This window comes from Oryza sativa, chromosome 5 (genome assembly GCF_034140825.1).
Source record: "Oryza sativa Japonica Group chromosome 5, ASM3414082v1".
Lineage (NCBI taxonomy): Eukaryota > Viridiplantae > Streptophyta > Magnoliopsida > Poales > Poaceae > Oryza > Oryza sativa.
This window is the reverse complement of record NC_089039.1, coordinates 6,662,573-6,803,545: the sequence shown is the minus strand read 5'-3', so window position 1 is coordinate 6,803,545 and position 140,973 is coordinate 6,662,573. Positions and strand designations below refer to the sequence as shown.

General features: G+C 40.4%; 16 protein-coding genes across 23 annotated transcripts; 7 read left to right on the top strand and 9 right to left on the bottom strand.

Annotated features, from left to right (window-relative positions):
* Positions 1-5,554: 5,554 nt before the first annotated feature.
* Positions 5,555-6,419, bottom strand: LOC4338091 (signaling peptide TAXIMIN 1). Its single transcript, XM_015782557.3, has 2 exons — positions 5,963-6,419; positions 5,555-5,840 (listed from the first exon to the last, which is right to left on the bottom strand). The coding sequence occupies exons 1-2, from the start codon at positions 6,100-6,102 to the stop codon at positions 5,717-5,719; spliced, it is 264 nt and encodes an 87-aa protein (XP_015638043.1). The 5' UTR covers positions 6,103-6,419; the 3' UTR covers positions 5,555-5,716.
* A 4,673-nt stretch (positions 6,420-11,092) lies between these two features.
* LOC4338090 (nudix hydrolase 11) lies at positions 11,093-13,709 on the bottom strand. The gene is made up of 4 exons (XM_015782370.3): positions 13,334-13,709; positions 13,095-13,237; positions 11,734-11,853; positions 11,093-11,622 (listed from the first exon to the last, which is right to left on the bottom strand). The coding sequence occupies exons 1-4, from the start codon at positions 13,620-13,622 to the stop codon at positions 11,398-11,400; spliced, it is 777 nt and encodes a 258-aa protein (XP_015637856.1). The 5' UTR covers positions 13,623-13,709; the 3' UTR covers positions 11,093-11,397.
* A 4,970-nt stretch (positions 13,710-18,679) lies between these two features.
* LOC9271039 (E3 ubiquitin-protein ligase EL5-like) lies at positions 18,680-19,762 on the top strand. The gene has a single exon (XM_015783048.3). The coding sequence runs from the start codon at positions 18,701-18,703 to the stop codon at positions 19,481-19,483; it is 783 nt and encodes a 260-aa protein (XP_015638534.1). The 5' UTR covers positions 18,680-18,700; the 3' UTR covers positions 19,484-19,762.
* Positions 19,763-23,836: 4,074 nt separating this feature from the next.
* Positions 23,837-27,749, top strand: LOC4338088 (mannosyl-oligosaccharide 1,2-alpha-mannosidase MNS3). The gene is made up of 6 exons (XM_015784448.3): positions 23,837-24,104; positions 24,950-25,899; positions 26,027-26,288; positions 26,426-26,623; positions 26,753-26,901; positions 27,063-27,749. Exons 1-6 carry the CDS (start codon positions 23,997-23,999, stop codon positions 27,331-27,333), a joined length of 1,938 nt encoding a protein of 645 aa, XP_015639934.1. The 5' UTR covers positions 23,837-23,996; the 3' UTR covers positions 27,334-27,749.
* A 493-nt stretch (positions 27,750-28,242) lies between these two features.
* Positions 28,243-29,210, bottom strand: LOC4338087 (uncharacterized). The gene has a single exon (XM_015784449.3). It carries the CDS (start codon positions 29,147-29,149, stop codon positions 28,562-28,564), a length of 588 nt encoding a protein of 195 aa, XP_015639935.1. The 5' UTR covers positions 29,150-29,210; the 3' UTR covers positions 28,243-28,561.
* A 17,686-nt stretch (positions 29,211-46,896) lies between these two features.
* LOC107276961 (uncharacterized) lies at positions 46,897-48,769 on the bottom strand. The gene is made up of 3 exons (XM_015784782.3): positions 48,301-48,769; positions 47,860-48,208; positions 46,897-47,764 (listed from the first exon to the last, which is right to left on the bottom strand). The coding sequence occupies exons 2-3, from the start codon at positions 48,205-48,207 to the stop codon at positions 47,147-47,149; spliced, it is 966 nt and encodes a 321-aa protein (XP_015640268.1). The 5' UTR covers position 48,208; positions 48,301-48,769; the 3' UTR covers positions 46,897-47,146.
* Positions 48,310-49,479, bottom strand: LOC136356543 (protein ALP1-like). The gene is made up of 3 exons (XM_066310570.1): positions 49,309-49,479; positions 48,867-49,092; positions 48,310-48,779 (listed from the first exon to the last, which is right to left on the bottom strand). Exons 1-3 carry the CDS (start codon positions 49,477-49,479, stop codon positions 48,310-48,312), a joined length of 867 nt encoding a protein of 288 aa, XP_066166667.1.
* A 3,392-nt stretch (positions 49,480-52,871) lies between these two features.
* On the top strand, positions 52,872-59,148 carry LOC107276083 (gibberellin 2-beta-dioxygenase 3-like). The gene is made up of 3 exons (XM_066310710.1): positions 52,872-53,433; positions 55,648-55,996; positions 58,730-59,148. The coding sequence occupies exons 1-3, from the start codon at positions 52,988-52,990 to the stop codon at positions 58,979-58,981; spliced, it is 1,047 nt and encodes a 348-aa protein (XP_066166807.1). The 5' UTR covers positions 52,872-52,987; the 3' UTR covers positions 58,982-59,148.
* Positions 59,149-77,197: 18,049 nt separating this feature from the next.
* On the top strand, positions 77,198-79,152 carry LOC4338083 (CBL-interacting protein kinase 20-like). Its single transcript, NM_001420264.1, has one exon. It carries the CDS (start codon positions 77,396-77,398, stop codon positions 78,794-78,796), a length of 1,401 nt encoding a protein of 466 aa, NP_001407193.1. The 5' UTR covers positions 77,198-77,395; the 3' UTR covers positions 78,797-79,152.
* A 542-nt stretch (positions 79,153-79,694) lies between these two features.
* LOC4338082 (mitochondrial dicarboxylate/tricarboxylate transporter DTC) lies at positions 79,695-83,793 on the bottom strand. Its single transcript, NM_001420263.1, has 6 exons — positions 83,446-83,793; positions 82,546-82,629; positions 82,184-82,245; positions 80,644-81,005; positions 80,188-80,402; positions 79,695-80,096 (listed from the first exon to the last, which is right to left on the bottom strand). The coding sequence occupies exons 1-6, from the start codon at positions 83,584-83,586 to the stop codon at positions 80,040-80,042; spliced, it is 921 nt and encodes a 306-aa protein (NP_001407192.1). The 5' UTR covers positions 83,587-83,793; the 3' UTR covers positions 79,695-80,039.
* Positions 83,794-87,545: 3,752 nt separating this feature from the next.
* On the bottom strand, positions 87,546-101,988 carry LOC4338081 (probable ubiquitin-like-specific protease 2B). 5 transcript variants are annotated; one of them, XM_066310708.1, is made up of 17 exons: positions 101,772-101,988; positions 99,815-99,836; positions 99,551-99,730; positions 99,393-99,471; positions 99,267-99,316; positions 97,802-97,999; positions 97,668-97,725; positions 96,784-96,892; positions 95,959-96,027; positions 95,468-95,596; positions 95,110-95,310; positions 94,976-95,031; positions 94,801-94,894; positions 92,363-92,453; positions 90,424-90,543; positions 89,084-89,431; positions 87,546-88,966 (listed from the first exon to the last, which is right to left on the bottom strand). In XM_066310708.1, the coding sequence occupies exons 2-17, from the start codon at positions 99,827-99,829 to the stop codon at positions 87,872-87,874; spliced, it is 2,892 nt and encodes a 963-aa protein (XP_066166805.1). In that variant the 5' UTR covers positions 99,830-99,836; positions 101,772-101,988; the 3' UTR covers positions 87,546-87,871. The 5 variants fall into 5 exon arrangements, with proteins under 5 accessions (XP_066166805.1, XP_066166806.1, XP_015639281.1 ...); XM_066310709.1 differs by having other exon boundaries at positions 99,815-99,829; XM_015783795.3 differs by having other exon boundaries at positions 99,551-99,836.
* A 6,267-nt stretch (positions 101,989-108,255) lies between these two features.
* On the top strand, positions 108,256-113,710 carry LOC4338080 (probable serine/threonine-protein kinase PBL7). Of its 4 annotated transcripts, none has more exons than XM_015782724.3 (6): positions 108,256-108,866; positions 109,289-109,424; positions 111,584-111,842; positions 111,999-112,131; positions 112,554-112,819; positions 113,460-113,710. In XM_015782724.3, exons 1-5 carry the CDS (start codon positions 108,348-108,350, stop codon positions 112,779-112,781), a joined length of 1,275 nt encoding a protein of 424 aa, XP_015638210.1. In that variant the 5' UTR covers positions 108,256-108,347; the 3' UTR covers positions 112,782-112,819; positions 113,460-113,710. The 4 variants fall into 4 exon arrangements, with proteins under 4 accessions (XP_015638210.1, XP_015638208.1, XP_015638209.1 ...); XM_015782722.3 differs by having other exon boundaries at positions 111,572-111,842; XM_015782723.3 differs by lacking the exon at positions 113,460-113,710 and adding an exon at positions 112,922-113,327.
* Positions 113,711-118,711: 5,001 nt separating this feature from the next.
* LOC4338079 (shaggy-related protein kinase GSK2-like) lies at positions 118,712-122,724 on the top strand. Its single transcript, NM_001420262.1, has 12 exons — positions 118,712-118,902; positions 118,994-119,095; positions 119,531-119,590; positions 119,684-119,956; positions 120,042-120,116; positions 120,198-120,254; positions 120,602-120,742; positions 120,856-120,906; positions 120,994-121,089; positions 121,274-121,357; positions 121,881-121,982; positions 122,094-122,724. The coding sequence occupies exons 1-12, from the start codon at positions 118,828-118,830 to the stop codon at positions 122,184-122,186; spliced, it is 1,209 nt and encodes a 402-aa protein (NP_001407191.1). The 5' UTR covers positions 118,712-118,827; the 3' UTR covers positions 122,187-122,724.
* Positions 122,725-123,821: 1,097 nt separating this feature from the next.
* LOC4338078 (uncharacterized) lies at positions 123,822-127,445 on the top strand. The gene is made up of 2 exons (NM_001420261.1): positions 123,822-124,281; positions 127,027-127,445. Exons 1-2 carry the CDS (start codon positions 123,998-124,000, stop codon positions 127,247-127,249), a joined length of 507 nt encoding a protein of 168 aa, NP_001407190.1. The 5' UTR covers positions 123,822-123,997; the 3' UTR covers positions 127,250-127,445.
* Positions 127,446-128,281: 836 nt separating this feature from the next.
* Positions 128,282-130,647, bottom strand: LOC4338077 (60S ribosomal protein L11-like). Its single transcript, NM_001420260.1, has 5 exons — positions 130,570-130,647; positions 130,320-130,427; positions 130,080-130,122; positions 129,777-129,972; positions 128,282-128,879 (listed from the first exon to the last, which is right to left on the bottom strand). Exons 1-5 carry the CDS (start codon positions 130,570-130,572, stop codon positions 128,681-128,683), a joined length of 549 nt encoding a protein of 182 aa, NP_001407189.1. The 5' UTR covers positions 130,573-130,647; the 3' UTR covers positions 128,282-128,680.
* A 574-nt stretch (positions 130,648-131,221) lies between these two features.
* Positions 131,222-133,306, bottom strand: LOC4338076 (putative pentatricopeptide repeat-containing protein At1g53330). The gene has a single exon (XM_015785066.3). The coding sequence runs from the start codon at positions 133,277-133,279 to the stop codon at positions 131,876-131,878; it is 1,404 nt and encodes a 467-aa protein (XP_015640552.1). The 5' UTR covers positions 133,280-133,306; the 3' UTR covers positions 131,222-131,875.
* Positions 133,307-140,973: the final 7,667 nt, after the last annotated feature.

Below are 140,973 nucleotides of genomic sequence, written 5' to 3'. Positions count from 1 at the left end.
ACACCAGATGCATGCATGCATGGAAGTTTAATAATGTTTTTCCATGGAGATAAACCAATCATCTTAATAATAAGCTAGGTAGTGAAAGACTTAAAATTATTGTTCTCCCATATGGTACTCCTGTATTATCTTTTTATTACTCCATCCATCCCAAAATATAATAAATTCTAAAGTTAAAACTTTATTCCAGATATGACAACTATTACTTGTAAAGCGTGATTTTTACAACTAAACTATCTATACTAAACGTATTGTCCCAACTAGTCCGGTCTAAATCTCACCCAACCAAGAAGACAACAAGTCTTTTTATCCATCTCCTTAATATCCCTGTTGAATGTTAAAACTTAATTATTATATTTTGGAATAGAGAAAAAAATACATATTATGATGCGACATGACCCTATTTGGGTTTTGTGTACTGTGGGTGGGAGCAGAGATGAGCTAGCTGGGACCCTACTTTACGACCTAACGACATATATATGTTTAAAGCATACTGGCTACCATATGAACATTTATAATCGTAAGCATTATAGGACAATGAATTGCATGGGGACGTAGGGGAAGGTGGCTCTTTCTACCAACTTTGGGACTAGCATTGCTTCCATGGATGCATTCATGGGCTTTACATAGAGCTTTACTATGCCTTTCCCAGTTCTTTGTGACTTGTGAGTTGTGAGCATTGGTAGAAAGAGGTCTGTGACAACCTTGTAGTAAATATTTTATCCAGACTACAAAATTTCTGTGTCCTCGGTCATTTGTGACTCGTATGGTCAGAGCTCTTGTGATCTCACCGTATTACTCTCCTTGTCCATAAATACAAATATTATTGAAGTTAAGAAGAAAAGACTTTAATGGTTATGTACTCAAAGCAAATACTTAGAGCAAGTTCAATAGTATAGCCCACTACAAGCTCCAATTCATCTATAGCCAATCTAATAGCCAATTTATACAATAGTTGCTTACTATACTATTAATATATGGTCTCACATGTCATACACACACTGCGTCTTGGAGTCCGTGCTGCAGCTGGCTATATATCTGTAGCCCGCTACTATTCTCTCTCATCTTTTATCTTATTAAAATATGTTTATAGCTGGCTAATAGCCTGCTATTGTACCTGCTCTTACCTAAGGTCTTATACATACTGATTATTTAATTATTGATGGATATAGTATACTAATTAATATGATATAAATTAGTTAGAATTAGATAATTTACTCGAGATCATGTAACCTTAGAACGGACTACGTAGGAATAGTGGAAATGTGGAATATACCACTAGACTTTGGTGCCCCTTATTAAATAAGGGATGATTGAGGTGGAAGAATTGTTAAGGATAAAATGGAGAAATTTGAACGACATATGATTAACATGATAAGTAGTACTCTACAAATCTTATATTTGGTAAATAAATTTTAGATCGATAGAGTATTTGTATTCTTGGACAGAATGAGGAGTTATGTTTAATTTTAGTTCAACCTTTTATTTTCACGAGTACAAGTTGGACAAAATTCTACCGTATTTGACATTGTGCACGTCATAAGTCTAACGCCCAGAGACCAAAAAAAAAAACGGAACACTGCATGCCAAGAACACGTGGTCAACATCCAATGGAAAATCATCGTCGTCACGGCCCTAATCCGATCGATTCAATCACATCACGACTCGTCAGCAAGTTCATGCACGTACTGCGAGATACACGGAGCCAAAAGAGCGACAAAAACCAAGTTGGAAACTGACACTGGTCGAAGCAGAGGCACAACGAGATAGTGGATGATTTAATTTATTCAGAGAACTGAACTGAACTGAAATTTGCTCTGCATCTGCGTCTCCAATCTAGCTTAGTTGCTAAAATTTTGATAACTTAACATAATTTTAGTAGGATTTCTTATATAGTTACCAAAATTTGACATCAAACTAAATGTAGCTATTTTTTTTAAGTAAATTTACTAAAATTCAGTAAGGTTGAAAATAAATTCAAAGTGAACAGGCCCTCGGTAGAGAGAATGCAGAGTCCAACACGGCAGCTACTACTCGCTCGATCGCCGCCTCGCACGAGGAGAACGCGAGCGATTCGGTGAGTTTGATACAATAATCTGGAGCTGGTGGTACAGCTAGCTCTGATTGATCGGCCCAGAAGATCAAACAGTGTAGGAAAAAGGAAAAATACTATGCACCTACTGTACTTGCTTGCAAGGACAAGTTGACAACGAGTGCATGCGTGCATCTGCTACTAACTCCAGCCAGCCTAGGGAAATGCAGTTTTGGTGTCCGAGTTGTTCCTTCTATAGGGCAAAAACTTCTGATTTTTTACTCTGAGTTTGTGACAATTTGGTCCGAATTTGAACATAGGAACTTTCACAGTGTTATTGCAGGGGTTTGTTTTCTGACGAAAGCACCGTTGCGCATTTCTATCCATCATACAGGATCATCATTGCGGTATTTCACCGGGCGGTACAGTTCAAATTCTTATGTGAATTATTGGTGATAACTCATATGCATATGCTATCATCCATGTCAATCTTGACTAGACTTGAGAGGGCATCTGCACTTTGCAGATAAGAAAATGCAGGAACATGAGTCAAAAGCATCTGATGGACAAATCATTTTGCACCTGCACACTTGCACAGTGCTCCAAAAGTACAGCTCATGCAAACTTTTAACTGTATGATGATCAGTACCCTGCACATTCAGAATTATTGCAAGGTGGCGGCTAACTCCCTGGGCAGAGCTGATGAAGGTTGGACTTTAACTTTAGCTGCCTTGAAATCTGAAGCTGATCGAAAAGTTCAGAAAGGTGGCCATGCCATACAATGGAAAGGGCAATGTGAGATACCCCCAACTGGAGGACGGAAAATGGGGAAAAGTATAAATTGGTAACATGTCATGTACTACATGTGGTTAGGTGGCTATAAGTGTTAAATTATGCTGATGCAAGGTTGTTAGCGAAAGCAGAGTTGAGTTTTTTTTTTTTTTGATTCGTTTGAAAGGTGCCGTGAGGATCAGGATTGGAACATTGGAGACAAAGTTAAGGGTTGTCATGCATGAAAAAGAATGAAATCGTTAGTAGCAGTCGCTGACATGTGGATTCGAGTGAGTTTTATGTATGACATTGGATTGTTCCTCCTTTTCAAGCAAAGGAGGAAATTCTGCCAAATTCAATTAAAAGCAAGGTGAGGGAAAAATACAAAGTTTTACAGAGAAAGAGGAAGGAAAGGCAACAGGAAGGTATAAGGTGGATTGGGGATGTAAGGGCTGTTTGGTTCACATATTAACATTGCCTAGACTTACCATACTTTCTTAGCTAAACATGCCAAAGGTGAGGCCATCAAAATCCAAGCCACACTTTAGCTAACAAAATGAAACCATGCCACACTTTTTAGAGTCACTTATATGTGGGACCTAGATTACAAAAGAGAAATCCTGTCACACTTGTGGGAGCCAACCAAACACTCACCTAACATGGTCAAACTTGCCTAACCTCAAGTGTGGCAAAATGTGGCAACTTATGATCATCAACCAAACAGCCCCGTGTACATGTCCTCTACTAGCACCTCAATAGAAATTCATGTGGCCATGTGAGGGTCGTTCTGTTCGCCTATTCAATAGGTAGTCCTATATTTTTACGATGATTTCAACCCTTTGTTCAACATTCCTTATAATTATTTTGTATTACTTTCTCCATTTCAGAATATATTGCATAACTATCACTAATGCAAAAGCCAAGATAAAATTATTATCATCTTCTCGTTTGGATGACTCCAATAATTACAATGCATATATCCAATGGGATTGGAGATTTAAGGATGGAGAATTCTTAAAAAAAATGAATTTATGGAAGAGATGTGCTAATTAATTGTTTGATGCGCGCCTTGTATTATAAAATATCTGAAAAAAATAGGTGTGTACAATATTTTGAAATGGTGAGAGTATTCTATATAGATTTGCTAGATTTTAGACACCCGAAAATCTGTAAATTTTCAAATATTCTGTTATCATTTTCTCAAAATACAGTAACCACAGTTCCGCACGTCCACGCATGCTTGAAACAGAGAAAAAACGTTTTACACTTTTGAATTGATGAATGGCAGGTCTGCAAATCACGAGAGAGAAAACTACTGGCAGAATACTAGGCCCAAGTGAGTAGAAGGTCCAAGTCCAAGCCAGCCGATTGACTGGCCTTGTTAAACTTTTTGTTTTTCGGCCCTTCCACACTGGGCTCTTCGGCCTATCTTCCCAACTTTTGGGCTGAAAGCAAAGGAACCGGAGAAAATAAAGGCCTGCACTAGTCCATAAATTGGTAGCAACGGCAATCAATGTTCCCCTGCCTTGATTTCTAAGGTTTCCAATTGAAGGATCAATCCCCCAATTTAATTGTTTTTATATAATTGGAAGATTCTGAAAGGAAATTTCAACCCCTTACAACTAAAAGCTGGAAGCATTTTTATTTAGGTCACAAATGATGTTTGGTCTTTATTTAGGTTTTATCTTTTTTTTTCTGTTCAGTCTTCAGAACGACATATCTAAACTTTTGCCCTATCTTGAGACTTTGGTTTTCAGTTTTGTTCGCATTGGTTTGAGCTGTCCATGAAAGATGAAGCCTTTATTGCTATAGATATTCATGGCAACAAATCAATCTGCTGATTGTTTGTTATCCAACTTAGAGATAAGCTATATAAGTCATATACTGTTGCTGTTCTTTGACACCGAAGTTATAATCCACATCCAGCCTATGGGTTCATTCCCGGGCGAATACACGGCCGAGGATACAATCATTGTATCTAAGAGCAGAGCCATTGACCATCTCATACACCCCAGTGAGGGATTAAAATCTTCTACCTTGCTCACTGTCAGTGGGTCGTTTTTTGCTATGGAGTCACATGTCAGTAATTTTAAAGTCGCCTGACTTAAGGTAGATGATCTTAATCACTCGGTGAGGGCATGAATCTCCTTGAAGACAGCGCCGGCAGCGTGCCTTCAAGTAGAGATCTTAATCAAGTTGAAGCTGTTGTCTATTGTCTTCAACACTCTTCGCAACCTGCAAGTAGCTGCCTACGACATAGCCGCGCGAGCTCCAACGTACTTTCTCCGTTTCACAATGTAAGTCATTCTAGCATTTCCCACATTCATATTGATTTTAGTGAATCTAGATAGATATATATGTCTAGATTCATTAACATCAATATGAATGTGGGAAATGCTAGAATGACTTACATTGTGAAACGGAGGGAGTATATTGTACATGTCTTGAACGTTGAGAGACACGTAGGGAAAGGTGGACTCGCAAGGATGAATGGTCAAGGTTGAGTTGTGTGCCACAGAAAGCGCACAAATTCGAAGTTGGATCAGACTTGTTTGGTTGAAATTTCGTCAAAGAAAGTTACTAGTACATGAGCCTTTGACCCGTCAGGCTTTAATCAGTGGCTCTACCTGTACCAACTCCATCAACCTGACTTTTTTTTTTTAGTTTCTGAAATTCCATCAGCAGCAGGAGTTGTTGACAGGAACACACGAAAAAGGGGATCAAAGATGAACCAGCACCACAGAGTATATCTTTTCACCGAATGAATCTCGATTGGAATGACAAATTAATCATATCTCCAAGCCAGAGTACATATGCATAAATAAATAATAAATAATCGGTATACTTACTGATCAGTTACTGATCATTCTGTTTATATCTGATCAAATGGTAGAGCAAATCAAGAAGCTATAGCTAGCATGGTATCTTGGAGGTGAACCAGGTCATGACATGGAGCGGCGCCTTGATGAGCTCCACCGCCGCCTCCAGCACCAGCGTCACGCACAGGCAGCACGGGCAGATGCACGAGATCGGCAGCCTACACACACGAAATCCATCAATCAATCGCTGTGAATTGTGATTTCTCACAAGAAGATGAATCGAGTTCTTGGCTTCTTGCAACTTGATTTCTCACAAGAGTGAGGAGTACAAAGTACATACCCGATGATCCAGATGATGGCGCCGACGATGGAGACGAGGACGGCGAGCAGCGCGAAAGGCAGACCCAGCAGCCACCCCAGCGGCCGGCACTTGCAGCCGTCGCCGTCGCCGTCGCCGCCGCCGCCGCAGCAGCAGCACATGGCCGGTGAATCGTCGTCGACGGCGACGACGACCTCTCCTTCCCTTCTCTCCCCCTTTCTTGCTTGTTTGATGGGCTATAGCGAAGCTACCTGGAGGCTGGCGCCTGTAGCTTTTGCGGTGGATTATTTATTTTGGGATGCAACTCTTGATCGATCGATCGATCGATCTTGTTTTAATAATTTTTGTATGAATTATGAATGCCAGGTTTTGCATTGTATTTTGTGGCGGTTGTTGTGGTTGTGGCCTAATTATTGACCTACATATGTAGTCAATCACATGGTGCCGTGCCAGCGCGTGCGAGTGGGAGGCGTTTCCCATCGCTTTCTTCGTTGATGGACATGGAGAAATCAGCGGCAGATGAGGCAGGTTACTGAACAGGGTCCTACACAGTGTAGGAATGCTAATTCGCGAGCGTTCGTTACCCGCGCATGGGTTCGAACAAATCGGTTTGTCGGGGCACGCAGTAGCGCTCCGATACCGTCATTATTGTCTAAGCCCTCGTGGATTAAGGTTTCAAGGTAGGGGTAGGGATGGTGGGAGGGAGAGGGATGTGGGGAAAGAGGTCTAGGCTTAGAGGGATTGCCAGAGAATAGGCCGACCAATAGTAGGTGGCACTTAGTAGTGGTGATGGTGAGAGTGAGACGGGCGATAGTAGTGGTGCTTCCAATCGCAGTCAAGAGTGGATGGTGTTACCGGCGAGGAAAACAAGTGTCAACGAGTTAGGTTAGAAAGGGCAAAGGGCTGCGCAAGGGTGTGGATGGTTGGAGTAGGAGAGGATAAGGTAGAGAGGGAGATGGACCATTAGCTGCATGCGTGCTTGCTTAGCTCGCACTCACCCACACACTAGCCTCCCTCCAGTCGTATCGGTTTTTATAGGAGTATCGGTGACGAGGTAGCGTTGCCAAACAGGGGCATGGGATTTCAAGCTTATCTTCTAGAGTGGATGATAATTCTAATTTTAGAAAACCCACATGTTACGATCAAAGATGTCACACCCTAAAAATTCAAAATATATAAATTGTTGTTTAATTGGAATTTTTAGAAATGATTTTTAAAAGCCTTGAAGAGAAGATCTAATGTTAATTAATAAATTCCAATATAAAATGGGGCCAGATAAAATTTCATTAAATACTTTGCTTAATTTTATAATTCCTAGATTTTTCTGGGATTTATTTGAGCTAAGGAAGTATTTTTAATAAATGGAATTGCATTTAAGAAATAATTTAAATTGAAAAAGGTTTTAAAAAGTCTCTTTTGGCTTTGGGCCGAAAGTCGGCCCAAAACCCTTCTCTCTCTCTTCGGCCTAGCCGGCCCAGTCTGCCGCCGCGCGCGCGCGCGTCCGCCCGCTGACAGGTGGGGCCCACCTGTCAGGGTCGTCGTCAACCTCCGGCCGCCGCCGCCCGAAACCCTAGTTTCGCGCCGCCGCCGTTCCCTTCCAAATCCGGCCGTTCCTTTCCGTTTCCGGTGAAATTGATTGAGGGGAAACAATCTTTGGGATCTCCTCTACCTTTTCTCCTTTGGAAACATCGGCTAATTCGTTTTGGAAGTTCGTGGAATCGAGTTCGATTCGGATCGGCCTCTTTCCTTCTAACCCCGAAGTTTCCTTCTCGTCGCCGGCCGCCGTGGGCCTTCGCCGCCGCCTCTTAGCCCCTTTAAAAGGACCCCCGAGCTCTTCTCTACCCGTCGCCACCTTCGCCTTCGCCTCTCGTCGTCCGTAGTGCCCTAGCGCCGTGTGCCCTCGAGCCGCCGTCGCCGCCGTCGCTCCAGCCGTGCGCCGCCGCTGTTCCAGCTGTCGCCATCGCTCGGGAAGACCGCCGTCGTGGTCGCCGTCGCGTTGCCGTCCTCGTCCGCCCCTTCGCCGTCGCCGAAGACCGCCGGAGCACCGTCGCCGCCATCGACCCGATCTTCTCCGCCGTTTCCTCCTCGCCGCCGTCGTCGTCCGTTGGTCTTCCGCCGCTCCTTTGGTCACCGGTGAGTTCGCCGCGTCGCGCTCTACGTCCTGGTGCCCTCTGTTCTCGTCGTCGCGCCGTCGTTCGCCGGCGAGCTTGCGCCGCCCGAGCCGCCGCCGGTGGTGACGTCACCGCTGACGTCATCGTGGCCGTTTGCCGTGAGCCGGTCGTGGACCGTTCGATCTCGGCCGTCCATTTTGGATGGATCGATCTCGGCCGTCCGTTCCAGTGAACCGCCGCAGTGCACCCGGTCCACCGCAAACCCTAGCCGCTGACGCAATAAATCCCTTTTTCCTTTTCAAAAACAATTCATTATTGCGTCATAATTCAATTAAAATCAATATAAGTGTTTTAATCCGATTAAATCTTCAAAAATTCATAACTAATTCATCTTAACTCGGATTTAGTTGGTTCAAGTCTCTAATTTTTTCTAAAATTGAGATCTACATGTTAAAAATATCCACATGTACTGTTCATGCTTGTTTATGTGCTGTTTTGGTGTTTTTGCTCTTTTCTGTTTAGATTCCGACGTTTCCGGAGAGTCCGTTTTTGCAGGAGAAGAATTTGAAGAGTTCCAAGGCCAGCAAGGCAAGTCACACAGATCCCAAACAACCCTTTGAGCATGTTGATCCTATTTAAAGCTATTGTTTCTATTCAACTATTGCATCTATTTTCGAATGTCATTGGGTGGAATTAACCTATTGTTTGTTATAGCCCTTTTGTTCTTGATTACTTTATTCCTTGATACCTTGGGTTATTATAACTTGACTAGTTGGGCTATATATATTGGTTTAGCTAGATATTAGATATGACTGCTTAGCCATGCTTAGAAACATTAGCACACTATTGGGATAACTTTTGACTCACTATTATTTAATGATGGCTTAATGATAGTTCACGATGGTCAATCGTGATTGGTTAATTAATTACATGCCAACTAAAACCTGATAATGGTGGGTTGTGAGCACATGGTTTTGAGAGTCGTGCTCATGACAATTAAGGACCGGTTCACGAGTTTCAGTTGTGAAACATTAACCGTGCCAACCACAAGCCAGCGTGGGCAACGGCTTTATCTTTTGTATAGCATGGTTCATTGCGGAGCACCAGACTGAGAAGTGGCGGAGATAAGCCCACAGGGGTCGCTGGGGAGTCCATGCCTTGTTTATAAGGGGGTGATTATGATCCAGGAAAGGTGCGCTGTAGTGGATTGTGTTGTGCGAGAGGTAATGTCACAGCTCCTTTCCGAGGTACCATGGTGGTATTGAGGCACATGGTGACATGATGTGGGGCTGTGTCTTGTGGGTACAGTGGTACACCTCTGATCAGAGTAAAACTATTCGAATAGCCGTGCCCGCGGTTATGGGCGGGTCTAACAATGTCTTTCGTGATTAGTCTCACACTTCTCATCATAATAAAAGGTGCTTTAATTGGTAATAATTTGATTAGCTCCTGGTTTGGAATGATATATTCCTGGTTTGGAGATAGAACTGTGCAGCCGGGATGGTTGTTCAGAATGGTTGGGCCTATGCAACAGGGTATGTTGTATAGCGTTGGATTAATATTGATTAATTATTACTTAACTGTTTTATTAAATTCTGAAATGTTTATTAAAGGCTGTTTGTGCAAATGGAACCCTATTATGCCATCCTTTGTTATCCTGTGCACTTGCATATTTGCTGTGTGGCTTGCTGAGTATGTCATATACTCACCTTGCAATCATTCATCAGAGGAAGAGTTCTACAATGATGCTGATGGTGTGGAGGATTAGGTGTAGCCCTGGTCGAGCTGCCTGTGGAGTGGAGTCGTCTGCGCCGTTTATCTTATTTTCCGCTGCTTAGATCTTTATTGATTGAGATGAACTATCTACCTCTGTAATGACATTATATTCGCTTATTAATTAGAGTAATAATTGTACTCTATTATCAATTTGTTATTGTGTGCCTCGGCTGATTCCTGGACGAGGGTTCACACACATGTAAGCGTTTGGAATTTTGGATAGAAATTCTGGGCGTGACAAAAGATGCAAAAAAACATATGTATTATGATCTGTGTTATGTAACAAATGTTTACGGGTCTAATGCTCTGTTCTTCCCCTTGTTTTCTCTCGTTTTTCGTATACACGCTTCCTAAACTATTAAACGATGTTTTTTAAAAAAGTTTTCTATAAAAAGTTGCTTTAAAAAATCATATTAATCTATTTTTTTAAAAAAATAATACTTAGTTAATTATATACTAATAAGTGCATAGTTATACGTGCCAGAGAGGTGGGTTTCCCAACCCCTCCTCCCTAGCACATCCTAAGCGTTCCATAAAATCCTACCAGGATTCAATTCTCAATTAGTTTGCATATCTAAAATTATTTTTTAAAAAGTAGTGAAGAGTTAAGACAATCTTAATCAAGAAACCAACAATTTAAATTTTATACATTCTACATTTAAAAATTTTAAGTGAATTTGTGTTTAACATGCATAGAGGTGAGGTTTTGTAAAATTTTAGAATCATAATACGGAGAGTTATGTGCCAGCAGTTCTGATAACTGCGGTTTTGTACAACTTTGATCATAAAATATGAGTTTTCCTAACTTTGCTAAAAAGTTTTACACGAGCTACAGTAGTTAGCATTTAGAATGTTCTCTGGTTGAGAAGTCCTCGTCCAAGCCTGGCGCAAAATGCCTTTGGGGGCAAAATCAGACTGGGCTTAGATTTAGACAAGACAAGATCTTCTAAGGTCTACTATAATTGCCATTTTACATTTTTAGAACGTGAAAGCAAGTTAACTTTAGCACGGAAATAGATTAATTCTTTGCTACATGCAAGTTAATAAAAAATATGAGGGAGATTGCTCATCTTTGTTATTAATCATAGCACATAGCTATGTTGCTTTGAAGAAAGCAGAACAATAATAAATTGTATTCAAGACAATCTCAAATCGCACGGCCGGTGAGCCGCTTTTCATGAAAAACTCAAATTCACATGAAGACACAGTACGAGCATCGTGCAATTCAAACAAAACAGACATATCCCACAGGCTGAACAATTCGTTAACAAAAAACATTGATCTGCTACTTTTGTTTCCTGTTCAGAGAGTGCATCCAAATATCGAGCAAGTTTCAAGTATTACAAGTTTACAACATTCTGTGGAAAGTGCAACAAAAGAGTGTTCACTATCTGAGTCCGATGATCAAATTGACAAATTTTCCAACATGCTGATGATGCAACATTCTATGGACTATCGTGTACATACAAAAAGTACAGTAAGCTGATTTTCTATAGACAGGCACAAGCAGCTGCCTCTGAATGGAGGGGATAAATGCTAGAATTACATATTGATGATTATGGTATTGCATCAGCGTTTTGTTTCATTCGTATCTCCAGAGGGTGAGTTCACATATCTTGGTCGAAATTCAACAAATGATGGTTCTCTCGGTAAAACGACTGCTGCAGCACGAGTCAGAATGTGTGCCGTTAAGCCCCAAATCACAAACGTTTTGTCCTCTGACTGGTACTCAAAAGACTGGACTGGAATATTCATGCCCATCCAATTCGATTCTTGTGTTTTCCGGTTATCATCCTAAAGGTATGGTAGAAATGAGAGCTAGATGCAACAATGCCCTTGTCGACAACAAGAAGTTGATGATGAATATAAAAGGAGAAGAGTAACATCGATAAATAACAGTAATACCTTCAGGAACATCTCTAGAGGTGCATCAAAGATGTCTGCCACTTCAGATTCATTCAAGACAGGCTTGAATAAAGCTTTATCCGAAAGAATGCCGATTACAGGAGTTACATGGAGTCCGTTCTACAAAATGACTGTACTATGAGTTCTGGATAGTTTGCATTTCTATTGAATGTGTCAAAGAATGTGTTATCTTGGAAATCAATAATTACTCAATTAAAGCCATATAGAGCAAATAGTTTTATCAGTATTTTAATATAAGAGTGAGATGTTAATTGGAAATCTCTCCTCTAAGGACAGAAAACGGTGGGGTCTGAGCATGGGACTACAGTTATAGATTACTTGATATTACAAAGGGAAATTTGATGCACAAAGGCAGGGTTCCAAAAACTCACACAGCTTATATCAGATAGCAACCATAATAATTTAGTGTAAGAAACAGGTAAGTGGCCTGACTTTACTAGAGTGAAAGAGCACCTGTTCTTGGGGAAGAGATGACAAGTTGTACCAAGCTCAGGTGACTAAAAAAGGTAATTTAGATGAACTTGGATGGACACATGTGTTTGAGTAGTTATTTAGAGTATTATTTGTCAAGAAAACAGCAATAACCAGATGAAGCACCAAAGTATGCAAGAACTTTTGGTTGTTATTAGTTGAAAACCAAGACATTCGCAGTTGGCCATGCACGTAAACTTATATTCTCACAAGTCAGTTATATAACGCCTTGGGACTAGAAATGTGATATGGCATTGGCATATCAGCAATACACAAACAAGCGATAAAATGGCAAACAGAGATCAAATGAACTAGCAAGCATATTTTCATTATCTCTTTATTGAATTATTGTCTCTGAATGAATCAAAATCCATCGATCATCATATTGGTTTCTACTTTTATTAGCACTATCTAACACATGCTAAGAACAAGGTAAAAAAAATCACATGACTTCTGTGATTGACTCATTCGCTAATGCTTCACACTTTCTGTTTCTCTGAACAATCTGAGGCATGCAGATGCAGTACACATAAACCATTCAGCATATTAAGACTGGGGCTCAAAAGCTAAAATATTACAAATATCTCATATCAACTCAATACTATAACAGAATTTGACCTGCAACATGCACTATATAGCTGCTGCTCTGGCAGCACAGCTACTGCCACTTCCTGCAATTCAGTAGGATTTACACTAGATCGACTAACTACCGATCCTCTTTGTATCGACGATGGTTTCACTTCCATCCCACACAGGCAATGTAACAAAAGCACATTCAAACCACTAAAATTCATAGGTAAAAGCTATAACCTAACATTACCTAGATTTCGCAACCATGCCAAGAGTACTTGAAAAAAAAATGGGTTTACCTTGGACAAGAAGGGCTCAAGAACTGTGACAATAGAAACAAGCGCAGGGTCCAACCCAATCTCCTCCTTCGCCTCCCGCAGAGCCGTCGCCGTCGCATCCGCATCCCCCTCCTCCACCTTCCCTCCCGGCAGCGACACCTCCCCTATCAATTTTCCACAATAAATTGAACAAATCCAATGAGATATTTAGCAAGAAAATTCTTCAAAAAAGGATCCCAGCTTTGGGTGCTCATATAGACCGGAGTGGGAGGAGAGGGAGGCGGCGCGCTTGGTGAGGATGACGCGGGGGTCGCCGCCGTGGGGGTCCTCGAAGAGGCAGACCAGCACGGCGGCGTAGCCCTTGGGGGCGGCGAGGTAGGCCGGCCGGGCGGCGGCGGCGGGGGCGCCCACCGAGGAGGAGAGCTCGCCGGAGCTGAGGAGGAGGTGGCGTGTGAGGTGGGCAAGCCGCCGGGACGGCGGCGACGCGGAGGAGGAGAAACCCATGGCAATGTAAGTCGGGGCGAAGAGGCGGGCGAGGAGAGGCCTCATGGATAACGTGGCGGCTGGCGGCGGCGGCGGCGGCGTCGCTTCTGGGCTTTGGAGGGATCGCCGGCGAGGTTCCCCCACAGGATTTTTAGGCGCAACAACCAAAACAACCACGGATATACCCTCCGTTAAACTAAAGAAATGTCGGTTTCCTTTGACATTTTACCCTGTAAATTTGAATATTGAAGTTTGATTTTTTTAAAAAAAGTAAAATAATGGGTGAATAGCTAATTTAATCTCTCAAATTTTATCAAAGGCTTAATTTGTTCCTTCAGATTTTATTTTGTCCATATAGATTATCTAATTATTTGTTTTTACATAAAATCATCCTTGGACAGATTTAATATACCATAAGACTATTTCTAGTCAGCATTTATGTTAGAAAATGTCATTTTTGCCCTTAATTTATATACAACTATACACTAGAAAAGAGAAAACCAGGATGAATAAACAACATTACATATATACTTCACATAATTTCAACGTGTGCACATAAAACTTAAGCCTAATAGCTATGATATACACTTGCAAGTACATAACTTATTTTCGTTTTATATAAATTACTATGCATTATTTATTAAAAAAATTCATTACACGTAAATTTTTCTCTTATATATGTGAATGAGGGGATATAACTGTTATTTATCAAGAGAGTTGTTGGTTATATTTAGCCATATGGTTTCTAAGTGGGTTCAAGAGTAAGTTTGAACTAAAACCAAAACTTGAAAAACTAGTATGAACAGATTAAAACATTAAGGATTAAACTATAAAATTTGAAGGACCACTTTAGCTATTCACCCTAAAATAATTATGAAATGCAATTTAGGCCACTGTTGTTGGTCAGAGTTTCACTTTTGATCACCGTTTGTTCCATCTTTCCGTTTAGGATTAAGTAACTTATCCTGCACAAAACGACCTAGAGCACATTAGTTCCAACGGGCTGATGGACCATCTCACCCATGCACAAGCAGGGGCAGAGCCAGGATTTAAAATTAGGGGGTGTGAAGTGAGGATAAGCCATGAGACCGAATAACTAATACTGATAGCAAAGAGGGTCAAATAGTTACCGTTAATAACAATCAATACATAAACTAGTCATTTAAAAAAAACTTAAATTTTACCTCTTTAATAATATCATTGAAAGTTTAAAACTAGTCTTTATTGCTAAATTCTTTCAATGTAAACTATTGAATAATCTCACAAATAAGTTTTATCTATTTTACTTTGAAAAAGATGAGAAATCAAAAATTAATTTTGTAGATCATGTTTGTTGCTAATGTTTTTAGACTTGCTAATTAACTAATCTGATAATACTTTCAAACTACACAAATAAACTAAATAAATACTTATCTTAGTTAACCTTAATATAAAGTAAAAACAGAATATGTAGTGGTGGTGGTGTTTGGATAGGGGGGTGTTGGCACCTTCACCCCCTAGCTGCGCCAGTGTGCACAAGGTATATCTTCTTGCATAAGTGGTTAGAAATGGCTAGAAAGATGAAATAATCCATTATATGCCACTGACTTTGTCGCACGTCTACGATTTGCCACTGACTTTGTCACGTTCTACAATATGCCATCGACTTTTGCTTAACTTCTACGATTTACCATCACCGTCCGGTTAGCCACCGTTAGTACTGTACAAATTTGTCGAAATGACCAAAATACCCCTATGACAAAAACTTCCAAAATTTGGATAAAATTATCAAAATATTATATTATAAACATAAGATTGTAAACATCCAAAATTTGACCAAAAACTTGAAATATGATATTTCATAATTTTTATCCAAATTTTGAAACCTTTTCTCCCAGGGGTATTTTGGTCATTTTGACAAATTTGTACAGTACTAACGGAGACTAACCGGACGGCGATGGTAAATTGTAGAAGTTAAGCAAAAGTCGATGGCATATTGTAGAACATGATAAAGTCAGTAGCAAATCGTAGACGTGTGATAAAGTCAGTGGTAAATAATGGATTCTCTCTAGAAAGATAGTAGAGATGAAAAGTGTAAAATATGTAAGTTAACTAATTTAAAGTGAAATGTTTAAAAAAAACTAATTTAAAGTGAAAGATTAGTCAAAGGGTGGTACAAAGTGAAACTTCAGCACTAAAAGACACGTTAACGTATCAATTATGAAAAGAAAGCTGAATGAAAAAACAAAATATAAGTTTAAAAGTTAATATAAGAGAATGTCAGCCTTTACGTGACGTGTTGAATCGTCCAGATTGTAGAGAAAGGAGGTAACTCACATGCTGTCGACGATTTAGATCACAACTATGGTATTTGTATGATATGAGAATCGTTGATATCAGGACATATACGAGATTGAAATAAAAGAGACAGAGACAAGGATTTTTATACAGGTTCGGACCCCTTATTCATCAGAATCAGGTAATAGCCCTACTCTTGTTGGACGAAACTGGTGTTGCTCTTATTCATTAAAATCACACAAATACAATAATTGAGATAACCTATCTAGTCGTCGTCGACTTGGCGGCATGGAAAACCAATACGTAGTCGATGACGGGGTAGTTTTCCTCCTCAAATACATACTCGGCGAGATCAGAGATAGCGCTAGATCCCACTTGACGGCCTCCGATGGCACCAGATTGGGTATGTCGACGCTAATCTCCGATGTCGATGTTTAGCGGTGTGTATTGATGTCTATTCTGACTGTTCTGTGTCCTCTCTTCCTCTTTCTCTTAGGAGGTCTTATATTTATACCCATAGATGTCCACTTGTCTAAGTAGAATTAGGGACACAAATATGAATACAATCTGAGTAGTCTTTATAGTTTCAATATAGAACTCTACTTGTCCTTCCTTATTCGGAACTCCTTTTCCATATGAGGTATGATTCCATATAAGACTTGGTATATGGTGGACCCCGCCGTGCTTAGTCGACTACTGTTGGGTATGTATTATCCATAACCCTGACACATGCTATGATCTCTTAGCGTTGGTAGACACAACGATGAGCTCTTATTCTCGAGTGACAGCGAAATGGCGGTGGTGAGTTAGAGTTTCGTTTTTAGGTGGGGTCAAGGTGGGATAGGAGTAGGAAAGAGGGGAAGAGGGGGATTTCCTCGAGCTTAGAGGGATGATTGTTGGTGATGACGGATAGGTGACAACACAGAGGGGAGGGGTTGCCTTAGTTTGGAGGACACACGGAGAGGGAGAAGCCTAGTTGGCTGGGCTCACCGCATTGACAAGCTCGAGGGACTTAGGAGATGACGGGAGAGGGAAGCCGCATGTCATGGAGTGGGGAAGGAGAAGAGATTAGGGGAGAGAGTAAGGGTCTACACGAATCTTGATGCAGTTCTAGCATTCAAAAAGTTGAATAAAACTTTAAAATAACTGAAAAGTAGACCATCCTAATTTCTTAAATTCAAAAAATGTTTTGGATTTTAATACAACGAAGAGCCAAAGGACTTTAATTAAGGGAGCTATTAGCCATCCTATAAATAATAAATATGTTATGTCAATCTATGTCTACGTAAAATAGAGAAAAAAAAGAGCGAAATATAGATTACACCCTTCCTTTTACCAATGTTCAGTAAAAGGGGTCCAAAATAAAGGAAAAGGTACGATAAAACTTCTGTAAAATCTTCTCTAAGATAGTTAAGACAACTGATACGACAAGGATCAATTTGATCACATCCAAGCAAGACACTTATTTTTGTTTCTCTATTTCTTAATTGTGCTCTATATCTGTCGGAGATATGGACCCGGGGGTATGTGAAGTAGAGGGGAATTACTTTCCCTCCGGCCACGTGACTTTGCAAGTTAGCCCCATTCACGCGTCACGCGAGTCGTGGAAGCGGGGGGGGGGGGAGGGGGGGCCTCGGGGCATGGCGTCACCCCCTCGGGCTATCCCGCGGCTACGCCTTGAGGCCCTCACTCGGCTGCCACGCGGCGGAGGGAGAGAGCTGTCTTCGCAGATATTCCCAAGCCCCACGAGGTCCTTGGAATCATCATCTCCCCGACGAGAGAGCGAGAGGGGAGCATAGGCTGAACAGCCATAAATGTGCGACGCCCCAACTGTCCCTCACCGCATTTAATGCGGTAAGGGCAGACGTGCGGCGCACCTAGCTAACCTTTGTCCAACGGATGTGACCGGCCTGTCACCGTCACATCCGATGGATAGAGCAACCATTTCCTCACGTCGCCCTTGTACCCGGCGGAGTGGGGGTGGGTATGACCCGTCACGTCCGAGCGTCACTTGAGGAAGGGCTGTCGCAAGTCATCGTTCATTTATGAGGGAATGACAGGGCTGTCCCCCGTGTCAGGCGGGGAGCGGCGCCGAGTTCCACTCGAGAACCGGTTGTTGCTTAGCTTCCGGGAGAAGGCACGGTTTAAAGCCCAGAAAAAGTAGAGCGGGATCCCCCTCCGATAGAGGGTAGGTAGAGGCTGCGCTTGTGGTATCCCCTTGAGCTATAAAAGGAGGACCCTGCCCACTGAGACAGGGGGATAACGCCCAGAAAACCTGAACTCCAGAAGAGAGGAAGTGAGCGCGCTTTCTAGAGTGAAGAAACCTTTGTAAAACTCATCCATAATCCCAAACACAGGAGTAGGGTGTTACGCTCCATAGCGGCCCGAACCTGTATAATCCAACTGCGTGCAAGCTTGCCGGTAATCTTAGGGACGAGCAAGTGATTTCCGAGAGACGAGCCTCCGCCCCCGGCCGAACTCACAAATGGGGGGTCTCACGATTCCCCGCTATTGAGGATCTTCCCTCGACAATATCACCATATAAAATTCATGTAACACCACAATAATTATATATGGAAGTAATTTTGTTGATTCCATGATTATTAATCTATAAGCAAAAAGGGAAAATAAAATGAAAGAAAAAGTGTGGAACTTTGCTTGAACCAAACATGGCATTGCCACCACCAACCTATTATTGTCAAATGCGTTCGCCGCGGCGGTCAACTCCACACCCCCGCACTTCCCTCACTCCACACTCCCCGCACCATGCAAACCAACCATGCAATCCCCCACTCCCCCTCCCCCTCTTCAAAGCAAGCTCCCACCACCCCATGCACCCCACAGCCCATTGACCCCCACCTCTCGCCATGCCATCGTCATCGTCATCCTCGGTCGCCGCTGCCCCTTCTGGCAGCAATGGCACCCGCCGCGACGGTGGGAGCGGGAGCGTCACGGGCTGCCTCCCGGCTGACCAGGCATGCTTCGCGCTTTCGTCGTCGGCCAGCTCGCCAGGCTACCTGCACGCCTCGGCCACAACGACGCGTCGCGATGCTTCTGCCACCGTGGCGCGCGCGTGCTGCACCACCGCGTCGTACGTCGTCGTCCTCGGGATCAGCTTCGGCTCCCTCCTCGCCATCCTGCTCATCCTCTGCATCATCCGGTGGTACCTCGTGTGGAGGTCGGCGCGACCACGGCGGGACGACGGCGCCGCGGATGAGGCGGTTGGGTCAGCCAAGAAGCGGTCGGCTGGGCTGGATGACGACGCCATCGCGGCGCTGCCGGTGTTCGCGTACAAGCAAAGGGAGGAGGGCGGCGGCGGCGCGGTGGGGGCAGCAGAGGAGGAGGAAGAGGAACGGGAGTGCGCGGTGTGCCTCGCCGTGATGGCCGACGGGGAGGCGGCGCGGCGGCTGCCCAGATGCATGCATGTCTTCCACCGGGGCTGCGTCGATGTGTGGCTCAGGGAGCACTCGACGTGCCCCGTCTGCCGCGCCGAGGTGGTTGTTAGGCCGGCCGGTGCGGCGCGCGTTGAGAAGTTGCCGGAGAGCAGCGCGTCGCGGGCATTGACATCGCCGGTGCCGGCACCGGCGCCGAGGCCGACGGGGACAGTGGTGGACGACGGCAGGGAGAGGGACCTCGAGGCGCAGCAGTAGATTATTCTGTAGTAGTATATGACATGAGTGTAGATTTATTAGAAATTAATTATTGTTGTGTTTTTTTCATGAATTGCTTACTCTCTCTTTTTTATTATTGTTTTTCTTCAATTATTTATGGGGGTAAGTTGTAGCTTTAGGGATGTGAGAAATATGAGTCTAGATCAAGACGCTTACGCAACTATTTATAGGGTTGTACTATGTGACAATAAATAGAACGCAAATAATGTCTGACAATATCGCGGTATTTTAATGGTGAAATTTTTGAACTTTCAATCGCTTAAAGATTTGTGTTGTGGTGGGACATCCTATTTCATAGGCAACTGCATGTCTTCAATGGTGGCAACATGCTTGGTCTTTCCTCTAGATAATTTTTTCGTCTTCTCTCCGTGATTGTGAATCTTATATATAGTGCTTTCCTGACTATCTTTCCTCGGTGGTTTCTCTCATAAGGATGTGATTGTGTTATGCGCTTTGTGTCCATGGCGTTGTTGCATGAGTGGAGAAATGACATTCTTTGGAATAACGACCCTCCAGCTCTCTCTTTCTTTCTGCTTCACGGGTGGTCCATCCGACAGTGGTGAAGGGCTTGTGAGGGTTGTGTGCATGTCGATGGATGGCGGTGCAGAAGTAGATCTAGTTTAGGATTGGGGCATGGCCTTGCTGATGTTTTTTCAGCGGTTTTATGGATTCCATCATTGGAGCGGACGGCTATTGCGGTCTTTAAAACAACTGTGCAATTAGGACTATCTAGATTTTGCTTGGTTTTCTTGTTTGTCCTCACTTCCACTAATGATTGGATGAATGGGGATATGAAACAACATAAAGTGATCATAGTTACGACTGAATGCGGTGGAGGGGAAAGCTTTATCAAATTTAATTATAATTTTTATGGTTTTTTCTATACTGATTCTTGTTTTTCATAATATAAATCAGATATAAGGTGTCCCTAGGACGTCGTTGTTAAAAATGAAAACATGTTAGGTCTTTGCCAGGCTATAACCAAAAGCAGTGAGAGTGGGCATTCTACCTTAACTATTATCTCTTCATTTAAGAAACACCCTGCCTTATTTATAAGAAAATAATAAGCTATTGAAAAAAAATCTTGATATAGTAAAACTAAGCTTTATGCAACATTTTGATCCCATAAGCATGGTATTATATTGCTTCAAATTCTATCTCGTACCTATAAAACCGGGTACCATTGGTCTCTATATACATCAAGTATGCATTTGTACTGCTACACGTACTAATTATTTTTTACAAAATTCTTACAAACAATGATCTCAACTGTTTGATTTAAGTAGATGGAAGTTATAAGAAACCTAAATGTACTTATAATGTGACACATAGTAAGAATTTAGTAATATAAATACTTGTCGTTTTGTACAAGCCTATTATCAAACTTTTAAAGATTTGATTATAAATAACATCTACAATATTTATCTTAGAAATATGATGACCATATATATATATATAGATTGGTCTTAAAAAGTATTTGATAAATTAATATCCACCGTTGATTTCTAAAGGATAATTTAGAAATCTATACCTAATTAAAAATACATAAGGATTCCGGTGGATTTTCGTCCATCTTCACCTAATATTTTCGTCCGCAACGTCCGATATGCGAGTCCAAGACAAAAAAAAATCATCCAGAGTCCGCATCAACAACCAAATGCCCGAGCGATCCAGCGAAAATTCATCACAAGCATAAATACAAAATCCAATAGGACAATCCAGCGAAAGAGAAAAAAATTAATAAAAACATCACCGGAAGCCTCTGACGCCGTCATTGCCACCGGATCTACATGCGGGTAGCCACTGGATCCACCGCAGGAAGCCGCCGCTGTCGTCGCCGTCGGATCCGCTGCCATATCGGCCCACGAGCCGGATCTGCACGCAGGTAGCCGCTGGCGCCGTCGGTGCTGCTGGATCCACCCCGGGAAGCAGCCGCCGCTGTTGTTGCCGTCAGATCCACCGCAGGAAGCCGCCGTCGGTGGCGGATCAGCCCGCGAGCTGGGTCTGCACGCGGGTAGCCGTTGGCACCGTCGGTGCCGCCGAATCTGCCGTGGGAAGCCGTCGCTGTCGGATCCACCGTGGGAAGAGATCGGGCCGCGGGAAGCCGTCGCGCTCCACCCCTATCTCTCCTTATCCACTCGCGAATGGAGTCGTGCCCTCGTCGTCTTCGTGCTTTGCCAGTGAGACAGGACGGAGAGGAGGAGAGGGACTGGTGATGCCGGTGGGGGAGGGGGAGAGGGAGCCGCAGAGAGGTGGCGGCGCCCCCAGTCAGGAGAAGGGAGGAGAGGGGTAGAGGCACCGCCGGGAGGGAAGGGGGAGGAGGAACTCGCGGTGGGGGATGAGAGGGGAAAATGTGAATTATGGTTAAGATTTTGGTACCGACGGGTTTGATGGATTTAGAACCGTTCAGAGCCATCCATCAAAACGAATGGCTCAGATCGATCCCGCGTCGGGCCAGCCTCCATCTCGGGCCACAGCACTACTGGGCCACACACATTTCATGGGCCGAGTGCGTGATAGCATGCCAAAAGGGTGCAGTGTGCCTTTTTTATCTTTTTAAAGAACTTTTTATTTCTAAGGAATATATATTTTTAAGGGCTCATATCATGAAAAACTAAACCCTAATCATCTAATATTTTTATATTTGTTATAATTTTATTTCACTCGTTGGGCATCTTTTCTAGTAAGAAATAATATTAATAAGGGTAGAAGCGTAATATACTGAAGTGATTGGTAACCCACTCCATCTGTGCCTCTAACCCTAAGAGAAAGGAGTGAGAAGCAGGGCCAGCCGTGCGTGGGCGTGCACATTGGTGGCGACCGGCGAACACATATGATGGCTGATCTGATTGTCATTGAATGCTGCTGATGGAGGTTGGCTGCTGATGATGGTTACATAAGAGTAAGGATAATAATAGAGCTCACTTTCTACTATTAGCCAATCTTAAAGTCAACACATATAATAGATTAGCTATAAGGTTGGCTACAATTTTCTTCTCATCTCTCTATCTCTCACTTATACATTAATTGTATTTGTCTTGGAACTTGTGTTAAGCTAGCTCTTGCATGAGAGCCAACACCCTTAACTTTTTGTTACATCTCTCCTCCACATAAGTTTATAGTAGGCTTATAGCTCACTATTATACTTGCTCTAATACATCTGCCTCCATCCACAAGAGTTAGACATATTTCACATTTAATTATTTTTCTAAATATCATTTGTAGTCTTTATGCATCCAAGATTTATATGGAGATCATCCAATACTTACATGGAGAGGCAAATTAAATGTTTAATTAGAACCCAAGGAGCCATCTAAATACTCAAAATACTCATTAGTATTTACTTCATGATATTTGTTACATGTCTTGTGTAACTTTTTTGGAAGAAGGGCGTAGCATTGATTCATTTTTTGAAGCGTTGATTAGCTCGGAAGCTGTTAAATGGAATTGAAAAGTTTGGAGCAATTGATTTCTTGCAAAATTGATGCGCTTAATTGCTAGCATGACCAAAGAAGATATTACGCTTGTTAATCGCTGAGTATTTAATTAAGCAAATCGGGCACAATGAGAAACTAGTCAAGTACCATACCGATGCATGTTACTTCTAATTTGCATCAAACGTGCAGCGTTGACAACTTTAGACCAAAATATTTGATACTGGTGATTTCCTAAAATCCTGTAAGTATTTTCTATATATACTAAAAGATGATAAAAGATGATTGTAAGTATTTTTCCTTAACTGTATAAATAAATCATAAAAATCAATTACTATTTTAACCTTTCATCTTTCGTACCTAACCCACCCTTTAAGAATATTTTTCATGGTATCTTTTATCTTAATGCATTAGATCATAGTCGATCAACGGTTGTAATCAATTCCAAGCATCAAAGAAGCTCTCATTTATTAATATTTCTATATATACTATAATAAAAATAGTAATCAAGTTATTTTTTAAAAAAGACGTACTTAAAAAAATCAGCTGGAGGTAGTAGGGCGTATAGACTTTTTCCTTTTCTTTTTGCCGATACCCTTAATTTATTCAGACAAGAGTAAATTTTAGAAAACTATAACTTTAGTGATAAAACTATCAGTTTGCTGCGACATTAGCGACAAGTTTCAGTTTGCTGCAACAATAGCTGAGTTTTAGCTGAGTTTTGTGATAATTTTCCACACTATTATTATAGCAAACTGAAATTTATCACTAATGTCACAACAAACTGATAGTTTTATCGCTAAAATTATAGTTTTCTGAAATTTAGTCTTCAGACAGTTAAACGGCACCACCAGTGTGGTGGTATCCTCTTATGGCAGTTATCGGACCCGCTTCTCCCAACCCAAGTCCACGACGTGTCACGTTCGCCCCGCGGTCGTGTCCTCTCTTCTTCTCCCGGATCTCGCGCGCCACGACCCTCCTCCCCCTTCCAGAAGCTTCTCGAAGCTCCGTTCCTCACCACCCCAACCCAATCCCCACTCCCCACTCCCTCCGCGCGGATGAGCGGCGGCGGCGGCGGCTCGGGCCCCCTCCCCTACTCGATGCGCGATGTGGACGGCCGCGGCGCCTACAACAACGCCAAGTTCCGCCACCGATCTCGCCTCAAGGTTTTGCTCCCTCCCGATCCCCTTCCACCCCTCCCATTTCTTTCCCCGCGAGGTGCGCGTGCGGTTTGCTGTTGTGATCCCCGAATCCCTTGCGGCGCGGTGCGGCTGCTCGATTCGTTTTCAGTAGCATTTGTGTTGTTTTTGTTTTAGGAGATGTAGAAGGTGTGGAATCTGGTTGGCTTGAGGGATTCATGGCTCCCCGATCTGTGGGTTTAGCTGCTGCCGAATTAGTTCTTGGTCATGTCCGTGGGCGTCTGCGCCTTAGGGTGTGTCTGATCTGATTGGACCTGATAATTATGTGCTGTTCTTGTGCTGCTGCCAAATTTAATTTAATAAGTTAGGTGATGAGGGTGTAGTAATACGTAGTTTTTTGTGCATTTAGGGATTCAGATAGTTGTCTCCTAGTTATGCCAGAGCTGGAAAGAATTGGATGACTTCAAAAGGTTTTCTGCCTTTGTCCATTATGAGTGGACTCCGATAGATCCGGTTTGTTGAATGCTATGTCCATAGAGATTGAGGTTTGAGCTCCAAGTGTTTGACTGCGGTCTTCGGTGCTCCATAAGATTTATGATTGCCAGTTATAACTAAATTCACAATGATAATATTTCGTGAGATCTGTTGTGTAGTAGTAGATAGTGTTAGAATGCTAATTACATAGCATTAGGAATTAAATAAAATTCACTCTCATGAATCCTACAACTTTGCTTTTGACGATCAATTGATATCCTTAGCTTGTAAAGTAAGTTCATAACAGTTGTTTTCGACTTCTTGCAATGTGAAATTTTTATTAATTTTTTAATGTGTTTATTTCTTCTTTCGTAATGTTTATTTATTTCCCTATGCAGATGGCCTCTCAGGCTCTGTTTACCAATAGCAGCAAGTACCAATGTGGAAAGTTCACTGTTGGAAAATTTTTGAGTCTTTTAATGGTTTCTGGCGTAATATACTTACTTGTGCACAAAAGTTCGGATGGTTTTGTATCCGGTGAGCTCCATGAAAAAGTAGGGAATACACATACCAAGAAAGATTTTCCCAAAATTCGTACATTTTGGAGAAAGCCACCAAGGCTGCCGCCACGTCTTCCTCCAAATGAAATCTATAGAAACAATTCATTGCTTCTACAGTCTCCTCAATCTGAATGGACACTCAGACAGAAGAAAGTTAAAGAAGCATTTGAACATGCATGGTCTGGCTATCGAAATTATGCAATGGGTTATGATGAGCTTATGCCTTTAACCCGCCGAGGTATAGATGGACTAGGAGGTCTAGGCGCTACTGTTGTAGATTCTTTAGACACTGCAATAATAATGGGTGCTGATGATGTTGTTTCCGAAGCATCAAAATGGATTGAAGATAATCTCATGAAAAAGTTAAGTGAGAAAGGGCAGGTCAATCTATTTGAAACTACTATCCGTGTCTTGGGAGGGCTTCTTAGTGCCTATCACTTGAGTGGTGGTGACAAAGCAAGAGGTGACTCTGGGATACCAATGACATCTAAAAGGGCTAATCCGGAGCGTCTTTTGGAAGTTTCAAAGGACTTGGCAGACAGATTATTGTTAGCCTTTACATCAAGCCCAACTGCTATACCTTTAAGTGATGTTGTTCTTCGAGATCGAACTGCACATGCAGCCCCTGATGGTTTAAGCAGTACCTCTGAGGCTACAACATTGCAGCTGGAGTACAGTTACCTTAGCACAATATCAGGAGATCCAAAGTATGACTTAGAGGCAATGAAAGTGTTAGAGCATATGCGAACACTCCCAACAGTGGAGGGTTTGGTTCCTATTTACATCAAGTATGCATTGCTTGAACCCTTCTGTGTTTTGGCACTAAATTAAGTTCAGAATATATTGCATTGTCTAACCATCAGAAAAATTGATATTTGAGGTGATTATGCTCTCATTATTGTTTTCTATATGCAGTCCCTCCTCTGGTCAATTTAGTGGAGAAAATATTCGATTAGGATCTCGTGGTGACAGTTACTATGAATACCTATTGAAAGTATGGGTTCAGCAAGAAAGATATCGTGACACTAGTTTGAAGTATCTATTTGAAATGTATACAGAAGCAATGAAAGGGGTCAAGCATCTTCTTGTTCGAAAAACTATTCCAAATGGGCTGGTCTTCGTTGGGGAGCTCCCCTATGGACGAAATAGTGGTTTTAGCCCTAAAATGGATCACCTGGTATGCAACTACTTGGAACTCTCTCTATTTCTTTTATAACTAAAAATAATAATTCGATAATCCTTCAAATCTTTTCTTTTTCCCGGGCATTTTTTGACCCCTTTTGTGATGTGCACCACTTTGTCTTCATTCTGTAGGTGTGTTTTCTTCCTGGTACCCTTGCTCTGGGTGCAACGAAGGGTATAACCAAGAAAAAAGCTCTTGAAAATCATTTATTGACTGCGGAAGACATAGACAATCTGCAGCTTGCTGAAGATTTGGCCAAAACTTGTGTTGAAATGTACTTTGTGACATCTACTGGACTTGCTCCTGAAATTGCTTATTTTCACATTGAGGTAAGTGGTTCAGCATTTTATGGAGTATTACAATGTACTCCTGAATTAAATCTCCATTACTTGTTATTTTTCATATATATTGATGTCCATTTTGATTTTGAAGAAAATATTGGCATGTGCATTTTACAGGGTAATTCTGAGGGAGGACCTGATGGTGGGAACAAAAGTTCTCAATATGTTAATGATATCATAATCAAACCTCTGGATCGTCACAATCTTTTACGCCCAGAGACTGTAGAATCACTATTTGTTTTATATAGAATCACAGAGGATCCGAAGTAAGATATAACACTACTTTATTATCTTTAGGTCACCTGCCACTCAATTTTGAATAATGTTATGGGTTAGGGTTCATAGGGGGTAAACACCGCCGGGAGGATAGCCAGGCAATAATGCCACCACTGACTATCCTTTTATTATCTCCTTTTCTTTTACACAGGTATAGGGAATGGGGTTGGCAGATTTTTCAGGCTTTTGAGAAGTATACAAGAGTTGATTCTGGTGGCTATACTTCATTGGATGATGTCACAAGCTTGCCCCCACCTAGGAGAGACAAAATGGAAACTTTCTTCCTTGGAGAAACACTGAAATACTTGTATTTGCTGTTTGGTGAAAGCAATATTCTTCCATTAGATAAGTATGTATTCAACACAGAGGCCCATCCACTTCCAATCATTCAGTCTGCACAACAGATCTCTCATTCGGTATAGTTTCCAAGTGTTTTAGTGGGTGTAGTTCCTCTACTATCATGTGAAAAGTGTACTACCATGAGAAAATTTTACCAAACAGATAAAGTGAGAAAATAGTTACGCAGACAAAATTATTGGGACAATGAGAGAAACATACTAGCCTTATAGATGCACATGCTCCCGTTGCATGAGCTTGAAGCAGCATCAGAGCCGTTCTTGGTAGCAACCTCATGGAGTTGTCAGCTTGAAGCTGCAGTGGCATCATTATTAGAAGCAAGCTCGTGGATGGAGTTATCGTCATAGATTTGGAGATTGTACTTGTATTTATGGGAAGGTCATGAAACTACTCTGATCTGCTGAAAACATACAATTTTGAATTAGCTTGTGATTACACTGACATTTGTCTTCCAAGAAATCTTCAATCCTTGTGTCAGACATCCCATCATGTTCACAACTTGCTCCCTGCTTACCTGGTGAGTTCAACTAGATTTGTAAGCTTCTTATCATCTCCAGTTGCTGTTCATTGACAGCATTTTGCATGGTTCATGTTTTTGGCGTGTTTGTGTTATGGTAGTGCTCTACTGTAAGCCTGTAGCAAAATCTCCTAAAAGAACATTGATTTTGAAAATGTCATAATATAGTCAAAGTTCAAGGTGACTATGATTGGCAAATTTCCTCATGACATTAGAGACTAATATTGCACGATGATAATAGTAATAAATATCATGCTATGATGATATCAAATGAAGAAAATATTAGTTGATCGGTTGATGCGCTGTCTTTGTTGTTTTGTGGAATAAATTTCCTGCAGATTGTCATGCAATCAGACATGCTCATTCTTGAATATTGAAGCTACTTAGTTTCTATTTCCGTTTGTCGTGCTCCAGATTTATGAATAAAATATGCCGAATGCCGTATTGTTACTCGTGATTTGGAAGAAATTATCTGATTCTGTTTATGAAGCCATCTTTGTCCAAACATCTTTTTTTCTGTCGCGGGAACAGTGAAACTAGCCTTAGAGCATAAGCAATGGGTGTCTTGGAGCCGTTCCCCTAGCTCACGGCGTCGCCGTACCGTTTGCTTTTCGGCCTGAGCCGTCCCCCCGCGTAGGCGCGCGTTTGCTCGCGGGGGGATGCGTTCCTCAGTCGCTTTTGGCTGAGCCACGGCGCCAGGCTACGCGTTGGACGCGCGGTGGCTAGACGTGTGTCTCGTGGACACAGCTCCGCACCACAAATTTCCTCTTCCACCCTCAACAGCGACGACGACAACCCTGCGACGGAGACGACCCCGCGACGACGGCGACCATGGCCGACAGCGGCGGATCTCGCTCCGCCGCGTCCTCCTCGCTCCGCGCGCCGTCGATGCCGCCACCGCTGTTGTGTTTGCCGTCGTCGCCCTTGCCGTGCGTTGTGGAGGTCGCGATGACCTCGAGCACTCCAGATCTGGCCTCGAGCTCGACTGGGCGGCGTCCTCGATGCGGCCACCGCCGGCGCTGCCACCTTCTCCTCCTCGATGCGGCATGGGAGGAGGGACGCCACCGTGCGCCACTCGGGGGCGCAGCCGTCCTCAGCGTCGGTGTGGGAGACGGCGACGGCCCGGAGCTCCTACTCCCCCGCGGTGGCCGCGTTGACGACGAGGAACTCGAGGTTGACGCCAGCGGAGGAGACGGGAAGAGGAGAGGAAGAGACGGCGGCTTGAGGCGGTGGCCGGGGATGACGAGGAGGAGGAGGAGCAGCTCTGCTCGACGGCATGGAGGCTGGGCGTGCCGTGCGCGTCCTCCCCGGATGTAGCGGCATGGCGAGGAGGAGGAGCAGCTCTGCTCGGGCATGAACGGCATTGTTTATCTCAAGGTGAAAAGAGAGAGAGCGAGCAAGCTAGCTCTATTTCTCTGTGTGTGTGAGAGAGAGAGCTACTAGACTAGTACGATGAATAAATTCCCCCTGTACTAGTTTGTGTGAGCTACTAGTGGTTCTTTTGAGAAGAGTTATTGGTTTTGGTTTCTAGGGCCAAACCAAAGAATAAATGCCCCCAAACTAAAAGCTACACAAACACAATGAAAATATGGAGCCTCTTGAATAAAACTTCATGTCAACGAGGGCGTCGGTGGTGGGCTAGGGAGGGAATTTGTCACCTGGGACTACTTGAGACCGGGATACCCATTGTGAACTGGAGTATCCTCACCGAGTAGCTTTGGATTTTGAAGAACCCACCTACCTGTGGCCTCTATTGCGAGATGAGTTTTCCTAGAAGTGCCCTCGCTTAGTGAGGGCACTCTAGGAGTGGCTTACATTGCTGATGCCCTTACATTTCTTACATGCTTTCAAATCATGACCGACCATCATGTATTCTGTCGGTGCTTCTAAATTATTTAATTTGTCTCCATGGAAAATTGTAAACTTCTCTTTGACTTCGAAATGAACTGCCTTTGGAGGTATTTCTATTTCCAGTTTTTAGTGCCACCCAGGGCTTCCCAGGCTACCATGCTTTTGCATTACCACCTAAGGTGGTCCAAGACTCCCAACACGCAGCAAGCTGGATCCAGGTGATGCAGGATGGGCGACCAACAATGTGGCTGGGCTGATTATGCCTACATTTCGTGCTGCAAGATTTTTGTTGTGCTTTTTTTCCCTCATACTAGTAATTTACTACTTCCTCCATTTCACAATAAGTCATTCTATCATTTTTCATATTCATATTGATGCTAATGAATCTAGATAAATATATGTCTAGATAAATATATATGTCTAGATTCATTAGCATCAATATGAATGTGAAAAATGCTAGAATTACTTACATTATTCAACTTTGGCTACGCGTTCTTCGTCTCAGCGGGCCCACAGGTGGGACCCACACCGCCGCTAGATGAGAGAGGGGAGAGGGGAGAGGGACGAGGCAGCCGAGCGGCAGGGGAGGATGGCGCTGACCGACGCCGACGCCTGCCGACGCGCAGCCACTCCTCGCCGGATCCTGCCGCCTACCAAGGTCGCGCCGATTTCCTTGAGCGCGCGAAGGCTGAAGGAGGAAGGGGGCGGCGCGGAGGCCGGACGCCGCTTGCCGCTTGGGAGGATGCCGTGCCGACCGAGCTCCCGCGCCGCCGCCGGCTCTCCGTGCCCTCGATGCTCATCGTCGGCTGGGAGATGAGGGGCCCCGGAGAGGGACGGGAAGGGGAGCGCCGGCGTGGATTTGGTCGACAGCGGTGAAGCGGTGAAGCGGCGGCGCCCTTGCCGGCCGACGCCTCCTGAGCCGCGCCGCCGACTCGTCCGTCGCTGCGTGGGCCGCTCTACCCGGTCAGTGGAGGAGAGGCGGCGCCGCGCAGCCGCCGAGCTTCGCCGCGTCGTTCGCCGGTGTCGCTCGGGCCGCCGGTCGAAGGAGCAGCAGAGGCAGCGCCGCGCCGCCGCTGGTCCGCTCGGCTCCGTCGAGGAGTCCGCCGCGCCCCTGCTAGCGCCGTTTCCCGCTCGCCCCCGCCGGTTAGAGGAGCAGCAGAGGCAGCGCCGCGCCGCCGCCGGTCCGCTCGGCTCCGTCGAAGAGTCCGCCGCGCCGCCATTCCAGCTGGCGCCGTCTCCCGCTCGCCCCCGCCGGTCGGCTCCGTCGGGGAGTCCGCCGCGCCCCGGCTGGCGCCGTCTCCCGCTCGCCCCCGCCGGTTGGAGGAGCAGCAGAGGCAGCGCTGCGCTGCCGCCGGTCCGCTCGGCTCCGTTGAGGAGTCCGCCGCGCCGCCGCTCCGGCTGGCGCCGTGTCTCGCTCGGCCCCGCCAGTCGCCGGGAGACGCTCGACGCCACCCTCCTCGCTTCCTCCGATGGAAAAGTTAAAAGGCAGTAGCACAAAGTAAAAGGGAGAGAGAGAGTGCTGGGACCCACTACTACGTGTAGCTTGTATTGTGGAGCTGTAACTTGCATTGTGGAGCATATGGCTTATACTGTTCCTAGTCTATGTGGCATGGGAAGAACGGCAAAATGTGGTGACCCATTGTAAATGCCCTAATGCGTCCTACATCTGGACGAAAGCAGAGGCGTTGAAAGCGGCTTTGGGCTCTGGGTACAGCTGTGGAGGGGATATGTGGTACCAAAAATAATCGATGTGTCACTCTGCATTTTCAATAGATGATGGATGAAAATATAGTAATTATTTCCTCTGTTTCACAATGTAAAACTTTTTAGCATTGTCCACATTCATATAGATGCTAATGAATCTATATATATAATAATGTCTAGATTCATTAGCATCTATATGAATATAGGTAATGCTAGAAAGTCTTATATTGTGAAACGGAGGGAGTATTTAAGACAAAACCACAAATTAAATATTAGAGAGTTATTAAGTGGATTAAAAAGTTCTTATAGCATGTTAAGAGAATTTTTTTTAAAAAAAATATAATATTTAGGAGCTTGGCAAATGTGACCGTATTAATGGAAATCCATATGGTTTGTTTGGTAACTTGAGGAAAAAATGATTGGGAGTTTATATAAGGGAATTGATGCTAATATTAGTAAAGGTAATGGTAATTAGTAGGAGTTTAGAACTTTAGATCGAGACTATATCTTATTCATGTTTGGCAAAAAAATCTGCATAACCATTGATTTTGAGCAGCTGCCTACATGTTGCATGTAGTCTTTGTCCTCAAACCAAAAACAGACTCCCCGAAACTAATGGACGATCTTTTTGCTAATCAAAACTTACGCACATAACCGTTGGCAACTGACTTTGAGCCAAAACGGAAGAAAGCGTCAGAGAACGCTTTTTCGCGAATGCAAAACGCGAACACTAGGGGAGACCTGATAACAAATAAATTAAAGGGGTGAAACCTTAAACTCAAGCCGGCTAGCTCACCATGTTATGAAGCTAGCCGAAAAACCCCTAGACGTTTCTCAAAGCGCAAGAGAAAAACTGAATTGTAAATCAGTCACTCGTCCAAATGTAGCCGCTTCTCAAAGCGCAAGAGAAAAACTGAATTGTAAATCAGTCACTCGCCCAAATATAGCCGCAGAACGCAAGGAACAACCAACGGCAACCTAGCGGGAAACACCTAGCATGCATCGGATGAACACGCTAGCCGTCGGACGAACACGTCCACTGTTGCTGTGAGACAAGATGAGAGACACTACCAGATCGGTTCCCCACTATCCGCGAATGAAAGAGTAAGACGTGAATGAGCAAGCCTCATATGGCGAGAAAAGCACATAGAGGTGTTGGAAGACCGAAACTGACGCCCTCATATGTACATAAAAAATGGGCATATATAAGATTTTTCTCACCTTTCCAACATCTGATATGGGTCTACAAATAAAAACCAACATATATAACCCCTTATATGTGTTGGTTTATTAAAAATATTGACACCACAATAATATGTGCTATTCTTTTTAATAAACTAGCACTTATGAGAGGGTAATAGATGTCAGTTCTACAAAAAAACCGACACTCTCTTCAGTTAGTCAGTTGACAATCGATCGAGCCGGCCCGGTTAATTTTTATATATGGATGACCTCGCGTCTAAAGTCCAGCCTATCTCTCTTGCTCACCTCTATCAGCTTCTCCGCGCTCCCTCTCTTGCTCACCATCGCGGCCCCTCATCTCTGCTGCTGCCACCACCCCTCAACTCCGCTGTACTCGTCCTCCTTCCTCCTCTCCATCACTCCTCACCTCCTCCGCAGCAGCCATCCCTCGTCTCCACTGTCCCTATCGCTTCTTATCTCCGATGTAGCTGGCGCGATGGCGAGCTACCGCCATCTAGCTTGCCAACTAACCTTGGCACGACGGATCGAGGGTGACCTGCTAGATGACGGAGGTGGGTCCCTCGACAAGCGATGATGCCCTCTCCTCACGCGACGCTCAACAACGGACTTAGCCCATGGTGAGCAGCGGCGGCAGTGGCCTTCTCTCCTTCGATAGCCTCCTCTCTATGTTCTTGGATTTTTATTGTTGATATGTGGACATTGATTTTGTTCTTGAATGTTGATTCTGTGTTCTTGGTTGTTGATGGATCTCAGGGGTGATGAGGAGCTAATTGAGCCGACGTATCGAGTTGGTTTTTTATTAGTGGAACCATAAAGGTGTCGTTTTTAAACCACACATTTGGTTCCTCATCATCAGTGCTGCTTGCGAGATGCTGGTTGAAGAATTCGACACTTATGTGGGTTTCCAACTGACACCCATTAGGATTTTGTAGCAGTGGCCCCATGTTGAAGCGCGTCAAAGATGTGGATAAGTATGATAAATAATCAAAATCTATTTCGTGGAGCGACAAAGTATGCAAATCCCTCGTTGTACACTACTATGTGTAGCTGTGGCCTCTCTTTGGTCCATTGGTCGGCATTGCAGCTCTTCAAAGTTGTTCACCGACAGTTGTCCAGACCAAAGCCATGTATGGTCTGCTATGTCTCACAAAAGATGATGCCCCACACTTTGTTGTGGGATATTTGTTATATATTGGAGAAACGATGAAATGATTTGGATCGAAATATTATGAAAATGATTTGAGAATGATTATTTAGCATGTGTATGTTTGGTTTTAGAATGAAATAAATTATAGATATAAATACTATATGCTTGCATGTTGAGCTTTATGTGCTTAATGAGCTTTTTTTATTAGGCCATGCCATACGAATTAGGAAAAAATTACTACAACACTCTCAAAGTTCATGTAATTTATTGATAGACATAATAAAAAGTGTCACGACTAAAAGACACTAAAAATACTGGTAATTTGCTGGAGAATACTTTCGGTTCAATTGGAAAGATAAATTCTTATAAAAAAGTATCCCTAGGGTCAAAAGTTTTTGATCTGAGGCTAGAGTGAAGAAGGAATATGATGTATGCTAATAATGTACTTGGGGTGATTGCAAATTTAGAGTTGTATAATTTCTAAATTTTTACTCTAATGTCATGTTTGAAACTCGTGGTCACAGGGGCATCTTGTATTTCTTAAAAATCTAACTATCCAATTGAGTCGAAAGTGTCGTCTAGCAAATTACCAGGTTTTCTAGGATGTCTTTTAGACATGACACGCTTTTTCGATGTGTATAAACAAATTACACAGGTCTTGGTGTTTTGTAGTAAAATTTGCCGACGAATTAGAGTTAAATGATTGTAGCTCTTGCTAATTGTAGTTCTCCTGAAAATTAAAGTAGATAAACAATTAAAGTGTCTATTTATTGTTTTAGAAAAATAATGAGCTACATCTCTTCGATGATTTGAGTGTAGTTAGATTTGTTTTCATATTCTGATGAATATTCATTACCATATTCACGCCGATTTGCATTCGCTTCGTATCTGTATTTAATAATATTTGATTTCCTTTTCATATCTAAGTTTTTCGATTTCAATTCCAATTCTAAAAAAAAAGTTATAAAAACAAAAAGGATAGAATTGGTCTCCGTCTACTTCTGAGCCGTTTTCGTCCATAGCTACAAATGAGAAAGGAATTACGGACTTTCTCCATGAATTTTCAAATCAAATTTGACGAAATCAAAATTTAGCACTAGATAATTTGTGGTATAGACAACTCGGCACATGTATAGAGCATCAGTCTCACAAAAGAAGAAGATGACATAAGGGAAAATCATAAAAACCATCCCAAATATCATCTTGAGTTTGATATTTCCCCAAATAATTCATTGTAAATACCCCTCTTAAATTACATTGATTTGATATTTCTCGCCCATTGCCGTTGTTCGTATGTTTTTCTCCTTTTCTGCATTATATGTTATGTGACTTAGCACACTTTTTTTATGGAGATATTGCCTCAACCACATGTGTTCAAAACGACAGGGTCGTATCGAGATCATATTATTCATCTTTGAATCTGTCCATGAAAGCATCCATTGCCTGCCGAGCCACATGAAACAAGCACAACACTTATCTTAACCTCAAAGAGAAAAAAGATCAGCACGAGGTGCGGTGGCTGCCGGAGACAAATAAGAGCGAGTACAGTAGGAAGCTATAAATAAGCTATAAGCATATGTGGAGAAGAGAAGAGAAGAGTGAGAAAACAAACACGCTACAAATTTATAACCAGCTGCAGCACAGACTTCAATACATTGTGTGTGTATGAAATATAGAACTATATATTAATAGTGTAGTATATATTTATAACTAACTATTATATGAATAAGCTATTAAATTAGTTATAGATGAATTAAAGCTAGTAGTTGGCTACACTATTAAACTTGCTCTAATTCAGCCGTGCATCTCTCAACAGATCTATAAGCCAACTAACAGATCCTAATACGATGATCTCAGCCGTGCATCTCTATACAGATCTGACGGCGGTGTGTCAAACCGCAGCACTAGTAGTACGACCCAGCCCTGCCCGACCACCCGTACTGGAGTTACGTCAGTGCGCACACAGAATCAGAAACACCCATCCCATCGCGTCGCTGGGTGGTGCGCTAGCTGGACGCGCGGCTGCCGCTGGAGCCCCCGCCCGGGCACCCGCGCAGCATACGCATATGCATGCAGCTCCGCACGTGTCGGCCCCTTCCCCCCCACGCGTCCCCCCGGGAACGGAAAGCCTCGCAATCCAATCACCCCACCCACGCACCACGCGACGCGGCCACCGCGGGGGCCCCCGGCCAACCGAGCGCGCACCTGGGACTGACCGCGAGACGGTACGTTGGTCATGGTGCCCCGCGCGCGATCGCGAGTCGACGTGCAGCCGCAGCAAACTTTGCCCACCGCGTCGCGTACGTACGTCGGCCTCGGCGGCAACGGTGTGGTGGTGGTGGTGGTGGTCCGGCGCGCGCGCGGCGCGGGTGTACGTACGGGATGGGCGCGCGGGCGGGGCCACGGCGGGAGGAGCGGGCGACACGCGGCGAGGGGGGGACGACGCGCGCGGTGGCGGTGGCTGGCTGGGCGTGCCAGTGCTGCAGTGCACCAGCAGCAGCCACCAGGGGGCGCGCGCGGCAGCGAGGATATCGTAAAGAAATGGGGTGTGCGGTGTTGCAGAAAGGGACCGAATCAGTGGAATCATTCATGGCCGGCCGCTAATCATCAGCCACCCGACCACAGAGGGGCCCGCCGGTTTTTTATTCAAGAAGCACAGTACAAGCGCGTACTGGAGTAAGCGCGTACCACATACACACTGACCACTATGAGTCATCTCCGAAAAAGTAGGTTGATACTACCTCCGTCCCAAAATAAGTGCAGCTGTGGATATCCGTGTTCAACATTTGACCGTTCGTCTTATTTGAAAAATTTATAAAAAAATAAAAAAATTTAGTCACACATAAAGTACTATTCATGTTTTATTATCTAATAGCAATAAAAATACTAATCATAAAAATTTTTTAAATAAGACGAACGATCAAACGTTGAACGTGAATAGTGCAAAACTGCACTTATTTTAGGACGGATGGAGTATATATTTAAATTAATAAAGTCAGAACTAACCGTGCGTACGTCACGTACGTACTAGTAAAAAAAAATTAGCCGTAAATGTGAGTACATGTGTCATCGAGTGAACTGGTTCCGTCAAAAGAAACCTACCCAGTTAACATCGTTCACTTCGTCCGCTGGCTTTTATTTCATACACGGGTACTTTTACAACATTTCTTATCAGTCTCTATCAATAATACTATAAAATAAAAATCTTCTATATTCCTCCCTCCATTTCAAATTGATCATATAATCTTTTTGAGAATATTTCAAATGATCATCGTATTTGTGTTCATTCATTAAATTTATTTATTATTTATACATTGAAGTAAATGAACATTGATGCATGCATCCATGCACAAAGTGTTTTGATTTGCTATTGGCTAAAAAATAGTGGGGAATATGCATACATCGAGTTTGTTGCCATAATAAATATAGTATAAGTGAGTTATTATATTTTTTGTCTTAATGCACCCATGTATCTGATGATCAATTTGGAATGGAGGGAGTAACTTGACTTCGTATATATTCAAATATAAGGCATTTCCGAAAACTTTTAAAGGATTTTGATCCTATTGAAAAAAATAGAAAAGCATTTGTAATAGATTATTAAATTATGTTATTATCTTTGAAATTAATATGAAATGGATGATCTTGCTATTGAAGAAAAGTCAACAAGAGCTCCAATATCTTCATCCGACCATTTGTGTGTTCCCGTGGTTCTCCTCTAATTTATTTAACCAACTATTCTTATATGTTCATGTGTTTTCTAATTCTTTATTTTGTACTTGTCTGCCTGTCAAAATTATGTGTTATCTATTCCTCCTTTTGCCCATGCCAACCTCAGTAGCGTCGCACAGTGGAATAACTGTCACTTATGAATATGATATCACGTGTAACATGTGGCAAATTGCTTGCGCCGTCTGAATAATAATATCGCCCGTGAAGCATCTCTCTCTCTCTCTCTCAAGAAATCACACTGAGGATCGATGCATACATGTGAAAACATATTTTTGCTGCTGGTTCGAGTGGAATGCATTGTTGGTCCTTAGACTTTTTGTTTGTGTCATATAGGTTCTCGAACTCTCAAAATACATTTTCAGATTCTCAAATTTGTTAAAGTATATTATTTAGATCCTAAATTACCACGACCCCTACAGGATCCTATGTAGCGCTTACGTGACATGTCACATGAAAACTAAAGTGGTATGCCACATGAACATTCCGATCCCGTATTTTCTTTTTCTTCCCTTCTGCACTTCTTTCTTTTTTTTCGCTCACTCTCTTCCACACCAACAGGATCAAGAATAGAAAAATTAGAGGAGAAAAAACATTAAAAAAATCAATCAACGCCACATGTCACGTGAGTGTCATGTAGGTTCCTAGAGGGATCGTGGTAATTTAGGACCGGAGTGACAGTATTTTAACAAGTTCAAGGAAAAAAAATACATTTAGTGATCAGTTTAGAGACTTAAATGATACAAATGAATAAGTTTAGTGACCGACGGTACTTTACTTAGCATGTTTTTATTGGTTAACTTATAGCCGATATATATGTGATATAAGGGCGATGTTACTCATACGAGTATCATGAATACAACAGTGACATTTCCTGCATGTGGGATGATCTCGACGGCCATCTGTCCTTTATGCCTAGTTGCCTACCATGCACTTTCGTACAAATTAATTAATTAATGTCGAACTCTTGGAACACCGTATGTGTATTATACGACAGCCATACGTTTCTTACTTTCTTAGGCGACAATCATACGAATATGACATTTGCTTCATGCAAGCGATGAGGTGGGTCCCATGACAATTGCTGCTACCTTATGCACTTTATACCAACTAGGAAGGTGGCCCGCGCATTCATGCGGGCATGTATTTTAGATTGTGTTTGAAAAACTTATATAGATGGAATATGAATGTGTGGTCATGTATTTTAGATTACGTTCAAAAAAACTTATATAAATGAAATATGAATATGACAAAGCTGAAGAAGTTATCGAAACTTCTCTTCCTGCCCCGAGTGCTACAGAGTATGTATAATGATCTGAGTTGATATACTACTTATTTTAATTTTTTTTAATAATGCTCTGTTGTTTTTGCTATTTGGTACCATGCAAAGGATATGTGTCTATATTCAATATTCAAATGACGTATTTTCATTTTTATATAGTAAAATATGGGCATATGGATCTTGTATTATTTATTTAATTGTAAATAAAACAACAGTTCAAATAAACTAAAAATTGGATATGGCTTAAGAATTATAATCATTTAGCTTTGTAATTATTGATCATTTTTATATTTGGCTAGAAGACGAAGGAATTGAATGAGAGGAGAGGAAGAGAAAGTGGAAGGGAAGTTATAATAGCACTTTTTTTTTACAAATTATACTATTATTACTTTATTATCTTTTTTACTCGTCTTTTCCTACTTAATGGATATTAAAAATAACACTACAAATCTAATAATGTTATTTTGGCTTATTACAGTGTTAGAATGGGAGGAGTAAATTTTTGAAACGTTACCCAGAAATAGGTTCATTTTACTTTTATCATTATAGATCTAATTTAGTTATTGTCAAGCTATATATGATGATAAAATCTATATCATTATTTTTCGTAATTATATAATTTTTGAATGGCACACAAAAGCAAGAAAATATAACCCCCAAGTGACATGTTTCTTTTGAAAGTTAAATTATAATGAATATAGATTTTTAAGTGTAAAATAATCAAAAGCCATAAGTGGATCAAATATTAGTTGCATGATTTGGATGTCATAGTTGCTTATTTTTTAGCATACCTTTTGCTTTCTAACTAATATATTCGGGTATCATTACTCATAGTTATGGTCATTTTACTCTTATGATTGTACATCTAATTTAATTATTTTGAAATTATGTACGATGATAAAACTTATAATATTATTATTTCATTTTTAATAATTATTTGAATGGCACATAAAAAGTCAGAAAATATAGCCTAAAATGATGTTTCTTTTCAAAGCTGAACTATAGTGAAAATTTGATCTTTACATGTAAATTTAGTCATAAATAATAAAAGATATAAGCTGATCAAAATTAGTTGTATAATTTAGATGTTATATTTGCTGAATTGTTTGACACAACTTTTTTCCTTTTTTAACTAATAAAGGAATACATGGAAAAGAGGAGGATGAATTGAGGCCAAAAAGAGAACTTCGTACGCTTTATTTATTAGCAAACTATAGATCCGATGATTTAAATATGGGGTCCACCGGTTCTAGTGTAAGTGAAATTAGTTAGTATAGATTTTAAATTGTCAATTTAATGGGTACAAAATATAATGGTGTAGACTTTATTTTGAAACACTGCATTATTTGAGAATAATAGTGCAATGTAATAAAAAATAGATCCGATGATTTAAATAATGGGTCCATCGATTTAAGTGCATGTATAAATTAGTTAATATAGATCTTAAATTGTTTATTTGATAGGTACACAATAGAATTGTGTAAACTTTATTTTAAAATAGTTTATTATTTGAAAATAATAGTAAAAAGTAATGAGTACATCGGTTTAAGTGAAAATTATCTTACATTATTAATTTAATGGGTAACATATAATGGTGTAAATTTTATTTTCAAAAATTGTAGAGTTACCTTTGAGTTGTATGATAGTAGATTCTTTGTTTGTAAAATTATGATTTATTTACAAAAAATATATATCCATTACATAAATGGAAAAAAGAAGAAAAAAGGGAAAAAAGAAGAAGAGAAGGAAGCGTACGTACATGGTATACGTAGGTATCCCTACACATGCGCGGGAGGAGGAGGAGAGGTGGGACCCCATAGTATTTGGTTTGTTTTAAGATCAATTTCAGCTAATGGTGTATAATATTGGACCCACCAATTTAAGTGAAAATCAAGGATAAATGTTTTGCCTTTTACTTAGAATTTCTAGGTTTTTCTCTAATTTATTAGAGCATTTGTAGTAAGTTTAATGGACTTTTATATACTAAAAATCATATATGCACGGGATATTAAGAGGAAGCAAATAGATCTAATCTAATGGCATAAAATAACGGGTCCACCAATTTAAATGAAAATCGACGGTGAGATTATAAAACACATGATGGCATAGGAGCGTTTATTAGTTCGTATATCGTGCCAAAACTATTGATTTTGTTTTTTCTACTTTGGTTCCAAATGTGTGTTTTAATAAAATAGATCTAACATTCTAAAACAATGGGTCCACATATCTAAATAAAAATCGATGGTCGGATTTCTATTATTTATTATAGTGCCACTTGGTGACTCGAGAGTGTTGATAGGGTGTCACTTGATGGCTTGAAAGCATATATAAGAAATTTATTAATGGCGCATTCTCATATATGTACGTATTTGTTTTCATATGAATAGTATATTTTTAAATATTTTTTATGGTACGTACGAACGATTTTTCAAATGAACAGTTAAAGGTTTAGTCCCTGCCATCGTACATATGTACATATGTTTTTTCGGTTTCACACATATGCACGGAATATTAGGAGGAAGCAAATATATAATCTATTGGCCTAAAATAACGGGTCCACTAATTTAAATAAAAATCGATGGTGAGATTATAAAATGCCACGTGGTAACCTAGGAGTATTTGTAGGAGCGCCACATGGTGGCGTAGGAGCGTTTATAGGAAGATTAATGGATTTTTATTATATAGTATATAGATTTTTATTTTAATTATAGGGCATGAAAACAAAAAATAACATATAGAGGGAGGGAAGTACGTACGTATATACATTAGGTACGTTAGTTTGTTTTTAAAGGGGTGGTCCGGATGTGGTTTTCATTATAAAATAGATCTAACGATCTAAAATAAAATAATAGGTCTACCAATTTAAATAAAAATCAATGGTCGGATTTCTCTTATTTATTAGAGTTCCAGTTGGCGACTCGAGAGCGTTTATAATATGACACTTGGCGACTCGAGAGCGTTTATAGGAAGTTTAATGGATTTTTAGTATATAATAACTAGGAAGGTAGCCAATGCGAATGCGCGGGCATGTGTCGTACGCTAAGTTTGAGACACTTATAAGAGCGAAATATTAACCGGTTAACATCTACCACGATTTCTCCGTAAATTGTTTTCGTCGACATTAATTTCCTTTATAATTTTCTAGCCTATTAGCTTTATATTATATCATATTTAAGTAATATCTATAAGAAATTATTTATAATATTCTTCATCATTTTAAAAGAAGGTAGACTTACTTCCTTAAGAAAACATGTCAACGAAAAGTAAGTGTAAAGTCAAACTAAGGTATTTTTCTTTTTTTAATTGCATATATATTATCATGGTTTATTCGAGGATTAATTGGGTGGGACATGAAGCTCCACTAAATATATGAGTTTATATAGCCTAATATGATTGATGTAATTTGGGAGCCGATCCATCTATGAACATTTCATGTAGAGTGGGTCAGAAGTTCCATGCAAGCTAACGTGAAAGAGAAATATAATTGCACAATAATATTTTTGAAATGTGATGTACCATGTATACACATATATTTTTTCTTATATAAGATATATCTAACTATTAGAAATAATGATTCCACCGGTTTAAAAGGCATAGGAGTATTCCAGAAATGTAGCTTAAAAATTATGGTTATTTTAATATCCAACATTATTGCGAAGTGAACGTAGCTCAACTGGTTAGGTTCATTGTGATGGAATTTGCCCACTCGGGTTCATGTCCTAGACTTGGATAAATTCTTTCAGTAGTAGGTGACGTACCCATCGACAGCGAGAAGTACATAGTGACTTCGTCAATCTCAAAATATATGTCAGCCTAGTCTCTTTCATAAGGGTATGTGCATGTGTGAGTCCATAGAGGTGAGTGTGCGCGTTGTGAATGCCCGCGTTTGTACTTTGTTTCTAAAAGAATATCAAACATAATTTAAAATAGATAAAACAATAGGGAGGGGACGACAATGTTGTGTAGATGTGAGAGTGAGGAGGAGGTGAAGATTTTATTTTTTTAATTTTTCTAAATGATTTAAGTGAAAGCCAATGACGAGGTGCTTCATTTTTTCTAAGAATTTCCAAGGTTTATCCCCTTTTCTATAGGACGTGCCCCATGGTAACTTAAGATTTTTTTTTAAAAAAAAGATAGATCTAATAGTTAAAAATAATGGATATGTCAATTTAATTGAATTAAATTTAATCTAGCACCTCGTACGTCCAGCCACGTGTCACTCGGTGATTAGTATGTTCTTTTTTGTTTCTTTTTGTGGGAAAAAGGATGTTGGTTACTCCCTGTGTCAAAAAATTAGAGATAAATATGGACAAATTCACATTTATCCATATCTTAACTACTTTAAAATTAGTAACTTTCCAATTGTCATAATAATTTTTTTGTCCGTCAATCCGACCAAGCGGCACCCTCCATCCAACGCACAATTACATCCCATACGATGCCCAAAGAAAAAAAAACGGACTTCGGATCAAAATAAGCTAGGAGGATCCACATGAATCAAACTCAATAAAATTAGCTAGGAGGATCCACAATGATTGAAATCTGGAAACCAACGGAATCGAGCAAATCACAAAGCAATATGTCATATCTGACCAGCTACAAGCTCTCGTCCAATGAGAGGATGGGCGGTGGTGGCGGACGAAGATGGAGAGGAGAGGCGAGCTCCAGCGGCTCAAGACACGTTGTCACTGAGGGCGCTCCACCGTCCTGCAGGACACCGCTGCAGCTGGATCCACCCATCGGAAGTAGTGGATGGCGCCGCCGCGGTGGATTGCGGTGGGGAAGGCCGCGACCGCCACTGTTCACGGTGGGGGAGACGGCGGCGGCACTCCGTATTAGGGGCAATCTCGCCATTTCAAAAAATTTCTCACATTTTTTGACCCAGAAATTATAAAATATTACCTCCGGTGTCCTATAGCCAATTACACAAATTTTGTAGTGTCCATCAGCCATGTCACGTTTTTACGGTGTCTCCTATCCAATTACACATTTTTTGGGTATCCTGTATCAAATTTTGCCTTTTTCTTATAATTTTAGGACTTATTATACGGTGATTTGTGAGCGCTCTAGAGGGCTTTAATTGATTTAGTGATTTAGTATATCATAATACATATGTTCGATTAACTTTTCGTTGTTATTTAGTTGCCATTCAAATGATAGGGTCTACCATCAAATGATGTATTCTAACTTTTTATAGTAAAATATAGCTAATGTTATCTTAATTAATTTATTTAATTATAAATAAAACAATAGTTTTATTATGTTAGTTAAAAAAAGAAGAGGAGATAATTGAATTGGAGAGGAGATGATGGGTGAGTCAGAGGTATACGTAAGGCAAGAGGATTAACATAGATTGAATGGGCCCTAGTTTTGAGTTATCTATTTTTATAAAAACATACTCCCTCCATCCAAAAAAGACCAATCCTAGCATCCCAATGTAAAATTAGTAGGGAGTAAAAATACCAAAAATAGCCCTCTAGGTAGGTGAAAGATATTTAAGGAATAAAACTTCTCGTTTTATGTGCTGAGGGTAGGTAGGATGGTAGAAGTTGGTTTTTTGTGGGACAAAATCCAAAGTCCAGAAGTTGAGATTTTTTTGGACGGAGGGAGTATAATCTTAGATCTATTAGAAAATACTTTGTGTGTTGTAATTTTTTAATTAAACTACTTAAATTGTTTAAAATTGTTCTAATTTAAGTGTATGTTATTAATCAGAAGGTTTAAAAATCTATATATTTTTTCTTAAAAACATATGTATCAGTGAAAATCAATAGTTATTAGAATATATATGACCCAGAGTAATGATTTTTTTAATAATATAGTTAACTTGGATCTTCAATTATATGTGCACCAATAAAAAGTTAGCTATATGATTTAGATAATATAATTGTCTAAAATTTTTTATCCTTAAATATTTTTTCCATCTAACAGAATTGGAAAATAGGAGAGAAAGGAAATAGGTGGAGAGCTACGTACGCACAATGGGTCCATCGTATATTAGTGAAAATCGACAACCGGATGTTTTGTTCATTCTTGTAATTTTTGTAATTTTTCTAATTTATTAAAATACCACGTGGTGGTGTATTAGCATTTGTAGAAGTACTACGTGGTGGCCTAATAGCATTTATAAGATATTTAATGGATAAAGCTCTAAATATGCTTCAATGTGATATTTTTAAATTTAAATATATTTAATATCAAATGTAGTCGTAATATTTTTCTATATACGTCTATTTATTATTTAGATAAGTTTATTAGGGGACGGGTGAATGTTGATTTTATGTATAAAAATTCGAGGAGTGAAGGACGGTGCGTAGCTTGTACATACCCGGGAGAATTTTTTTTCTCAATCCGGTGAATAGTACGTAGTACGTATTGTACATTTGAGATTTTTTTTTTCACTTTTTTGGGTGAACAGTACGTATGTATGTGTCACTAGTAACAATTAGGTGTGACCGTGGTACGGCTAATCCTTCTTTTTTTCCATCGTAATTACTTTTTTTCCTTTTTTTTCAGTGAGTAGCAAAGTACGGAAGCACGTATATGTACGTGCAACTATTCACGTGATTTTTTATTCGAGCAGGTTACGTGGGATATATTTTAAATAAATCTAATCTAATAGTTTAAAAATAGTGGGTCCACCAATAAAAATGACTGGATGTTTTTTTCTCACAATTTGCAAGGTTTTCTCTAATTTATTAGAGCACCATGTGGTGTCGTAGAAGCATTCGTAGGAGCGCCACATAGCTATTTAGAAGCGTTTGTAGCAAGTTTAATAAATCTCTAACATTACTTATTGTACCCTATTGTATTTTGACCCGATGTGTCGGATGTATTTAGGACCACATCATTACTTTTATACACCGATACTTTGTTTAATTAAACGAATACAATCGATCATAAATTGGGCATATAATTAAAAGTAATTTAAAAGATAATGTTTAGTGACCGTTGATTTGATATTTGATATTTATATTATAGATCATATACTTCCATATATTATGTAATATTATATTTTATATTATACAAAAAATCCTAACTACACATGTTTTTGGCTTTATCATTTTTTTTATCGTATGTAGATGTTTATTATTTTTTCTTCCGCCTAACAGTAGGAAGTTTTATTTGTTGTTTTTTTCAATTATACTTTGCGTACGGACATTTAGTTTTCTTTCCTTTTTTGACATTAGTTTTCTTGCCCTTTCCCAGCCACCACCAGTTGCATTTTTTTTAGGAAAAACTATCACCTTTTAATAATAGATCTAATCTAATAGTCTAAATTAATGGGTCCATCAATTTAAGTGAAAATCAACGGTAAGATTAGAGAGTGCCACGTGGCGGCCTATGAGTGTTTGTAGGAGCGCCACATGGCGGCTTAGGAGCGTTTGTAGAAAGTTTAATGGACTTTTAGTATATAATAGATAGATAGAAGATAGATAGATAATAGATAGAAGATGTCAAATAAGCATATACACGTGCAAATGCAACATATTCTTGTATGTCACCCTTCAGTTTTTTTTTGCTTTGATTTTTGTGTGCATCCATGTAGAGGCTGGAAGTAATTCCATCTTTTAATGAAATCTTCACATAATGTAAAATAAGGGTAGGTTTGGTTTGAGACCTAAAAGAGCCTTACCAAATTTTGGTCATAGGCATATTTTGTTATGGACATTGTTTGGAAAGGTAAAATTGAGTTTGGTTAGTAGCCAAAATTGACCTAGCCAATTTTTGGCTATACCAAGTTTGGTTTGGTGCCTTCATATGGCTATGCCTTTTCTTGTTTTGCCTTCATATTCCTCACCTTCTCACCTCTGCTTTCATATCTTCCTGCGCTCCAGATCCTAATGTTTCTTTATTTTGTAGTCAAATTTTAATAAGTGAAAAACTGAAGTGTTTATTAGCCCTTGATGATGGGTTGTGGACTTGTGGTCCTGGTGTATATGTGCAGTACTGCTAGCTCTTGTTGATCGTAGTTATATTGCCTCCCGTTAATGGTACTGCTAGCTAATTCCTGAAAAATGAATATGTGTAAAGGCAGCTAAATGTTCTTGTTTGCTGTGTTGATTTCTTTGACATCATTCTTTGTTTCTCTCTTAAATAAACCTCCTTGTATCAAATATAGCAGCAACAAAGCTGGGCGTGTTTATATAAAAGAAATACTGTATGACTGAAATTAGACTTCAAAGCTCCATAACTAGTGCAGCAATAACACATCATGCATTACAGCATTTTGGTTTGCACATATCCCTACATAGTAGTACTTCGTAATCACCCACATAGTAGTGCCATATATTACATCATGGGTTTGCACTAACCCCTACTTTATACTTCACACTGCCATCCCCTATATGGTAGTGGCAGCATATATCATAAGTATATAACAGTAACATGGGTTTATCAAAATGCATTGCTCCCTAACCAAAATGTCACCACCTGGCAAATGATTCACAGAGTGACATAGCCACCATCGGTAGCACATTTGCGCCCAAAGTAATCTATAACCCAAGCTTGGAAACTTTCATCACTTGCAACTCGCAGATAAGAACGAAAGCATTCTTGTTCTGGCTTGGTGAGAAAGATTGCAAGTTCAATTTTGTCACTTGCTGGGATGGTGAGGTCTTCTATGCGCTTCCAAATACTTGCATTTGGATCTCCTACAGAGGGCACTTCAACAGATGCAACAGACTGTGCAGATGCAAGAGAGTTAGCAAGCCTAAGGATACTAGCTATCAGCTCATCCTCCTCTGCTTTGTGGCGGCTCGTTTTATGCTTCACAATCTTCTTGGTAGGTGATTTCACAAACTTACGCTTCTGCCCTGAAGAAGTGGCATCAGTTGTCGGACTATAGCGAGGTATTGTGTCGGAATCATTGCCACCATCTTGCAGTGGAAATGTATATTCTTCCAACTCCTTGATGCTACCACTGCCATCACTATCACTACTAGTATTAGCAGTAAACTGGTCCATCGCAAGAGAGCCATCAGCTTTTGAACAGCCCACAAATAATTCTTCAAAGAGATGGAAGAATTTGATAGGCTTAGTCAAGTAGTTGTATTTAGTTGTCTGTCATTAGAAGAAGCATGGTTAGAAATAAACAAACTTAACAATTCTTGTATGAATTATAACTCAAACTAGTGTGCAATCATAGAATAACTTACACCAAGTTTGTTTGCTTCCTTCTCCGATGGGTCAATGTTAAATTTGCATGATGTTGCATCAAAACCATAGCCACTTTTTCCTAAGGCTGCACAGATCCAACTCCATTTTTCCTTGCATAGCCTGAAATGCCGATGGACTTGGCTTCTGTTGACTCTAAGTCCAAGCTTGTCATTCAAAGCAGTAGCACACTGCTGGTGGTGTTGTTTCCTCCACTTGAAGGTGGTAGGTTTGTCCTTGCGGAGCGATATATACCACTCAAGCATGAACTGAGTGGCATCATCACTCCAAGTGATATACTTTTCACGAGAGCCACCTTCCTTGCTATTATCTTCAGTACGATTTCCCATACTGCATACATCATAGGAGAATTGTAAGTAAAACACTTCATATGAACAATGGTAGTCAGTTAATACAAAAAACAAAGATTGTAAGCAATATACGTTGGTAACTCATTCGCTGGTCATAACATCGTGGACATCTATGTTGTTTCTATCATTCCACATCTGATTGGCAATATCGTCACGCTTGGCTGCCCACTCACGTACATCAGCCCCTTTGTCAGTGACACGGTTACTACTCCTTGGTAGGCGAGCATACCACGTATCCTCATCGGAGACAAATTCATCATGTCCATCGTCCAATATCCAATTATGAAGGGCACAACAAGCGATAACCACCATTGCTTGGGCTTTCAAGGGTATGAATGGCTTATTCATAAGAATCTTGAAGCGGTTCTTAAGAGCACCAAAAGCTCGTTCAATTGTAGTTCGAAGTGAAGAATGACGATAGTTGAATAGCTCTTTTGGGCATTTTGGACCTTGAGGGCCACGAAACTCTTTTAGGTGATATCGAACACGACGATATGGCGGCAATATACCCGGCCTAGCAGCATATCCAGCATCAGCCAAAAAATATTTCCCTACAACCATCAATCATGTCATATATGAGCCTAATGTTATCTTCTTACAACAAGGCTAATTACGATTCTTTCAAAATGTTTAATTACCTTCTGGTATTTTAAGACCATTTGGGCGCGACAATGCATCTTGCAAGACAAGAGAATCATGAGCTGACCCCTCCCAACCTGATAGGATATATGTGAACCTAAGGTCAAAGTCGACAGCAGCCAATACGTTCTGTGTGGGGTATGACTTGCGGCCTCTAAACCTATCCACCTTCTTGGCTGGCACACTTGCCCTGATGTGTGTGCCGTCTAGTGCCCCAATACAGCCCTAAGTGCAGACAAAATAAAAACATCCGAGTGAAATAAACAAAAGTTAATGGAATATGAATTATTGTCTCTTGGTATTTAGAGTTACCTCAAAATATGGATAGAATTTGTTTGGGTTGCTGGTGATCTTAGTATGTGTATCGGCAGACCTGACATAAATGAGTTCTCGAGCTAACTCACACATGGCCCGCAACACAATATGAAAATACCTACTCACTGTCTCACCAGATCGCCAAAATGAGAATCCTACAGATGGAACTGAATGATGTTGTCCAACCTTCTTCAGAAACATTGCCACTTGCTCCTCTACTGAAACATGAAAGGTGTCAACTAGTAGTCCCTTGTTCTTAAGACGAGAACAGAGCCTGTAGAATAACTGACGGGGCATTCTCAATTGTTGTGTGCATATCCTATCTGAAGTGTCGATCAACCTAATTAATTCACTTGTTCTCCATACATCCCTATGGATCAGGGGCCCATACCGTACCCCTTTGCATTTACTTCTTTTACCATTTTTATTCCTCAACCAGACGAGGATCAAAACCAGAAGTATCACTACAGCCTTTTGCCTCAACAAGAAGCAATGCACATATTGCTGTCGATTGCTCTCCATCTGGAAGCAGATTACCAGTTTGAAATTACTTTAGAAAATCAAATACTATTGTGCCAACATACAGATTTATCCAAAAAAAAAAAGGAGATATTCACTTAGATGTAAAAGGACACACTAATAAAGTACAGGTGAAATAAGCATCAACACTAAACTAGTAAGATGTTCGGCCAACTAACTTTTATTACTACTAGTACATAAGATGCTAATGGCAGATTATACATCAGAAATTTTATTATCAACACAAGTGGGAAAGCATTCTATGGAAGGAATGGTTACCTTTGTGTGATGGCACTTGAGCGCGGCGGAGTCAGTAGAGCTGCAGCTGAAATCGCGGCGCCCGTATGCCGTCCTCTGTCGCCTGAGCAGAACCCTTCCGCCTCACTCTCGTCCCCTCCCCAGCAGATTTACTCCAAAATTTCTACCCCATTTGATCAGCTCTTATGGGTTTGATTGTTTGAGAAGATGACTATGGATGGCAAGATGGGCTCCTGTGTCTTCTAGCTCGGGATTGGAGGAGCTATAGGTTGTGGCCTGTGGCTAGAGAAGATGATGAGCGGTAGGTGGATGCCAATAAATGAGAATATCTGCTTGTGTACTACTGTGCAGCTTGGATATGGAGCGTCATCCGAGCCCGCGCAAGAGTTTAAATTTCACGCCTACGTTTTGGCTCTTGTCAATGGCGTGACCTATTGTTTTGCATAGGCCAGCCAATATTTGGATCCAAACCAAAATTATACTTTGTACTGTTAATGTGGCCCAAACATTGGTAAGGCCATTTTAGGCTATGAACCAAACCGGCCCTAAATAATAGGATCCAATGTGTTTTTTGAACTGTCATATAAGGGCAAGTACAAAGGTAGAGACCGGTGTAGTCTCTACGTTAATTAGAGACTATCACGTTACAATAGTTAAGACAATATGGTCTCTAACCATTAATGCACCAAAATACTTTCTTACTAGTCATCTTTCCTTTATTACTCAATGCAACAAAAAAAATTTCCTAATAAATGCTAAGAGTCGACTCTATGCCGTTGTCATACGTAGCAACCATCTTTCTCTTTCCTTCTTCCTCTCTCTTCTACATCACTAAATATGCTCGCATGACAATAAAGAGAGACCGCTAATAAAGACCATTGTACATTCCCTAATAGCAATGTTTGTCAATCAAGGAAGAAGTACCTGATAGGTGGGATTTCATTCTTTGTAAGAACTGTCACATACCACCTACCGTGAACCTTGTTATCGCTCTTGGTCGCCTTCGTGCATGTAACTCTCTAAGGCGATGTTTGAAGATGACAATTTCTCCCATGGTTACCTCATCAGCAATCATAAAGGTTACCACTTACAAGATGAGCAATGAGAGTGTGTGCATTTCAATTTTTGCTTATTTTGTAGCAGATCAAGATCAAATCAATTTCACTAAAAATGTTTTCAAGAATCTCATTAGGACTTTTATGTTTATTATTGTCGTAATTACTACTTGTGCTACAACACCACACGCCCACTATTGAGTTCTTTTTGCAGAACCCTAGCATGAGTATAGGTCGTTCGTTACTTTTTATGCAATGATTTAATTGACTAATTCTATTATATTACACCTGATAGAATGGACTATATGATTATGAAATGTGAAATTAGAAACAAAATACATACAGTACAAATTTGCATGACATGTATCACGTTACTTTAAAATATACACATAATCAATGAACACTGCTGCATCCCTAAGTAAACACTAACTAAAAACTCAGTCTCCCATCACCTACCCTTTTGCTTATCATCGTGACAAAAAATTTTAAATTGTAGTTGATTTTATGATTTGTTTTCGTTATAGACTATTTTTAACATTAAATTTTGAACCACAAACAATACATATATAAAAATTTGTACTTATAAATTATATATTTTTGTTACTTACGCCGTGTTTAGTTCCAAAATAATTCTTCAAACTTCCAACTTTTTCATCACATCAAAACTTTCCTACACACACAAACTTCCAACTTTTCTGTCACATTGTTTCAATTTCAACCAAATTTCTAATTTTGGTGTGAACTAAACACAGCCTTGCTTTATTTTTCTAGGGCTTAGGGCAAGTACTATAATACTTCATATGTTGCCCCTAAGAGTACATGAGGTGGAGGAGAGAAGTGAGGAGAGAGATGATGAGCCATCCCTAAATCAAGAGGCAACATCCATACAAATTTTAAGAAGGATATGAGAGTACTAGATACATTGGTATTTGTATACTAGAGTTGATATATTGTATGGGTTGCCTCTTAATTCATTAGTGAATAAAATAGATAAATTTAGAGGTGATAGTCACATCTACCATAACACTTGCCTCTTATCCAGCCATACCTTAACCTACAACCATGAGACTGCCAATAGTTAAAAAATAGCCACCGGTGTTGGTCCTGTTTTGAAAAAGAGAGCTCACTCGCTAGGAATTGTTGAAACATCATATTTAACCACTTTGACCGTGCCAGATTGCCAGTGATGCATAGGCCCTCTTTAGATTCTAACTTTTTTTCTTTAAACTTTTAACTTTTTCGTCATATCAAACTTTCCTACACACATAAACTTTTCTACACACGTAAATTTTTAATTTTTCCATCACATCGTTCCAATTTTTTAAAACTTTTAATTTTAACGTGAAACTAAACACAGCCATAGTGCAATGAATCATGCTCATTAATTCGGTGGGCAAGATATCACTACAGTGCAGTGTATCCTACGCAGACAGGTAACTGTCACGAGTAGAACCCAGAGCCCAGAGCCCGTCGCCCCGTCCCACTCACTAAATCATGCACATACCTATTTAAAAATTGAACTCTTTAAATATCTAACTAATAAATAATTTATTATAAACTAAATTTTAATTGATAAAAATAATATCATCGGTTGTTATTTACATTCAGTTTTACTCCTATATGATTATTTTGTTTGTCAAAAATATTATACTATGTGAGAAATTTAAACTCGAATATTAATTTTAAAATAATACTAAGTTTATAACAAGTTACAGTACGTTTTACTGAATACCTCTTATGTTCCAAAATAGACAAATCTCGTCCGAAGAAGGAGCGAGGATACACATCATCAACGTATCATCATCGTCATCCTCATACACCCCCATGCCTATATATGCCGACGCCACCCCGTTCGTCTCCCTCCCCACCTCACCTCCTCCATTCTTCACTTCCTTCGATTCCTCTGCTTTTAATCGGCGTTCTCCTCTGCTTTCTACCTAGCTAGCTACTAGCATTCTAGTTGTCGCTCAGTCATGGTGGTTTTGGCGAAGGGGGAGTTGGAGCAGATCGCCCTGCCGGCGGCGGTGCAGAAGGCGGCGCCGCCGCTGGCCGACGTGCCGGAGGTGGACCTGGGCGGCGGCGCCTGCAGGGCGGACGCGGCGCGCGCGGTGGTGGCGGCGTGCGAGGGACACGGGTTCTTCAAGGTGACGGGCCACGGCGTGCCGGCGGGGCTCCTGGCGCGCGTGGAGGCCGCGGCGGCGGCGTTCTTCGCGATGGCGCAGCCGGAGAAGGAGGCGGCGGCGGCGGCGGCCGCCGCCGCCGTGCCGGGGAGCCCGTTCGGGTACGGGAGCAAGAGGATCGGCTGCAACGGGGACCTCGGGTGGGTCGAGTACCTCCTGCTCGGCGTCGCCGCCGCCGCCGCCGCGCCATTGCCCGCGCACGGCGAGGCGTCGCCGTCGCCGTCGTACGGCTCGTTCCGGTGAGTTTTATACACTCTGCTTCTACGCATTGCCGAAGCCGGCTTGTCTGTGATTTGTAGCGGTCACTGCCAGTGGGCCCCGTTGAAGCAGTGGCTTTTTAAAATATTTCTGGAATTAAAATCGACCGGAAATGGTGTGCTTATGTTGTTTTTTTTTGGTAGGAAATTGTGTGCTTTTCTTTTCGTTTACTTGTATATTTTTTTAAAAAAAAACTTAAAAAATTCTGTGAAAGAAACGTGTGCAAAACCAGAGGAGCGGCAGGTTGATCAGCACACGGTTTTATAAAGTTTCCAATAGCTGAGTAGGAAAAAGCGATCAACTTTTAGCTAAATAATTTTATTTTATTTTTCATTATAGAGAATTCTTCAATGTTAATTTCTGAAGATTAATTCAAGTAATGAAACTACCAACCTATTTTTTCATTCGACAATCTTTATTCATGGTTGTATATGTGGTGGTGGTCGGACTCTAATTTGGTAATGACATTTTAGTCATGCAAGTTTTACAATCTTATCTTATCTCATATAGTGAAAGCAACAAACCTTTTTTTACGAGGATGTGCCACATTATCAAAAATATATTAGTCATCGGATAAATAGTTCGGATAATAATAGTCATTAGATCAAAAGAGTGTATGTATTAAAAAAATATATTGTCCTAGCCAAGTATGGATACTTTGTGAACAAATTAACTTATATCAAAACCTTATTAAGAGCTAAAGTAAACTAATAGGCCATATATAAAAGTTCTTAAACAGTATAAAAAGTTGTGCAGAGTGCGACTAACGGAAAAAAACTAAGATCAATTTTGTTTAGCCATGTGATGCATATGCGTAAGTAATATTCGTGGTTAGATCAGATGAGGCCATAACCATGGGTTACAGTGGGCAGAAAAGATGAGATACAAATAGCACGTGATGAATTTTGAAGCAAGAGTAGAGAATCTATGAAATTTCGCTAAACTCACCCCACCACATGGACCCTTCTACCATTTTTCCCATCTCTCTACAGATATACTAGATTCTGCCCTAGATTATTGCCATCTTTCTCTTTCTTTCTTTCTTTCTTTCTTTCTTTCTTTCTTTCTTTCTTTCTTTCTTTTCTTCTTTTTTTTTTTGAGGTTAGTTTGCCTATCTGTTTCTCACTATTGATGAAACTGAGCCCATGTATGAGTAGATTTCAGCTTTTGAAAGCACTGATATAATGCATTTTGATTCTCTCATGCAAGCATGCATGCCCCTCATCACATGACCACACATCAGCAGGTTCCCTCTGCTTCCTGCAGCAACCCTACGTGTCACCTGGCATCACTTTTGCACAATGCTTGCTTAGTCACTGTTTTCTGAAAAGAGCAAGTTCTGATACTGAGGAGACACTTACTATCAATAATTATTGAAAGAGAAGAAAAATAGTGAGAAAACCTGGGTTGCTTAGTCACTGTTCTCACCCCATTCCTCAATTTCTCTTTTAGATCTATTTGAGAAGCTTAAAGATTTTAACAAGCACTTATAAGTAGATAGCTAGCGAAAATTTAGAAAAGCTTGTTTTCTTAGCTTATACTATATACTCTTGGAATATAAATGAGAATCTAGACCGTTTAGGGGAGCGACAATTTGAGCCTCCTTTTTATTGGAAAAAGAACTTATAAAAACATTTTTAACATAAAAGTTTGAGCTGGCCGACCAGTTTGCTTACTCATGTTTTCAGAGCTCAAAATTGTGTCATGTGTGGTTTGTGCCCATAAAAGAGTAATTTTTTAGTTGGTGCACGTGTGGTTACCGCTGTGGTAATATGGCCTACTTCAAGCTGGCCTCAATTAATGCCTTCCCTTTTCCTTTGTGATGTCTTCGTCGCATCAAGTCCCTTTCCAGAAACTCTCCTGCTCAGCATGCCAGCATGGCAAATAAAATTGGACCCACAGTGACATCTCATGCCACTGGTTTGATTTCATCACCCCCCCAATTATTGTGAGCCCAAAAAAGTGATGCATAAAGTAATATATCGATTTTCATAGTATTATGATTTTGAAACCATATTACTATTATTTTTCATAAATGTTATATTTGAGTACTCCCAACGTCAAGAAAGAGTATAATTTTAGGAGTATATAACGTTGTTCGGTAAATTGAGACAATAATATCTATATATACCATGAAGCAACTTTGATGTTTAAATGTTAAAAATCATTTTTTTTGCCCATTGTGTGCATTGCAGCGATATCTTAAATGAGTACGTTGTGGCGGTGAGAGCGATGATGTGGGAGGTGCTAAAGTTAATGGCGGAAGGGCTAGGCCTGAAGGAGAAAGATGCGTTGGTTAGGCTGGTCTCACACGAGGAGAGTGACTCCGTGCTGAGGGTGAACCACTACCCACCACACCCTGAGTTGAAGCAGCAAGGCCATGGTAGGTTAACCGGGTTTGGAGAGCACACCGACCCTCAGATCATCTCGGTGCTCCGATCCAACGACACCTCTGGCCTTGAGATCTCTTTGCGTGATGGTAGCTGGGCTTCTGTGCCTCCGGATCGAAAGTCGTTCTTCGTTAATGTTGGAGATGTCTTACAGGTAGTTACTGCTCCCTCTGTTTTAAATACATGATTTTTAGACATTAATTTTGAGCATTCGTCTTATCTAAAATTTTTGTATAATATGTTTGAAAATATAAGTTATGCTTAAAGTATATTTAATCATGGATCAAGTTAAAAATAAATATTATATAACCTTTTTAATAAGAGGAATGGTTAAATGTCACGTCGAAAAATTAATAGCTTCATATATATTGTGGAAATTAAATTAACACGCTGAACTTAACAAGGCCTAGCACCTATTAATTAGTTTTTTTTCACTGAAAATAAGTTCACTCGTATATCAAACTTTTCCTTTTCCTTTTCTTTTTTCTGAAAATGGTTTAGGCTAATTAGCTGTAAGGCTCAGGAGACGGCGATGTTGAATCTGACGTGTGATCATAAAAACGAAAGAAGAAAAATCGTGTGGATGTCAAAGTCCATCCCAATCAGCCAACCTTTTGGGGAACCAAGCTGCCAGTCGGTGTGTTGTCAAACAGGCAAAACCATCAGTCATTATTCAGAATCATTTCATAATAAAAGTCCAATGTAAAGCACACGGCTATATATACAGTGATCTGAAAACACGGTAGTACAATGATCAATTGATCATGGCAACCGTGCAATGCGGTCCCTTAGATTAGATTCAATGGTTAGGTCCACGCTTTGCCGACTTCCTCTGTAGCCAGGTGGTAGAATTAAATTAGAGGAACTGCAAGGTTTTCTTCATGCCGTGTCGCTCCGCTCCAGGGCAACACGGGAGGCGACCCGAAGCCGCCCCGCCGCCGGCCTTCTCTCCCTCGCCTCCCCCACCTCGCCGCCGCCTGAGCAGCCGCCGGCAAAGCCGGACGGCGGCAAGGACGGCGGCGGCGGGGCCTTCTACCCCCTCCAACACCCTGCGGTTGGGGCCCCGACGGGAAACAGGCGGAGGGGCGGCGACGCGTCGAGGCGGCTCCGGCGACGCCGACGGCCAGAGGCAGCAGAGCCAGCGTCGCTGTTAGCGGATCTGGCCCCCTCGCAGCCAGATCGGGACGAAGTGGCGCCGGCCGCGCTGCATCAGGACGAGGCGCTGGCTGGGGCAGTCGTGGCGCCGGCGGAGAAGGCCGCTGGATGGGGCAGTCGCGGCGCGGGCGGAGGCGACGTCGCTGGCGGCGGGGACGAGGCAGCGAGCCTGGGCGCCGCTGGATCTGGCTCTCCCAGGCCGGATCCAACGCCCGCAGCTGGGCCACGAAGGAGGCCGGCTCCGGGGCGGCGGCGGCGGCGATGACGACGAGACGGCGGAGGCGGCGCTGACGGCGGGAGAGGCATGGGCCTGGCTACGCACAGCGCCTCCGGCTATGGCTCCCCCTATTTCGACACCGGCTCCCCCAGTCCGGATTTGGCCTCTCTGGCGAGGGAGGCCGGATCCCCTCCGGTGGCTCCTCAGCTGTGGACGACGCGACAAGGGCAGCGGTCAGAGGGCAGCAGGAGGCGTGGGTGGCCGCGGCAGGAGGGCGAGTGCTGCGGCTGGTCTGGCGATCTGCCAGAGCTGTGGGTGATGGCCTAGGACTGATTGCTAAAGGGACGATGCAGCCGACCGGCGACGATCATTCTTGCGCGAATTGGGTGTGTGGGTTTGGACGGGAAATCGCTGGCGAAAGCCTCGCCGTGCCATTGGCCGGCTGACGACGGCGGCGCCTTTGGCGTCGTTCCCCTCCTTGGAGGCGTCGTTCTGGCGTTGATCCCTCTCCTTTCCCTACCGTTCTCCGAGTGAAAACCTGGCTCCGGCTTCCGGACGAGCGGTGACGGAGATCCACGTCGTGTCCTCCTTGGAGGCACCGCTTTGGAGAAACATTTTCGTGCAAGGATGTAGTTAATGGTCTATGCATTGGCTTCGAAGCTTTTCAGTACTTGGTTTTGATGAGGCCTTCGCTGTCTAGTCCCACTTTTTGTTTTGCGGCGGGCAATCTTCGCTCCTTGCTTGTGTTTGCTAGGTGAAGTCGGAGCTGCTTCGTAGGGTGACGAAGCTGGGCAACGATGACACGTTGCATTCTCTTTCTAGGGGTTTTGTTTGTTGGCCGTGAATAGGATGTGGCGTTTAGACGGCTTTGGCTGAAGTTCTTCGTGGGAAGTTGAAGCCACTTGACCATTGACAGCGAGTTAGGTATGGATGATGCAACCGATTTGAAGTCGGAGCTGCTGTGTCGCTAGGCGGCAAGCTCGGCAACAATGACACGGTTGCAAGGTCGGAACCCCTTTGCCGTCTTGGTCAAGCTTGGTAACGACGTTCTATGTTGGGCTCCGTCAGTGGTTTCTGTTGTTAGTGAGTTGTGGCGTGTGCGGTGCAGCTATTCAGCCAGCCGGTAGTTGTTTTTTCTTTTCTTGTAACCCGTCTAGGGTTTTTACTCCTGCTTATTGAAAATATAATTGGCAGTTCTCCTGCCGGTTTAGTTTCAAAAAAAAAAGTTGAATCAGATGCACAATTGCCATCACACAAGGGAAAGATTGATTCATTCGGTTCGATATGAGAACTCAACTTCATTGCATTGATAGAATTTATGTTAAAAAAACACCTTATTGTTATATTTTTAGATAGTGAAAAATCTTTTACACTTTTGGTCTCAATACAAAAATTGTAGTATTGCACTTTACACTCCATAAATTCTTGAGATTAATTACAACCAATAACATAATAATGTACGACTAATTATTGCACCCATGCATAATAAAGCTTTATAATTATCCGTTCGAACAGGTTCTAACGAACGGGAGATTTCGAAGCGTGAGGCACCGGGTGATGGTGAGTAGCCCGCGGCCACGGGTGTCAGTCATCTTCTTCGCCGGGCCGCCGCCACGGGAGCGACTAGCGCCGCTGCCATGGCTGGTGGCGGAGGATGGCGGGCGCCGCCGGTACAGGGAGTTCACCTGGCGGGAGTACAAGGCTTCAGCCTACAGGACCAAGCTGGCTGAGAACAGGCTATGTCACTTTGAAACTGAAGCTGACTGATTTTATTTTTTTTTAGTGTGTATAGAATGTTTGTATGTCTCTTTTCTTTTGTGGTTTTATGTTTTCCTTTTTCATTTTGGCCAGCGTGTTTGTAATAGTTGATATACATGTTGATGGGCAAGGTTTTCGTGTTGATACAAGCAGCACACTACAGAGTAGTTCATACATTTCTTTTTGTTCGGTTTTGTGAATTTAAAGTTGGCTAAATTTTTCTTGATTGTCGTGCACCTGACTAGTTGAATTACTCGTGTGATCTTTTTGTTTTCTTCTAATTACGCACAGAAACACACTCTATACACACACATGCGTACTCACACATGCGCTTGAAGAGATGAAAACCAGGAGCACATCCCTAATCTCATAAAGTTTTAGTTGAAAGCCTACTTGCAAGTGTGTATTAATCATGGACATCAGAATTTTAACCCTGAATTGTGCACCTATGACTTTACCACCATGTCACCGGTGCTTCCCCAATTACTCTAGTGATTCTAGATGCCGTAATTCATATGTTTTGAAGTGATGAGCCTATGGTTAGAATTTTGTAAAGTGATACTAGAATTTTAGGATTATATTTATACTAGTATTAAATTGAAGTAAGTGTACTATATATATTATTATTAATCTGCAGACTGTAGTAGGACTAATAGTGCTCAGGCAAGGTGAAAAATCTGTATGAAAACAATCTTCTCTTGTGATAATCACACAGAGTTGTGTAACTGATGTTTTTTTTTAAAAAAAAAAAGAAATCTCGATGTCCCATATTGTCACACACGCGGAACCACCATATTTACCTTGGATAAATGGATACTCATTCAGTCAGATAACCTTTCACACCATTCTAGTCTTTAAGCAGAATTCGTGAGAAAACTGTTGTTGGTAGGAGCGGGATTCAGTTTGATCGGCGTCTTTTAGGTTCGTCTCCAAACCACGGTTATGCAACTATTTGCCAATTATGGTTGGAGATTTACAAATAGACTTCAATAATTGTGATCTCCTTACGTTAGGCTGGTTTCAATAATAATGATCTTCGGTGTGTTCTATTTATTTAGATTTACACTATGTTCATGAAAACTACTATGTAATAATTGGCTGTAGCTCTTTTGAGTAAAGGCCGGGATATTATATTCCATTATCTTAAAAAAAAAAAGGTTCGTCTCCAAAAATTTCGGTTTCTAAGAAATAGCAACGAAAAACAATGGGGTTTGGGAGGTTGGTCCAGATGGACATGGACTTTTATGCTAATTCTGTTTTTTTTGGGGGGGGTGATTTGCACTTAATTTGTTATGTCATTCCGCTGCTGGATCATACTAGCTCCCTACCCTCTTAGGTTGAGTTTTTTTTGGATGGAGGGAGTACGTGTGATCAATAGTTACAGCTTAGTCTTGGCACAATCCAATCGGCGAGCGCTATCAACCTGTTTATGTGTGGGTTAAAATCAACAATGAGCGAAGAACAATGTTACTTGTGATAAATAGGTCATATCTATTCTTCTAAAGCCGGCGGTGGATGCCGGCATCTGATTGGTTCAGTTGATGGTCCTCTGTTTGATTGACACGTGGCACAAAGAAACAGGTGAACATACCGCTGGAGAGATCCGGAAAGAAAACGAACCGTGCGTGCGTGCAGTAAAAAGAAAAAGAAAAAGATGCGGCTAGGCCGCTCGCTCCAGGGCTGTGCGTGATTCGTATGTCAGCCTGGTAGGAAAAAAAATCATCGACAGCATGCGACCTAAGACAGTTGTGCAATATAAATAAATAAAAGAATGAGATAGAAGGGGGAAAATGTCAGGATTCATAGATTTCCATGTTTAGCAAATTTATTCAAAAAGTTAAATCAAAATCAACGTAGTAATTTCATCCTGTTAACATTTATACTCCATCCATCCCAAAATATAAGTATTTTTGGATTCTGGCACGGCCTCCGAGATGCTACTTTGATCAATAATATCTATTATAGTAAAATGTTTTAAATAAAAAGTGTTGCATATTATGATAGTTTGTTTAATGATAAATCTAATAACATCAATTTTACATCATAGATCTTTTTTATTGTTTTGCTATTAATGGTCAAAGTTAAAAATGTTTGACTTGTCAATGCTAAAAATGCTCATATTTTGGGACGGAGGGAGTAATAAATAGTAAAATTAAATGTACGGATAGTTAAAAATCTTCGAATAAGTATGATCTACTATAGGTTTAATAAAAAATTCAAGACAAATCCCTATGGTTCTATAGAATGAAAACAATATGTAGCAAAACTAGATGGTATTTATGCGTGAATGTTCCAAAATATCTACCATTTTAAGTGCAACGGTGAGTTTCCGTGTCCAAATTTGATCGTCCGTCTTATTTGAAAACTTTTATAATTAGTATTTTTGTTGTTGTGAGATGATAAAACATGAATAGTACTTTATGCATGACTCATATTTTTATTTTTTTAAAAAAAATTAAATAAGATGGATGATTAAAATTAAGCACGGAAAAGCATGGCTACACTTAAAATGAGACGGAGAGAGTCGATAACAACAAAAATATATTTACCATGTCGGTGTGTCCTATATTTATAGAAAAATGAAATAATATGTAGATAGAAATCGGTAATCTAAGACACATTAATTTTAGGATACATATTTTCAGCTAATTATACAAATTAGATGACTCACATGTAAACACATTTTATTGTACGAAAAAGAACAATTTTTAGAAAACAAAATTTTACTTTTTTTTTCTCTAATATCACCATCTGCCATGATTAGTTCCTGGACATTTTTATATAAACACAAAATTGAAAACCCATTAAAGAATCACCTTGAATGTATATTTCCTAAAAAGAACATTATAACAATTATGCTAATTTTGATAAAATTCTTTCGACGTATGTTGCTAAATAATACACATGGGTTATAATTTAGTGGGCGCGCCAACTGGGGCGCTTTATTATTTTCTAGTTACTATTGAAGTATTGATGCTGGCAACTGCATACATGTGCGAAAGAAATTTCACTTCACCAATCAACTGGAAGTAGTATACTTATTGGTGGTGATTGTTGAAATGGGTAGCTCAACAAAGAAATTAATAGGATTAATTGACTGGAGCACATGATCTGACGCTTTACAAAAGAAGGGAAGTGGAACGGCAGAGTGGTGGGATTAATTGGCTTACTCTGTCAATTAGGCCTTGACATGTAACTGTGCAGTACTCGGGAGGAGATCTGACCACTGCGTTTTCATCCAACGGCTGCTATTAATTCGAATGACGTGGATGAACCAAAGTGCACGAAATTGATAATAAGCACAATAAGTGAGGATCAGTTGTATATGCTTATAGGATTTCAGTTTACTGTTGGGCCCACATAAAGATGCGTCCGTACAATGCAAAACAGTATGAATTGAATTGATTTTGCAGTGTGATCTAGTTTAACTTGATGGTACCCTACACGTTGCGACCGGACATTTTGGGCCCATCGTTTGGCTTTTATTTTAACTAGGAAGGTAGCCCGCGCGTTCGCGCGGGCATGAGTCGTACGCCAAGTTTGAGGTATTTATAAAAGCGACATATTAACAGGAGAACATCTGCCACGATTTCTCCATAAATTATTTTTGTCAGCATTAATTTATTCTTTAATAATATTTTAACCTATTAGATTTATATTATATCAAATATAAGTAGTATCTATAAGTAATTATTTATAATATTCTTCATCATTTTAAAAAAAAGGTAGATTTATTTTCTTTAGAAAACATGTCAACGAAAGTAAAAGTAAGTGTAAAATAAAAATTAAGGTGTTTTTATTTTTTTTAATTGTATAATATATTATCATAATATGTTAAAGGATGAATTGGGTGGGACATTAAGCTACACGAAAAATGCACGGTTTTATATAGTCTAATATGATTGATATATTTTGAGAGGCGATCTACCTATGAACATTTCATGTAGAGTGAATGAGAGGCTCCACGCAACCTAGCAGGAATACAATAACGTCGAAATATCATTGCACCGTAATATTTTTGGAATTTCATGTACCATAAATAAACACTTGTTAAAAGGTATAGGAGCGCACACATGCATGTTACGCAGTGAGCCAGACAGAGATTCTGATAGACTTTGTTTTTTTTCCCAAAAGATAGATATGATATTATAAAAATTGGGTCCATCGGTTTAAGTGGAAACCGATGGTCGATTATATGAGTGTTTTTTAATTAATAGAATGCCACATAGCGACTTAGAAGTGTTTATAGGAGTGCTAGGAGCAATCATATGTATGATTTAGATGCTATGATCATTTTAAGATCGTTTATTTATCTTTTAAATTTAAAATATCATTTATTTACAAAAGCATCAAGATCAATTCGTATATGTAAATAGCCCCCACGTGTATGTTGTGAGAAATTAATAAAGTTTTTTTATGAAGAAATTAATTAAGTTGGTAGAAAGTCATTAGATGTCTAACAATGTACTTTTAATGGGTTAGTTTCATTAAAAAATAAGCTAGCATATTTTGATTTTCAATGACAAATTTTAATATTTTCTTTTATTTAGTGGAGCACTCAAGATGGATGTAGGTCTAGAATGCAATAAATCCAATATAGATGTTAAAATTATATATTTATTTGAAAAATAAAAATAGATATATAATTTATGGTACAAATAATTGTAAAGACTCGTAAAATTAATCCGGCCTTTATTAAAAAGTCTGAAATAGCACGTTTAAGTATAAATTAGTTAATATATTTCTTTGTTAGTTTAATGCGTACAGAATGTAACGGTATAAACTTTATAAACTTTATTTAAATAGTGTATGATTTGAAAATAATGCTCCACATAAAGGGTTCACGTATACCTTTATTTAATGGGTAAAAATATAGTGGTGTAAACTTTATTTTGGAAAGAAATATATCATAATATAATCATATAAGTTATGATTATATAAAATTTAACTATATTAACTGTTATCTCGATTATATATATATGAAAAGAAAAAGGAGGGAAGGAGATGGAACCGTACGTACGTACGTACCTACGGATGGTGTGGAATTGTACGTTTTAAGATCAATATAGTTAATCTGACGGTATCTACTAGTGGACCCACTATTTTAAGTAAAAATCAATGGATAGATGCTTTTCTTTTTTCTCAGAATTTTTTTGATTTCTCTAATTTATTAGAGCGCCAAGTGGCGGCTTAGGAGCGTTTGTAGGAAGATTAATGGACTTTTAGTATATAATAGATAAGCCAAAACGGCTTATTAGAGAATAAAAATAAATTTACATGTAAAGCTTTTATATATGTGTTCTCGGTGATTTAAAAGCCAATGCTAAAAAAGAAACTACGTTGAAAATATCTCAAAATCAATATCAAAATTAAGTTTGAAAATTCAAAATTTGGCTTTTTCTTTGGCTGAATAGGCCATCCGATGAGAGCCTTTGTAATGTACATTTGTACATCACTGCAAATAATACCTTGGGGAACATTATACAGTAATTGAATTATTCAAAATGAAACCTCAGCAAGTTTTTACTGAAAAGATAATTCAAGCACTCTATGGTGGTTTTTAATGTCCTGAAGATGAAGATGAAGATTAAATATTTCACGCAAAACGAGGTTATAATAACATGTGATTAGTTAAGTTTTAATTATTCTAAACTTGAAAAATAGATTAATATGATATTTTAGAGCAACTTTCATATAGAAAGTTTTCACACGAAACCCACCGTTTAGTAGTTTGAAAAGCGTGCCACGAGTATCCAAAATTTAATCCAACCTTAGTTGGAGAAAAGAATGCAATTGTGAAATACAACCTGCAAATTGCCATAGCTTGTAAATCTACTTATTTAGTAGTAGCAAATAGTAGCGTCAGTTATGCTAAGTAAAAGTGACAAGTCTTTCTACTGGGACTACTGAAGCTAATTAGTTATCAGTTATCACCAACTATACATCCTTAATTATTGAGGATATAAAAAATTGCACATTGATCGATTAACTTAATATAGGTACTGTCCCAACCGAGGAAGAGTGATTCACAGACAATTGATTGAATCGGCAAGTTTTGTCAACGAGAACAATAATTAATTTGAAATTGAGCTAAACAATACTGAAACTTAATCCGAAGGAATTTCTATGAAATTTTGAGGTCTAACTCAAACTAAAAAAGTTGGCGGGCGAGGAGCATACATATACCTGAACAAACATACATATACTGAAAAGAGTGAGCTTGTTTGGTTACACCCAGTCGGTGCATATATATACTCGAACAAACATACAGTGTAAACTGAAAAGAAATGAGCGGGTGTTGTTAACATTGTTTGCTGCAAAGAGTAAATAAAAAGGAAAAGACAATTTTATTTTGATCAAAGAACAAAGAGAAACATGTATACCAGGGTTGCTGTGGGGATCTGCTCTGCATCCTGTGCTATGCAGAGCGAGAGGAAAAGCGAAGCCGTCCTATGAGCGAGGAGCACGCTTGTCGTTGATGTGCTTGGGAGGCTCCAGCAATATAGTATGGTGGTGAGAGGAAGATTAATCGAAAGGAAGTAAAATTAAGAGGTAATAGCAATGCTCGTTGGATCAGATTGATGCCTTGTTTAATAGGCTAAGTTCCTATCAATGCAGTGACATGAGTAGCACCTAAGGTCTTGAGTTCAAATCTCCATAGTAGCGAATTTCAAATTTGGTTATTTGAGAGCTAAGTTCCTTATTTAATAGGCTAAGTTTCTAATTTAAAAAGCCGTATATATCCGATTGTATATAGAGGCCAGGTAAAAAAAATACCCTTCTCTTAAAACAAAAGATCGATGCCTCTTGTAGTTATCAAAGTCGAGTGGTCGTCTGGTAGTTTCGATAGGGGAGGCAGGAGGACAGGTTGACGGCCGGGCTTCGCTGCCAATTACAATTCTCATCCAGTGCAGAAGCTCTATCACCACAACCATGCCTAATGGAATTGTGGAGACTGGTATTCGCGCTCGCTTGCGTATTGCGGCTGTGGTGGCTCGCACTCGACTGCTCATGAATTGGTTGTTTATTGCCGGACTGTATCATGGGAGAGAATTCTATCCAACTGCTGACATCAAAGATATAGATTCATCTAACGATGAAGATAAAAGTGATGATGTGGCTGCACGAGAGGACATGAAATTAGCAATAATAACTACAGTAGGTGGGATCAACTATATAAATATATAGGATAGTTTTTATCAGTACTTGAGATGGTCTTACCATGCACCTGAATCCTAGACGATGATTATACACCTAGACGACGTCAATTTGATCACATTTATATTGCAAAATAATCATGCCTATTTGAGAAAATAGTACTCCACAAGATGCACATGCAATTGGGCCAAACAGGTGCTACCATGGCTGTATTTTACCAATTATGTTAGTAGCACAATGAGAAATATATGCCAAGATTGTATTGAACCAATTATATTAGTAACATCAAAATCTCCCACACATGTGTTGGAGAATTCTTCTTTTCCAATCAAGAACTGTACAACTATGTGACACAAAAGCAATCCAGATCAATATGGACATAAACATTTACATTTGTTTAGGTGAACTAATCGTACATAGGCCTAACTTCTGTGTGGTACATAGGTCTAATTTTTGTGTAGTTTACCGTAATATCCTATTTATCTGGTCATAAATAAAGTTTCCCGTTCTGTTTCACATAGACCTAACTTTCATGTGGTTTACTCTAATATCCCATTTCTCCGGTTATAAATAAAGTTTCCCGATCTCTTTCTTTGTGTTTTTTCTTTCATCCCTAATTCTAAAAAAAGAAAAAGGCAAAAGTGATAATGGTTTGATAAACTCGGTCGCAACCTACGACTCAATCGCACATAGGTATGCTCTTTCTCAGGGCGTAAAGAACTTTGAAGTGAAAAATTGCCGAACGCCTTACTTGTTCGGCTCCAAGACAGACAAACGATAAAATAGACCCTCTATTTAATATGGTCAGAACCATCAGATAAATTAAACCCTATCAACACCTTCAGATACTAGTTCCCTGCAAATATATCTGCTAGCAAATAGGACTTGTGAAAAACCACTTAGTTGAATGCCAAAATGTTTGATTGGCTAAATATATATTGCTTGTACAAGGTTGCTCTCTCATTTATACTGGAAAAATAATCCACAATATCCATGCCAATAAATTCATTCTGCTTTTGTTGGGGGATCATGCATTAGTGATGTAGTTCCCACATTAGCTTCATGCATGACTTCTCAACCAAAGGGGGAAAATATTGCCGGAAAAAAAAAAGGAAAAAAATCAAGTTTGATGAGTCTTATACAACTTAGTTGACATACGGATTTGGCCATACATGTTTGGTGCATCGAACAGAAACTACCCTTGAGACGCAACGACAAGAGAACATGACATGGTGCATGGGAGCAGAAACTGGATGAGCCTATGCATCAAAAGCAGAAACTGGCTGATCCTATATGCATAACATATGCGTGCAGTGACACAAAGGCAAAACTCAAATGACTAAAAATCTTCAATGCACACCACTAATTTCTCTTTGAATATATGGATATAGGTAAGCAGCTAGGTAATAAAATGTTTTGATGCTGACTTATATTATGGGCTTGTTCAGATTGATGTCATTTTAAACCATGCCATTATTTGGTAAAGATGACAATTATGTAGCTATATATATTTATTTTGTTACCAAATTTTGGTAATGACTATGGAATTTTGACAACATTATATTGAGCACATCCTACTACAATTTGGCAATGTTGCCAATTTACCCAAATTTTAGAAAGGTTCATTTTGGCATCAATCTGAACAGACCCTAAATCACGCTTGCCTTGATCGTTACTCCATTTGTTTTATATTAAGTCATTTTGTCTTTGTTCTAAGTTAAACCTCATTAAATTTAATCATGTTTATAGGAAAATATAGCAAGATCTATAACACCAAAGTTTTCATTAAATCCATTCAATATATTTTTATAGTATATTTAATTTGTTTTGGAAATGTTTCTATATATTTCTACAAACTTACTTAAATTTGAAGAGGATTAACTTAGGGCAAACCCAAAGTCTTATAATATAAAACGGATGGAGCTTGTATGTTCTAACAAGATATTGCCATATTGATGTACACCTAATATTGAGTTTTTTCAAAAGACTACCTAATAGTGAGGTTGTTATCCATGGGCCAAAAGCCCAAGTTTCTCAACATAAAGTACTGCTGTGTGAGCTCTTCCATGGTTACACTTGGTCATTGTCTGTCACATGCACATCTATTAACTTATTAAAGCAATAGAAAAAAGAGCCTTCACGTTCGCTCTCATGGCCTAGAAATTCTCATATTAATCAACGAAAAAGAAAAAAAAGAGTCCATATAGAAATACAAATTAGAAATAGCTGAAATTCAGAATTAAAAATTAGAAATATTGGAAGATGAGACTAGAGTCTATGTTGTATACAATTTAGAATTAATAGAAATTCAGAATTAAAAAAATAAGAAAATTAAAATTAGGTTAGAGTCCATAAAAAATAAAATTTAGAAATAACTAAATTCGAAATTAAAAAAGAATATCGAAAGAAGCGTATAGAGTCCATATAGAAATACAATTTATAAATAACTGAAATTCGGAATTAAAAAAATAAAAAAATATTAGAAGAAGAGCATAGAGTTCATATAGAAATACAATTAAGAAATAATAGAAATTCGGAATTAAAAAATAAGGAATACTAAAAGAAGAGTATAAAGTTCATATAGGAGTTTAGAATTAACTAAAATTCGGAATAAAAATAATAAAGTTAAAAGTAGAGTTTAGAATCCATATACAAATACAATTTACAAACAACAAAAATTTTAAATTAAAAAAATGGGAAGAAGAATCTAGAGTCCAAATAGGAATACAATTTAGAAGTAACTGTAATTCGAAATTAAAAATAAAGAATATCGAAAGATCTGTTTAAAGTCCACGTATAAATACAATTAGAAATTTTCAAAATTCGGAATTAAATATAAATAATATTGGAAGAAGAGTATAGAGTTTATATAGAAATACAATTTACAAATAACGAAAATTCAGAATTAAAATAATGGAAGACAAGTCTAGTGTCCATATAGGAATACAATTTAGAAATAACTAAAATTTGATATTAAAAATAATTATAACTATCATGTATGTACAATAGTATGAATATTACATATTGGTAGTTTGGTAAAGTTAGTACAAAATTTAAAATTATGTTTTCATTTTAATATATTTTAATAATAAATTGAGAAATATATATGCTATTATAATGATGCTAGCCGCGCAATCTGCGTGGGCTGCCATGCTAGTTACTAATAGTGTAGAAGTATCGAATTGGAGTTCTAGCTATAATATAATATAGTTTAAAAGAGCACTTATTTTTTAAGAAACACAGTACAAAAGAGCACTTAGACTGAGCGTCAGATCTAAACAACTCTCAGGATATAAAAGCATAGCATTCAAGCGCCTTAGCCCACCCAGTGAAAGGTGTTATTTTTCATGTTTTTAGAGTGTCACAAAACTAATAAGACATTAAACATGTATTTGGTTTAAGAATGAGGTGGCTATTTTTTTGATGGGATGGTCAAATTATCTGTTTGGTATGAGATGGAGTGGTCTTATTATTTTGAGGGATAGGAAAGGCCCGTATCTCAGTGAAAGAAAGTGGGTGGGATTGGTCCAGTAAAACTGACTCTGGTCTTAGGGAATATTCTCCTTCAGAGTTCAATCCATCTCATATATCCTCAAACCGAACACCCTAAATAATGGGTTTGAACCAACCCGACCAATTCCATACATTGAACCAAACAGATGTTTAATTGATGATTGAAATAGCACATGAAATTTATTGTTTTATTTTTAATATTGCATACGCAATACATGCAAGAGACCAAGCTATATTGAAAACATCGGGCATATGGTTTCATCAAGATTAAACCCATTTCATCTCTTACTTCATTATTAATTTCTTACCACATCATGAAAAATGTTGACATGATACAATATTTAATACGGAATAAGAATGAAACTCCCATTATTGGGAGTGGCTTTAGCGTTATTGACTTCAGTCATGCTGTCTCACAAGCTTTTGGTTCATACAAAATCGTGAAGCACATCTGCTCCCTCTATCCTAAATAAAACAAAGTCTCGCTTTGCATAGGAACTTTAGTGATAAAAAGGACTATAGGTACATAAGGGCATTGAATAGGTACAATGAAGCTTCTCGATTCGTGGTAAGATGATAGTAAGGATATATGAATTGATTTGTTTTCCAACGGATGGAGCATTCTATAGCTATAGATCAGATCCAGAACAAAAGCCTACATATCCATAGTGATGTGAGCTAGCTCTGGAGTCGGACTGCAAAAAGATTGCAAATTAATCATAGTCTGGTGTCTTAAAAATTATTGGATCGTGCAAAATAGTGCCAGTTTATACAGTATAGGTTAAATCCAAAAGAGAAACCTATAAGTTCCCTTATCTTATGACTCCTTTGGAACAAAGGAAAAGTGAAGCATTTTTCAGAGGATTTGAATTCTATGGATAGAATTCCTATGGAGCGATTTGGAACAAAAGATTGAACCCTTAAAATTCCTTGAGAAATCCTATGGAATAGACCATTTCATAGGAATTTTAGATAAAAATTAACATAAGGTCTCACCTCATGGACTTCTCTTTTTGTGCCTTCAATTCCTATGTATTTCTTGAGTGCCATCCAAACGACTATTATTTAAGAATCTTGTGTTTTTGTTTCATGTAGGAATTTACAAGGCATGACATTCTAATCTTGTATATTTCCTACTCCATGTTTTCAAAATCGTGCGTTCTAAAGCAGCCCATGCCATCTCTAGTGTACGTAATAAATCGAGTCGTTGTATATTTGATAGTAATAAAGTCCGAATTACCCCCTAAACTATTGACGCAGTAAGATTTACCCCCTAACCACAATACCAAACATTTACCAAAACTCTTCAAACTGGTTGAATTAAATACCCCCAGTACTGTTTAAAGAGATTTTGGCCTAGGATTGCACACATGGCGACAACCTAGCACTCCAATCAGCAACAAAAAAAATTCCAAGTAGGCCCATATGTCATCTCTCACCCCACCCTACCCCTCCTCTCTCGAAAAGGACAAGAACCCAAGAGATTGGCGGGCAGTGGCGCTTCAATCCCCCACAATCTTTCCCGAGAAAGGCCAAGGCACCGGCACTGGGTGTGTTGTTTCCTGCTGAGGTCTTCCTCACGCCTCGTAGTGAGTGCTAGCGCCCGTGCCTGCCGAGGTCTCCACTGTGCAACAGAGGAAGAAGGGCGTTGATGCCACACACAGTCACGACCTTGTGGGAAAGAGGGGAATGCGATAAGGGCAAAAATCTAACAGATCGGCCCAATGACTTTTTTTTATAAAAAAATACTAACTGGATTGTCACGTAGGACTAAAACTGTTTCAGATTGAGTTAGTGTGTTATTTGCCGGTTTGAACAGTTGCATCTGGTATTAAAATTTCATGGGGTAATTCAAATGATGGTAATATTTTAGGAGGTAATTCTTCAAAAACCAAAATGTGTAGACTTCTGAACCGTCACAATAAAAAAAAGGATAATTGCTTATTTGACCATATTTTGAAAGCTAACTACTGACCCTATTTTTTTAAGTTTGCTTATTTGACCCCGCTTTTTAAATTCAGAGTAACCGTCTGCCCCTATTTTCATTACACCATTAAGTTTCCCTTCTTCTTGTACAAAATAACCAAAATGCCACGAGTACACATCAAAATGACCAAACAACTTTCACTTCATCCAAGCCGACCCCGACCTCGACCATGGATGACTGACATGTGGGCCCAAAAAGTTGACTGCATCGTATTTTTGTCACTGATACGTGGGCCTGAAAAGACGATTGTACTGTACCTTTGCCACTGACGTAGTCGACCGCAGAGGATCCTGACTGGTCTCATCCCGGTGGCGAGGCGGCTAGCTCATCGAGGCCGAGGCAAAGGCTCGCGGAGGCATGCGTGAAGATAGCTGAGGCGCATGGAGAGAGCGGCGGCGCGACCTGCAATGGACGGAGGCCAGGATGGTGGCTCGCGGTGGCCGGTGCGGGGTGTGGAGGAGCGGGAAGAAGGGGAATGGATCTGCGGCCGGCGCATGGCTCGGAAAGAGAAGCGGGGGTTCGCAGCAAGGAGGCATGTGAACTCACCGGCATGGTGCTCGGCGAACGCCCGGCACGAAGCTCGGCTAATGACCGGGACGGAGGGAGACAGTGGTCGGTTGCTCGCATAGCAGTGGAACCCCAAATCTTGTGGTCACCGGCTTCAGCAGCTGTAGGTGCAGGCTCTAAGAATATTTTTTCCTCCGGTCTCTATCTTTGTTGTTCATGATTTTTTTATTTTTGTGTGAACAGAGCAGTCCAAGTGGATTTCTTCGTAGGGATATTCTGAGATTTTCTGGTTGAACTTAGCAATCGAAGCAATTTGAAGACAATAGTTTAGTTCTGATTCTTGCTCTATTGGAAAGCTCTGAACTTTTGTTCCACTGTACCTGTCGGTTGTCCATCTGAATGAAGGCATGAGCGTCATTTTTTCTATAAGTTAACACTGTTATACTGTTTTCACGGAACAGGGTCAGACCTAATTTTTATTTTTTTAAAAAAAAGTCAAATGATCAAACTTCGAAAAATATGGTCAAATTGGTATTTAGTCTTTAAAATATGGTCAAAGTGCAATTACCCATATAAAAATATGATAAAAAGCATGGGAACCGAGACGACATGGTTATCAAATGAACAGCGAGGATACATAAATATAGATTATTTCAGTTTATTATTGGACCCACATAAAGATGCACATACAATGCAAAACATATGAATTGAATTGATTTTGCAGTGGGTCCTGACTTAATAGTTTTTACAACAAGAGATGGCCCTTACCATGCAACTAATAGCTGATGATTGCATGTTTGCATCATATTTATACTCCAAAATTATCATACCAATTTAAAAGAATTTAAATGAATAGTATACAATGTGCCCATCCAATTAGGCCAAACAGGCACTGGCATTATCATACGAATTATATGTTCAATTATGTTAATACGACAATAAGAAACACATCAAAATCTCCCTGAGGAGTCATCCTTTCTTTCTCAAGACAAAAACTCTCATTCGAACAGTTAGTTCTCATTTACTTATACAACATGTCAAATTGAGTAAATGGCATCATCTTGTTCCGATATCTCCAACATAAAAACATTCATACTTGCAACCAGATCACACATAGACATAACTTTTATTTGGTTTACTCCAATATCCCCTTTCTCCAATGGTAAATAAATCCTTGATCTCTTTCTTTCTTTGTCTTTCCCTTCTTTCTAATTATAACATTAAGAAAAGGGCCAAAGCGAAATGGTTTGACAGACTCAGCTTGTAACTTATAAAGGTAGCTGCTCTCCTAGGTCTGTTCTCTCTCTATCTCAGAGCATAAATGACTTTGGAGTAAAACCCTAGCAAAGTCATTACTCGGCTCCAGGGCAAACCGATCAATGAAAAAGACCTTTTTTTAGTTTAATATGGTCAGACCCATCAGAGAAATCCTAGCGCTATCAACACCTTCAGGTCCGTGTAGTTGAATGCCGAAATGTTTGATTAGCTAAATATTTATTTTACATAGGTCACTCTCCCATTTATACTGAAGAAGTAATCCACATGATCCATGCCAATCAGCTCATTCATTTTTTGTTGTGTCATCATCCATTAGTGATGTAGTTCCCACATTAGGTTCATGACTTCTGAAGCAAAGGGGCGAAATATTCTCGTCAAAACATGAATTTTTTTTAAAGTACCCTTGGGTGAATGTGAGCCATTCATTAGATTAGATCCAAAGAAGGAGGTTTATTTCTACTACATTAGTATAGTTAGTGTAATAGGTGTAGTAGAAGGGTACATCTGAAAAAAAAATTGTGGCATTGGTATAAATCTCTGTAATCAGTAATATGACAGGGTTACAAATGTACAATAAGCCTGACCCTTTGGTTCACCACAGCTAGGTTTGTGTTGCGAGTTTCTGCCAAGGCGCCGTGCAGTCACATAGACCTGGAGCCAGAGGTCGAATGTTGCTGCCGTGCTCTTCGACGAGAAAAGCATTGTTTTCCATGCCATCGCCCCCACGCTCACTTGCTCTAATACTACAAGGATGTTGCAACAAGGATGTTCCTACCAATTATGTCAATATATTTCTTTCTTGATAATATTAGTAATTTCATTCACGAATTGAACTATGATAACCAATGGTGATCCCAGGACAAAAATTATCGGGGATCCAATACATATTAATTATCTAATTATTAGCTAACATATTAATTAATATGGTACAAATTAGCTAGAATTGAATAATTTACCCAGGTGTGGTGAGCCCGGGAAACACTACATAGGAACACCTCCGATGATAACCCTAGTAGCAGATTGGGCAACAATATCTTACTCAAGACAATCTCTTACTGGGGAGCGAAAGATATTGGCATAAAAATTCCCTTGCATATGTACATTGAGACATTGCTTCATGAATCGGATCAAAACAAACGGAAGAATGATTACAGTGGCTCCAGACTGAATGCAGTGGTGGCAGCGGCTCTTGTGACGTACCGCATACAAATGAGGGGTGCCGCCTCCACAGAGAGGATTATTCGCGCAAGGAGTGGCAGTGGTCCCTCACTCCTGAAGGCGAGCAAGAAAGGTGGAGGGGCGGCGAGCTCGGAGCTTCAAGCACGCGGGTGGGAGGCGGAGCCAGAGGACGCCAATTCGTTCAACAAGGGTCGCCACCTAGCCGCATGTTGTGCGTATAGCGGAGTGGAGGGGCACGGACGGGATGACCATTGGGCACCTTGGGCGGAGGGGCGGCACCATGCATCACCGTTGTGGCAGAGTCAGGCTTGCGCTGTCGCGAGAGAAGAGCCGAGGGCGGTAGCAATCACAGACTGGGAGCAAGGCAACATACCAAAATACCTTTCTACCTTAATTAAGGAAAAAAAATCTAAAATACCCATGAAAATCAACTACTATTTGCCGGGGGCGGGGGGAGGGGGCGCCGTAAAATGACCCAAAAAATAAGGAAAAACAGTTCAAGTTTGATTAGTCTTACTAACCGTCAACTTGTATGTTTCATGGCCTATTGTGAATATAAAATATTAAAATTTCACTGGATAATGATAAATTATGTTGTTAAATTCATAAGTAAATTTTGTTTTAAAGGAAGTTGATACAAAACATTTCTATATAATTATAGATGCCAAAAACAGAATTAGTAATTTCTTATATAATCCATTCTAATATTTCTTCTATTACTTTATTTTTTTGAAATTTCATAATTTAAAAATTCAATACTAGAAGTATAGATTTGTACTGATCTTTTGGTGTCTCTTGTAAGCATTTGCTATAAAATAATTTAGCAAGTTTGAATTAATAGGTACATAAATAATCTTGGTTTGGAGTTAAGCTTTTTGATGATTTAATAATTCTTATATTCATAATTATTAAATATCAAGTTGTATTACATGTAGAGTAGACTCAATTATAACATATACATAATTTAATTTTAAAATTCCTAAGTAAAAAATAACATACTGGGTTTGAAGTCTTAACTAATGTTTTATCATGATTCAAAATTGTTCCAAATTTTGGAATCAACAATGTGGCATAAATGACATGTCATAATTTCAATGACGTCTCACTTCCATCATTACAGACATCATTATCCACCATATTCTTATTTAAGCTTAGTTCACTAATGATGCAACGGAATTTAAAACATCATTGATGCTTGATTAACTCCACAAATAGATTTCTTAAGTCTACACCCTATATGTGACTTGTCTTTCCACAACAAAAAACCAACTCAGGCTATGCTATGTATATTAATTTTTGCAAGTCACTGTTAAGAGATGAAAAAATGTTTTGCAAAACTTTTACAACTCATGCAAAATTTTAGCATCCACATAATGGAGATATGAATCATAAATGAGGTAGAATAATCTCTCTTGTTGGAGATTTTGATGAGCTCCCACTGATTTTATTATTTATGCAATGGAATCATAATATATGATTTTCCATCAACTTGAATCACATGATTTAAATTTAATTTTACTTAGTAAATTATCATCTAAGTAATGATCGATGTAAAAAATTTCTAGGAATGAAGTGTCTCTATCTTAATGAGACATCTATTATCCACTAGAAATGTGGCTGAATAACAAGGCCATAATTTCGAGAACGTCTCATAATGATTCAACCTAAAAATAATGCCATTAATTTTCTTTTGTAATACTTTGTCAAACCAGGACATTAAGCATGTCCCTATTTCTTGCAAAAAAAACATACATAAGAAAAAAAATCAAGATATGTATACGTAAGATATAGAGGCAATTTTATTTCCCCTTATAAGGAATATATGAGCTTTATTATCATTAAATTTGGAGTTGCTACTCTCTCTCTCTCTCTCTCTCTCTCCTTAGTAAAGTTTATCTTTGCCATCAAATACATGATCTTACTTAGCTTGCTTCTTAGTATTTTGTATTTCTTATTGATATACAAAGTGATAAAACAAGTCAATTATGCTCCACTTTGTCTCACTGAATATTACAATTCTGAAAAATGATCGTAGTTTAGTAGGAGAAAGGTCATATGAACTGGGCAAGTGGCGTATTTAAAATGTGCGATGTCTTTCTCTAACCTTTTTAATGACTTATCATTGGTATTGATGAACTCCTAAAGTTTGCAAAAACATTTGCTAGATACAGTTTCGCATTGTCAAGCACAAAATTATCCTCTAATATTGGCAAAGATGATAATCTTAATATATATTAATATATATTAGTGATATGCGAAACATAACTCTATATTGGCCTTCTCCCAGGATAATTTCATCAAAATGCCTCTGGAATTTAGGAAAAGCATTGACATTAGCCACGAAAGCAACAAGGGATCCTTTGTTAATGTTAAGTCATACTAAGAAGGCCTTAGGCTCAGCTAAATCAATGAGAGAAATAACTCAATAGACTTAAATTGATAAATAATATTAGCTAAATTTGTATCGTCTTATATCCTATTTTTAGGCAGTTCACAAATGGTGAAATTTAACATGGAAATGACCTCACCTTGTGTTACGGAGAAGACCACAATTAATTACCACTGCTAAGCTCCATCCTCCATGCTCTCATCCTCCTCCCATGGCGGATTTGCAAAAACACCAAACCATTGCCATTGCTTCCTTCAAAAATGGCTCCTCCACACCTCCATTTCCTCCTCGTCTCTCACCCATTAACGACATGGGCTCTCCACGTTCAGCCATGGCCGCCGTGAACATACACTAATCCGGCCGTCGCCTCCACCAGCTGCCGGTGGCGGCGCCGCCGGGCGCCGGTGTCAAGATGCCGGAGAAGGGCACCGTGGTGATGAGCCGGTACGAGCTCGGCCGCTCGCTGGGGCACGGCACGTTCTCCAAGGTGTACCAGGCCAGGAGCCTCGTGTCCGGCGAGACCGTCGCCGTGAAGGTGATCGACAAGGAGAAGGCGCTGCGCGCCGGCGCCGGCATGGTCGACCAGATCGAGCGCGAGGTCGCCGTCATGCGGCTCGTCGGCCGCCACCCCAACGTGGTCCGCCTCCACGAGGTGATGGCCAGCAGGAGCAAGATCTACTTCGTCATGGAGCTCGTCCGCGGCGGCGAGCTCCTCGCCAGGCTGGTCGCCGGCGGCGGCCGCCTCGGGGAGGACGCGGCGAGGAGGTACTTCCACCAGCTCGTCGCCGCCGTCGACTTCTGCCACAGCCGCGGCGTCTACCACCGCGACCTCAAGCCGGAGAACCTCCTCGTCGACGACGACGGCAGCGGCGGCGGCGGCAACCTCAAGGTCACCGACTTCGGGCTCAGCGCGCTCAGCGCGTCGCGGCGGCACGACGGCCTCCTCCACACGACGTGCGGCACGCCGTCGTACGTCGCGCCGGAGATCATCGGCGACAAGGGCTACGACGGGGCCACCGCCGACGTCTGGTCCTGCGGCGTCATCCTCTTCCTCCTCCTCGCCGGCTACCTCCCGTTCTTCGATTCCAACCTCATGGAGATGTACAAGAAGATCACCAATGGCGAGTTCAAGGTCCCCGACTGGTTCACCCCCGACGCACGCAGCCTCATCTCCAGACTCCTCGACCCAAACCCTACAACTCGCATCACCATCGACGAGCTCGTCAAGCATCCATGGTTCAAGAAGGGACACACCAAGCGGCCGGCAAGCTCGAACACCATGAAACTCAACGAGGAGGAGAAACCAGCGAACGCCGCCATGAACATGAAGCCGGCGAGCTTGAACGCGTTCGACATCATCTCGCTCTCGCAGGGATTCGACCTGTCAGGGATGTTCTGCTGCCATGGCCACAGCAGCAGGACGCAGGATCAGCTGTTCGTCACCGGGAAGCCGGCGACGGCGATCGTGTCGAGGCTGGAGGAGATCGCGGAGACGGAGCACTTCACGGTGAAGAAGAAGCAGAAGAAGAGGCAAGAAGAGGACGGGATGGCGGTGAAGCTGCAGGGGTGGAAGGAAGGGAGGAAAGGGCAGCTCGCCATTGACGCCGAGATCTTCGAGGTTTCGCCGTCGTGCTACGTCGTCGAGGTGAAGAAAACGGCCGGCGACACGCTGGAGTACCAGGCGTTCTGCAACAGAGACCTCAGGCCGTCGCTGAACGACATCTGCTGGACCTCGCCGGCGACAGCAGCGTCGGAGAAGAACCAGCTGCCGGCAGTGTCGGAGGTGTCGCCACTGAGTAGTCCTCGGAATTGATGTGACAGATTATCTAGGTGCAGTGGCAGATATTGATCATCAGATATGTGCTGTTTCCCTTGTTGTTTCCTTTGCTTTGAATTGTTGTTTTGATTTTTTTTTTATTCTTGTTTGTGTTTCATAATGATCTTGGGGGTAGTGGTCTGGTATTTCCAAGTTCAAGATGAATTTCAATTATTGTTTTTTTCTGTTCTTTTGTTGTGTGGTGGACTGGTGGTTTAGTGTTGATTGTTGGACATAGGTGATAGAATGTGTTCTCCTTTTGCTTAAATTGCATGGTCCATTTGTAAGGTAAATTAATGGCATCACACCACCATAATATCCAATTTATGAATGTTTTAGAAATCTCTTTTTTTTAAGTCTTCTTGAGTTTTTTTATTGTATTTTTGGGAAATTCTCGATCTCAAATGTTGAAAACAGTATATGGGTTGTTGACTTGTTGGTCCCCTACAAGGAAAATTGGTAAACAGACACAATAGGCCCAACAAATTGACGGCCCAACTGTTTACGCAGCTCCCTGCTTTTCTGGATGCCGTGTACTCTTCTCTGAATATGCTGCCCCTCTGAATGCTACGATCTTGACTTCAAGTTTCTGAATGCTAAGTACTAGCTTATAATTATATGGTACCTAGGATAGTAAATTTGAGTTTCCGAATAAATCGTGTTTCATTTATAGTTTATATAAATGAAGAGAGAAAACAATAGATTGCTTTGAGCTGAAAATTACACAACCGATTTGGCTATCGGACGCATGACTGCTGTATTTGTTTTCGCGTACAAGTACTAGGTTAGCAAAACACAGATCCATTCCACTGGTCGGACATATTTGTCACATGCGATCTTTTGTGGCCATTGCCATGTAGACAAATGTCCGATTCCAATAAGAACACGTTGGCTTCCAATAGAAACAATTGCTGAAGATCATTTGAGAGATTTTGGAAATCTGTATAAAATATGGTCCCATTTAATTCAATGGCGCAAGCAGGAAGTATCCCCCCTCATGGCTGAGTCCCAGCCAACAAAAATAAAGTATGTCCACCCCAAAAAAATCGCCCCAGTTACAACAAATGATTCGATTATTGTAAAAGACACAATAGTACCACCACGGCAACATTTAAGCTAGGATAACTTGGTTTAAACTTTTGTCTACCAAAACCAACTACCGATAGTGTAAGCAGCTGGAACGTTATTATCTCCACTCGAGCAAATGATAACTCCGCATATTAACCTCCAACTGAAGACCTTATATTCCAATCTGCTTCTCGAACTTCTGGATTTGATTCAAGAATATCCATGTCATCTGCACAAAATACCACTCAGTGAGGATGCATGTGGAGAACTAGAGACAAAAGGTGGTACAAGTACAGTGCAAAGATGTGCTTAAACATTACCATCACATGGGGAGCAATCCTGACACAGTACACAGGGAAGCCAGTGTAGAACTTGAATGGGCCACCGCTCTTGAAGGTCTTCATGGCACAGTCCAAAGAACCGGTGTACGGGTACTTCCCACTGGCATCAGGTTGCATCTTCTGGATTTGTGTCTTCACATAGTCAAAAGGCAGACTGCAGGCCGATGCAAAGAACCCAGAAACAGCACTGGCTCCTGTAAAAGAAGTTGTAATATTTCATATGAAAACTTTGTCCTGAGCATAGAAGAAGGGCAGCAGGCATGTGCTTACATAAATTTGATAGTAATGTGCAATATTGAAAGATCATATTTTACTCAACTACAGCAAATTCTTAATGCATGTAAAGCAAAAGCTATGCACCATAACAAAATAGGTGAAAATTTTCTACAAGTTTAGCAAAGAAAAACAATAAAGTACTCAATGCTGTAATCTTACCAAGTACAGTCGAAACTTCTCCAGCACCAAGTTTGTCTCTGAATAGCTCAACACTCTGATCATAGGAAGCAAGCATACCCATGTTCAGGGCCATAGCTCTAACCACAGTAGGTCCTGCTCCCTTCCAAAGGGCAAGGACACCTTCATCAGCAATAATACGGTAGAGCGCATGGAAAGCATTCTTGTAGTTACGGCGTTGTGCAATTGGCAAGGTCGAATCAGCTTGCATCCTAATGAGTGCCAAATCAGCAGGGCTACCAACACATGCTCCAATAGCTCCAGCAGTAAGGCCAATAAAAGCTTTCTGAACTAAAGGCAATGGCTTTCCATCATTCTTTTCAATTGCTTTGTTTGTCAGAACCCTGAATTAGATAATCAAATATCAAGTTCCAACCTAAATATTGACAACCATCTAAATCAGAATAAATACTTAGAATCATGAAGCAATAAACTCAACTAATCCAGCTTTATGATGATCAAATTTCTCTACACAGTAAAATGGAACAACCGCAGGAGAACAATAAAGAAAAAGATGAAATATTCCTTAAAACTCCAAAATAGCAAATGATACATCAGGCCAAGTGTACTACAAAATAATTCTGCTAATAGCATGATTAAGGCTGTGTTTGGAACTCCAAGTTCCCAACCCCTCTCCCTCGTTTTCCGCGCGCATGTTTTTCAAACTGCTAAACGGTGCATTTTTTGTAAAAAGTTTATATATGAAAGTTATTTAAAAAAATCAAATTAATCCATTTTTAAAAAAAAATTAACTAATAATTAATTAATCACGCGCTAATGGACCGCTCCGTTTTCCGTGCGGGGAGATTGGGTTCCCATCCCTACTATCCGAACACAGCCTAATCACTCTTAAAAAAATCCCAGAAAATAAAGAATAATGATATCCCCGGTAACCTAATTTTCCTCAAAGTTATCGAGCAAAACAGCATTGGCACATTTCTTTCAGTTACTCATCAGCAAGACAGCAACAGATAGCAATCAGCATAGTTTATGCACATGTTTGGCTCTCTTGCCCAGTGAAGCAGGCCCATTCATCATTGTTAGGTAATGATATAGTTTCGTAGACCTAAAAAGGCTTTGTTTTGCTTCCAGTAACAGGACGTGTCACATCAGATATCATGCACACACATAACTAAATTTTGAGTTCCTGGTACAGTACAAAAGGTGAGAAGAACTGGCACTCTTAAACTTGAAACAAATATGGTCATCGAATTAATATGACTTCCCCTAAGGAATGTAGCAGAAAGATCCTAGCTGGTAACTACAAGATTCGAGTCATGTTTTCAAATCGTCAACCTAATCGCGATTAGTCATCCTAGTCAGTAATAAGGCAACTCAATTATAACCACAATTAGTCGTAAAGTCATCCAATTAGTATTAATCGTCCTAGTAGGTACCGAGGAGACTAGACGCAAGTTTCCAATTTGAAATCATTGATTCTGACCATTATGAGAATAATACAACAAAAGCAGTAACCATTTAAAATATTTCTGCCCATGGAAAACAAGTGATCTATACAAACCTGAAGGATCCAAGACGAGCAGTAGTATATGTCGCCTGCCTTAGTAAACCAGCTGACAAACCCTGCAAATGAGGTGCTGAAGAACTTCAACAACATATCAATCCAAAACTAACAACCGAACATGGTGTAACAAGTGCAAAATAGTGAATCCTTGTTGGTTCAAGCTAAAATGCTAACATAGTATATTGAGACATTTCAAGGTTAAACAAGGATCAAATCATTATTGATACGAACAATATATACTGGATAACAATGTCCAAGTTGGACCCAGTAAAATCTCATAGTAACCTAACATAACCAGCATTGAGAACACACATTAAAATGTTTGAAAATGAATCTAAAGCACCTTCAGTAGAACGAACCTTGTAAAAGGAACCAATACCCTCATTAGCAAGCATGTTCTTTGTGACCTGAGCTGCAGATCCCTCTCCCAGCTGGATCTTCACCTGAAATCAAAATAAAAGGAAGAATTATGTACAGGAAGCTCACGTGCTAAATAAAGTAGGTACCAACCATAAACCAAGCCATCAGCACATTGATAGTGATGGCTACTAGCCAATTCCCATGTTCCAACAGATCTTGCTGACATTTTTTTCCCCATTTTGTGCTACTAATCGATAACAGATCACGAAAAGGAATAGCAAGGAATGCATCTTCTCCGCCCACCAGACTAAAAAATTAGCACGTTTGCATGCCGCTGCACAAATGTAGAGCCATACACTAAATCTGCTACTGCTACAATTTTCACAGATTAAATGTTAATGGATCATCTCAGGATCGACCAATTAGGCAATTTACTACACAATCCACTGACAAATTTACCTAAGATGGCGATATGAAATACCTCAAGAAAGCACAGAGAACAGCGAGCAACACCAAACTGGCCCGGCTCTACTACAATCCGCATCACGTAAAACCCAAACTCCACGGATCTAATAGATCGTGGCGACCGAACTCCATCCGAGACAATAATTAGCTAACGGAAATGAGTTCCCAAGCATCCGCGCGGACGCCATCGACAAATTGCAACAGATCTAAAGCGATCCACACCCAGCCACCCCTATAAGCGAGCTCCACTGCACCACTCGAACCCACGCATCATCAGATCCAACCCACTCCTACGCAGCTACCCACCAGATCCCCCTCCATTACAACGGATCCAAGCCCTCCACCCCGAGCAAGCAACCCGACCCACCCCAAAACCCCGATCCCGTCGCCAACCTCAGACCCTAGGGAGGAGGAGGAAGCACAGCGTCCAGTACCTTGACCATGTCGATGGGCTGGATGACGCAGGTGGCGAGCATCCCGGAGGCCCCGCCGTTGACGAAGGGCTTCACCGTCTTCCAGACCCCCGTGGCGGCCGCCGCCGTCTGCTGCTGCTGCTGCTGCTTCGCGTCCGCCATCTCCCCGCTCCTCCTCCGGCTACCGGCTTCCTCCTCCTACTACTCCTACTCCTCGGCGGCGGCGGAGGCGGCGGCGGCGGCGGCGGCGATAAAAGCGAGGAAGGCGAGGAAGGCGAGGAGGAGTGGACGACGGGCGCCTAGATCGCTGCCTGCCGTTGCGCTTTATTAACGCCGACGCGCATTAAAAAAAATTATAAAAGAAATTACAAAAAATGTTATTTCCTGTGAAATTGAAGAAAAAAGAGTGTTCCCGTGCTGCGGCGTCTCCTCGTGGGTGACGACGATGGTGGACTGGGCGGGTGGACCCGCTCTACGGATGGGTGGGGATGGTTGAGTGACTGACAGGTGGGCCCGTGGGTGAGGTGTTGTGAACTTGTGAGAGGGGTGGTGTATGGTGGGCTACGTTCATGGAGGAATTGGGAGGTTGGAGTGTGGGCACCAGCTATGGTGGGCGGGTGTGGGGCCCAGTGCGTGGGCCACGCCCCCAACTTGAGGCTGCGGTGGGAAGAGGAGGAAGGCCACGTCACCGGACGGCGGCGGGGGAGGGGGGATTTGCTGCCGTCGCCGTCGGAGTGTCGTTGCCGCCGCAGTTACGACTCGGAAATTAAAATTTGGGATTAAAATATTGCTTATTTTTAATTGTGAATTTCAGTTATTGTTAAATTAAAATTTGAAATAAAAAATAAAATGAATTCCAAAATTTAAAATAAATAAGAGTTCAACTAGGAATACAATTTATAAATAGCTAAAATTTATAATTAAAAAATAAAAACTATTGAAAGAAATGACCATCTAAAACACGATCAATAAAATTCGAAATAATAAATAAAATAAATTTAGAAAATAGAAGAATAATTATAAGAGTTTATGTAGGAATACAATTTATATAAATAAAAAATATAGGAATGAAAAATATGAAATTTTCAAAAAAAAAACATCTAGAACAGTAATGACAAATGGCAATAAAAGATGGGAGAAGGTAATGAAGCAGGGTAGTGGTGATTGATGGAACATCTAAAAACTATAAACAGAGTCCCAAATTGAATCCCTATGATGATTAAGAGGAGGAACAACGAGCATGCCATTAAGCAGCACCAGTCACGACGATTAGTGGAACTTCTGGAAAGTAAAAAAATAAACCCCAATGATAATAATGTTGGACTTTTACAATCTCAAAAGCAATAAAGAGCGGAAGCAGCGGGCAAGCTGTAGAGGAGTATAATGACGAAGCCGCTAATGATTTTACTAGACTTATAGAGAGTAAAATAATAAACTCAAACGATAATTATGTTCAATTTTTAAAATCACAATGACAATAAATAGATAAGGCAGCGGATGGACCGTAGCGGACTATAGTGATAGTGTTTGACGAGACTTCTAAAAATTATAAAAACAAAACCCACCAGAAACTAATGAATTATACTATGCATGTAACCAATGAGGACTAAGATAGTTGTTCATATTTCGGTCAACAATTTAATTTAGCATGAGACTATAAATATGACCATCTCTTTTGGAAAGAAAAACAACATACCGAAATGTGTAACACTTTTGGATAGAGTGAATAAATTGACCCTTTTGATAAAATTATAAATAAGTTCTAAAAGTTTTTCTATAGCGGACCTAAAGCATACTCCATCCGTCCCATAATATAAGGGATTTTGGGTGGATGTAACACATCCTAGTATGATGAATCTGGACAGACGTAGTAGGATGTGTCACATCCACCCAAAATCTCTTATATTATGGAACAGAGAGAATACAAAAGGTTTTGTTAAATACAACCTTAGAGCATGGCTAACAGTTCTATGTCTATTTGCCTAAGGATTGGAGTTCTCTTCCCCCATAAAATTCGGTCCTCACAAGTTGGGAGCCACTCTTGTCACAAAATCCTCACTCGTAGCTACTTTCCTTGCACTGAGCGGAGAGGAGAGGAATTACGCTCCACCCACAGGAGATAGCCCAAAGTGTGGAAAGGGAGGTTGGCCCTTTTCTTTATTATTATTTAGGGCTCAAATTAGAGTATATTTGGGGAAGAATAATATTTCCATGTCTTAAATTCTCCTTATTAGAAAAGAGATTTAGGAGATTGAGTTTATGTGAACTGTTGGACATGCTTACGCGGACAGCAGATCATCTTACATGGGCACATTGCTATTTATCCTTTAAAACAATAGTATCGATTGACATGTAGAGAGAGAAATGAAGATTTGGCTGGCTAATGTTTATCTTTTGAACGAAAAGAGAGGATAGGAAAAGGTCATATTTTGTGCATTGTTGTCTCCCAACGTTGGGGTTAACATATTTGGTTGACTTGGTAACTATATATGACTACACAGAGGCTAACCATTGTAACTACAAAAAGTTTCGAATCTTCAAATATAAAATATTTCGCACTTTATAAAGAAAAGATGCTTTTTTTTATTGTAACAGTTCCTTTAAACTCCTTTCATTCCTAAGACTTTTTATTCTTTGGCTCATGCATTACATTGCAAAAGTGAAATGGACATTAGGGGATATTCTTTGGCTGAAGCATCACTTTCCCTAAAGATGTCTTTACTAACAAAAACCCGGGATAAAGGCAAAATAATTTTACACAACTTGCAAACACACAAATACTCTTCCAAACGGTTTAATAACCGCGTTGACCACTCTGACATCCTAACCCAATTAAAATATTGTCTACGTGACCTATGAGTGCCATGTGCACTTGATTAATACCACCTTGATAGTTAAATTAAGAGTGAAATCAACTTATAAGACATTGTTCGTTATGAAGAATGAAAGTGTAAGTGGGGTGCTACATATAAGTGGTGCACGGTTATGAATGGCAAAAGAACCATCAATGTCAAGGAATAAAGAAAACCTTACATATAGCTTGATAACATTAGACAACCATGCAAAATTTCAATAAGGAGCTCTACTTCATTTGATTTTGAGATATGAAATTGCCAAATTGCAGAGAAATTTTTTTTAGGAAAGTGCTTTTTTCAAAATTAGTTAATTTCATATTTCACAAACAAAGTCAAGTTTGCTTTTGAGATTTTGTATAGTAGTTTGATAACATTAGACAACCATGCAAAATTTCAATAAGGAGCTCTACTTCATTTGATTGTGAGATATGAAATTGCCAAATTGCAGAGAATTTTTTTTTAGGAAAGTGTTTTTTTCAACATCAGTTAATTTCATATTTCACAAACAAAGTCAAGTTTGCTTTTGAGATTTTGTATAGTTGCACAATATAATGTGAATTTTTTTTTAGAAACTTTGAGTTTTATGGTTTTCACCTAAGTTGTGGTTTGCAACCAAAGGTTTCTTATCGACTCGAGATCATAAACCATTCGGTAAACTAGTCAAGGTCAAACTGGATTTTAAATTTTTGATAAAATTTGGTCAAATTTCACTGTTAGTCAAGGTTTTCAAACAGTTTCCGCGAATACCGGAAATGAAGGCGGTTCGGTTACCCCCTTTGCACTACATGTGTTTGCCATGACAATTAAATTGATACTGTTCATTGTTCCAAGGTCATTGCACCAGGTGTCCTTGATCCAACATAAATTTTGTTGGACCATGGTGAACTTCGCATTGGAATAGCACGACCACAAGTGTATTTTTGCCGTCCTTTTTCCAACCAAATACGTGCAAACATGCGTCGATAGCCACAGTACATGTACTTAAGTACTGAGTAAGGTACATAATTGATAGTTTGGTGCAGTGACCACCGACCACAGAAGTAGAGTTCTTAACGGAATCCACCTCAGAAACTTTGCTTAATATCCCGGTCACCTCGCACAAAACCAAACTTCATTGGCATTGCCGTGCAAGCAATATATGGATGAGACAAACTGACATTAGCTACCGGCTATTCATGTCATCAATGTCCAACCGATCCAAACAGCTGAAGCTCTGCTAAAAATGAACATTAGCCTGCATGCTAAAAATCTCAAAAGAAACATAGATTTGAAACTTCGAGCCTAGCTCACTAACACGCCAGCCCCTATAAATTATGATGATTACCGGTATCGGAAATCTTAGCAGCACATGACAAAGTTCGCCCATATACAACAATTTTCAGTTCCAAATCTAAGTTAAGACCTTTAACAAAAGTTGGTCATGCAGGCAGCTAGGCATCAGAGTTTCATATAGCTCTGAGGTCTATGTCTATTCATAACTTACAAATTTCATGGACTCACCTATAGAAGACAAGGATATTGCGTAAAGGCAATAAAAATGAATACATATAACACAAAGCGAAAACTAGCACCTACACAGGTCCAATCTAATCTCAAGATGTTGCTTCAGAGACCAGAAACTTCCGTCGCTTGTAGTGCCGCTCTGTTTTTGCTTCATCACCCCCGCCATCATCTTTCTGCAAGCACTTGTCGTCAGGTATATCTTCTATGTAGGTGCTATCAGGCAGAGGTCTTTTGGCATCAGATGCTGTGTTATCCGAAATTGCTTCACCCTTCACGCTACATGTGCTATCTTCGTGTGGCATCTCAGCATCAGTTATGCTGGTTGTTGCATTGTCTTCGCAAGGAACTGTCTCAGCTGTTGCAGAGTTATCGTGAGCTTCTTGGCCATCTGCACGAGTTTCATCTGTTCCGTTTCTGCTATCACCTACCATTAAATTGTCAATGCTTCTATCTTCCATTTCACAGGAAATTGAAGTGGTTATACCATTGCCGTTATTTCCTTCTTTCAACTCAGATGAAACATTATGCTCATTATCATTGATCTTGTCGGCACTTGCACTAGTTTCATTCACATTATATGGAGTTGCATCTTCTACCACTGTATGATCCACAAGAGTACCTTCACATTTAATGTCCTCAGCTTCAACAATATTCCTATTTAAAGATTGCTTAGCAGCATCTTTGTTGATATCACCTAATGCAATATAATCTATGTCCTTAGAATGATCACAATTCCGAACCTCAGCTTCACCTGCAGTCCTTTCTGGTTCTGCATCAAGTTCAGTGTCACTTTTGCTGCCGCCAAGCATCATGACAGATTCTACGATATCTTCTGAGGTTCGATTGTGCTCCTCATTTTCATTGGTGTTCTTGTCTAACGAACGTTCCTCGCTAGCCATTAAGTCAGCATTATTGGAGATCGAACATAACTTGGAGTCCATACTGTCATGCATCTCAGCTCCAGCTTGGATGGAAATATCCTGGTTATTATCCAGAGAATCCAGCAAAGGCTCCTTATGACTATTCGGATCTTTCACAACACCAGCTGATCCCTTGGCTGTCTCAGCCTCTTCTGAGTCGCATGATCTCAAATCAAGATGATTGTAAGAATCTGCAGGAGGTGACTCATTTTTCTCATCATGATTTGACAAGCAGACAATGGCATCCTTGTTTGCAGACGATACCTAACAATAATAAAATACAAGAACAACAAATTTGACAGCACTGTATTACTAAACAAGCTTGACAAAAGTAATAACTGCCAGTCTATTAAAACGAGAAGCCAATAGATAAAAATATACCTCCAACTTATGTAGGTTGTGTACAGAAACAGGTGGGCCGTTTTCATCAGAATAATTGAAACATGTTGATATGGATGGTTGCTGTGTTTCAAGAATGGTGCCAACTGAATCAGGTTCACCATCAGTGCACATCTGAGCTGGGAGCTCTTTAGCTTGTTCTCGCTCAGCATTCTCACTCATTTGTTCTAGCTCAGCGTTCTCACTCCCATGTGTTTTATCCAGCTGCTCACTACAGCAGACTAGTTTGGGAAAATCTTGAGAAGGCTCTTTCAACAGCTTATGGATTAATTTTCGAATCAATGAACGCTTGAGAGAAGCTTCAGCAGGTGGAAACCAATCATCACTAAGCTGAAAAGTACATCAAGAGTGAAAACATAAGAGGACTATATCATCAAATCAAAACTAATGATAGACCACATGGTAAAAAAAGAATTATTATTAGCTTTTCCAGAATACTGTATTGTAGGTTACCAAAGCAAAAAAAAAGTGTAGAGGGTTGAGTTGAAATGCAGACCAAAACCAAAGTTGGACTCTAAAATGCTATGAGATATAAAAATAACAAAACACAGAACTTGGAGCTCCAACTGAAGAGGATGTAAAGGTGGAATGGGGTGCACTACAAAAGGATGATTTTTTAAAGTTTGGCTCAAATCCTGAGATATAAAAATAACAAAACCATGTCCATCCAGATGATTTAATTAGGAATTGCACACCCCAAAATGGCACAATTTCAGAATATTAAAAATCCCGCTTTAAATTGAACCGACACAATTCCCCATTTGTAACTTTCAACTGGTGCGTATAAACCACTATTTCTACTTTTGATAATTGACTACTGGTAAATACAACTTAGCCCAATGTCATATAAAGCCTAAATTTTGGTAAGAAGCAATATATCTGTACAATGTAGAATTCTCACATAAGCTATTATAGTAGGAATTCATTTGCACTAACTGATTCAAAAGTACAAGTTGAAACTTGCTAAAATGCAAACTTTAGCAGTCAAGGTAGTAATGATTAATTCGCACCAAATTCAAATCATAGCTATTTCACTTCGTCAAGCAGAGATGCAGGTTAACTGGAATAAAATCATTTACATTAGTTTATTTTTCATTAGAGGACAAACTATTGAAGTTTCAAACTCAGTGCAAAATGTTCACGATAGCAAAAACTCTTCGCATTCATTGAAATAATAACTAGGATCATAGGAAAAACAACTGATCACTCAAGGTAACAGTGTTACGGCTCAAGGTTAAACAAGACATGTTACCAACAAAAATAACAAACGAACATAATTTCATTAAACAACTATGAAAATGAAGTTAGATTAGAGAGCTCACATAGTTAGCGAACGAGTCAATCTTCAAAGGATTGAAGCTTCTCGGAGTATCCATCAAAAAGAGTTCCACGTAATGGAGTAAGAACAAGCCACAATCAAATGAATTATCCTGCTGAGGGAGCTGGACCACGAAAGGAACACAACTATATTACAATCCAAAAAAATCACTCAAGTATGCTAGAAGCTTAAAACAATTATATTTCATTTTTCTCAGATGATACTTTTGCTCATATTGTCAGCCTGTCAAGCGGATGTGCATAAATTGTTCAATGTTTTAGGGCCTATTGAATCCATCTGCCTTCCAAGAAAGATCTAATAGCCAGGTAAATCATAGAAATTGTTGAATAAGTGCTAATTTCAGTGAAGCTAAGGGCCTAAAACCTATTAGATCAATTTATATTTTGTTTGTGCCAAGTTTGACCCATCAGTTGGGTTGCCCAATCAGCAAAGGGTCGCCGACTAGGATGAAAATGTGAACTCTCAGCAAAATTTGGGTGGCACACCAAGTGCGTACCAAATATGGTCAACATACAGAATATTGACAAGCAAATTCAGTAAACATACAAGATTTTTTTAATTATTTTACATCTTGAACTTTTTATGCAGTTAAGACTTTGGCTGAACCTTTTGCACAAATATACAAAGGGGATACTAATATCAATCCTCTTAATAATCCACATGGCAAATGGCAACACAATTCTAACATCATTGATCTACAAGAATTTACAGGACAATTTCAAATCAAATATTTAGATTCAAAATATTGTAACCGGGCCACCGGTTACTCTGACTCCAGTTACTAGCCAGAAAATGCAGCTGGAAGAAATTAACAAAATTTGGAGTATTCAGGCAGGTTTGTCCTGTACCAGTCATGGGCCAGTTACCACCAGGTTTTCGTACACTGATTATGTATCACCGAAAGAATAGGCTTTCCTTCAGTTCCTGACCCCTTCAACCATTGCATTCCACCAAACATAAAATGGTTTTCGGAACTTAGGACAGAAAGACACCAACCATTAAGGTCCTTTAGAACATAGTGGAAAAGGGTGGACCGGTCATTTAGCCAGTGGTGCCCTCAGTTCACTGGTTCAGTGGTATGACCAATGGACCATGCAGTTCAACTGTGGTTCATGAAAGATTGTGTTGATAACTTAGGGCCTGTTTGGTAGAACTTCAACTCCTAAATTTAGCACCAGGAGTTGAGTCTGGAGTGGAGTTGTGGAGCAGCCTAAACCCAGCTGCACCTCTCTAGTTCATTTTGTGAGAGCGCTTCACCCAGCTCTGCTCCCATTTTAGGTGAAGCTAAAACTGTTTGGTTGAGCTCCAGCTCCAAGAGAGGTGTTGGAGCCGTGCCAAACAGGCACTTAGGGCCTGTTTGGTACAGCTCCAACTCCTAAATATAACAGCTCCACAACTCTAGTACATTTTGTGAGAGAGCTCCACCCAACTCCACTCCCAGTTTTGGTGGAGCTGAAACTGTTTGGCTGAGCTCCAGCTCCAGGAGGGGTGGAGCTGGAGCTGGAGCTGTGCCAAACAGGCCCTTAATATATAGGAGATGCATTCTAGTTTGCAATAAGAAAGTTGCCCAGATGGCTCATGCAGCCAATCTTCGCCATGGCAATCTGAATTCAATCCCTCACCTTGCCCACCTATACATAGCTTTCAAATTTTTACATGATATATGATGTGGCCCCTAAGATGAGTAGTTTGGGCCTTTGTTTGGTTCTGGTTCGCCACAGTTCCAACAATAACCTATAACCATATGGTTCACTTGTTTCACCAGCTCAAATGCATGGAGCTGAACTAATTCAGAAGGACCCTAGTTCTGAATTTCTTTTTCCAGTTTAATAGTGGCCCAGTGAAGTTTTCTGTATTATGTTTCAGACTAATTCAATGCATATGAAGCTGGTACCATAAAATATAAGACAGCATGCACAAACCTCGAGGGAGATAAACCTCAAGTTTAAGAACTTGTCCGAACAATCTGATGCTGATTCAGGATGCCTTTCCTTCCATTCTTCCCATAAATAACTGCACAATAAAGAATCGAACATCATAAATGATTCTTTGCACCAGATATTGACCACAAAGGAGTGATTCTGAATCACCTAACATGACTAATACAGGAAGACTGAACATTTTCAGTTACTACCTCTAATCCAAAATATGCATCATTTATAACATGGGCATGGACATGGTCTTCAATACAAACCATCAACCATTATCATTTCAAGTTATATATGACCAACATGGAGTGTCTACAGTAGATCCCTATGTTGCAAGGATACCGATTGTAACACCCAGGGCCCGAAAACGATTCTAGGGCGAACTCAATTTGTTTAACCACACTACTCTGTGCACTGTTGCTATTTTGTCCTCGCTTCATGCAAAAGGTTCAAACAAGTGTTACTTGAGCTCGGGTTCCCATCGTTATAAACTAGGCAAGCTCCACTCATACTAGGAAGGTGGTACTAAACATTGCTAGTCGCTTGCTTACTACTCCCTCCATTCCATAATGTAAGGCGCGCACGCATTTCAACATTCAACTTTAAAAACATTTGACTAATGATTAGTATAATATAAATTGAATTTCATTTGCTGAAAATATTGTCATTGGATTGGTATTTCAATATACTTTCATATATGGTTATAATTTTGTTGCTACCAACTTTATAGTGTATGAGAAATTATAAGTCAAAGATTAGTTTTGAAGACCGTGCCAAGTTTGACCATGCCTTACATTATAGAATAGAGGGAGTATCTACTACTCCCTCCATCCAATAATATAGCAACCTAGGATCAGATGAGACATTTCATAGTACTCCCTCCATCTACTTTTAATAGTCATATTTCATCTTGACACACAGACCAAGGATAAGTAATTTTACTTATCATCCATTTAAACATGCTACTAGTCATTCCTCGTAAACAAGAGATTCATTAATATTTACATTTCTCAATGCCCATATAGCCAATCATGTGTGGAAGAATGGAGAGTCACGCATTAAATTCGAGAAAATCATTAAGATGATAGGTTGTTGGATTGAAATATGCCTATCAAAAATAAAATTTTCAGATTTGGAAATATGACTATCAAAAGTAGATGGAGGGAGTACAATCTAGACAGCATCCGGTCCTAGGTTGCTATATTATGGGATGAAGGGAGTATTGTTTGGCTAGAACAGGCCCAAGGCCACAAGCAACTCATTTACCTTGGTCTTCTCTTTCTTTTTTCTCTTCAACTATTTTGGTGCATCGCAAGGCTATATATATTTAAATGATAATTAAAGTATGTATGTGTTGCTCCTCATTCCTCAAGCTTTCGTTCATGATGAATGACTGAACAATATCCCTCCCACATTAAGGTTAAACATGCTGAGTCCAAGCTTGATGCAGATAATGCTTTCTAGAACTCGAGAGTGCTATGAAGAACTTGAATTTAAGCATCATTGGAGCTAAAAAGAGAGATGAATCAAACAAAATCACAGGTGGCATGGGGAGTTGGCCACGGCCTAGATTAAGAGTAAAAAGCTCATCTAAGGTAACTGGTGGTAGCTAGTTGCAGCATGGATCGAGGAAAAGTTGAGACACACAATATGTGTAGTTGGTGGCTGCACTAAAGGGGAGGATCTTTGTTGAGTTGTGTAGGGCTAAGCCCCACATCTGTCAAATGTGTGCCAAAAGATGTGCCAAATAATAAAATTACTTATTTTCACTATACTATGTAATATGCCCGTGCATTTGCAACAGAGCCATAGATGGAAATAGGCTGCATGGGCCCACAGGCCTGGGTTGTGCTTGGGGTGTGGATCCATCTAGCTGGCTTTTTTAACCACCGGTTTGGTTTTTCTGGTTTTCTCGGAGGTGGTGGTTCGCAAAGCACGGGACATGAGGAAAGGGGCGGATGAACGACTCCACTTTTAAGTAGTAAGAGATAATTAGCCAATACTCCTCAAAACCTAATGGCAACGTACCAGTGCCATTCAGCACTGGTGCAGAACTTCACCTAAGCCCTTAGGTGGTTCCAGGGATTTCCAGCTGTGCTGATTGTCTAGTAATTCAGAAAACCAGTTGTGAAAATAAAGAATGAGTGTAATAACAGTCGCTAATATTTGTGTGAACAGGGTCAATTCCAAGTTTCCAACCACAGTATTCAGCAAAAAAGTTCTGAGTATATGTCAGTAGCCTGCCACAACTTCATACAGAACTACTAACAAAAGGGACAGCTTTCTAGTATGAAACTACAAGAAAGAAAGAAATCTAGCTGATTCTCGGAACAGTGTGATTTTTTCAAACATTGATGCAAGGAAAATATCAGCATATTTACTCTGCCCCAACCCTCAAGAGAAAATTAAACCACTACGTGAATTGAGCATACCTTTGGATGATATCCTTCAGTCCACTATGACTTCCCTTGAGAGAATCCATGTGTAGTATACATGGAATCTTTGCAGAGATATTTGTGTCACCATCTGAAGCAAAGAAATAGGAAATTAAAATAACTTACTCAAAGGTGTCAAAAGTACTATTTCAGTTTCAATTCATGTTCATGCCTTTAAATGTCTCCACTTCTCCAGGATAACAAATGACAATTAAGCTCCAATGCAAGCTGCAATGCAGAAACATTATTAGTAGTGCACTAAGGTTATCACTGCATCAACAGAATTTTCATCGTCTTGTGTCTTACTTGAAGTTTACTGGAATAAACAGAAACTCCTTCGTGAATATGTTTATTTTACGAGTCCACTTGCGTACACGTAGGAAAGCTGCTCTACCTTCTGGAGCTCTCCCTTGATCTTTGTCAAGATCAGCCAGCTTGCGAAAAAAGAAGCTATTAAAGAAGTGATACCTGTGCTTCTCAGCGGGTTCAATTCTTGTGCTCAAGTGCCTGCGAGTGAGGATTTAAATATTAAATGTAATTTATGACAAGAGAACAATTCTGCAGCAAATCTAAAAATCAAAGATCAAGAACTGTGGTTGCATTCCTATTGATAGAATTTCAAATCGAACTAATATATCAGATAGCATAAAAAAAATCAACCTACTTGACATAAAAGTCAATTATTGTATCGTTGACAAATGTTTCAGGTAGCAGCAGCTCAACATCTCTTTTGCTAATGGAAACAGCATCATGATCTCCTTTGGGATAGATAACATCTTCAAATTCTTCAGTGCTGATGCAGTGAAAACAAATAGTGAGCCTCAGAGTTTACAGACTTTAGGACTAATAATACCAGAGGCAGAAAATGCGCTTTTCCTCAAATGAGAAAAAATGCAGACACCTCTGTTCTACAGGAAATAGAACCACAGATAGTAAAATCAATTTCAGGTACTACAAAAAAATGTTTGATATGAGAAGTGTGCATTTTTATCATCAGGAACTCATGATAGAAAAAAGAATGAAGTGTGCTGGGAATTTATCAACAAAAACGCTTTCATATGAGCACTGAAGATGAACCTGTAGCATTGATATTAAGATTGTTCAACTGTAAACAACAGAAAACAGACCGAGGATAAACGTGTGTAAAATACTCACTCAGAAAAGTATTGCTTAGGGAAAAACAAACTGGGTTCAATGTTCCAATTCTCTGATGCAAAATCACCCCTGAAAATACATGAAGTTACATAAGCTTTTTGTTATAGCAATGATAAAAATAACACAACTGAAAATCGGAATTACTTTAACAATACAGAGCAAACTTCACAATAAGAATGTAATGGATATAGGTACACCACAATTATTCAACTGCAACGGTCAGCATAAAGTGAATTAGATGTAAATGTTCCCTCAAAATGCAAAATAATATTATCTGTCATAATATATGCTCATATTTAAGACTTGATATCCATACCCCAACCCAGAACTAATGAAATAATATATACCAAAATACATATTGCATAGCATCTCAGAGTTTGTGGCATACCTAATCTGAAAAGTCGTTTATAACAGAACTCTTACCACAAAATTATAAACAACTTAAATTATTATTTCATCAATTCTAATCCCTCCATCCCGAAATAATTCAACCTAGGATAGGATGTGACCTATCCTAGAACAACGAATCTGGAACCCAAGTAGAACCTAGCAACCTGGCAAACACAGGCTAAAATACGGGCAGGCACTTGGTATGACCAGTATTTGTTCTGAGCTAAGAAGTTCAGAGTTAACACCCCTGATAGTCAGTATTATCCTTGCAATCATGAATAGCACGGAAAATATCAAAAATGAATGTGTCCAACTTAATGATGCATCGTTATGAGGTTATTAGCAGCTCTATGTTGTAGTGAAAATCATGAATTGATGAAAATGCATATGAACAACCCATGCACACACAAACCAAACCATCAGTAGAAAGCTTACGATGGAATATTGTTCCATATTTCTTGGTATCTTGATGCAAGATGCCAAATGTTTTGCTGTTTCCTTGGCCACTGTGAATCAATAAGACAAAACTGTATTCTATCATGACCTACAGGATAACAAGACAAGAAAATTAGTCTGTAACAAACATGAAGGAATATCTAAATCCGAAGTTCAAAAATTATCATCCATGTTACCTATGTATTCTTGCATGCATCTGTTAGCAAAGTGGATAGTTTCTAAACGGTGCTAAATTAGAGTCTAGTTTACTACATGCAACCGAAACAAGATGGTAAGCTGAAACAAAATCTCACAACATAAAATAAGCAAGACTTCATAAAATTATTCTTGCTTAGAAAGATATTAAGAGAAAACACCAAACATACTGTTCTTAGTCATGTCAGGCTAGTTAATAATAGGGCTGTGCAAAGAAAAAAATAAAACCTCACCAAACAAATGGAAATTGTTATGCATTAAAATTATAACTATTGTACTATTTCTCAATGATGGTATTGTGTTTCCACTTTCTAGTGAATATAAGTCCAGGAACCTACATTTTCTACAAAATAGAGAAGAAATTTTACATTTAGCTCTAGTCTTGCCGTCTTGTAAGTCATTAAAACTGCATTAAAGCAAAATCAACCAAACAAACAAAATACTTAAGTACTTTGGTAATGCTTGTATTTTCAGAAAAAACTGAAAAACAAAATCAGAGGTCTAAATCGGCAACCAATAAACCAACAGAGTCAGTGCTATTTCATGCCTAACATGCATCGCTGTCACATATGAACCAGTAAATTTCATTAGCTTCGGAGCATAAGGAAAAGAATATCAAATCTGAAATATAATATCTTGACCACAAGCACAATAAAAAAATTGCATACTAGAATTTCCAGTTTCTGTGCCGGATCCAACATGGAGAGTTATTAAGACAGATCCAACCTGATTAGAAATAAACCAGTATTAAGCTATATAAAATAACGGGAGGCAATAATAACTAAATAAACAAACTGCTTACACTCTGTGCCCATTTACAATCAATGCAGGTAATATCAGAAATTTTCCAATATTGAGCTGCCATCTCATCATTTTCACAAGAATCCCAGTATTCGATCTTGAATCCGTCTGCTGAGAAAGTTAAGCGAGGTTCCACATGCGAAGTTGTGCCGCACATCACATACTCTGGACTAAGTACAACTGGCCCTTCCTTATCAACCTGTAATTGAAGAATGTTAGGGGCAATGAAGTTCTTAAAAGTCAGGACTCTGACCAACATTTTCAGTCCATCATATTATCAAAAAATAATATGCGACAAAGATCAAAAGGTAATATTAAAAAGAAGAGTAAATTTCACAAAACTACATGTTTTACGGTTCAAGTTGCAGAAAACCACACACATTTTGACACTTGGCACTTAAGTACATATATTTTGGTAGTTTAGTTTCACAAAACCACACTATCGATGAATGGATTCACCCGTGAGATGACGTGGTTGTTCCATCTAGGATGGGGACGTGGCATCCTGTTAATTTTGTGTGATGGCTGGTAATAGGATGCCATGTCCTTGTCCTATGTGAAACAACCACATCATCTCGCGAGTGAATCCATTCATCGATAGTGTGGTTTTGTGAAACTACACGACCAAAATATATGTACTTAAATGCCAAGTGTCAAAGTATATGTGGTTTTCTGCAATGTAGACAACAAAACATGTAGTTTTATGAAATTTACTCTAAAAAGAAAGAAGCATCTGAAGAACTTAAAAGTTTGGAGTATTCTTCAAGGAAAGAGAGGGCATTCTATTATCTTGCTATGGTGTGGACAATGCATAGGATATAATCTATACTCTTTTAAAAGGGAGTACTGGTGGTAGTGAGTGGTGAATCTACCACCACCCCATCACCAACTCCCATCTTTTTTGGAAGAGAAAACGATAGTGTGGGACCAAAGGTTCCACATGTCACTAAAAAATATATGCAGAAACTAAGAGATAATATATGCAGAAAATAATGGTAATAATGGGTTAATGATAAATTTTCTTTAATTAAAATTTCGTTGCAACGCACGGACAATATGCTAGTAATAAAAAAACAAGATGATACAAGTGTAGCCTGAACATGTCGTCTAAGAAAATTATCACAATATATAACTCGGTGCATATGACCATAAATGAGACAGCAAGATATAGCATTCCGCCCAATTCCAACAATTCAGGTAGTTCAATCTAAGTTAAAGTAACTAGCTTGTTTGTAAGCAAAACATCAATACTTGAACCATGCCAATGTGAGGAAGCAGTAAATGGAACTATAAAACATTAGTGCTACAGCAAATTGGTTTTTCCTGGTAAATTGTTGTAAACATATTTCGCAGCTTAAGTGCTAACAATTATGCAATTGCTTCAATCTTACTGAAGAACTAAAACTGAATTAATCAATATCAACTATAACCATACATTTAAAATTAAATACATTATCGATACATACCATTTCACCCAAAACATTGTAAATATGCTCCAAGTTTTGCTCAGCTAAATCTGAAATTACACAACAATTATTACCAGGATGCACACAGTACAAAGCAAAAAAAAGAAGAAGGGTTGGCCATATCACCAGGCATATCATAATTGGATGTTGAAGAAGTTTCAGGGCTAGATGGCAAGCTTTCTTCCTCAGAATCAGGTACTATCCCCTGATAAATAATAACAATATTGCAGTAGTAGAAAAGGAATAACTAGTTGTATAAATACATTAGCATTAAAAATGCATACTTGTGATTGCAGCTCAAAGGGTTGCGTACAGCCAAAACCAACTTCCTCCATAGGTTGAATTCCTGCCATCATCTTTGTATGTTGGTAATCATCTACGCATGCATTAGCATTGTTATGATCACTGTGCATTGTTGAAGCTGACATTACTGCATCCAACTTGTTTGTTTCATGTGAAGAACCCTGGTTCATTTTTAGACATTCAGTTGCATACAATTCGTCACCCCCATCTGTTTGATGCAATCCAACACATAACAAACCGTTAACCTCAGGCTGATTCATCTGTAACCTGACAGCATACGACACAGTGAAAAGAATATGAGAAATTATGTGCTAGATGATCGCCACCAGCTGAGCTTATATTATCTCATTGACTGCTAAATCAAATACATTAGGAGAAGAGGTCCGAGAAGTAAAATGCGCATTAACAAGGAGGGTATTACTAAAAAACGATATGGTTATAGCACAAAAACAATTGTAAATCATTAAACCAGTAAACCTCAATGATGTCACAAACTAACACACAGAATGACATGTTATGTAAAAGGGTAGAGAATAGTGAGGGCTGAGAGGGATTCAGTTTCTGTAAACATCACAATTTCTTAGCAATAAATATATAAAAATTGGAAACCTGCAAAGAATAATTAAAAAAAATTACAGATGATTCACAGTTTGATTTTCTTCACTGTAACTTATATATATATATATATATAAACCCTCCTACAAGTATGTGAAAGGTTAGAAAACCCACATTTTAATTGTTTGCTCCTGTTCACAAGAGAGAAAAAAACCGAGATGGCTACTTTTCTACTGACTGTGTTAAGAATAGCCCGTGGTGTGGCTTCTAACTCACAGTCCTCCCTCTTGTTCCCTTAGATCTGTATCTAGCGCCCACCGCTGAGAGAGATGGCATGCCTCACTTTTGACTTTTGAGAGCCCTGCCATCTTTGGGGAAAAGGTGGAGAGGAGAAAGTAGTGATACAGAGGAATAGAAGAGGAGGACCCTGGCGTCGGTATTGGTCCGTGGAGCAATGGTGCTGAATATCACAACTATCATGGTTTATTATTATTATTATTAATTTTTTTTTTACTTTGGGTTAGGATGCACAATTGCACAGGACAAGTATAAAGAGTAGTATACACAGTGTGATGAATGTTAAAGAGCACAAAATATCCAGCACCAGAGTTGTACATTTCAATGTCTAGTACAATGTTGAAGCAAAAGTTATAGTATAGTAGTGTTGTTTCTCTGGACAATTTACTTTTTACATAAAAAGTTAACAAATCATGTATTCAAATTGTTGTTGAAGAAGTCACCAAAACTATCATGTTGATAAGGAACTTTGCATACTCTCTCTTCAGTACAGTTGCTATGAGCCACACACATATTAACATTCAACTGCAATACGAAATCATTTAATAAAAGGGGAATTGGTCAATCAATAAATGCGCAGATTGCACATACTTCCAGAAGAGCAATTACCAGTAAACAAAATTTTCGTTGAAGACGTCGCTAACCACCCCCATGCAATACTGGTATTTAGTGGCTAAAGGCATTTCAGACAAAACTTTAGCTGAAATTGTCCTTAGGGTATGTTCTGGGTATGAAAAGGTATCTGGAATTTGAAATTTCTAGTTCCAATTCAGTGCTAATTCGACTAGAATCAAAACTGGCAGTGATTCCGTTTCTATGATTTGGTCTATCGAGAGATGCTAGCTGAACAAAAGAAAAAAACACAATTTGGCGACAATTCAAACTGAGATACAGAATTTACAGGGACGGACCTAACATGGGGCATCAAGGTTCAGTTGAACCCCAATATTTTTGGGTAACAAACAAACTGTTATTAGTACTTGAGGTTAAGGCAAACAGTAAAGCTTCCACATACATCAGAGAAGCTAATGTTAACACAAATTCGAGCACCGTAGAGTGCGTACGGGTGCTCGTCGGCGAGCATGCGGCGGAGCAAGCAGCCGGACTCGCGAGGGGACTCGGGAGCCGAGGCCGAGGGGACCGGGGAGATCGACTAGGGCGAAACGCAACTGAGTCACTCAGAAGCTGCCAATTACGCTGGAGGGGTGTCCGCGGGGGGTTGAGCGCCACACGGCGGCGAGGCGAGGCGAGGCGAGCGGCCGTCGTTAGGACGGAGGGGTGGCTGGCCTCGCCGGAGCAGCGGAATTGGGAAGATAAGGAGGTAGGGTTGCGGCGGGAATTAGGGCTTACCACGCGACGTGGAGAGGGGCGAAGCGGATCTCGCGGCGGCGGGCGGCGATGGGAGGGAGGGAGGGAGGGCGGAGGAGACGGCCGCCGGCTCCCCGCCTCCGGCGGTTCGGCGGCGCCGGAGCCGGAGCGGGCGGGCGGGAGGGGCGGCGGCTTCCGAGAAGGCACGGGGAGGAGTCGTGGAGTCGCGGTCGGGGGGAGAGAGAATTCCGAGTGAGTCGATCTACTCAATTCTTCCCTTCCCCTTTTTAAAAAAAAAAATATTAAGGCGTCCCCGCGCAATTACTGCCGCGACCCACCGCCCTTCACGATTTCTGTCATAATTTTTTCGGCTACTCGATTATTATTGTCGTAGGTTTATTTATTTCACCAAGGGTGTGTTACACCAAAATTAGAAGTTTAAATTGGAACGTTGTGATAGAAAAGTTGAAAGTTTATGTGTGTAGGAAAGTTTTGATGTGATGGAAAAATTGAAAGTTTAAAGAAAAAGTTTGAAACTAAACTCGGCCCAATTTAAAAATAGGGGTAATTATAAAATTGAGTAAATTGTATCGGCGGTACACGAACTTGTTAGGTGGGTGCAATCTAGTGTATGAACTTGTAAAATGCTCATTTTGGTACATGAACTTATCTTGCATGTGCGAACTAAGGTCAAAAGGATATTACATGACTAATTTTGTTGATTTAGGTGCTGATTAGGATACTACGTAAACATATATATGAGAAGGTTGCTACTATACTGTTAGATATATACTTGTTCAATAAAAAGATAGAATGAGATATAGTGATTGTAGAGAAAAATATAAAATACCAAGCAATGATACATGGGTTAGAAACATATAAAATTCATGATAAAGTAGAGAACAAATTTATAAATATAAAATGTTTTATGCAAACTCACTATACGTCTGCACGCCATATCCTAATCAACATCAGCTAGGTGAAATTAACCTTGTCAAGCCATTTTGGACCTAGTTCGCACGGATCAGATAAGTTCGTGTATCAAAACGAGCATTTTACAAGTTCATATACTAAATTGCACCCACCTAACAAGTTTGTGTAACACCAATGTAATTTACTCTTATAAATTTGTTACTGCAGTTTAAAATCTTTATTGCAAAGCCGCCATTAGAATATTGCAAAGTTACCACTGAAATGTCGTTTGAATGACATTCTTACTAGATATAAAAAACTAGTGGTAAATTTATAAATGCCCCTTAAAATTGTTCTGAAAAAACTTTCTTACACTATTTACTTACACTAATTACTTGCTACTCTCCCTACTTCATATTATAATAAGTCATTTTGACTTTTTTCTAGCTAAATTTTTTTAAGTTTGATCGAATTTATAGAAACATAATAGTATTTTCAATACAAAATAAATGTATTATTATTAAAATAGATTAAATGTTATATTTAATAAAACTAATTTAGTGTCATAGATGTTGCTAATTTTTCTATAAATTTGATCAAACTTAACAAAGTTGCCTAGAAAAAAGTCAAAATCTCTTACTTTAAAATATTGAACTTCTATACTCCTTTAAAAAGGTGTAGTAGTAATGGTGATGAGTGGCAAATCTATCACCACCACACCACCAACACCCTACAATTTTAAAATGAGAAAGGACATATACGGCCAGAGGGCCCACATGTCAAACTGTTTATGACAAAAAAAAATAAACGTGTTTCTCTATGTTTAGAGATCGATATATGCGGGCATGCCAGTGTAACTAAGTACACAAAATGAACAAAATAGGAAACATATGCTTTATAATCTCAAGATCATAAATACAAATTCCCAACTTAATATATATATATATATATATATATGTGCGCTCCATTGCCTGTCGTTGAACATATCTGAACTTGAAGAAGTGGTCCTCTGGTTCCTAAGGTCTCGAAAGATGCCTAGTTAATTACCTCCGCAAGTCTAGGCCTGCAGAGCGCCTTCGATTAAACTGCTTGTGGTTGTCTCTTCGTCTTCGCTTCACATTCTCCATTCATGATGAGTGTTGGTGAAAATGGTAGATGTATATGTGGGTGTTGGCAACGTATCCATGGCCTCATCGGTCCGTGCGCTGGTGTTGGTGATGTAGCCTTCATATAGGCTCCACCCACCCTCGTCGCTCTGCGTTATTAGTCTTGAACGATGTGGTGGTGTAGATGAGTTGCTTTTCATCATGCATGGATCTCGTGTAGCTTAGACAACTTAGATGTCACCGCAATGGCGTCGGAAGGTGTTGAAGGGAAGATGAGTTGGTGAAGTCACTTGGTGTACACAACAACCGAATAAGCATGGTTGGGCACCTCTTGGCTAGCTGAGATTAAAAGAACGAAAAGTTGTTGAAGATAGCTGGTGTAGATGGCAGCCGGATTAAACATGGTTGGGCGCCTCCTGGCTTGTCAAGTCCTGGGTACAGTAGGGATTTGTAAAGCGATGTTAATGAAGAAGTAGATGCAAAAAACAACTAGACGAATGCGGCTTGGCACCTCTTTCGAATGGTGGGTCTACTATTGATCCGATCGATATGACGATGAACCCAAAAAAGGGGCTCTACGAGGGCGCCGGTAACGACAACCTTGGAAGAAGTAGATGCCTCGACGTAGCGCTTCGGCATTCGTGTGAGGATGCCTGTGCTCGGTGGCCGGCGACCTCAGTTGCAGTACCTCGGCATCCCATGAGAAGGCACACGTTGAGGAGGAGATGATCGACCGGGAGAAACAATATGACGCCACTTTGGTTCACTGCTATGGGTAACTAGTCTGTCTCAGTGCATGTACGTTGGAAGGCCAGTACGCGGGCGCGTCGCCATCGCCGGAATCATCAAGCTGGCTCATCTGTTGGCATCGCTCTCTCTTCATCCCGCCATAGTTTGCACTACTCCATCTAGCTAGAATCTCCGGTCGCGGTGACGCATCCTGGCGCTGCTATGTCATCAAGATGCTAGGCGTCCTTACTTTACTGGTTGCAGCCTATGCCTCACAATGCCACCGACGTCTATTCACCCTCGTCAACAATGCCGTCTTCCTCACGCTCATCGTCAAGCTGTTCGAGGAGAACATCGGGGTGTCATTGCTAGGTGCCCGCATGCTGTCGTCAAGACCGTCCATAAGATTTTCTCTTTATCACACCAGAGTCATCGGTTGTCCATCCATGATGCTTTCTCCTCTCGTGTTGGAGTCGTCATGCTGTCCGTCCGTGGTACCCCCCTTGTCACGCCAAGATGAGATGCCATCTGTTTGTGATGTCTCTCATCCATGACGTCTCCTCTCCGTCACGCGCGGAGTCTTCATGCTATCACAACCCAAATATTTTTTTTTCATGACAGTCCGCCGTATCCTTATAAGCATATACGCTAACTATTTATATATATATGTTCATAAAGATACAAGGCAAGATGTAATGTCTAACCATAACAGCTGGAGCTTGGACACCTACAGCAGTGGTTCCATTTATTTTTCACCAACTACATTGCATATTACATCGGTTGGTTCACTGACCAACTTATTGTCACCAGGACGATACCCTATACCTAGCATATGGTATGTCCTCTTGTATGCTTCTAAGGACTAAGTAGACCGCACCCCCACTAGGTTTGCATGTCATTATTTTCCTCAGACATCTCATCTTGACTAGTTTCTGCGCACATCAAATGGTAATAATATATGAGTATATTATACATACTCAGCAAGATTAGTACATATAGCTATAGAGATGTTTTTAAAGACAGAAAATACTACTACCCATAGATATTAACAGCCGATAAATAATAAAGGATGTAACATAGTAAATGAGTTAAAAAAATACACTGCAGAGGTATTAAAGTAATCGTCATAATTTCATTCCTTCAATCCATTTTCGTCCCCAATTAGGGATACCCTCATATGAGAATCACACCGTCGAATTCCTACTTGTGTGAGGCGTTCCTCATCTCACACTGATATCAGCACCTGATATCGTTATTTTAGGTATCGGCCGTCTCATGCTAGGTATCCTAATCACGTTATTATTCTCGCTGATAAAATCATCAATCCATTATTCGGGTGTTAATATTGTTTATTGTTAGATTGTTAGTATCATCATCTCAATATAATACAGGTAAACAAATTCAGTTAGAGATGATTAAGTAAAATAGTTGATGGTGCAGCCTTACCTAGTTTCCTGCCGTCCTATCCGTGCGTCTCACCAAGTCAAATATGCAAATCTTTGATATTAATCAATATATAAATTTGAATGCAAGATAGCTACTAACAGCCTACTAGAATATAGCTAGCTGATGTGACTATGCTAAAGGAGGGAACCAACTAGTGCTAGTAGGTGCTTGCATGTACTCCCTCCGTCAAAAAAAGGCAAACTGTGGGTTCCCGTGCCAACGTTTGACTGTCCGTCTTATATGAAATTTTTTTATAATTAGTATTTTTATTGTTGTTAGATGATAAAACATGATTAATATTTTATGTGTGACTTATCTTTTTAATTTTTTTTATAATTTTTTGAAATAAGACGGACGGTCAAACATTGGTCACGGAAACCAGGGTTTGTCTTTTTTTGGACGGAGGGAGTACGCATGTAGCTGCTGCTAGCCATTAAAATTCGATGCATGCATGTAGCTGCTGCTAGCCAGCCAGAGTATTAGTCTTTTCACTAATATGTATATTTTCTACACTAATCCATCTACTTGTAGCTAGACATCAGGTGTTTATTCTAGCCATGTACTCATAAAAACCAATGGACAAGGGCTGTGTTTAGTTCACCCTCAACTACCCCAAACTTCTAACTTTCTATCACATCATATTACATCAAAAACTTTCCTACACACATAAACTTTCAATTTTTTTTTCCAAACTCCCAACTTTCCCCAAACTTCCAACTTTTTTCAGGAACTAAACACACCCAAGGTTCAGTGTATTACCTGGAAGGCTTCTACTAGCTCTAAACTCTCAAGTCTCTCACAGACCTCTCGCCACAGCCAGAGCAGGGAAAAGTACTACTGATGGGGCATGAGCTGTGGGGTCGCGTACGAGTTAAATAGTGCAGCTTCCTTCAGTCTGAAGCGGACATCTGTCCAAAGCCATGATGATGGGGATAGGATTCACCCTCCCTCTTCCTTACACTAGAAGGGTTCAATCCTATCCATCAACCCTCAGTGATATTTATCTGTCCTCCTCCCAAAACAATTCAAGAATGTATAAATGGTTCCCTGCTGCTATTATTCACTACTACTACACATGCTGATCTCCGTGACGTCTCCTTTTCGCCATACCAATATGATGGGATGCCACTCGTCTATGTATTGGAGCGTCACTCATCTACATCAACATGAAGCAAGAACGATGTCATCTGTGATGCCAAGGAGTCGTTCATGCTTGTGCTACACCAATGATGCTATTGACCGTTCTGTCGACGAGGCATATACTTCTTCCAAGGTTGTTGTTGTTATCGACGCTCTCATAGAGCCCCTTTTTGGGCTCATCGTCATATCAATAATCAATTGAATTAGTAGTAGATCCACCATCTGAAGTAGGTACCAAGCCACATTCGTCTAGTTGTTGTCTGCATCAACATCTCGTTACAAGTCCTTGTTGTACATAGGACTTGACAAGCCAAAAGGCAGCTGGCCACGTCTAATCTGGTTTCCATCTACAGCAGTTGTATTCATCAACTCTTCATTCTTTTAATCTCATCTAGCTAGGAGATACACTAACTGACTCCACCAACTCCTCTTCCCATCAACACCATTCCCACGCCACTGTTGTGACGTCTAAGCTACATGAGATTCATGCATGCTGAAAACCTATCCATCCACACCACCACATCGTTCAAAGACCGATGAGCACGAAGCGACGAGGGCATGCAGAGGCTATATGAAGGCTAGGTCACCAACCGATAAGACCATGGATACGTTGCCGGGGCCCAAATACATTTACCATTTTCACAAACACTCATCATGCATGGAGAACGTGAAGCGAAGACGAAGAGACGACCACAAGCACCTTAATCGAAGGTGCTATGCAGGCCTAAACTTGTGGAGGTAATTAATTAGGAGCCTAGACTTGTACTACCTCCGTTCGAAAATACTTGTCGCTTTGAGTTTTTGTTTGTAATTTTTGATCATTCGCCTTATTCAAAAAATTATGAAATTATTATTTATTTTGTTTGTGATTTGCTTTGTTATTAATAGTACTTTAAGTATAACTTATCATTTTGTATATTTATACTAATTTTTCAAATAAAACGAATGGGTCAAACATTAAAAAAAAGTCCAAGCAACAACTAAACTAGTACGGAGGTAGTAAAACGGAGGAGGTATTTTACGATAGGGGAGTACTACGAGTACTGTGCTATTGACAAAACGAAACTGTTGACTTGTGAGAAAGCGTCGCCACTGTCGCATTCACTGACACTGCGGGCCCACCCCCACTCCTCCCTGTCTCCAACCTCGGTTTCCGCGCATAAAGAAGAGCTTCCGCTTCCGCCCCCACCTCCGCCCCCAAACCCCTCAAAACCCTCGTCGTCTTCTCGCGATCGCTATTCCCTCCTCCATTCCTCCTCCTCCACCTCCGAGACCTAGGGTTCCAATGTCGAGCGGCGGCGGCGGCGGCGACGACTACAAGCGGGAGGAGTCGGTGGCACTCATGGTCATCGTCTCCCTCGCGGCGCTCTCCCTCCTCTCCCTCGTCGCCGCCTTCGCCTACTACTGCTACATCACCCGCAAGGTCTCCCGCCGCCTCCACTCGCTCGACCTCCCCAAGCACCACCGCCGCTCCTCCTCCTCCTCGCCTCCTCCCATGCCCCCGCCGCTGCCTCCCCCTCCTCCTTCCGCGAATGCCCCGACGCTCGGGAAGGAGAGCCCGTCTAGCAACTCCGCCAGCGACGGCGCGGCGGCGGCGGTCGTGGTCGGCGGGGAGAGGGGGGCCGTCCAGGTGTTCAGCTACCGCCAGCTGCACGCCGCCACGGGCGGGTTCGGGCGGGCGCACGTGGTGGGGCAGGGGAGCTTCGGGGCCGTCTACCGCGGGGTGCTCCCCGATGGGAGGAAGGTCGCGGTCAAGCTCATGGATCGCCCCGGCAAGCAGGGGGAAGAGGAGTTCGAGATGGAGGTAAAAAAAATAATCTGCGTTTCGAGTAATTACCAGCAATTGAAATGCGGGTTTCCGTCTGAGATTGGGGCCTGGGACAGAATAACATGCAACGGGCGGTAAATTCGAATTTACCACCCATTGCGAGTTATATATGTTGATGAAATTTTGCGGTCCAATGGAGACAATGAGACACTGCGGAGTTTCCGAGCGAAATGGGGTCACTGTCGTCTATTGGGGTTAGTTTTGGTTTGGCATCTTGTCAAAGATGTTTCCAAAAATGGAGTGTTCGGTTGCTTGGTTTGGCCTGTAGTTGGCTCTAAACACACACATGGAGCTCTAATTACCGTAAATCTGGGTTATGATGTTGCTACTGCTGGAATTCTAAGCTGTTCTAATCAAGTTTGAGCGGTTAATATGGGGCATTGGTGATCTTTTGGCAGGTGGAGCTGCTGAGTCGGCTTCGATCACCTTATCTTTTGGGCTTGATTGGCCATTGTTCAGAGGGTGGACACCGGCTGCTGGTCTATGAATTCATGGCCAATGGGGGTCTCCAGGAGCATCTCTACCCAAATGGAGGTATGCACACCTTTTAGCATCCAATTACAACTATAGTTGAATTTGATATTTTACAATGATTTTTAGGCAGGTTTGATGTTGTTAGTTAAGTGTTGCAACATTTGAACACCAAACTATGAGAGCAAATTGACTGGGAAGCTATCCCTGAACTTAGTTGACTATTGTCTTTGGATGGCAAAACTGCAAAACACTAGTGATGCCACAGCTAGAACTAGGGACCTAGCTGAATTAATTGCTTTTAGCGCACATGAAGTATTTGGTTGATAACCTTATTATGTCCTGATACTTTGAGGGGAAGAAATGGAGCAGTTGTAACAGTTGTCTTGCTGAGGAAACAAACTTATATCTGACTAAAAGGAGGGAAAGTGAGATTCAAATAATACAGGAATAAAAATTCTAAATTTGATGCTTAGTATTACATATCAGAAGACAAACGAATTGGGAGTTGAATATTTCATGTACTGTACCTTGGTTTTTATTACTAGACACCATTGGTCGTATGCTAATTCATTATGAATTTTTCCCTAGATTCTGTTCATGGATTAACGAAAATGTGCAAGAGCTCTATTTGCCTCTGCCATTCTATGAGTCCATTGGGACTGCTTGGTCTGGATACATGATATAGCAATGAAAATAATTACATTCTCTGTAATGCTGATATAGGATACGTTGTTTGATGTTTACATATGCTCTTGAAGATTGACTATCCCTTCGGAATGACAGTTAGAGAAGAGAACTTACCTAATTGGTGAACCTATCAAATCACCTATCTCAAAGTCACAATGTCAAAAGAATCAAACAGAATTTCCAGTTCATCAAGAAATGGTTTATGTATTCATGTAAAGCTTTAGCAATTTAGTGGCCTAGATCTATAGTATTTAAATATACTGTCTACACTATTTGCTTGGTTTAATTGCTAAGGAAAGCATGCTAACCTCTTATCAGTGTGAATTTACTGATTTTAGTCTGTTTAATACTGTACAAGAAAGTGGAAACTGACCGTTTTAGGCCTTCTCTCTTCCAGATAAGAACTCTTAGCTAGTCCTATGGTGAACAAGGTGTCTTCAATCTTAAAAATCTGGTGTTTTTTCCACAAAAAAAAATCAAGCCTTGTAATATTGTAAAATCGGTCATCTGGCCTTTGTTGAGAGAGCACCACCATTATTTTTCATCCTTACAATTGAGTTATTAATCTGTTGAGTCTTGTATATATGGCCTGCCGAGATAGTTCTAAAAGTTATGGTTTGGAAAACAAGTGAAGTGAATTCACTACAAAATTGCAGTCATTACATATGCATTGTGTTCTTTCTTTATTGGTATACATTGATACTGCTTTAAGTCCTTAAAGTGGGCAGGTAGTTGGCATACTGTGAAATTACAGATTACCACATTTCAATTCTTTTGGTTGATATGAAAATATGAAGTTTCTGAAAATGTTTCCTTGTCATTTACCGTAGCATATCTTTTTTAGTGATGGTATTCATTCAGCCAAATTTTCTTCGGAAATCCTCCCCGTCGGGCGCCCGATGGGGAGAAAAAAAATCAGGCGCCCCGCGCCGCCCACGCCTCGCGCGCCCTCACCATGCGCCCCCACCACGCGCGCCCATTGCAACAGCCGCCCGGATATAATGGAAACACCCTATTAAGGGGGATCCGTTTCATTTTTTGTTCCACCAACAATGTTTCAGCTAGTATACTCGTGATGTTTTCCTATGTATGGATCACATGTTGCAGTGAATTTTTGATACTGTTTAATATTTTCAACTTGATGGACACGTGGTTTGTTGATGTACACGAGTTTTAAGTGTTGCAATGGCTTTAAATCGTTTGTTGCATACGTTGAACCAAATTGTTTCATCTAGCGATCTGATCGTGTTTCACTTTTTTTTAAGAATTGAAACATTCTTTCATATTTGCTGAAACATTGTTTTTATATAGGGTGAAACAACGCCTGATTTTCTGGAAACTGTTTGTTTCATACGTTGTAGCAAAATGTTTCATGAGGTGATTTGGTTGTGTTTCAGCTTTTGAAAAGATTGAAACATTTTCGATCTACTTGGTGAAACAACGCCCGATTTTTGACAAAAATATCGGGCACCCGATTTGTAGGCGCGCCCATTTTTCTCGTCAACTGATATCCCACAAAGCTGACATTGTAGGTTCCTGTGGTGGTATCTCAAAATTGGACTGGCCTACTAGAATGAGAATAGCTCTTGAAGCAGCAAAAGGTCTGGAATATCTTCACGAGCGTGTTAATCCACCTGTTATACACAGAGACTTCAAGAGCAGCAACATTCTACTGGACAAGGACTTCCGTGCAAGAGTGTCAGATTTTGGTTTGGCTAAGCTTGGATCTGATAGAGCTGGTGGTCATGTATCAACTCGAGTTCTAGGCACACAAGGTTATGTTGCACCAGAGTAAGACCAAATTCTGAACCCATTGTGAACGAACTTGAGTTTGATACTGATACATTCAATTCTTTTTCCATTTTACTGTTTGATTTGATAATATAAATGAATTGTTGAACTGATTATACTGTCTCTAATGTGGTGCATGCTACACAAACTCTGAAGATATGCTTTGACCGGGCATTTGACGACCAAATCCGATGTCTATAGTTACGGTGTTGTACTTCTGGAGTTGCTTACTGGCAGGGTGCCAGTTGATATGAAGAGGCCTCCAGGCGAAGGTGTTCTAGTTAACTGGGTAAGAACATTAGCTGACCATCACATAGTTGTACCGATGTATCTTTACTTTGAACTGTTTTTCTTCAACCATCAGGAATTATAAAATTAGTACTACTGTTTAGTTCATAGTATAAATGAGGTAATGGAACACTTAGTACTTCAGTTGCAAAAGTTTGAGATGCTTTCCAAGTGAGGAACCAATATGTACTAAGGTACATCAGTACATGTACTTCAACACTAAAATTTACCATGCACTTCAATCGACTCTGCTTCATTATTCCTGTCATTTTCTTATGCTAGTGAATCACGTTACAGCTTAATTAGGATCCATCTGCCTCTCTTGTTATACTAGGTAGGAAAGGTTCCATGTAATTATTTATCTTCAAAAATAATATTTAAACATTGCATATATCTGACCTGTGGCTAGTTGCATTGATGCAGGCATTGCCTATGCTCACAGACCGAGAGAAGGTTGTGCAGATCTTGGATCCTGCACTGGAGGGTCAATATTCATTGAAAGATGCTGTCCAAGTGGCTGCCATTGCTGCCATGTGTGTTCAACAAGAGGCTGACTACAGGCCACTAATGGCTGATGTGGTTCAATCGTTGGTTCCGCTTGTCAAGAATCGTTCTACTCCAAAGACGTGCAACCCTAGTGTCCAAGCGTAGAAGCCACTTGAAGGGGAAGTTGAATGCTCAGTTTCCAGGTTGGTGCTTGACTTTTCTGGAAATTTTCATCTACATCTAACAACTACTGCTGAGTTTATGAGATCAGTATGCTCCATAACTTAATTCTCTTCCTCTGCCAGTGAATTCCTGATTTTGCGAGGTGAATCGTAAGCAGTTAGATTTAGAAATCAAGCATTAATTTAGTTCGATGGACCAGAAAGCTAGTTTCAGTTTGAAGGGAAGTCCTCTAGTCATGTGCAATTAGTGATCATGTTAGGTGGTTTGGCTTAGTACTTATGGTTGTGCCCTGTGGGAATGATCAGAGAGTGTTGTTTCCAGCTGGCAGAATTGCAATGTACTGCTGAATTTTCTTTTGGCTTGTCAATTATGTTAGGTGTCTTTGGAGATCCATGTTCGTTGTCTTAACTCTTGTGCTAATACGTTGGTCTCATCAGCTTGGCCTATAAACATCGCCGATGTATCTTTTTGTATATGTATATAGTAGGATTCTGGAACTTATAAAAACAAACATTTGCCAGTTGAGCATTTTCATGCATTTCCTTTCTCGTTTTCTTTAAGCTTCCAGCACATACTTCAGAGAAGCGGCAAATTTATTATTTCTGTAGAATGTGACTAAAAGTTCCCAAAAAAAAATAACAATGTGGTAATAATGTTCAGGTGCATGTCAAGTTTCCAACAGCAAACTATTGTGACGGGTTGCAATTTGAGACATTGTTTATGTTCTCTCTTTTATATATTGAGAGGGGAGGGCCACATGATTAATGTCGTTGATGACCCAAGGAAGATTTGTTGATAGTGCATCATATTTTTGGCCTTTTGTAATTTATCGTACAAGCATCAGAAACTGCAATGGACGGTTGATCGGTTAGTTGTTAACTATTACTCCGTATGAATTATGATTGCCCAAACCTGAACTGAAGTTGCCGATGAAGCTGCATATGCATTGCTGTCCAGAAATGATGGACTTCACCAGATTGGATGGAATTATTTGCAGTCTTCCAAATCAAAAGTACTATGCTATTGTTTGGAATTTGTGAAGTTCATAGGAATCGAATTATTAGTGGAAACAATTCAGTTTCTCTAAGGCTCAATTCGTACTGATCTGCCTCCCCAAGTACTTTACGTAATAAGATTTATGAACTTCAAAAACTGGAATACTGCAGCAAATCTTCAGACTAAAGTTATTTGCATGATTTTACCTAAATTTTTTGTTTGCACTGGAGTAACATATCGGCTGTCCTGGTAATCAAACACATAGAAAGGCACAAGTGCCACGATTATCTGAATATTCTCCAGAGGCAAACACACTTTGAGCTCGCTTTCAGAAAGCAAAGCATGTTGCATCCTCCTGTTGCCTGTTGCTTCTCACAAGAAATTTATTTATTTTATTTAATTTTGTTCAGAGAAAGCTATCCAGATTCCAGATCTCGTCGCTGACCAGCAAGCACATGGCATGGCCACATGGCCCAGGTGTGAGATTCTCAGACGTTTCAGGAAGAATCCTACCCTAGTAAATTACCCATGTTTTTCACCAGCTCCTCTAAAATCACTACGAGCATTAATCGAAACGACGGTTAATACCATCAATCCATATTTTTAAATTTGATCCGTGTATGCCAAAGGGCTAAAGGATTTTTTTTTTATACTTTCAAGCTTGGATCCGTTTGAATGTGCTGTCAACAACAAAAGTTTGATAGAGTTCAATCAATTTGAGGGCTGTTTGGCTTCAATCCAAAATGGCCCTTGATCTTGCACATCGCTGCCATGCAATGTATATATTATGATTTCAATTTCCACGAAAACATAAGGAAACTTGCAGGAACTACCCTCTATTTGAGCTCTACAGCCTATAGGATCCTGACTATTGTTTAGTCTTGGAATTTGGAAATGTCAAAATTCTGAAATTTTAGTAATTAGGGCCCTTTGATTTGGAAAAAAAACATAGAAATTTTGCAAGATTTTAATCCTATAGGAAAATTTCCTATGAAGGCCTTTAAAACAAGGGATTGAATCATATGTTATCCTTTGAAATTTCTATGGAATAGACAATTTCATAGATATTTTAGAGAAAATTTAGCAAGGGCTTCAACCTCTTGGGAATTTTCCTTTGAGTCTATCTCTCTCAACCGATTCCTACGTTTTTCCTGTGGTCCAAACAAATGGTTATTCCTGTGCTTTTCATGTATTTTGTAATCTTCTGTTTTGCACTTATGTTCCTATTAGAATTATGTGTTTTTCCTATTCCTTCATTTTTACATTTCTGCAATTTAAAAGGGCCCTTAATATGTGAGAATGGCCATATTAGCATGACCGTAACATCAATCTGAACATCGCCCATTTCATCTCTACCCTACCATCACAACCAATAGAGTTGTACTGAACTGGAATTTTTTACACTGTGGCCCTTTTGTAAAATTATTTTACAAATATACCTCTTCGAAAAGTAATTTGGAATATGGACCTTAGCTCTTGACGCCAAAGTTTTTATATACGAACGTCAGAGACGCGATGGGTCCCCACATGTTAGTGATCCACGTAAAAGAAGTTAACGGCCCCTTTGAATTAAAGGATTTATGTAGGAATTTCATAGGATTCAAATCCTACAGCAAATTTTTCTATTTGGCCCTTTGATTCAAAGGAAAGCTTTCCAAATCCTATGAAATTCCTATGGAATGACACATTGCATGTGGATTTTAGAGGATATATAGCAAGAGCTCCAACTTCTTGGAAAATTTCCTTTGAGTTTATCTCTCATCCGATTCCTGCGTTTTTATTTTTCTTGTGTTTTGCAATTATCTGTTTTACACTTCCATTCTTATCAGAATCCTGTGTTTTTTTCCTATTCCTCTATTTTTTTTCAACCCTCGATTCAAAGGGCCTAAATAAGATGAACTACTTTTCTAGGGCGCCAACACACAACATGTGTGGCAACCAAGTTAGGAGTACAGTATGTGTACATGATGCCGAGCACCACACTCTTGAGAATGCTGTAGTGTGGGATCGCCCACACTATCGACCAACCCTACAATGCTTGTGCATGCGGATGTCGCTGCCATAGCGGCATAAGACCATGGCACGCTCGACGTGCTTGACGCCAACTAATGTTGGTCTGGTGTTCACCGCCATCATACAGTTGAAGTCAGTGCGGTCCAATGAGTTAAATGGCATTGGCGCAAAGTCACTGGCTCAGCAATGAAGGAAATAAGGTCAGCGCCCGAGCCATCGGCACTGACCCCTAGCCACACTAGTAGCCAGGGCTCGAACGCTATGTTGGGTAAGAGGAGGCTCGACGCCATGGACTTCAGCACCATGGTTTTGGACCTCGGCGCCAAACAAGGATCAAGGGAGGATTCAAACCTGAAAAGTAAGTATTTTTCGGCTTACTTACAAAATCAAGTTTTTAGAAAAGGGGCTAAAATGTAAAAAATAAATCCAGTCGTAGGGGAATCAAAACCAAACCCGCAGTTTCCGAAAACCAATTGGATGGCCAGATCATGGCCCAACCCCCAACATTCACTCCAAAACCCAAAACCTTGCACATTGACCGAATTCCATCCCATCTGACGACTGACCAACATTGTCATCTCTAGCTGGACAATGCAGGACCACCACCAATCAGCTCCTCTGGTTCTGTACACAGTGAGGGGCGTTTTGGTCAAAGCATCCGACATGTGGGGCCCACATAACGGTCAGTGCTTTGCTACAGCCTACAGGCAGAGGCAGGCAGGATGCATGTGAGAGACAGCAGCCATTTTCCCCCCTTCTTTTTCTCTTTTTTCCGTACTGATTTCGGCAGCATCAAGGACTAGAGGAGGAGGAGGAGCAATAAACAAGTGCCGCCATGTCGCTTGCCCGGCTTTCAGGGGCGCTTTTGGAATTCTCGTTTGACCGCCTACAAACCCACAGCCTGTCCCTGCAACCAATTTGGCCCTGCGCCACGCCACCCCCAAAGCTATTAGTACTAACCACACCCCCTCTCTCTCTCTCTACACTTAGCAGTAGTACTAAGACCCTCTTTTATAAAATTTTTAAGTCACTATCACATTCGTTAGCAGTAGTACTAAGACCCTCTTTGTAAAACTTTTAAGTCCCTATCACATCGAATGTTTGGACACTAATTATAAATATTAAACGTAGACTATTAATAAAACCCATCCATAATCTTAGACTAATTCGCGAGACGAATCTATTGAGCCTAATTAAGTCATGATTAGCCTATGTGATGATACAGTAAACATTCTCTAATTATGGATTAATTAGACTTAAAAAATTTGTCTCGCAAATTAGCTTTCATTTATATAATTAGTTTTGTAAATAGTCTATATTTAATACTCTAAATTAGTGTTTAAAACAGAGACTAAAGTTAAGTCCATGATCCAAACACCACCTAACATGGACAATTAGGCTGTACTACAACCTTTTGCCAAGCTACGTGTACAGGTAAATCGCACACATGTTGTCATCTTTGGAGGCTGAAACATGGGGAAATATCATGTGAAAACCGTTAAATAAGTGAAAACTCATGAAAATTATATTTAAAAGTTCTCTAAATTTATATAAAAATTAATAGAGATAAATATAGACATGAAATACATTTACATCAAATCTCAAGTCGAAACTCAACTTTTATTTGAGAGAATATAAAAGACAAATTTTAGGTGAATAGTGTTCTATTATTTTTCATCCGAAATTTGGCATTTTTGTTACTCCCAAATAAAGTTGAGTTTAACTTGATATTTGGTGAATATATTTCATGCCTACACTTCTCTCCAGTAATTTTTCATGAATTTATTAAACTTTTAGTTCCGATTTTCACGTGTTTTCACTTATTTGATGGTTTCCATCGGATATGTCCCTGAAATATGGTATTGAAGTACAACATAGTTCATACTTGGGTCGTGTTTGAAGTCATGTAAGGGCGTTATAAGCTCATAGGTTTTGCTTACATACAATTGGTGGGATAAAAAGGCACCGGTAATTTCTTCAAGATTGATAAAATAAATGTCTAGCGCTATAAGGCCATGGCACACATCAAATGTTGTTTAGAACAGGTTATTTCTAGCTCCATAAATTGTTGGATTTGAATTTGTGATTACATTGATAATAATTGATTGAATCAGTTTGTTCTTATTTTAGAGAAAATAAAAAAAATAAACCACTATAATTTAACTTACAAACTCCAAAACTAGTCTGGATCTGTAATTTAGGTTGTGCTAAACAAGGCCTAAAGAAAAGAAGTAATGTTTGGAGAACATGTTTTTAAATCAATATGGACCATCTTCTAAAATGGGCACACTGTGCAACCGAAATGGTTATTAGCAACTTAATATCCAATCCTTAAAAAAACTACATTGAAAATATCCTAAATCCCAAAATTAAATTTTAAAATCTAATTTTGGTAGCGATTGATTATTTGTAGGGGCAAATGATGAGGCCCTAAATCAACCATGTTTAGCTACTTCCTCGCTTTCTTTAAGTATGTTTCATACGCTACAAACTGATATTTTTTGCAAATACTTTTTATTAAAAAAATTATTTTAAGTCTGCAAAAGCTAATGTTTAATTAGTCCTACACTAATAATCCTCCTTGTTTGGCTTGCCGCTGATAAGCTTAGTCAAAACCCTGATCCGAACTGCACGTAAGAACGGTCAAGAAACCATTTCGGTTACATCACACAACACAGCCTCATCTCTCATGCTGTCATGCTTGTGGTGCACCTAGCAATTCCTCCCTCCCCATCTGTCTTCCTCCTCTAATCTAATCCACCTCCCCACTAATCCACCAGCTGTGTACACTGCAGCAGCAGCAGCAGCTAACCACTCTCACTAAAAACTATAGCAGCTGCAGTAACAGCAGCAGCATCACCCACCTTCTTCTTGGTCAAAGCCATCCATCCCACCACTCACCCATCCCTCCCAGTATAAGCCAAACCAATCCATAGAGGAGGAAGAGGAGGACCAGGTGGTGGCACACCTAAGCTTTGTGCAGTGCCATTCACGCACCTGCAGCTTCCAGCTTTGCCACATGGACCAGCCGGCGCCGGCGCCGGAGCCGATGCTGCTCGACGCGCAGCCGCCCGCCGCCGTCGCCTGCGACAAGGTATGTGACTAACCGGATCTTGGCGTGCTGATCCGTGGTTTTGCGGTTCTTTGCTGTGTGCTGATTTAGTGTGCTGTTCTTGGTGGAGCAGAAGCAGCAGGAGGGGGAGGCGCCGTACGCGGAGGGGAATGACGCGGTGACCGGGCACATCATCTCCACCACCATCGGGGGCAAGAACGGCGAGCCCAAGAGGGTGAGACACGAGCCTTCCCCCCCCCCCCTTTGTTGTTTTGGTCTTGGTTCCATTTCTTGAGTTGCAGTGAAATGCTGCCGGTTCTTGGTTTAGGAAGGTGTTCTTGTGTGTTCTGCAGCTAGTTTCTTAGCTCCGTGTAGTGATTTTTGGTGATGGGAAAGCCATTGGCTCTAAGAGAGGCATGTGGATTAGTGGTCAGATTTTGCAAAAGAAGTAAACTGTTGGTAGATATCAGCCAATTTATTTAGTGTTAGTTGTTCATGTTCTTGTATTACTGCAAGATCTGTTGTAAATAACTAAATATGGCTTGTTTGGTGCTCATTTTTGGTGGTTTGTAGGGGAAAAAGTTGGGTGTGTTGGATTACATTGTTGTGAACACTAGTGCTCATAATTAAATTTTGGTCTTAAGATGGTAATTTTGTACTTGATTTTCAGACAATTAGCTACATGGCGGAGCGCGTTGTGGGCACTGGTTCTTTCGGTATCGTCTTTCAGGTGATTCATCTTTCAGAAAGTTGTTATTTGTTTCTTTCTTTTCGTGCTGTCGACTTGTTGGTCTGATGTTTAGCTTGCTGGTTTCATGTGTAGGCTAAATGCTTGGAGACAGGAGAGACTGTTGCCATTAAGAAGGTATTGCAGGACCGACGGTACAAGAACCGTGAGCTTCAGCTTATGCGCGCCATGGACCACCCCAATGTCATCTCCCTGAAGCATTGCTTCTTCTCAACCACAAGTAGGGATGAGCTGTTCCTCAATCTTGTCATGGAATATGTTCCAGAAACACTCTACCGTGTGCTTAAGCACTACAGCAATGCCAACCACCGGATGCCACTTATCTACGTCAAGCTTTACATGTATCAGGTGTGTGGATTGCTAATCAATCATAAATTTTGAAATGCCTGCCTTCCTGTGTGTCTCTTCTAAGTCTATTCTACATTGGCTGCAGTTATTTAGGGGGCTTGCGTACATTCATACTGTTCCAGGGGTCTGTCATAGGGATGTGAAGCCACAAAATGTTTTGGTAGGTATTCATGATCAGATTATTATTTTGCTATGCGATGGCCTTTGATTATTGGCTCTGAACTCCTTTCTTGCAATACAGGTGGATCCTCTAACTCATCAAGTCAAGCTCTGTGACTTTGGGAGCGCAAAAACACTGGTATTGGCCTTTTCCACCCTAAAGTTTTGTAATACGCACACATTACTTTAGACTTTCTTTTTTTTAATTGGACTTTAGACGATTCTTGCTGTAGACTAGTCAGTTTTGAATCTTACCATTTGTTAAGTTGGAGCTAGCCCTGTGTTACTGAATCGTTCAAAGAACTCTTATATACTTGGTGAATCTTACCCCTTTTTTTCTTCCTTTTTATTATGCTTGATGGAAGTTTCATGGAAATTCCTTAGTTTTACACCTTTTTCCACCTTATTCCAGATGTTTGCTACAATTGTACTTTTGATAATTTTGATCTTACTGTCCTAATATCCATTAATTTACTATTCCATCAGGTCCCAGGTGAACCCAATATATCATATATATGCTCACGCTACTACCGAGCACCGGAGCTCATATTTGGTGCAACTGAATATACTACATCAATAGATATATGGTCAGCTGGGTGTGTTCTTGCAGAGCTACTCCTTGGTCAGGTTGGTTTCTTTTTTCTATGGTTGACAGATCTGCAAACTTTTGGTTTAGTTATTTAAGCATGATGTCATCACTGTTGCTGTGATTTTGATTATCTTGTATTTGTTTTTGCTAGCCATTGTTTCCAGGGGAGAGTGCAGTCGATCAGCTTGTAGAGATAATTAAGGTACTGCAAGACATGCCATGCAGTTCTAATTTTGCTCCTACTATTGAGTATGGGCATCTTCTCTAACCTTGTATGATATTCTTGCAGGTTCTTGGTACACCAACCCGTGAGGAAATACGTTGCATGAACCCGAACTATACAGAGTTTAGGTTTCCACAGATAAAAGCTCACCCTTGGCACAAGGTAAGCATACAATCTTATCCATGTTGAGTCATATATCACGTCATCTTTTATAGTTTCCTGGACAACTATGAAAATGTAGCTGGGCTCATTTCCAATAATAGATTCTGGACACCAGATAGCTTTACAATGCAATGTATAAATAAGGAGGTGCATACAGGTACTGATTTTTCTAACTTCTGCGTAGGTTTTCCACAAGAGGATGCCTCCTGAAGCAATAGACCTCGCTTCACGCCTTCTTCAATATTCACCGAGTCTCCGCTGCACTGCTGTGAGTATATTCTTGCTGCAATTTTAAGTAGCAGAACAGTAGAAAAGTGATTTTTCACTACTGCTCACAGCAGGGGTACTGTAAAACGCCCCTTTTCTTATTGCTGTTATGCAAGTTTGCCTACTGTAGCTGGTCATATGAGCTGTTACTTTTCACCCTTTAAGAGTTGCACAAATTTGAGCGTAACCAAGGAATTTTCTTAATCACTTTGCCCTCCAAGTGCTCTTTGATTTGTGCAACTCCTGAAATGGGGTGGAGTGGAGAAACACTCCTTGTTTCTTTCTCTTTTTTCTTTTTTCCTAAAGTAGATTGAAGAATGCTAGTCTTCACTAACTTTGGTTTTAGTGGGGCATGGCCATTATGGTTATGATCTTTAGTGGTCCATTACCAAATCAATGTTGGGGTGGATGAATGATAGTTGTCTCATGTTTAGTCGTTATTCAGTGTAATTGCAATAGCCAGATGACAACTTAATATTGATTTTTTTTCCGATGTGCTTATTCATTTGAATATCTTTATGCAGCTTGATGCATGTGCACATCCTTTCTTTGATGAGCTGCGAGAGCCGAATGCACGCTTGCCAAACGGACGTCCATTTCCACCACTATTCAACTTCAAACACGAAGTAAGTGAATCAGATGAAACATAATCTGCTACACAACTTCAGATCTTGGTATCCATGAGAAAATGTGTACTCTCCTTGGTGCTCATTGGTGCTGCCTTTTGGTCTCTACAGCTAGCAAATTCTTCTCAAGAGCTCATCAGCAGGCTCATACCAGAACATGTTCGACGGCAAGCTACCCACAACTTCTTCAATACTGGGAGCTAAAAATGCTAAATGCACACCACCAGACCTTTTGTTGGATCGTTTTCGCGGAACCGGTGAAGTTCACATGAAGGCTGAGTCAGATGATTCTTCGAATCCCCGCAAAACAAGAAGAATAGAAAATATGATTCCTCAGATGATGATATGCAAATGCTTCGTTGGAAGTTCAATTCAATCATCGAAGAAGAACAACATTGTAAATCGAGAAGTTTTTGCATCGCGAGTTTGGTAGTGAAACCGGGATCAGCTGGTATGACGGAGGAAACCGAAATGTTTAGATCCATGACTGAGTTTTCTTTCATTTTTTTTGCCCAATTGTAACAGAAGAATATAGTTCCCTAATGTAGGCGTAGTTGTAACCTGTAAACTGCCACTGTTTTGTTCACATTCCATGATGTAAATGCCACCATGCCTCTGATGAATAACTCTCCTTGTAACCTTGTTCCTTCCATCCTTGACTGTTTACCTTAAAGCCGTGGACAGTGTACACTGTACATGTACCGTGCTACACGGAAGGACATATTTGAATTTTTTTTCTCTCTCTCGAAAGACTACATCAAGCATTGCTGGATTTTTTTTTAAAAAAATGGCACAACTTTCGATGGTCAACCATAAGCAATTAGTGTCGTTTTAAAACCCCTTACTCCCATATGCACAATACTTATCTTTCATTTTTCTAGATTGTTTAGCATAAAATAAGATTTAAAAAGAAAGAAAACTATATTGCTATTTAATTGTTGGGTGTAGAATGGGAAAACTTTTTAAATGAAAGATGATTATTTCTTAATGTAACAAGTAGTACTGTAGTGTGGATTGAATTGGGGCAAACTTTAAACTCTAAAACGAGAACTATTTTTGAATAGAGCGAGCATTTAAAAGATGAATTACATACCACCTATAGAGATGAAAAAAAAGGCATGGGACAGTTAGGGCTTGGGCCCCATAGCTTGTTAGGTTTGTAAGATTAAAATTTAGAGTAAATTTCACAAAACTACACATACTATGACCAAACTATCACAAAACTATATATTTAACTCGATGTATCATAAAACTACACATTTAAGATGAAATGTTACAAAACTACATGTTTAGTTACTACATTATTACAGAACTATAGGTTTAGAACCAATTTAGTTACAAAACAATAATGTTTATTGCTCTAGCATAATAATGGTGCTAGGGATTTAAACTCTAAATTGTGATAACTTCAATATTAAATATGCAGTTTTGTGATACTTAACTTTAAATCTATAGTTTTATGATACAACGCCTTAAATCCATAGCTTTCTAATGGTTAGATCAAAATACATATAGTTTTGTGAAATTTACTCATTTTAATAATATATTTGTTTTGTATTGAAAATGTTATCATTTTTTTTCTATAAACTTAGTTTGACTATAGAAAAAAAGGCAAAACAACTTATAATACTAAAACAGGGACTGGGGGAGTATATAATTTGTGAAAATATTTGAACTCACATTGATTCAGTCCTATGCGTGAAGGTTTTAGCTCCACCACTAGTTGGACCCACCTTCCTCGACATGACATGGCCTGATTCGTCTCCAATCCTACCATCCCATGTCGTAGGTCAACTTGTTTATAGCTTCGTCCCTCCCCCTCCCCGCGCCTTTTCCTTCAGTTCGCAGCACCGAGGCGATATTCCCCGTCCCCCATCATTTTCTCCCATTTCTTGATTTCTTGTCATTATTATTATTACTATATTCCCCAACACCTAGATTCCCTTCCCTGGTGGTTGATCGATCGATGCGCCCAGCCCACATGGCCGCGTGCCGATCGCCATCATGACATTGCCATGGCGGTGATCGCCGCCGCCGGAGGGGAGGGGGACGCGGGCGTCATCGCGCATGTGGTGGTCGACGTCGACGAGAGTTGTGCGGCGGCGGCGGATGATGATGATCGCAGCCGGCGCCCGAGCACGGGCTGCAGGATTTGCCACCTCGGCGGCGGCGGCGACGGCGAGATGGCGGCGGAGAGCGGGAGCGGGCGGCTGGTGAGGCTCGGGTGCGGCTGCCGCGGCGAGCTGGCGGCGGCGCACCGGCGTTGCGCCGAGGCGTGGTTCTCCGTCAGGGGCAACAGGTACTCACTCCCATCCAATTCCGATCAACCTCGATCCATTTCTTTGTACATAGAAGAAAGTTAATGGATGATGAATTCCTTAATGATAATTTCAAGAAAAAAAATTGTTGATGAGCTTTCTTTGTTTCCCTACAATAATTTAAATGCAATCTTCGTTCTCCATGAATTCAATTAAATTCCAATTGAGATTAGTTCTAAAGATAATTACTACATTTATTCGAAAAGATAAAAATCGTTATATTTTGGGCCGTAGATATATTGTATGTTATAACATTTTGGTGAAATATGTAAATGGGGTGTAGAGTTCGTCTTTTCTTTTTCATGAAAAAGGACTCATTATTTCAAAGCGATTTAATTAGCATGTGCTGGTGAGGTTCATGTTTCTGTCGAAACCAGTTTGAAGTACGTAATATCTAAGTTATTTATTTATTTATATGGCCATAAATTATGACAATAATGGGACGGAATCTTCGCTGTAGTGAAAAAGAAAGAATAAAGCCGTGCAATCATGGTGGAATAATCCCTTGCAATCCTAGCATATTACCTATACCAACTGGGAGCCTGGGAGCATTGACCTGGCATCAGTTGGGTGCATCTTGATTGGTCCAACAAGCAATTTTATTTAATTTACAAGTTAGGGTGCTATTAATCCAAAAATTAGCTATTATTAATAGCTACTCCTTCCATCCAGAAAAGTTACACCTATTTCACATTTGAGTTTTTTCAAATAAGTTGTTCATATTTGTAATCTTTATGCATTCAAAACTTAAATGAAGAGATAAATTAAATATTTTATTAGAACCCAAGAAATCATCTATAAATACTCTTTGGTTGTATGCTTGCATTCACTCCTTGATTTTGTAACATCCAAGATGATTTAATTTCTCCTTGGTCTTATTGTCAAAAGTAATATGTGTAACTTTTGTGGATAGAGGGAGTAGCATAAAAGAAAACTACCCTTTTAAAATACTGATAGAAAACTACACATGTGAATTATTGCAAACACTCAGCACCATGTGGACCTAAGTATCACTCACACTGTTCAAGAACTTATCTTTGATGGTGATTCATTTCTTTGTACTAGTAGCAACTTTGAATTTGCCTTGCTTGTAGCATCAATCCAATCTTTTTCCTCTAGCACTGTTCTGCTTCTACAATCAAAACAATGGATTGAGACCCCCCTGACTTTAGGGGTTAAAGTGAGAGGTGAACAGTACCATGACTAGGGTTTTCCCAGCCATCCGATTTGTAACGAACGAACGAGATCGATCACTACAGTATACTACAATATATAATAAACAATAATGCGATATAGTACAATTCATGTTTTATACTGTTGCTACTGTAAATAACTACAAAAATAATTGTTTACTACCATAGCGATTGACTCATGGTACTGCACGCCTATATTTTTAGGCTCTAAACTAAGGTGATCCGGATCCACAATACAATGCCTTCGTTTCAACCCTCTTAGGTCCGAATAAGTGTTGCCTCATTTCATAAGGATAAAAAATATCTTCAACTCGAGTAACAATTCACATTTATTTTTTTATTTCATCATATGCTTTATACGTAGTTCAATACCATGGTAATTCAAACACAAATATTTTAATTCATAGAATTCAGCTATATACAAATTCACAATTTCAAACACCACAATTCAAATTCATATTTATATAAATGGAAATGATAAATACTATTATTAAATGTTGAAAATACCAATAGTCATAAAAAATACCTTGCTCTCGGCCGGAGGTATGGTCGTCGAGGGATTGGGATCAGATGCAGTCCTAACTGTAACTGCACTTTAGGGACTGCACAAGATCTTGTCCATTCAATTTTTCAATGGAAAGTCCAGATTAAATGCTACAGTAGGCTTGCCATAATAATCTTGTGCTGGATTTTCCGAATGAACAGTGTCTTATCAAATTTGGGCCTTTGGATTTGCATCCTACGGCTATTGTATGACTGCCTAAGTTGTAGTCATACTAAAGACTGCACAGGAACCAAATCCGTCGTCGAGGGACCTCAGAGTCCTGATGGTGGAGGCAGGAAGGGGCAATGGACGGAGGAGGCACATTCAGAGGTGGGGGAAGTAGCTGGGTGACTATCATAGGACGCTAGGGAGGGCGGTAGAGGTAGGAAGGACGGTGGCATGGTCACTGCTAGAGCTCGAGAGGCCAAGAAGCTTGAAAGGAATAAGAGTGCCCGAGCTTGGGAGCCAAGGCTCCACCTGAGCTCCTAGTGTGGAGTCGAGGCGGTGAAACGGTACTAGTTGAGCTTAGGTGGCATTGTAGAGATACGGGGAAGGGTGGTGATCATCATGGATACAATCAGAGTAGGGCCAACGGTGGAACGATGACTACATGGAGAGAGTAACGGCCGGTGGAAATGTCCTCCTATCACCACAACTATGGATGGGGTCTATGGTTTAAAGCCCTCAAGTTTGAGGGCAGCTGAGGAAGGGGGTCTTATTTTGGGGCCTCTTGTGGGATCTTACTAAACCTTTTTATTTTCTCAATCTCCAAAAAATATTTGGGGGCTTCGTTTTAAAGCATGTTAGGTAGAATCAAGGGCCTTGCAGGAGGAGGTTTTGTTTAACGGCATTGTTGAATATATATACCTCTAAGCACGATTTGTTTCTAAAGTATAACGTTTTTACAGAAAAATACATATATTTGTCAACATATATAAGCGGTACGCAAATATTTACAATATTTTGCATGGAATTCACAAAAATGGCAGGCGCTGCGAGATCTGCGGCGAGACGGCGGAGAACATCACCGGCTGGGGCGGCGGAGGCAAGGAGTTCATGAAGCGGTGGCACGCGACGGCGGGCGTCGACGTCGAAGGCTCCTCCAAGGCATGCAGCGGCTTCTGCAAGAGCCACTCATTATGCAATCTCTTGATTGCGTGCTTGATCATTGTAATCGTCTTGCCATGGTTGCTCCATAATCATGTGCTTTGAGATCCTCTAAATTGCCATTTTGGATAAATCATTTTCAGCTATTCAGATGAGATGGCTATTTTAGGGTGTGTTTGGTTCACAGTCATGCATGGATGGGACCATATTTTGTTGGATACGACGATCCAATTTTTTATTTGGTTTATATAGATATAGCGATCCAATTTCTTGTTTGGTTGAATGAATATAGCATGGATGGAAAAAGACATAAGTTAGTAGGACCCATTTGTTGTATATATATATATATATTATCAAAATATAATCATTCTTATTTTAAAGATTTAATTATAACAAATATAATGGTGTAATCAAATCACAAATTAGATAAACGGTTTAGGAGAAAAAAATTTGGGGCTTGCTTAACAGAAAATCAAACCAATCATACCAAACCAAAGGACACATCACCCAGACCAAAACTGGATGGCTTCATCCGGCCAGCCAAATCGGCCGGATGCACTCATCCAGCATATTGAGGGAACCCATCCACCCTGCCCTCCAACCAAACACTAAGAAAAAAAATCAGGTGGCCATCTCCCATCCAGCCTCGTGCCCCCAACCAAACACACCCTTAGATGACAAAACTTTTAGTGTTTTTTTTACCCAATTTACCATTTTTCATACTAAGAACAAGGAGGACATATCCGGTGAAAATGAGCTAAGTGTTGAAAACTCGTGAAAATCATACCTAAAAGTTTCGTAAATTCATGAAAAAAATACTAGAGATAGGTGTAGATATAAAATACATTCTCACCAAATCTCAACTCCAAACTCAAGTTCGTTTATGAGAAACAAAAAAGACAAATTTCAGGTGAATAGTGTCATGTTACTATTCACCTGAAATTTGTCTTTTTTGTTACTCCTAAACGAAGTTGAGTTTGAACGTGAGATTTGGTGAGAATGTATTTCATATCTACACCTATCTCTAGTATTTTTTTTCATGAATTTACAAAACTTTTAGGTATAATTTTCACGAGTTTTCAACACTTAGCTCATTTTTACCGGATATGTCCCCAAGAACAAATACACACCATATCGATAAAAACATGCGCCCAAAGCATAGCAATGCATTGACATTACCAAGAGAGTAAGATGTATACCGCCATGAAGATGTCACAAGTCGCAGTCCAAAAGAAGAAATTGGCACCCCAAATAAAACATCACTAAAATGAACAATTTGACTGTTGCTACTTAGCTTTTGCCTGACACAGGATAAGGCAGAAATACAGGTAACAAAGCGGGTGGATTGATTCCAAGTCTGCCTTAATATTAAGATTTAAAACAAGGATATCATTAAGCATTTAATGGAAATATAGACGCAGGTCAACTCCAACAGAGGCAAAATTGACAGTGCATTTGGCTTTCAAGAAAGACAGTTCCATGATTCAAATGAACCCTCACTTAATTCTACAGGATAACTGGTTAAACCCTTGCCAATTACGACGTGTTTGCTTGGGCCTTGTTGAGGATGACACCCTCATACTTGACCTGGAACCACTTCATGGCATCTTCCTTGGTCACCCTGTGCTGGATTCCAACACGGGACTTGCACCTGCGCCGGCGAGCAACACGGTATCCAGCACGCTCAAGAACAACATAGAAGTCCATGCCATAAATACCAGTTGACGGGTCGTACCTGAAACATTGATTAGACAAGTTAATTCTCTTAGCACGAGTACTCCTAGTTACGCTTGGTATAAGATTGTCTACAATACGAATTATCTACAATACAAAGCACAGAAAAGGTGTTTCAGATATACAAGTGGCTCAAGCAAATGAGTTGCAAAGTAACACCAAAATATAAACTAGGAAACATAAGGAATGTTGCAGAATGTTAATTGTAGACAAGAAACATCGTAATATAAGGTCACAAAAACAATCAAAAGTAAACTATTTGATAAAGATGAGAACAGTGTTCTGATCTTGGTTAATCATGGTTAAATTAAGATATTTAACCTGGAATAACATTATCTAACTTGAGGTCATAAGCCCCTATAGTTACACCTGGGTTCATATAAAATAACTTCTATGTAAAACTATTTAAACTAGGACAGTACCAAAGAGGGGCAAAAATTTCGTTCATGCATCACAAATTTCCACTTCATGTAGAAATAAACAATGGCGCACACATCAGAAATTCCATGCAATGTCAAATTGTGGCATTTATGAAATGACATACAATGACTAAGGATCAAATTGTGGCATTTATGAAATGACATACAATGACTTAAGGAACAAAACTAGTAGGCTATATGTGCAAATAAAATCATTCGGTATATGATAGAATAATGATTTATAACGGCAAATGTAAAGAACGAGCAACTGAGCATTCAAGAATGCACATGTGTTTATATTTCACATAGGAACATCTACCAAGCCTATTATCCACCAAAGCAGATTGCAATGGCATCAGGTAAATAAACGTCCAGAGACCGGACAACCACAACCAATTCGTCATAGCCATATAAACAGAAGGAAAGCACACTGAAACCGTATGAATTAACATGAGTGCAAGACAGATAGATGGTCCTACTTGATGCCAAGATCAATGTGCTCCTGGATACCGAACCCGAAGCATCCGGTCTCGCTGAAGTTCCTCCTCAGCAGCTCGTACTCCTTGACCTTGAGGCCACTCTCCAAAAGCTGCATGGCCTTCTCGCCCCTGACGGTGACGTAGCACGCGATCTTCTCGTTACGACGGATACCGAATGACCTCACGGTGTACCTCGCTGCAAACATCGCATCGCTCTCACCGTAAGAAACCAAACCACACGGTGGCACCATTGGTAACAACGCGATGAAAGAGATTACAAAGCTTGGAACAAAATTCGCTTACCCTTGGAGAAAACTGGGCTCTGCCCACTCAGCTGCTCCAACACCTAGGAAGGAGAACGAAACAGAGAATTTTTTTTGATTAAAAAGAAATCAAGAGTTGCATACAGAAGATCGTGGAAGCGGAAGCAAGAATTCGATTCGAACTGCGACGCATGCATTTCTTGAGACAAACTTTTGCTTAGAGCATATCGCGGACGAGCAGATCTACCACCCAAATCAATCGAACCAATGGAGGATATACCTTGGAGGCGCGGGTGAGCCTGTCGCCGCTCTCGCCGACGGAGATGTTGAGCACGAGCTTCTGCACCTTGATCTCCCGCATCGGGTTCGACTGCTTCTTCTCCGACGCCTGCAAAACCCCCCAAAAAAAAAACAAAAAACACGCGGCGTGAGCAACCAACCAATCTCCACGAAACCCCGTCACACTATGATGGACGGAGAAGCCGAGCATTTCACCGGCGGCGTCGAGGGGGGAGGAGGGGTTCACTCACCATGGCGAGAGGGGAGGGCGGCGGCGGCGGAGGAGGAGAGGGAAGAAGGGTTTAGGTGTGGTGGCTTCGGCGGCGGAAACCCTAGAAATGCACCCTCGGGTGCTTATATAGCGAGGGGGGTGGCGGAGAGAGCGCTCTGATCGCGGAATGGACGGCTCGGATGGAGTTGTTGTTTAGGCTCTCTGTTTTGGGACTTGTTATTTGGGCCGTGATAGGACTTGCCTGGCCCAGATAGTTTGTTGGGCTAGGATTAGTCACTGATAGGCCTTCCCCTGCTTGGACCAAACTTACTTAACTATATATTTTTTTGAACTTTAGTTAACTATATTTAGAGTTACTGCTCATTTCATTCACATATAAAAAAAACCTTAATTTGCAAAGTGAGCTCAACTGGCTATGTTTCCTATGGGCTGGCTAGGTTGGTTTCCTATGGTGCAACCAATTAGATTTAATATTGGTCCTCGTAGTTATTTATTCTTTCAGTGATAATCGATGTACCCTCGACAACAAGGCAACTGTGATGATTTCATCCAACTTCAATGTGCCTCGGGATCTCTTTTTCTTTTCCCGATGTTAGCGACTGACAAAAATGTCACCAGATCTGTTGCACTCGTGTTGTTCTTCTTTTCGCTGATCTCGGCTAGTTACCTCATTATGGGAAAAGAGAGATCTTTAGGAGTATTAGATATCACGGGTATAGGGGGTACAATCCCGGAGCTCATATTGCTATATACAACCCTGAACTTGGACTGAAAATACAACATAACAGCATTAAGTCCTGATAATTTTGCATTCCAGGCAATTTCATGTCCTACTCTACCGAGTTTTTTTTTTCTTAATTTTGATATCTCCGCTGCAAGTTTTCAGACATCTTTCTTCGGTGTAAAAAATTTGGATGGACTCCATGCCACATCGTAGAGAAATAGAAGCTCAACTGGATTTGCAGTGCCTTACTCAACGATGATTAGGCGGTTGATCCAAATCTTTGCCAAGGACAGAGCATATTTGCATGCTCAAACTCTGTTTGCAATCATTGCTGAAGACGGCAGCGTTATGAAAAATAAGACTTGGTCTGTATCATCACTTGCAATCATCCCTATGACTCCTTGCTTCATTTGCTTCAAGAATGCACCATTGATGTTAGATTGGCATGTATTTTTAATGACAAACTCCTCGTATTGATGATGTTGTATCTCTTTCCTTCCCATGATAATTACTCAAGAGTCATCAAATTTAAATCAGTAAACTACTGTGGCAGATCAGAAAAACAACCAGTACAGTGACAACAATCCATAGGGATATATAATCAAGCCAAGCTCAAATTATCCAGCAACTTCACAATCTTCTGCTCTGCAGGATCATGGAGCACACCACTCATTGCCTTCTCCCACTCACTTGATTCCAAGGCGTTAACGCTAGCCAATTGGCACAACACTGACTCCAGTGACGCCGCATCTCCTTCCCTCTCAATCCATGCAACAAATTTCCTCACACCATCCTTGCTTGGTGCAAAGCCCTTGAATACCATCTCATTGAAAACCCTCCTCGCCTCGCTGAACCCCCCAGCATCACAAATCCCATCAAACAGCCTCCTGTAGGTGACTACATCAGGACGGCATCCCCTTCGTGGCATATCCTCAACCAACTCACTTGCATCCCGCCACCGCCCCATCTTGCATAGACCACCAACCAGTGTATTATAGCTCACCGAGTCCGGCTTGCACCCACCCTTCTGCATGTCATCGAGCGCTGCAAATGCAGCATCCAGATCCCCTTCATCCTCACAAAACCCTGCAATCATCGAATTATGAACTTCTCTACCAACCTTGATTCCCTTTTCCTTCATCTCTTCCAGCAAACTAACAACCTCTCCTTTCTTCCCTAACCGGAACAATGCCCTTGCCAGCGTCGCATAAGCTCCTGAATCCACCAAAGGTTCTGAATTGCTCACCATCTCCTCCTTGAGTCTGTGCGCATCATCCACCTTCCCCTTCTCGCAGAGCGCCTTCATCAGGCTCGCATACACATGAGCGTTCGGCCTAATGTTGTACTGCAAAGACATCACCTCCTTAACCTTGAATGCCTCCTCTAGACGTCCTGCCTCGCAGAAAGCAGTGACGAGGGTGCCAAACGTGACGACAGTCGGGGCGATCCCCCGCTGCAGCATTTCGTCGAACAGGAGGCAGGCGTTGTCGACGGAGCCAGAGTCGGCCACCGCGGCGCGCATTAGGATGTTGTAGGTGCACGCGTCGGGGTGGATGCCGGAGCCGCGGCACTCGGAGAGGAGCTCCGGGAGGGGCGCGCGGCAGGCGAGGAGGGCGTGGAGGAGCGTGTTGAGGGCGCGGGCGGTGCGCGGCGCCGGGAACGCCGGGTGCGCGAAGGCGCGGCGGGCGGCGGCGGGGAGGCGGGCGCGGCCGTACGCGGAGATGACGCGGCACAGGAGGGGCTCGCGCGGGCGGAGCGAGGAGGGGAGCCGGGCGAGGACGGACTCCATGGCCGGGAAGAGGCGCGCGGCGGCGAGCTTGCAGACGATGATGTCGTAGCAGCGGAGGGAGTAGCGGAACGGCGGCGCGGGGGAGGAGGATGGCCCGGCGGCGGCGGTCGGGGTGGGGCTGAGGAAGAGGCGGAGCGCGGCCGCCGGGTCGGGCTCGCGGCGGAGCGCGGCGGCGAGGTGGTAGGAGGAAGAGAACTTGGCGGTGGCGCCGCTCATGTCGGTGGGCTACGGCGTCGTCGACTCGAGGCCGGCGACGTGGCGTGCGCAAGCTTTGAAGCCGTACACCTCTATTGGGCTTCCTGGCGGTAAGTAGCCCAACGCAGCCCAAGGCCTACCACTCCCTCCGTTTATACGGTTCGATTTGTTTTTTCAAACTTCCATATGTTTGATTAAGTTTGTAAAAAGAAAAACAACTTTCATAGCAAGGGAATAGTGTCATTAAATAAAATATTAAATATTTTTATACTGTTTTTTATGTAAAAGTATTGATATGTTTTTTTATAAATTTGGTTAAACTTAAAAAAGTTTTACTTAAAAAATTCGAAGTGTATTGTAATATGTACGAAGGTCAGTGGAGATTATCTGCAGTACTGCTAATGCAGTAGCAGGCCCACATGTCAGCCGCTGCTACTGCATTAGCAGTACTGCAGAGGATGTGCGTTCGTACGAAGGCAATACTCAACAAGGAAACTAAAAACAATTGGAATAGCCCAAAATCCTACTCCATCCGTCCCAAAATAAGTGCAGCTGTGGGTATCCGTGTCCAACATTTTACCACCCATCTTATTTGAAAATTTTATGAAAAAATTAAAAGAAAATAGTCACGTCACACATACACATAAAGTACTATTCATGTTTTATCATCTAATAACAATAAAATATTAATCATAAAAAGTTTTCAAATAAGACGAACAGTCAAACATTGGACATGAATAGTACAAAACTATACTTATTTTGGGACGAAGGGAGTACTAGTTTCTTTTAGTGATGTCATCGGTGTCACGCTCAGAAATTCATGAACCAGAATTCCAAGCAGAATGTACATTAAACCTCTGTCCAGGACCGACTAGGGTACACAAATGATAAAGCTGACAAACATCCGCACGTCTTACACAACATATAGAAAGTCTTACAAATGCCACGAGAAAAGGTAAAAGCTAGCTAAACTAAGGTAACTGATGCTAGCAGCACATGACTCCACTCCATACGCATCCTTTACGGTACGGATGAAGCTTACTCCTCCGACTTGCCTTCGTCTGAGGAATTCTCCAGCTTTGAGGTTGGGGAAAAATAAAGATTGAGTGGTACTCACTATACTCAGCAAGTCATAATAAGAGAAGGTATGATGCAGGCATTTCTAAGGAGGCTAGTTTTTTTTTAGGGTAAAGCAGCAGTTGAAAGCAGTAAAAATGTTAAATCAAAATTAAGCAATATTAATCATCGCTGTCCAACGCTACACCACGTTATGACAAGCCCAACCATCCACCTAAACTTATTAAGGTGAGACTAATCATGACGAAGTTGGTTGATCGCCCATAACCATACGCACGGCTATTCAAATAGTTCTACTCTAGGCGGAGGTGTACAATTATACTCACGAGACATGATTCCACGCATGTTGCCATGCCCCAAAGTACCACCATGGTACTGTAAAGGGAAAAATCGTAACAGGCCCCTTCGCATAACCCTCCCATAACCATGCACACCACACCGAGGTTTTACCCACCCTTAAATCGGGGTGGACAGCCCCTCCTCGTGTGCCGTGGTGACTCTGACATCCAATCAACCCTTAAATCGGGGACAACCCAACTCTATCACGCGCACCCTTGCCTCGGTGCCTAGAAAAGGGTCGAGTCATACTACAAGTCCAGTAGTTGCCCATGCTTGCTTAAGCACGGTATATCTTCGAGAGGTTTCACGTGAACCAGTCATCAACTGCCATGGGCACGTCTAGCAAAACGATGTACTCACAGCGCAATCATTAAGTCATGTTTTAGTTGAATTACAAACACAATGGTACATGTCTAATGTCATCACCACGGTATATCTCCGTCCCAATTTTAGTGCAGTTATGGATTTCCGTGTTCAACATTTGACCGTCCGTTTTATTTCAAAACTTTATGCAAAAATAAAAAAAGTAGTCACACATAAAGTATTATTCATATTTTACCATCTAATAGCAATAAAATACTAATCATAATTTTTTTCAAATAAGATGGACGGTCAAACATTGGAGCAAAATTGTGGTCTTTCTAGGACAGAGATAGTATAGTATGCTAGTTGATCTAAGCATAACTAAGCATTTTCTAAACCAACATCTAGTCATATTATATTGATTCCCAAGTTATCAATGGCATGAGGTAATAAAGCTATGGCTTAGTACAAAGGAAACTAGCCCACATGACATTATAATGTAATGCAAATCTATCTATTTATCTAAAGCCGGCGCCGACTGATTGGCCCTCTGTTGGGCCTACGAAACTGCGCCACGTGGTGCTAAGAGAGGGACAAAAACCTCAAAAATGAAAAGGTTAAAGTGCCGGATCGAGTCTCGCTATTTCTCAATGGAATAAGTTCACATGCTGTCCCTCAACTTTACACCGAGTTTGTTTGATATCCCTTATCCTCAATATCAGAAATCTTTACCTCTAAACTATACCAAACCGTGTAATTTAGGTTCCACAGTAGTATAGATGCCTGGTTAATTTCGTTGACATGGCATCCTAGTTAGAAGAAAAATAAAAAAAGTATGTGGGGCTGTTGATGCGAAAAACACACACTGGCCTGAGAGATTTCCTTAGCTCTAGTGCAGGTCCAAGGGTTGGTGAGATGCGGGCGTGCCAGTCAGTTTACCCCTGCAATTGACAAGATATACAAATTGAAGATCAATGAGCCGATCGGCTGGCAAGCCGATGGAGTAATTTTAGCCGACGCCGATACCAGCCGATAGCGATAGAGTTTTGAGCAATCGGCTATATATCCAATATATATAATGATATGAAGGCAATCGGCTGATGACAATATAATATAGCAATATAATCCAGTAGAAACCAATCGGCTAACAATATGATATAGTAGAACAAGTATTGATCCGAAGGTTAAAGCATACATCGGCTGGAGGTCCGATGTCATAAAATCCACAAGATTAGATGAAGCAGTGATATGTATATGCAACTTATATGTATATGCAATCCTTACAAGCCAATGCAACGTCCAGATAACTTATCGGCTAACACCCCGATAAAACACTAGCGTGAACCTATCGGTTTAACAAGATTTATATTATCAACAACAATCTAGTAGGTCGAACCTAACCGATGCAGCACGAGATTGTATATGATAATCTAATACTCGATGAGTCGATAGATCTGTCTAATGTGATGGATATAACAAATCTATTTGGAACAACATTGTGATTGTAGAGATATATCGGCTAAGACAGAAGATCGGAACTAACTGAGACAGTCCCAACTAAACCGATGCGTCTCTAAACACAATGCAATTAGAGATAGAATTGAGATATCAGGTAGGCAAATATATCAACCAAACCAGAGCGATCCAAGAGATCGAAGCGATGCAGCCTTGAACAACACCAATGTAGCCGACAGATTCACCAGGGCCGGCGGAACGTAGGACTTACCCCTTCGCCGGAGATCGAAAACCGATGTAGCCCCGCGTCAGGTGCCAAATTCCGCCAGTTGATAAGCAAAAACCTTAGGAAAGAGGGTGGTGATGTGCCGAGAGTAGTTGTATTGATCAAGAGATTGATAATGACCCCGGGTGTACATATTTATACCCATGGGGATATACTAGTCCTTGTAGGACAAGAGAAGAAACTTTCCTAAAGATAAAAGGAAAACATAAAGTCCTTATCGGACACTGAACACACTTTCCTAAAGATAAAAGGAAACTAACAAACTATTCCTAATTCATAGATACACTTGCCATGCCGCATCCTCCTTGAACTCGGTCACTTCTGGATAAGTTTTCTTTAACAGATTAATTTTCTTAACCGAATATAAAAGGAATCCGACTATTGGCAATGTGATAATTCTCTTAGGAGCTTACCAAATTTCACTGTTAACAGGGGCCCACATATAAGTGGGAGAAAAAAAAATGTAGGACCTACATTTCTTCGTTATTTTCTTTCTTCTCTTCTCTTCGCCGGCCGTCCCAAACCAAACCCCACGCGACCACCTCTTCTTCTTCCTCTCGTCTCGTCCTCTGCATCCGCCTCGCTCCCTTCTCTTCCCATGGCGGTTGCTGCTTCTACTGCTGCTCGCACATGATCGGTGATGGTAATGGCTAGCATTGGCGTCAACATGCCGGGGGGCGACGGGGACCACTCTGCGGCCACCCAGGAATGCCACTACTTGCAATTGCAAAGGTGCCGCCGCAGTAATTCTCTTAGGAGCTTACCAAATTTCAACTGACTGGCACGCTCGCATCTCACTAACCCTTGGACCTGCACTAGAGCTAAGGAAATCTCCAGGCCAGTGTGTGTTTTTCGCATCAACAGCCCCACATGCTTTTTTTATTTTTCTTCTAACTAGGATGCCATGTCAACGAAATTAACCAGGCATCTATACTACTGTGGAACCTAAATTGCATGGTTTTATATAGTTTAGGGGTGAAGATTTCTGGTTTTGGGGATTATGGATGTCAAACAAACTAGAAGTAAAGTTGAGGGACGGCAGGTGAACTTATTCCTTTCTCTCGATTTACCACGTGAGCACGTACGTATGGGTCACGTCCTCGTGGCTCAGGCACCAGCAGCCCAGTCGATGGCCCAAGCCAGCCGCACCAGCCAGGCTCTGAGCTCCCAGGCACATGCACGTTTCATGTTCGTCATGCATGCGTGACACCAAAATTATGTTGTATTTCTTCCGGAGGAGACTCTCCCGATTCAGATTGGCAAAAATCGCCACGCAGGCGTGTAAAACCACTTTAAACTAATTTTTTCTTAAATTATTTATCCAAATCATGATCCGATTGCACCATTAAATTCGATGCAATTAATTCTTTAAAACAAGACCACACATAGATATATTCCGACGAATTTTTTTAGCTTATTATTGAATTATTTTTAAATATTGCACGATGTTCCACCAAATATATCGAAATTGTTTCACTAAATAGATAAAAAATGTTTCAATCGTTTAAATCGGGCATTGTTTCACCTTATATAAAAACAATGTTTCAGCAAATAGCGAAAGAATGTTTCAGTTCACTGCAACCTTAGATCTATACATAGTGAAACATTGTGAGTATACTAGGTGAAATATTTTTTGTGGAATAAAAAATGAAACGAATTCCTTTAATAGAGGGTTTCCAAAATATGTGGGTGATTTGTTGCAAAAGAATGTTTCGTTCACTGTTGACGAAAAAATCAAATACACCGGCCTGGGAGATCTGCTTAGCTCCTGTGCAGATCCAAATCTTGACGAGATGCGGGCGTGCTAGTCAGTTTGATCCTACAACTGACAAGATATGCAAATAGTAGATCAAAACAGCCGATCGGCTGACAAGCCGATGGTGTAGTTTCAGCCGATAGCCGATAATAGCCGATGCCGATACCAGCCGATAGCGATAGGGTTTAAGCAATCGGCTATATGTCCAATGTAGAAAATGATATAAAGGCAATCGGCTGATGATGATGTAATAAAATAACAATATAATCTAGTATAAATCAATCGGTAAATAATGATATGATAAATAAGCATCGATCTGAAGGTTAAAGCACACATCGGCTGGAGGTCCGATGTCATAAAATCTACAAGATTAGATTAAACAATGAAACATTTGTTGTCATCGGCTAAATCCAACTTATATGTATATGCAATCCTTATGAGCCGATGCAACATCCAGATAACTCACCGGCTGAAACCTCGATGAAACCCTTATTGGCAGTCAAAAAGCAGGCTAGAGATTATGGTTCTAAGCATGACTTAGTAGATCAAACTTAACTGATGCAGCACTAAGTATGAAAAGAAACACAATATCTAGACAATCAAGCCATTGACTGATTTTTAGGGTGGTAGATGCCTAAGCTAATCTAATCTAGCAAGGCGATTTAGCCGATACCGGCAGAAACCTTAAAGCGAGAGACAGCCGATAGAGCTAAATTGAGATGCTAGGACTAGATTAACATAGACATATGATAAATAGCTATGCAAATATATTGTCCAAACCAGAGTAATCCAAGAGGTCGAATGTACTGATGCAGCCTTGAACGACGCCGACGTAGACGATATAATTGCTTGGACCGGCGGAACATTGGACTTATCCCTTCGTTGGAGATCGAAGACGATGCAGCCCCGCGTCGGGTGCCAAGTTCCGCCGGAACGTAAAAACAAAAGTAGAAATAAAAAGGGTGGCGATGCGACGAATTGTATTGATCGTAGCGATAAATTACATAGACCTCGGGTGTACATATTTATACCCATGGGTTGATACAAGTCCTTGTCGGACAAGAAAGAAACTTTCCTAAAGATAAAAGGAAAAGATAAAGTCCTTATAGGACACTAAACACACTTTCCTAAAGATAAAAGGAAACTAACAAACTATTCCTAATTAATAGATAACTTGACATGCCGCATTCTCTTTGAACTCGGTCTTTTAGGATAAGTTTCCTTTAGTAGATCAATTTCCTTAATCGAATATAGTAAGAATCCGACAACTGACGACTTGACAACTCTCATCGGCTAATCTCAGGACTTCGAAGCCGATGCTGACTCTAAGCCGATGACTACTCCGGGCTTACCAAATTTCACTCTTAACAAGTGCAACATTAGATCTATATATAGTGAAACATTATGAGTACACTAGGTGAAACATTTTTAGTGGAACAAAGAATGAAACGAATTTTCTTAATAGAGGGTTTCCAAAATATGTGGGTGATTTGTTGCAATGGAGTATGTGGTGGAGACACGTGGCAGGTGGACAGGGACATGTGGTGGGGCCCATGGGGGAGACACGTGCGCGAGCGATCGATCCTGGCGCCGAGCGCCGGTCGACCGATCCGGGGCATTCTCCATTTCTTCCACCATAAAAAATACTGGTCAGTTTTGATTCATTTATTTTTAAAAATAACATATTTTTCATACAAAAACTTTATCATTGAATTTGTATTTCTTTTCTTTTTTCTTTTACAATCTCTAGACACGTAATATGTGCTAATTTGTACTCCTCTTCCATTTCATATTATAAGTAGTTACTCTTTAAGTCTAGTCAAACTTTGATAAGTTTGGCCAAGTTTATAAAAAAATAGTAACATTTACATCACCAAATTAGTTTCATTAAATTAAACATTGAATATATATCTGCGTTTGGAGCCTTTCGAATATTAATTTAAACCTAAATGACATGCATTTCAATATTTCTACGTTTGGGGCCTTTTGAAATTAGGAATTCTTTCTAATCAACATTTGATTTTGAAAAAGGAAAAAAAACAAACAACTTTAACAAAGCTACTGTAAAATATATGTAAAATTCTTGCGTTCAAAAAATGGAGGGAACCTTTTCCAATACCATCAAATATGCTAAAAGATTAATGAGATAAGTGCGCTACTCATATGCGTGTATACGGATGTATTTTAGAACATATAGCTAGAAATACTTATATTTTATATTTTGGAACATAGGGAATATATCCATCTTTCCTCCAAAATGAAATTAATTGCTCACCGAGCGCCATCTTAGCAAATGGATCTCAAGATCTCACTGTTCCGAATCCTATGATTGATTGTTTTGGATGCGTTTCAGATAGCTAGAGAAGTTTAGTTAGCTTCCATTCATACCTAAGATCGAATACAACATTGTTTTATCATTGCAGTTAACCAATAAAGGAAAATGTCAACCATCAACTGGTGATTAAACCGTAAAATGGAAAGGAGTAATCTGTAAGAAAA

Excerpts from the sequence above, each read along its gene's own strand:
- LOC107276961 (XM_015784782.3), bottom strand. The coding sequence starts at position 48,207 with ATGGGAAATCGTACTGAAGATAATAGCAAGGAAGGTGGCTCTCGTGAA. Across the intron at positions 47,765-47,859 it reads AGGAAGCAAACAAACTTGGT|ACAACTAAATACAACTACTT; the intron begins GTAAGTTATTCT and ends TTCTAATGACAG.
- LOC4338076 (XM_015785066.3), bottom strand. The coding sequence starts at position 133,279 with ATGAGCGGCGCCACCGCCAAGTTCTCTTCCTCCTACCACCTCGCCGCC.
- LOC4338091 (XM_015782557.3), bottom strand. The coding sequence starts at position 6,102 with ATGTGCTGCTGCTGCGGCGGCGGCGGCGACGGCGACGGCGACGGCTGC. Across the intron at positions 5,841-5,962 it reads GCCATCATCTGGATCATCGG|GCTGCCGATCTCGTGCATCT; the intron begins GTATGTACTTTG and ends TCGTGTGTGTAG.
- LOC4338083 (NM_001420264.1), top strand. The coding sequence starts at position 77,396 with ATGCCGGAGAAGGGCACCGTGGTGATGAGCCGGTACGAGCTCGGCCGC.
- LOC4338081 (XM_015783795.3), bottom strand. The coding sequence starts at position 99,829 with ATGAATCAGCCTGAGGTTAACGGTTTGTTATGTGTTGGATTGCATCAA. Across the intron at positions 99,472-99,550 it reads CCTTTGAGCTGCAATCACAA|GGGATAGTACCTGATTCTGA; the intron begins GTATGCATTTTT and ends ATTATTTATCAG. Across the intron at positions 95,032-95,109 it reads TTTATTCCAGTAAACTTCAA|CTTGCATTGGAGCTTAATTG; the intron begins GTAAGACACAAG and ends TCTGCATTGCAG.
- LOC4338082 (NM_001420263.1), bottom strand. The coding sequence starts at position 83,586 with ATGGCGGACGCGAAGCAGCAGCAGCAGCAGCAGACGGCGGCGGCCGCC. Across the intron at positions 82,630-83,445 it reads AGCCCATCGACATGGTCAAG|GTGAAGATCCAGCTGGGAGA; the intron begins GTACTGGACGCT and ends TTTTGATTTCAG. Across the intron at positions 80,403-80,643 it reads AGAAGTTTCGACTGTACTTG|GAGCCAGTGCTGTTTCTGGG; the intron begins GTAAGATTACAG and ends CTTCTTTTACAG.
- LOC107276083 (XM_066310710.1), top strand. The coding sequence starts at position 52,988 with ATGGTGGTTTTGGCGAAGGGGGAGTTGGAGCAGATCGCCCTGCCGGCG. Across the intron at positions 53,434-55,647 it reads CCGTCGTACGGCTCGTTCCG|CGATATCTTAAATGAGTACG; the intron begins GTGAGTTTTATA and ends TGTGCATTGCAG. Across the intron at positions 55,997-58,729 it reads ATGTTGGAGATGTCTTACAG|GTTCTAACGAACGGGAGATT; the intron begins GTAGTTACTGCT and ends CCGTTCGAACAG.
- LOC4338077 (NM_001420260.1), bottom strand. Across the intron at positions 129,973-130,079 it reads GAGCCCAGTTTTCTCCAAGG|CGAGGTACACCGTGAGGTCA; the intron begins GTAAGCGAATTT and ends CGATGTTTGCAG. Across the intron at positions 128,880-129,776 it reads CACATTGATCTTGGCATCAA|GTACGACCCGTCAACTGGTA; the intron begins GTAGGACCATCT and ends TCAATGTTTCAG.
- LOC4338080 (XM_015782722.3), top strand. The coding sequence starts at position 108,348 with ATGTCGAGCGGCGGCGGCGGCGGCGACGACTACAAGCGGGAGGAGTCG. Across the intron at positions 111,843-111,998 it reads CAAGGTTATGTTGCACCAGA|ATATGCTTTGACCGGGCATT; the intron begins GTAAGACCAAAT and ends CAAACTCTGAAG. Across the intron at positions 112,132-112,553 it reads AAGGTGTTCTAGTTAACTGG|GCATTGCCTATGCTCACAGA; the intron begins GTAAGAACATTA and ends GCATTGATGCAG.
- LOC136356543 (XM_066310570.1), bottom strand. The coding sequence starts at position 49,479 with ATGCCCCGTCAGTTATTCTACAGGCTCTGTTCTCGTCTTAAGAACAAG. Across the intron at positions 49,093-49,308 it reads TTTGGCGATCTGGTGAGACA|GGCTGTATTGGGGCACTAGA; the intron begins GTGAGTAGGTAT and ends GTCTGCACTTAG. Across the intron at positions 48,780-48,866 it reads TGGTCTTAAAATACCAGAAG|GGAAATATTTTTTGGCTGAT; the intron begins GTAATTAAACAT and ends TGATGGTTGTAG.
- LOC9271039 (XM_015783048.3), top strand. The coding sequence starts at position 18,701 with ATGCCATCGTCATCGTCATCCTCGGTCGCCGCTGCCCCTTCTGGCAGC.
- LOC4338087 (XM_015784449.3), bottom strand. The coding sequence starts at position 29,149 with ATGCCGTTCATGCCCGAGCAGAGCTGCTCCTCCTCCTCGCCATGCCGC.
- LOC4338090 (XM_015782370.3), bottom strand. The coding sequence starts at position 13,622 with ATGAGGCCTCTCCTCGCCCGCCTCTTCGCCCCGACTTACATTGCCATG. Across the intron at positions 11,854-13,094 it reads TTGAGCCCTTCTTGTCCAAG|AACGGACTCCATGTAACTCC; the intron begins GTAAACCCATTT and ends GTCATTTTGTAG. Across the intron at positions 11,623-11,733 it reads CTCTAGAGATGTTCCTGAAG|GATGATAACCGGAAAACACA; the intron begins GTATTACTGTTA and ends CCATACCTTTAG.
- LOC4338088 (XM_015784448.3), top strand. The coding sequence starts at position 23,997 with ATGAGCGGCGGCGGCGGCGGCTCGGGCCCCCTCCCCTACTCGATGCGC. Across the intron at positions 25,900-26,026 it reads TTGGTTCCTATTTACATCAA|TCCCTCCTCTGGTCAATTTA; the intron begins GTATGCATTGCT and ends TTCTATATGCAG. Across the intron at positions 26,624-26,752 it reads TTGCTTATTTTCACATTGAG|GGTAATTCTGAGGGAGGACC; the intron begins GTAAGTGGTTCA and ends TGCATTTTACAG.
- LOC4338078 (NM_001420261.1), top strand. The coding sequence starts at position 123,998 with ATGGCGGTGATCGCCGCCGCCGGAGGGGAGGGGGACGCGGGCGTCATC. Across the intron at positions 124,282-127,026 it reads TTCTCCGTCAGGGGCAACAG|GCGCTGCGAGATCTGCGGCG; the intron begins GTACTCACTCCC and ends CAAAAATGGCAG.
- LOC4338079 (NM_001420262.1), top strand. The coding sequence starts at position 118,828 with ATGGACCAGCCGGCGCCGGCGCCGGAGCCGATGCTGCTCGACGCGCAG. Across the intron at positions 118,903-118,993 it reads CCGCCGTCGCCTGCGACAAG|AAGCAGCAGGAGGGGGAGGC; the intron begins GTATGTGACTAA and ends TTGGTGGAGCAG. Across the intron at positions 120,117-120,197 it reads TGAAGCCACAAAATGTTTTG|GTGGATCCTCTAACTCATCA; the intron begins GTAGGTATTCAT and ends CTTGCAATACAG.